Source organism: Sceloporus occidentalis, unplaced genomic scaffold (genome assembly GCF_023333645.1).
Source record: "Sceloporus occidentalis isolate IW3139 unplaced genomic scaffold, rSceOcc1.0.p SCAF_6, whole genome shotgun sequence".
Classification (NCBI taxonomy): domain Eukaryota; kingdom Metazoa; phylum Chordata; class Lepidosauria; order Squamata; family Phrynosomatidae; genus Sceloporus; species Sceloporus occidentalis.
The window spans coordinates 111,984,658-112,106,960 of NW_028316986.1; the positions used below are offsets into that span (position 1 = coordinate 111,984,658).

At 40.4% G+C, this 122,303-nt stretch overlaps 3 protein-coding genes across 7 annotated transcripts; 2 read left to right on the top strand and 1 right to left on the bottom strand.

Annotated features, from left to right (window-relative positions):
* Positions 1–9,943: 9,943 nt before the first annotated feature.
* LOC149311267 (cyclin-C) lies at positions 9,944–28,153 on the top strand. Of its 3 annotated transcripts, XM_089530688.1 has the most exons (13): positions 9,944–10,073; positions 10,930–11,036; positions 15,048–15,132; positions 15,324–15,393; positions 16,189–16,240; positions 16,871–16,926; positions 19,290–19,325; positions 20,837–20,928; positions 21,829–21,896; positions 22,275–22,354; positions 23,172–23,290; positions 23,600–23,647; positions 25,163–28,153. In XM_089530688.1, exons 1-13 carry the CDS (start codon positions 10,042–10,044, stop codon positions 25,215–25,217), a joined length of 900 nt encoding a protein of 299 aa, XP_089386814.1. In that variant the 5' UTR covers positions 9,944–10,041; the 3' UTR covers positions 25,218–28,153. The 3 variants fall into 3 exon arrangements, with proteins under 3 accessions (XP_089386814.1, XP_089386815.1, XP_089386816.1); XM_089530689.1 differs by lacking the exon at positions 23,600–23,647; XM_089530690.1 differs by lacking the exon at positions 9,944–10,073 and having other exon boundaries at positions 10,960–11,036; positions 15,056–15,132.
* Positions 26,761–33,037, bottom strand: LOC149311268 (thiosulfate sulfurtransferase/rhodanese-like domain-containing protein 3). Its single transcript, XM_089530691.1, has 4 exons — positions 32,884–33,037; positions 31,456–31,629; positions 30,680–30,839; positions 26,761–27,274 (listed from the first exon to the last, which is right to left on the bottom strand). Exons 1-4 carry the CDS (start codon positions 32,996–32,998, stop codon positions 27,211–27,213), a joined length of 513 nt encoding a protein of 170 aa, XP_089386817.1. The 5' UTR covers positions 32,999–33,037; the 3' UTR covers positions 26,761–27,210.
* Positions 33,038–37,875: 4,838 nt separating this feature from the next.
* Positions 37,876–118,811, top strand: USP45 (ubiquitin specific peptidase 45). Of its 3 annotated transcripts, none has more exons than XM_089530684.1 (18): positions 37,876–37,909; positions 54,435–54,544; positions 55,795–55,964; positions 56,537–56,640; positions 60,387–60,487; positions 70,929–71,080; positions 74,040–74,135; positions 76,181–76,311; positions 84,435–84,522; positions 90,087–90,168; positions 91,470–91,561; positions 94,761–94,817; positions 97,412–97,558; positions 108,089–108,758; positions 111,081–111,178; positions 113,949–114,035; positions 114,994–115,147; positions 116,152–118,811. In XM_089530684.1, exons 2-18 carry the CDS (start codon positions 54,445–54,447, stop codon positions 116,280–116,282), a joined length of 2,460 nt encoding a protein of 819 aa, XP_089386810.1. In that variant the 5' UTR covers positions 37,876–37,909; positions 54,435–54,444; the 3' UTR covers positions 116,283–118,811. The 3 variants fall into 3 exon arrangements, with proteins under 3 accessions (XP_089386810.1, XP_089386811.1, XP_089386813.1); XM_089530685.1 differs by lacking the exon at positions 37,876–37,909 and adding an exon at positions 38,437–38,493; XM_089530687.1 differs by lacking the exons at positions 37,876–37,909; positions 55,795–55,964 and having other exon boundaries at positions 54,439–54,544.
* Positions 118,812–122,303: the final 3,492 nt, after the last annotated feature.

Here is a 122,303-nt window from a genome sequence, read left to right on the forward strand (position 1 = left end):
GTCTCTTCCAGTGCCTCCAAATTGTCAGACGCAGCATGAAGCCTCTTTGTCACAAGGCCCTATGGCCAACTTGGCTGCCCCAGTAAAGTGATCCATTTCGGATTGCCACATATAAAAAGGCCAGACCCATGAAGGACTTTCCATCTTCTCCTCTGCCAATGGGACCTCCAAATTCTCAACAATGTTTGAAAATGCTGAGATGCTTGCATTGTTCCATCCAGCTAATGTGTCATATTCTCTATATCTGACATGAAACAAAGAACCTCAAGAAGCAAAGTACAGTAACATTCCTAAACATAGAACAGAACATCCTATTAGTAATATTAGTAATTTTATTTTTCTCTTATCAAAAGAAAACCCAAACAGCTCAGTATCTAATGGATGTTCCAGGAAGGGGTGAAAGTCAGATTTAATATCACATTCTACCAACACCACCTCACTCATACCTCCACATCACTCAAATGGTCAAACTGATAGAAGTTCAGCAAACATTGCAAAGATATACCAAGATAGCATCAGTCACCAATCCACCTTTTGGGTTGGAAAGATGGTGAATAACTTTAAACAACTACCTTTTTCAGAATGGGGAGGGACACCTGCAAATTTCATACAGGTGCCCTCTACAACTTCCGTATCTGTCTTTACTGTAACCACAGCTTCCATGCTAATTTCTGATTTCAAACTGGGAGCCATGCAGGATATTTGGATATCCCTGGACAGAATGCAATAACCCAACATAAACCCATTTCTCAAATACTGCAAGGAAACTGAGACATCTATTACGGCAGCAATGGACAGAAGGTAGGTCCAGAGCAGTTGTAAACTGTTAGGTGACTTACTAGATCATTTGGTATTTCTGCTTACCAATTGCTTAACAACAGAATTATCAAAATGATAACCAACACTAAATTATACAGTAGATGAAACCATCAGGAATGGATCCTTGGGTGGAAAGACTGTGAGGTAAATGCAGTTTACTGTAAAAAATAGGGGTAAGAAAAGCAGCCTATAGTTCCTAGACCTCAGGTTTGTGGGCTGTGAACCATCCTGGAGATCCATAAAACTCCATCCAGATTTAATTTTCTTAGTGTAATTTGGTCCTAAATGCCTTAAAGACATCAGGTCTCCTCTGATCTTGGAAGCTAAGCATGGTCAGCCCTGGTTAGTATTTGGATGCAGGATTAACAGGGAATATCAGGTAATATTTCAGAGGAATGACCTGGCAAAACCATCTCTAAGCATTCCTTTTTATTAATAAAGGAAACCCTGTAAAATTCATGGGGTCACCATAAGTTGACAGGGGACTTGAAGACACATACAGGCTAATTTTGGGTACTTTCCCCCCTGAACATGGTCCCAAATAATCCACTCACATACACAAGCATGTACCTCATGCACTCCTAGAATCCCTCATGCAAAAACTGCCCCCAAATTAGACAAACACAGTGAATGGAAATGATGCAAATTCATTTTCAGTACATTCAGATTTGCTGGTAAAACCCACGAGGGTGTTGCATAACTGAAAATTTGCCCTCCACCTGTTCATAGTTGGTCCTACATCAGAATTATTTGAATCTAAATATATGGCTTTTTGCACTGGGGTCTGGTTGGTGGAGCTCAGGTTTCTGTTTTTGGGGTTTTGTTTTGTTTTTTTAAAAGAGAAATGCTAGCAGCCTAAAGTCTGCTGACCTTGTTTTAGCAGGCCCAAGTTCCTGGCAGCAATTTTTATTCCATGTATTTAAGTCAAGATATAGTTTTTTGTAGGTTTTCGGCCTATCTTAGATGCCAGCCACAGATGCTGGCGAAACGTCAGGAAGAAACTTTTCTGGAACATGGCCACATAGCCCAAAAAACCCACAAAAACTATGGATGCCAGCCATGAAAGCCTTTGACTTTACATCAATATATTTAAGCAAAATATTTAGCATCTATTTCTTTCTGGGATATTTAAGTCAAGGTAGCTCAGGGATGGCAATGGCAAACACTCTCTGAAAAAACTTGCCAAGAAAACCCCATGATAAGCAATGGCAAACATCCTCTCAAGAAACTTACCAAGAAAATCCCATGATAGGGGTCGCCTTAGGGTTTCCATAAGTCAAAAAATGAATTGAAGGCACACAGCAACAACAAAATCTAAATCAGTGAACCCACAGAGCCTTCACTTGGCTCCTAGATATGGTTCTCTTATTCTTTCAGTCTCATTAAGTTCAGTTGGCCCTACATATCAATTGCTTTTTATGCACGGATTCAACCATCCATGGTTTGAAAATATTCCAAAAAGATATAAATTCCAAAGAGCAAACTATGATTTTGCTATTTTATATAAGGGAGACCATTTCACTATGCCATTGTATTTAATAGGACTTGAGCATCCACGGATTTTGGTATCCATGGAGGGTCCTAGAACCAAACCCCTGCTGATACCAAGGATCCACTGCAGAAGCAAAGGAAATGTTTACATATTAGCTGCAATCTCAAACACCCTAATAGATCTCCATACGCTTTTCAAAACCGAGTACCTTTGGTTTTTCCAGTACAATGGGGAGAATTCTCAAGACGTGCTACTTTCAATGATAATAACTCACACTTTTGCCTTGAGGCCACCCAGTGCTAAGACATGGACTGAGGTCTACATTTTGGTTGACTGCTACTCAGACATTTTACATATACATGTGAAACAGCCCTAAGGAAGTGCAGGCATGACATATGATTTGCATGTAGCTTCCTGAATAAAATCCATGCCGAAAGAGTTAGAAAGAGTTATGCTTTTAGCCAACGGAGTGATCATAACAGCTGTAGCACTTTTTTCAGATGTACATGTCTCCATCCTTTGGAAGGAGGGGGAAATAATCTATTCACTCTTATAAATAAATACTGTCAGATTTCGTCAGGAGAATCAGAAATACAATATGCCCTTGGATGAAGCTGTGCAGAAATCCAAGGAGATCACTCCAAGGAGATGTACAGACACAGAGAAAGAGTATAAGGAATGAAGGAAAGGTATAGAGACAATATGGTTTATAGATGGCCAACTGTCAGTAGACATCTGCATTAACAGTTCCCCTAGAACTGCTTCTTGAATCCGAAAAGGGTTTGTGGAGTGGAGCAATGTTATTATTTTGACATGTGATTCTTTTGTATATTTTAAATTGTATTTTTTTTAATTGTAAGACTCTTTGGAGGGGAAGCGGTATATGAATAAATACAATAATAAAATTGTTGTTGTTGCTGTTGTTGATGCTCAGTCCGATGGACAAACCAGATAAAGAGCAGGCATGAAGTGCACACATAACCATGTTCATTAAATGGTTTTCCCCCTGAAATTGAATCTTATCCTTTGATATTACACAGTAACTGGAAGAAGTATATCAAATGTAGCACTTAAGTGCAAGGACCATAAAACAAAAATACACCCAGAGATAGATATGACCCTTTTGTGGATGTCTGATTGGTTTTGCTTTAGCCTCATAATACAGTATGGAGGGGCAGAGGAGAAGGAAAGCGTATGGTTCCCTTCTGAAGTAATAATAAAATCCACATGCTTTCCAAGAGTCCTCCTGACCAGACTTTGCCCACCTTTTCCAGGACCTGTCCTCCATTGCAACCTTCTGTCCAGGAGGAATTCCCAAGCGTCCTCCATTTAGATTATGAGTAAGAAGCCTTAATTTGTTTATATGACTGTTTTAGCTTTTATGTGGATGCCTCCTCCTTCCTGAGTGTCCTACACTTGGGATGCCTTGTCCTCCTTTGACGGGGTGACCAGGCATCTCCCTTTTCCAGGACATGTCCTACAGTTCAACCTCCATGAGTTCCAGAAGGCCCTCCATTTTCAGCAGGACCAAGGAGCTCATTGATGAACCCTATCTTTGCCGTCCCTTCCCTCTCATCCTCTCTGAGACACACATCTTCTCTGCTGCTGCTGCTCCTAGGAACAAAATTAAAACAATATTATTATTATTATTGTTATTATTATTCATTTGTATACCGCCTTTCTCCCAGTCATGGGACTCAAGGCGGCTAACAACATCTTAAAACATGATGATGATGATGATGATGATGATGATGAGGGAAGCCTGTGACACCAATTGCAATGTGTCTCTGTGGTATCTGGGATACAACAGAGATTAACCCCGGTGCAAATCCAGCCTCCGAGGCCCTTTTGCGCCTCCATTCCATTGCTGCCTCCTCGGCTTCTCTTCTAAGCCAAGAGCCCTTGAAGACACTGGAGAGAGAAGATGTCTCCCTGCTGAGGGGAACGGGAGGAGAAATGGGGCCGCTGCCCCTTTAAGCGCGGAAGCGGAGCGAGGCGGCCCCGCCCACCGGCGCCTTGACAGCTGTCGGGAGGCGAAGAGAACGCCCCGCCCCCTGGCGCCCCTTAGCCCCGCCCCGTCCTCGTCGTGACTGGTCGGTGCCTGGAACCCGCCGGGTGGCTGAGTCGGTCCCCCTGCCCGCCTGCTCTCCCACTAAGCCGCGGCGAATTGGAGGCGGCTAGTGGGTTGCTGCTGGCGCGTCCGGCGCCGCGGGGCGGAGGGAGGTGGGCTGAGCCGAGGAGGAGGCTGAGCCGGTGCCGCAGCGCAAGCCTCCGAAGGGAGAGCGCTCCTCTCCCGGCAGCGACCCCTGGCGGCTTCCTTGGGAACAGCAGCCTCAGAGGGGAAAGGAAGGAGAGGGAGCCTTCAAAGGGGAGAGAGAGCGGGAATAAATGCTGCTGCTGCTGCTGCTGCTGCTGCTGTATTTTAACATGGTCTACCCCACCATCAGCATTAAGGAGAGGGGAGAAATTAAGACTATTGTTATTATTGTTGTTGTCGTGTTTTATTATGCTGTACCCCACCTTGAGCCTTGAGGAGAGGGAAGGTTGTTATTATTATTATTGTTGTTGTATTTTAAGGTACTCTCTCCCACTTTGAGCCTTGGGGAGAGGGGGAAAGTAATAGCCTAACTTCTATTCATCTGAATAATGTTGAGAGGAAATGTATTTTATAGGCATCAGCTTCAAGAAAAGGTATTTTTGGATATATGGTCATCTTATATTAATGTACATGCTCATAGTCTTAAATGCTTTCCTTTTTTCCCTTTGTCCTTTTTTCTCCCCTCTCTTTTTTCATTTGAGCCTGTCATATTTCTAAAATCCATTATTTTATTTCATTTTTAAAATCAAATTTGCTAAATGGGATACAAAATAATTTTCACTGTAGCCCAAATGGTCTAGCATCCTCTCAGATCTCACTGTTGGCAAGGATTTAACGTCCTCCTTTTTATTTCCAAAACATTTCCAGGACAGGTCACAATTAACAGAGAAGCAATGATGGTTGCTCTACGGCCCAATCCTTTGCAAGCACGTTTGTTTCAGCATTAGGCTGTATGAGCTGGGACAGATGTATACATATCCCCAGAATACATATGCCTCTCCCACCCTCCTGACAGAACGCCTTAACATACTCTGACAGGCCTCTCAGGCATCTGCAGCAGCCAGAGTAAAAATGGAATCACAGGAGGTTCTCCCCCCCCCCCCTTCTAGCTTTACTTTACAGCCTAGATTCTTGCAAGAAGCCAAGCAATTAAAAGTTAAGTTGATATTAACTGTAGAAATCTAGACAGGTGGAGGTCCAAGTAGTATTGGGCTCTGGTTCCACCTTTGTTAGGTGAGCAAAAGAGATCAGAGTAAGCAATTACAGCACTATAATGTCACTTTAACTTCTCTGGCTCCATCCAATAAAATCCTGGGATCTGCTGTTTAAGGAAAGGCATTCGTAGGCATTAGAATTCATAGCCAGAGAGATCTAGTGCCTCTAGAAAACTACATATTCTGGAATTCCCTAGGATATTGCCATGGCAGTTAAAGTGGAATCATAGTGCTGTGTCTGTGTAATGTGAAAGGGACCTACCATTAAACAGATTAGTGTACTCTAGTCTTTTCCCATATGTATGTCTTTATGCCAAAACCTACCCCTGGATCACTTGGGTTTGATACTGGCTAAGAGTGGCCACTGAATTCTTTTTCCAAATAGCAATCACTCGGCAAGCCAGACATTTTGGACTGTATTTCTCATATGTAATCCTTCACTATGGACTATGCTGAATAAGACTGTTAGGGTTTGATAACCCCCCTCTCTCTCACTGCTCTTCCTTTGGCTGGGTCAGCCCCCCTCTTCTACTCCTTACTTTCTCTCCCCACCTTCCCCTTTCTGAGTTTTGGCACAATAACTGCACCTGCAGAGTCAAGGCCAAGCTGACCCAGACAGGGAGGGAGATAAATCAGTCTTCGGTGATAAGACATAGAGTTTCATTCTCATTAAATGTTAAGAACACACTTTTTTTAATTTGGGTTATTGAAAGTTCAGAAGGAGGGTGCCCACTTAAAGAAACGAAACCTAAGCACTGTCTTCTGTATAAAAGGCTGCTCTACACTTTGTCCGGTGGCACAGTTTGGTAGAAATGATTCCCCTGTGTTCATTTGCATGCAAAATAAAAAGCCATCTTGGATCATGGACTTAGTTTGTTTGTTTCTCCTGATTGGTACCTTTACAAGACTGATGGGACCAGAGGACTTGTTAGTACACCCTGCATACCCCACATTATATTTGTAGTCTTCATATTTTCATATCTGGGACCAGGCATGTTAGGCTCATAGGCAAATGTTAACACGTGTCCAGCATAGAGAAAGAATGCATTTGTATTAGTGACCTTGTTTGATACTTTTGGCATTAGCTTGGTAGCTTGAGGCTGGGAAAAGGTATGGAGGCTGGGAAGTGACTGGGAGAGTGGATTTTCCTATTCCTAACCTGCTTCCACAGTTCCTCTTGGCTATGAAACCCCCTAGGTGACCTTGGACAAGTCACATTCTCTCAGCCTCAGAGGATGGCCATGGCAAACCCTCTCTGAAGAAAGCTGCCAAAAAAACTCCATTATAGAGTTGGCGTAAGTCAGAAACGACTTGAGGAACACAACAACAGCTAATGAAGTATAATCAGGATGGCCAGATGTCATCATGTCAAGGAAGACAAGGCACTGTAAAATATACAACATTCAAGAAAAACACAGGACATGACATAATAAAAACTCAAAACACTCATATAAATATACATTCAGGCTTATGAGTCATGCTGAAAATGGAGCACACTCTGGAATTCCTCCTGGACAGAAGGCTGAAATGAAAGACAGGTCCTGGAAAAGGAGGGTCTGGTCACCCTGTCCTAACCACAAAGCAAGGGCAAGGTGGCCACAAAATTCAAGGAAAATGTAGTGCATGACCAAACAAAAACTCAAAACACTCATAAAAATGTACATTTATGCTTCTTAGTCATGCTCAAAATGGTGGATGTTTTGGAATTCCTCCCGGGCAAAAGGTTGAAATGTAGGGCAGGACATGTTGGGTCACCCTGAGTATCATCATCCAGTATGCAAAGAGGGATCTTGTAGCACCTTTGAGACTAATTGGAATAAAGAATTTGGCAGCAGGAGCTTTCCTAGACTTAAGCCTACTTCCTCAGATGCAGTCAAAGGAGTTACAAGATCCCTTTACATAACATAGCTAGGGAGATTATCAGACAGGGGACAAAACATCCTTGTCCCATCCTTTCCTGTTCTCAGCGTGGTTGTGAGAAGATTTTCATATGACATACTTATCCAGACTTTATCCTGTCCGGAAAGCGCAATTGACTGCCAGAAGGACTGCCGTTTCATGAAAGACTTTCAAATGACACCACGCAGATCTGTTCATGGTCCCGTCATTGAAGCAGCATTGCCTGGCATTTTGTATTAACGGGAGTTTATGTTAATGCAGTGCCTCTTCAATGACAGGACAATAGCACTGCGAGCTGAAAGCCTTTTGCAGGATCAAAGTCAAAGACAGGATAAGGATGGGGGAGTAATTCCATCCTTATACCATCCCCATGAGATAATCTTATAGGATTCTGAGTACAATCATCCAAGGCAGAGATCGTGTAGCCTCTTTGAGACTGACAAAGAAAGAAGTTGGCAAACTGTAACTTGTCTGGGCCTTCTCCTATTGTCAAGCAAACATTCATCTGAAGCATCATAAACTTATCACATTTCTCATCTCAGCAGCCAGGAATATAATAGTGAGAAGCTGGAAAAGAGGGAATGCACTAATAAGCAACATGGTGGGAAAGAGTTTGAGACACTTGGGGACAAAACAAGCCGCCCCGAAATGGCAGACCGGAGGCTCCCGTTTTAACTCCGGAGTGATGCCACAGCAACCAAACCACACGGCGTCCCTCCGGAGTAAAAAGAATCTGTGAAAAGCAGGTTCTATGGCGCTGGCTGATGTCACGAGTGCGCCATTGGCACACCGGTGACATAAGTGACACACTGCAACGTCTATGCTGTGCGTTCCTTATATTATCATGGCACTCGCATGGATGGGATGCTGCCATGATGCTGTACACTCTGGAACCCTAGTATCGGCGGCTGCACACCGCTTCAGGCCCGTCTGTTCTGGGCCTTGGTTATTGGGAAAGCTTTCTTATATTTTTTGACTCTGTAATGGACAAAAGAAACCGGACACCATTTCTGATGATTGGTCAGTGTTTATTGATTACATCAACACCAACTCATTTGCCATCTGATAATCAAGCTATTCTTTGGAAAAATACTTTGATTCGAACTTCATTAACTAGCAACTCTGAGTGATGTCTTTAGGACTTTGTTACTGCTATTACCCCACAAAAGATAGCTGTTATGAAAGTTTACATACAGTCCTCCAAGGCTGTTTGTTATGTGTTGTTTGTTTTGTATTGTTATAAAACAAATAAAAACACTTAATTATATATGAAAAGGAAGTTGGCAGCATGAGCTTTCCTAGACAGATGGATTAGAGGAAGTAGACTTACCTGTAAGGCTAGGAATGCTCCTGCTGCCCACCTCTTTCTTTCAGTCAGTCTCAAAGGTGCTGCAAGATCTCTCTACATACTGATCCTATAACACAGCTATAGCTTTGAATGTAACCATCCAGGGCAGAATTCAAAGATAATAATAATAATAATAATAATAATAATTTTTATTTATATACCGCCTTTCCAAAGGATCAAGGCGGTTTACAAAGTTACATAAACAAATACATAAAAAACAATTTGCATAAGCAAATGCATAAAATACCTAAACAATACACAACGTGTACAAACTAAGATATAGCCGTGTCAGTCTGCAGAATCAGTATGTAGAGAGATCTTGTAGCACCTTTGAGATTTAACTGAAAGAAAGAAATTGGCAGCATGAGCTTTCATAGACTTCACTCTATTCCCTCAGATGCATTTGGTGGGGTGGAAGCCAGGTAGAGACTAAAATGGTGAATTGTCTGGAAACCATAAAGCCCTATGAGTAATGACCTAGGGAACTGGGGATGTTTAGCCTGGAGAAGGTTAAGAGGTGATATGAAAGCCCTGTTTAAATATTTGAAGGGATGTCATATTGAGATGGGAGCAAGCTTGTTTTCTGCTGCTCCAGAGACTAGGACCCGGAGCAATGGATGCAAGCTGCAGGAAAAGAGATTCCACCTCAACATTAGGAGGAACCTCCTGACAGTAAGGGATGTTCGACAGTGGAACAAACTCCCTCGGAGTGTAGTGGAGTCTCCCTCCTTGGAGGTCTTTAAGCAGAGGCTGGATGGCCATCTGTTGGGATGCTTTGACTGAGAGTTCCTGCATGGCAGAATGGGGTTGGACTGTGTGGCCCTTGGGGTCTCTTCCAACTCTGTGATGCTATAATGTAGTTAAAAGTATACTGAGGGCTCCATTCCAGGCGCGGAACCTATTTGCCTCGGAACTGATTGTCGGGGAAGCGGCGGGACGACTATAATCAGCGCACAGAAAGGTAGGGCTGAGGCTGCTGCCCTTAAGAGCGCCATCACTTCCACTGAAGACTCCGCAGGGCTTCCTCTTCCTGTTCTTGAAGGGAGGAGGGAAGGAAGACGGTGGGGGAAGAAATAAAAGGTCGCACCGGGGAGGGAATCGTCCTCCCGGCGAGCAGGGAAGGCAAAGGAGGAGGAGGAGGAGGAGGAAGCCGGTGCCTCGAAGCCTCTCCATGGCAGGGAACTTTTGGCAGAGCTCGCACTAGTGAGTGCCCCCCCCTCCCTCCCTCCCCTCCTCCGAGGCCCTGGGTTGCTTAAGGCTGCCATTGAGCCTTTATTTATTGCCTTCAGAGGGGCTTGGGATGATTGTGGGGGACATTTGCATCATGGTTGTTGGTTGTGCTGTGGCTTCAAGTCCTTTCTGGTTTATAAATCCAGGCACAATCCGGTTTGAGACCTCTTTAACAGCCCTGGCTCAATTGCTAGGGGATTCTGGGAACTCTCTCTCTCTCTCTCTCTCTCTCTCTCTCTCTCTCTCTCTCTCAAAAAGAGACTCTGGTGCCACAATAAACGCCACTTCCCAGGATCCCATAGGCCTCTGCATCCTGATCTCCCACATTTCAGGCCAAACAAGGTTCTGAGTTCAATGGGGATTCCTCCCAAGCTAACTGGACTGTGTATGTCCTCGGAGTCATGAAATATCATCCTGTGCACATTTGCTTAAAAGGGAGACTCACTGGCCAAAATCCAGTTGTTTCCCAGGTAGCACAGACCAACAGAATCAATGCAAAATTTAGGCTCAAAACACACTGCAGTAATAATCCAGTTTGAGACCGCTTTAACCAAATCACAGTTCCTCACAGGCAGGGTTTTGTTTTTGTTTTCTTTGGCTGGGGTGCTACATTCTTTTATAGCTATTGGTTTGAAAAAGAGGCACAAAAGGTGTGGGGAGAAATAAATCAGTGTTTAATATGATTGATTGAATATTGTGGAAAGATTGTTAATTTGACATAAGGTTGTAGGTTGAAAGTTGGCAGGTACGCTGTCCTGTCCGTCTATTTAATATAGGTGATAATCAAAACTGGTATAAAAGTTGTTCTCTCTTCTTTTTTCCTTTACAGCTTGCAATGGATTTTGGATAAACAGGATCTGTTAAAGGAACGCCAAAAGGACTTAAAATTTTTGACAGAAGAAGAATATTGGAAGCTGCAAATATTCTTCACAAATGGTACAATGGTTTCAGTTCTAGCTTAGCCCTTTGATACATACTGTGTGTGTTGCAGTTGGGTGAGCCTGTGCCAGTTTCACAAAATATGCAAAAATTAATCATAAATTGATTTTCAGAAAATTCATCTGTTAGGTACCTGGCAAAAAGAACCTTTATTAAGCTTGCAGAAGAAGCCTAAGTATTCAGCTTAAATGTAGCATTGCTCAACGCAGATTGTTTTCTTTCCCTGCTTAGGTGATGGGACTGTCATTGCCCTTTTTAGCACAGCCATTTGTTTTGGAGGTCCCTCACTCTTCTAAAATAGATTGCGAGACCATATGATGAAAGGTAGAGAGGGGGGAAATTACAACCCACACTGTTCCATGGATGTGAGCAATAAGTGCCATTAGAAAGACTTATTGGATTTCACCCATATTTCCTTTCTGGAACATTATGCTTGGAAAGTATGTGCACTAACATTGCATTTTGGGACTGTGCTAAATATCAACTTGCAAGAAAGTGTGTTTGTGTGTGTGTGTGTGTGTGTATAGCCTGAAGATAGAGAGCCCTCCCTCCATGATAACTGTCACCCTTCGGCCTGAAAGGGAATGAACAGGCAGGCCCAGCTCCATCAGGGCTAGCCTGAAGATAGATAGCCCCCCCTCTGTGATAACTGTCACCCTTTGGCCTGGGAGGGAGTGAACAGGCAGTCCCAGCTCCATCAGGGCTAGCCTGAAGAAGAAGAGCCCTCCCTCCAGTCCATCTGCCTTGGTCCAGGCCTCAGAGGGAGAGAAGAACCACTGGACCTCATCCCCTTTCCCACCACCATTCCCTTCTCTTTTTGTGTCATGTCATTTAGATTGTAAGCCTGAGGGCAGGGAACTGTAATAAAAAATAATAATTGTAAGCCGCTCTGATAGCCTTTAGGGCTGAAGGGCGGGGTATAAATACCATAAATAAAAAAAACAATAAATAAAAATAAAAGTACAGTGCGCCCGTGCCATACGCGGGTGCGCCATACGCGGACTTGAGCGTATGCGCTCAAGCTGCGGCGCGCGTGCGGGGCGGAAGGGGCAGCACGTCCCATTCAATTGAATGGGTGCGCGCGCCCGTTGCGCCCCACGCGCACCCGCGCACGAGCCCCATTGTTTCCAATGGGGCTTGAGTATAGGCGGAATTCGCCTTACGTGGAGGGATCCGGAACGGATCCCCCGCGTAAGGCGAGGACGCACTGTATAAAGCCAGTGACACCCTATTTGTTCTATATGTAATGTATCCAGCCTGAAATACTGGACCTTCAGGAAAGTTGAAACTGACTATTGTCATTTTAATATTTACTTGGTCTCAGGTCCCACTGCTGATCTGGAGATCTGCCATGTGAAACTGACAATATGCTTCTCTTGCTTGAAGTTAGATTCAGCCCCCATATGAACTCTGCTCTGCATATAGAACATTAATGATAAACAGAAGCTGTAAGGCTGAAACATGGCTTTGATTTTGTGTCTGTATTTCTGTTGCTCACCATGACTGTTATCATGGAAACTTTAAACTGAGTACTTATAAAACTCACATAATAATAATAATAATAATAATAGTAATAGTAATAATAAATTTATTTATATTTCCCGCCTTTCCCTGTGGATCGAGGCGGGATTACATCCTAATCAAATACATATAAAATACAATCATAAAATACAATACAATACAGCGGCAATAATAACTTCAGTAAAACGTATTCTATTCTGATATAACAATTTTAACAATAGGATTAGACAATAATCATAATAAAAGGAGTGGAGTATTAAGATGGATAAATGCTAAAGAGTCTGTAACACCTATTTATTCACCTAATTTGTGAGTAAATTAGTCTCAATACATATCAATTGTAAATCCAATTTTAACATACGGAACTAAAATATTGTTGCTTTTATCATTCATCAACTATGGATTGCTGCATCCTCCATGCCATGAGGTTGTATGTGTGAACCAGCCTTGTATACCTAGTGTTGGCATGATGATGATCACAGTATTTAGTGTGTTGGTGTTCTTCAGTGTTCATAACACTTCTTAATAATCCTTAAAAACAGTTTCTTAAGGTAGGTCACAATTATCACCACCGTATTGCAAATAGCAGATTGAGACTGAGAGAACAGTAGCTTGCTTAAATCTGCCTAATTAGTTTGCAGTTCTGGTAAGATTTGCACTGTGACTTTCTGGTTATTTACCTGTATTTTTCAACACTACAGCTGTTCAGTACAGGTTTGGATAAAAAGTTGTGTTCAGTGGAGAGTGTTCCGCTGCCTGTTTAAACCATGATGGATATCTTAAATATGCTCAGCAGATAACTGCATGAATCAGAATACAGGATATACTGACAGTACCGCACTGTGACATCAGGTTGATCAGTTGTAAAGGTTGTTTCTTTAGCCATGCCTCCTGTGGGCAAATGCCTGGTTTGGCTGTGTTCCTTTTAAAATGTGTGCAAAGATGTGTGAATTGAAACAGTATAATTTGCAGGGCTCTTTGAAAATGACAGGATAATGATACAACACTGCCACGTTTGAATTATGTATGGATGAGGGGATGCAGGAAAAATACCAAGTAAATCACCTTATGTTTTGTTCCATCATTCTGGCCTTCCACCTCTGCTTGGTATCCCAGACGGATGCTCCTGACATTCTTGGCACATCTCCTTTGCCTGGAAGGGCAAACAAGAGCTACCTGCGCAGCTGACACCAGGGTTGCTTCTTGGCCAACTGGCAGGCAGAGCTTGTGATGGAACAGCTGACTACCTCCACTGGTCTCTCTTCCCCCAACACCCCACTCGCTTTCCCTAGACTAAATATGTTGTGTACTCCAAACACCTGCTGCCTCTAAAATCCAGCAACTATGCTGATACTGGGATCCTAATTCATTAGACAGATAACAGCCATTTGTAATGTGTAAGACACTGCAGCCTGTAATGATTGTTCAAAATGTACACATTATTAGTTATTGGTAATGCTCTGTCACTGGGACTGAAGGGCAAATGAGTTGAGGATTGTAGTATGTTGTATGTAATAGAACAAACTGTTGCCTTCACTGTGTTGAGTTGCTACCTACATGTATTGTACACCATATGCCTCTTCTAGCCTTCATGGAGGTGTGACTAATATGATGTGACTAATTTGATGGAACTATCTTTAAAAGCAGGAAATAAGTACCATCTGTCTGAATTTGAACTAGTTTGACTTAGTGGATAGTGTGCTGCACTTGGACCAAGGTTCACCTTCAGTCCACCGGGTAACCATGGAGAAATCATTGGCCTAGTTTGAGCATACATTTCCTAATACAACAAAACCATAACGAAGAACATGCTTTGCAGCCACATGTTCCCCTTTCTATTGAGTGCCAGTCATAGTAAATGTTCTCAGTTATATCTGAAAAAGATAACTGTGGTTTAATGTTACTTTACTATTCAGGATATTAAACCACATTTTGTCCTAAAGCTTCTAGTGCTGGAAATGTATATTTAAATTGGGCTACTGGGCTGTGGTTTCTGTTTTTGTTGTTTGTTATTTGTCTTAATGTCATAGCTGGCTTAATGGTATCCCTATCTTAGGGCTTTCTTGGCAAGATTTGTTCAGAGGAGGTTTGTTATTGGCTTTTCTCTTAGGCTGACAGATTGTGACTTGGCCAAGATTGCCTAGCAGATTTCCATGGCTAAGAGAATTTGAACCCTGGTCTCCCAGGGTCCTGGCTTAATATTAAGATTACTATTAGTTTCTGTTACCCCTATCTATTCCTGTGAGGGGGAATGTGCATATGCTTTAATATAAAGATCTACATATACATCTGTAAATATATAAGGAAGTTTAAGTGAAAGCAGTGGGACTCAATTCTGAACAAATTTTATAGGATTAGATTGTAATTAATACATCAGAAATATTGGGAAAACAGTTTCATAGTCCCATGGGACACACTTTCAGTAGTTCTAATAAAATGCAAGTTCACACTTTGAAAATTTAACTCAGTTTTGTTTTTGTTTGGAAGTTATCCAGGCTTTAGGTGAACATCTGAAATTAAGACAACAAGTTATTGCCACTGCCACTGTCTATTTCAAGAGGTTCTATGCCAGGTAGGCCCATGCACTCTGTTAGCAGGAGAGCAATGCTTTATTTTCTTGCAATTTGTTACACCACTCATAAGTTGATAAATTGTTGTTATTTTTGTGATATAAATCCTATAGATTGACAATAGCACTACTGAAAAAAGTGGGAATATTTAGAAGTAGCTCTAAATGTTTCATGGTATTTTATTATTCTTCAGATACTCCCTAAAAAGTATAGATCCGGTACTAATGGCCCCCACATGTGTTTTTTTGGCATCTAAAGTAGAGGTAAGTAGAGTATTTCTTGTTTTGCATGCAAATTTGGTAACATGGAGAAAGGAAACAGATTCAAACCTCCCCTCCTCTGTTTTTATGTAGGGCATTTGGTATCTTTGCTCATGACCTTCTGGGAAAGACAAAGATATAGTGATAACAATTAATAGAAATTTATCAGCGTGTTAGTCTGTCATGTTGGCCCATTTGGTGGCTTGTCTGCTTTCAGTCCTTACAGATGTTGGATTTAAACAAAGTTAAGATCACTATTCCACTAAGTGTTCTTTCATTATTTTTCTGAACCCTCTCCCATCCCACCTTTCATAACTGTGGGCATTTAACTAATTGTATATACAAGCCAGTTGGTGACCTCTGTTCCTTGATCACACACACCTTCTGGTACTTGTCCTGCATGGTCCCCCCTCATTATGCATGTAGAAGCTTGGCATGACAAGGGGCATCTTGTCAGTAGCATTACAACTGACAGATCCTGCTGAAAGTGAAGAAAATAGCCTCCCTTTCAGATAGGTTGTTCATAATCTATGATGTTGTTGTGACTATAGTGAAGCAAGTAGTGTTTGGGAGCAACACTTTTCCCATTACTTCACCATATCCAGCTTCAGTCCTGTAGATACGGCTGCCCTTGGACTGTCTCACAGTGTTGCTAGCCATGTTCTTTCTCCCCTTTTGCCCATGTTCTTTTAAAGGAACCCTCTTTTTAACCCCTTGTAAGGATAAGCAGTTTGTCTTTTTGCTATAGTGTAAACCTTCCAGCTTGATTTACCAGTAACTTTATTTCCTTTTTTCTAGGAGTTTGGTGTAGTTTCGAATACAAGATTGATATCTGCTGCTACTTCTGTATGTAAGTGCAAATTATATCTGTTGTATGCTACAGATGTTTATATAAAACACAGCTTTTTTCTTTTTCAATTTATTCCCCTAAATACCACTAGTCATAATGATGCTATTATAAAATAATGGATACAAGGTTTCTTTTAAAAAATGTATATGCTCTGAAAATTCATTTTTCTGACCCAAGAGTAATCAAAATAAATCTTTTACTTTAATATTCCTGATACTTTGTAAAATCCATCTTGCTTACACTTTTTTTGTACATGATAGTGGAATATTAATTTACATAAACTGTTAAATGCTTCCATGTTAGGAAATGCTATGTATGAGATATTTCAACATAAATTTCAGAATATTGAAAGATACAAAATTTATTTGTTATAATTTTTTCCTTTATTGCAGCCCTTATAGTGCTCACTCATTCACTAATGTTTTCTGACCGCTCATTGCTGTTGATGTTGGCATCTAAACTCAGAAATCCACACATTCTTCAAAAGACTTTGTTTTCTGTTATACTGTTGAAATCTAAAATGTAAATCATGGCTTTCATTGTGGATGGGATTAGGAAATTAAAGAGGGAATAAGTATTTTTCTCCACTTCTTTTTTTTAAAAAAGTATCCTGACTTCTCTTCATTGCAGTGAAAACTAGGTTTTCGTATGCCTTTCCAAAAGAATTTCCTTATAGGATGAATCATGTAAGTATGCAATAAGGAAATTAGGCTTGTACTTGATTTGTGCATAGATGGGTCATTGTCTACAGGGGTATGGCCTATCATAGCAGTGCTTTTGGTAATGCAGCACTTGCAGACTGCCCAGGTTAGATAGATGTGCATATACAGTGGACCCTTGTTATATGCTGGGGTTTGGTTCCAAGATCCCCCGTGGATAACAAAATCAGTGTATGCTCAAGTCCCATTAAATATCATGACATAGCAAAATGGTGTCACTTATAAAAAATGGAAAATCAAGGTTTGATATTTGAAATTTATACTTTTTTGAACATTTTCAAACCCTGTATGCTCGAATCCGTGTATAAAAAATCTGTGTATAAGAAGGGCTGGCTGTATACATGTGTACACACACTTGTATAATAAAACTTCTGGACACCATAAAATACTGCACATTAGTGTTCTCTTCAGTTCACCAAAATAAATGAATTAGGTGTGGCTGTTGAAGGTCTTTGATTTGCAGTATGGCCAGGATTTTTTTTCCTTAAAGAAAGCAATCCTGCAATTTTTGTCTGGGAGGGTGAAAGAGAGGTTTTAGGAAGGTAGCAAGGGCTAGGGCAGAGCAACCCAACTGAATGAGATGGGTGACAGAGAGAGTGAGTGAGCTGAAGTGGGTATAAAAGGAGATGATTGGTTTCTGTAAAATGGGTGTTTTGGTTGGAGCAGAAACTTGAGTTCAGAGCCTTTATTTTGTGTTTGTGGGCTCAGATACCACCTACTGTTTTCTTGAGCAAATCACTTGTCTCTGAATTGCCTTACTTTGCCTACTGAAAAAATGGCTGTTATACCCTAGCAAATTTTGTGAATGGCCATACCCATGCATAGCACCTATTTTGTGAATGGCCTTGCCTATTGATGGTAGCCATACTCTGAAGGTGCCTATGATGCCCCAAATTTACTGATGTATACATGAGCTAGAAAAGATTAGAGAGTGTTCCACATCTTAGCACATTGTTGTGACTTAAGGAAATTGGTACGAGCGTATTAAGGTACATGCATATGTAAGAAATCTCCACTACAAGTCTTTTAAAACATCCAAACTAGCTGATTTAGAATTACAGGTTATGTAGGAATGGCCAGATTAGTGCAATTTTGTTCTGTTTCTTTTTCCTTACTCGAATACTCAGTCCTCTTTAACCTTGCTTCTGTATATAGGTGCTTAATTTTTAAGAATTTAATAATAATTATTATTATTATTATTATTATTATTATTATTATTAATACCCCGCTCTTCAGCCAAAAGGCTATCAGAGCAGGTTACGAGTTCTCCTATTATGCAAGAAGGGTTTTTTTTAAAATTCCTGGTCATAATTCTTCACACCCTGTATAATTTTATGCACCTCTTAAAATGTTTTTCATGATTTTTGTCCTGATTTTGAATTTTTAGTTTCATATTCAGCTGCTTATAGAAGAGAATGAAAGACCACTAGTTTTAGCTTGATTAGTATGATTTGAATATGTTCTCAATCACACAAATCTAAAATGTACATATTAACTACAGACATGCCCCCCATAACTCTCAAAGTTTTATTTCATGGCCTTTCCCCCAAATATCATCCCTTTTGATAGCTTGCCTTCAGGATGCAGTAGAATATTTTTCAGTATTTCTAATGCTAATTTAAGAGGGCTTAAAGCCATAGCAATAACACATAAAGTTTCAAATACAGTACTTCACTTCTGGTGACTCTTGTTCATTTCCCTTGTCTTGAAAGGATGATAGCCTCAACATCTTGACCAGTGTATACTTTGATATCTTGAAGATTAAGATATTAAGGTGTTGGAACCAAGGCAAATATTGCATTACAAACTTTAGCCTAAATCCAAATCATATTTCCAGCTAGGCTAAAACCCATTGAATCAGTAGTTTTTCCATAGTGCTCACTTACTATTCAAGTGTTGAATCAATTTGTCACATTCTCTTAGTCTTAGAGGATGGTAACGGCAAACCCTATCTGAAATACCGTAACTTGCCAAGGAAACCCTATGATAGGTTTCCCTTAGGGTCACCAAAACTTACAAGTGACTTGAAGGCATACAACGACAACTTACCATTCAACAGCTGAATCAATTTCTCATTGTTAGCCAGGATTATAAATTGATTTTAGACCATATTTTACACTTTCATTTCCCATTTGAAAATATCTGCAAGTGTTGAAATGATATGAATACCTAAGATGTAGAATTGTCCTCAAAGGTTCCAAATTTCATTCCAATCTTTGTGCTCAGTGAATAAGTCTATTCTACTTCAATTTAATTTATTTAGAATCTGGCTTGTTTTTTATGTGTAGCATATGACAGATCAGATTAACTTATTTTTCATGTCTCTACAGATACTAGAATGTGAATTCTATCTTTTAGAATTAATGGTAAGCTTCTCTGTTTACTTACTATGCCTGTTTTATTTTATATTTGGAAAGCTGTGTGCATTTGGTATTTGCATAGTGGGATGTGGTGGGCTGCTATGTGGCACTGACTTTTCATTCTGCAAATCTTTGCACATATACACAGGCATGCATCACACATTCAGGGAAAGATGCTACTTACCTAGGCCTGAAACACATGGCTAAAATGACTTGGGCCCTGTTAGGGGCATGGCATTTAGATGATGCATGCCCTGAACGCGGCTGGAAGCCACACCGACACTGCACCAAGCAAGAAGAACTGGGTCAAAAAGGAGCAGATATAACCTGCTGTTTCCTGCAGCCCGGTTCAGGACCATGGCAGCAGCCTGGATCGGGACTGGGCCCATGCCGTCCAAGCGCAATCAGGGCCAGCATGGTCCTTTTGGTGCGTCTGCTTCAGGCCATAGAGTGGAAGGTGAAATACTTACCATCTTAGTTACACTGAATCCCTCATCAGGTTCCACAGCCTTAAGCTCATTCCATGTGCAGTGATCAATTAGCTAGCCACCCACTCAAGTGAAAAGTAACAGAGAGGGCTATGTGTGTGTCTTTGCTGAACCATTGCCTTCAATGGGGGCACCACTTATACATTATATAAAAAAGTGTGACTCCTTGTGCAATTATTTTTGTGCTAGCATAGTGCATCAATAGGAGTCAGGCCTCAGTGTGAGAAAGGAGTAGGGTCCTGTCCACTAGTTATGTTCCTGGTGGCCACATGGATTGCCACAGTCTTCTTGATCCTTGTGTGTTTACTAAATGAACAGTGGTGTTGGTATCTGATTAGCCCAAAAATTCAGAAACTGTAAAACGAGTGTGAAATGCTTCGAGATTGTTTGAACCATTATTTAAACCATGGTTAATCAGTTAGCTGCCCCAGTGTATTTTGTTACTGTTGCTTGTATGTGTGATATACTTATTTTCTGTGATAAAAGGGGGCTATAAAGGTAACATAGTGGCTTTGTTGGAGGAAAGATGTCCAGTTTGTCATGTCATATGGCAGACTTTGTCCCTTCCTTGTCAATGACCTTGCTTGATAACTTTTTTTTAAATTGCTGGCTGGAATTCCTGATGATGATGGCTACAATGATGATTTTTGATTTCATCAAAAAGAGAAGTGAAAACATTTTTCAGACTTGTGTCAGTTATTTTGGCAAGCATCTTGTTTATGATGCTTTAGACTGGTCTTTGGAAGTGTTTATTTCCAATGAGAAATTAAAGGTCTGCAAACAAATAAGATTTATGTCTGTTTCAGAGCTCATGTGGAATCTCTGGGGAAGAAAGAGATTGATAGGTTGCCAGTCAGCGTACTGAAGAATATTCTAAGACCCCTACCTTTATTTTGCCAGGATTGAGTGTGCTACTACACACACACTTGAAGGAAGGCTAGAAGCACCTAATCTGAAGTTGAATGTGCTACTAATATCCGTGATTTTGGTATTGTATTTAATTTTAATCTGCCTTTATAATCTTCCCAGGACTGCTGTTTGATAGTGTATCATCCCTACAGACCTCTACTCCAATACGTGCAGGATATGGGTCAAGAAGACATGCTGCTGCCACTTGCTTGGTAAAAATGATAAAACCTCTAGAGTCCTTTAAAAAAAGAGCAAAAATAATTGAATTGAGCAGCAGTCTTTCCTTGCATATGAAAGGGTGACAGGAATGTGTGTTAATGATATTTATGTCAGGAGATTGGCAGTAGTTTAATAAATAGGAAAATGCATGGAACTAGATCGTGTTGAGAATTTTCGTTTTGGCTATCATATAGACATAGGATAGTCTAATAAATGCCTGTACAGCTTTTTCTTGAAAACATACAAGCACAACAGAAAGCCCTTTGATGTTCTCATTACTAAACTTCACATATAAATTACTTCATATAAATGCATCTAGACAGCCAATATGGCATAGTGGTTTGAATGTTGTACAATTCTGAAGACTAGGTTTTAAGTCCCCATTTAGTCATGAAACCCACTGGCTAACCTTGAGCAAGTCACACTCAGCCTCAGAGGATGCAATGGTTAACCTCCCCTGAAAAAACTTGCCAAGAGAAGCCCATGATAGGTTTGCCTTAGAGTCACCATAAGTCAGAAATGACTTGAAGGCACACAATAACAACAGCAACACACCTGGAGAAGAAAATGGAAATGTATTTCTGGACTATCATTTTTTGGACTCTGCAGTAATGCATTTTGGGAGTTGTATTCTAGAACAATAACTTCCAAACTTTCATCCAAATGCAGTTCTTTTATTTTGCAGTAAATTAAATTGATCTATATATGTAGCAGCAATATACCAAAATGTTCTTCTGCTAAGATTGTATCTGACATCTTGATTTTATATATAATATCTAAATGCACAAAGAGCAAAAGAACAAAACAGGTCTGTGTCTTGGTGTCATAGTATTACCACAGGTCTCTGACCTAATGAACAACAGTATGTTGATTTCTTGTTTGTTTCTATGCAGGAGAATAGTGAATGACACATATAGAACTGATCTCTGTCTGCTGTACCCCCCTTTCATGATAGCTCTAGGTAGGTAATTATTATGTGCTTTTATCACTATTTGAATGGAAGGTTTGGTGTAGTATTCCATCCATAAGCATCCTCATAGAATTTCTGATGTAGATATTAGAGTTTTACCCTCTTTATACTTTTTAGTTAATAATGAAAATGCTTTTGATGGACATCTAGTGAAAACAAAGTGGTAAAGAAACTGGGAATCTTAAAACATACATTTTAAATGAATGTTAGTAGCATGAAATAACTAGAATGGCAATATGGAAAATCTGTTCTTGAAATACAATAGTATAGACACAGACCACATTTTCTGGCAATGAACTTTGTCTTTACTACTACTCATTTTACAAATACTGTATCTAACATCATATCCAACATCGGTTTACTTTGCAGCTTGCCTACATGTGGCTTGTGTTGTCCAACAAAAGGATGCTAGACAGTGGTTTGCCGAGCTTTCTGTTGATATGGAAAAGGTAGTTATATTTTCTTTTTTACCTTTAGATTTATTAAGTCATGGGAAATAGTGCAAGCTAGCTACACTTGGCTTGTATAATGAAACTTCAGGATGCTAGACAAAATGGACAAGCTGAAAAAATTATTGAGCCACTTTCTGCTGGAGAAACAGTGAAAGCAGAAAATTTGTACCAGCTTCTTTAACTGGAATTGGAAAGCTAAGCTCAATCATTCGTTTTTATGTCAATCTAGGACCAAATGCTATTGGTATATTTTCAGGGTCTGACAGTGAGGCAAGGAAGAACAGATAAAATTTTCTGGGTCTCAGTTCCTGTTTCTCCAGCATTGTACAACTGTGGCCTTTTCTTCGTCTTATTGCTATTGTAGTTACTCTGGTGTAATGCATCAACAGGATTCTGGTTTAAGTGATCAACAGCAGTTATGCTAAAGATGGCAAACTAGATGCAGTTAATTCCACTCTGAATTTTCATGAGAAATCTTCAGGAACAATAAATAATCAAGCAAATTGCTATAAATTATCTTAGTTTATGTATTTAAAGTTTTCAAACCGTGTCCTTCAACCAAAATGACTACCACAGTGGTTTAAAATAGTCGATATGAAACTTCCCTGCCCAGCAGGCTTACAATCCAGTATTTATACTTATTGAAACTTTATCCTTCTGAAATATGAAGAATAGTTTGAGTTGCAAACTTTTTGATGGAATTAGAACTATCTGTACTCTGCTTTATTCTCCCCACAAATGGAGTTTGTGTTTCTTAGATGCCAGAAGAAAATATGCATATGAGTTGTTCTCATCTACACATCTTCTTGCTTAGATTTTAGAAATAATCAGGGTTATCTTGAAACTGTATGAACAATGGAAGAACTTTGACGAAAGGAAAGAAATGGCTACGATCCTAAGTAAGATGCCGAAACCGAAACCACCTCCAAACAGGTAAGTGTATCCAAACTGGAGTGTGTAGCAGCAGTGATTTTTAAATGATTGAAATTTGAAGAGAGAATTTTTGAAATGTAAACATAGCATTTTAACAATATTTTATCTACAGATAAGCTTTTTTATATTAGAGTGTATTTCTGATTGTTAAATTGGGTCTATGAGGAAAGGTTCAACTTCCAACGTCAATAAGTGTTTTCCTTAATTACATGTTTCCCTGCTTTATTTGTAAAATTACCTAGCATTAATTAAGTAACCCTCATTTAGATATAGACATTCTTCCATGAGACTTCTGTTGTTTGCTTTCAGATGTAATGGATTTATTAACATGGTTGATCATTACAGAAACCAGCTACAGTGAGTTTTAGTCCCAAACACTCCCTTTCCCTGTGGTGGGCTATGAGCAGACAATCAGAAACTTTTGCTTTCATATTTCTGTGATTCTAGCTGTTTGAACCTATTTATTTATTTAATATCCTGCTTTTCTCCTGGTGTGGGGCCCAAGGCAATGCACAACACCTTAAAAGGACAATACAATTTAAAAAACTTTTAATATAAATGTTAAAATACAATTATTCTAATTAATTAAAAAACACAAGTTAAACTCACATTAAAAGGCATTTAAGGTGTGATTAAATAAAAATAGTACATCCCCTCCCCATTAAAAGCTTTGTCTGCTGTCACCAAATGTCTCCTGAAATAAAAACATATTTAACTGCTGGCGAAGAGAGAGCAGGGAAGAGGTTGAATGGACCTCCCAAGGAAGGGAGTTCCACAGCCTGGGAGCAGCCACAGAGAAGGCTGTCTCTCAGGTCCTCACCAAAGGCTCCTCTGAAGGTGGTAGGACTGAGAGATAGTCCTTCCCTGCAATCCTGAAGTATGTGCTGGTTTATATACAGAGATATGGTCTTTCAAATACTCTGGATCTAAGCCATGTAGGGCTTTCAAGGTCAAAACCAGCACTTTGAATCCTGCTCAGACATGACCATCCTGATCCCTAAGTCTCCTAGGGGTCAACCATCTTAATAGCCCAACCCCACCACTCCTGTAAAGACTCCTAGTGTTTAAATCCCACCAGGTAGTGATCAGTCCATGACAACAGAACTACAGAACATTCCTCCATACCCAGATCACCATCACAAAAAAAAAACAGGTCCATACTATGTCCTTCAGCATGGGTGGCCACAGATATTACTTGGGACATATCCATGGTTGTCATGGTGGATTTAAAGTCTCTGTATGGATGTTGAAGTCCCCCAGTACAACAAACTGAAGGGACACCACCACCACCGAGACCAACTCAGCCTGCTCAGGAAGGGAGACTGTTGAGCAGCTGGGTGGCTGGTACACCAACAGAATACCTTTTCTGTGATTAACCAGAAGTCAAGCTTCATTTTCCTTGTAGCTGTTTGCTAGAGAGAGGAGCATGAAAGTCTAAAGCTTGCTGTGGATCATTCTCTTCACATTACAAAATAACATGTTCAACAGAGAGCCTTGTGGCACCAAAACTAAATGCCATCTGGCCCATAGGGGTGGTGAGGTAATGATCTGACTTGCCATTTCAAATAAATGCCTTACACCTGATTTATGTAAGTTTCACAATGTAAAGGACTTTCAAAGCTTGAAGCAAATATCGTTGAGACTATTTATCCCATGTATTTGTCATTTATGCTCAAAGATAAATAAACATGAATAAACTGTTTGAGAGCTGGATTTTGAAGGCTTTAGACACCATTGAAAGTGAAAAGTTCAGTAGCAAAGTTTGTGATCTGCATGTTAACAGTGATTTTCCAGATACAATGTGTTCTGTAAATGCTCTCATAATTCAAGCTCAGATGTATAATGTGGTCATATCTGCTTTGTTCCAAACAGTGAAGGTGACCAAGGGCCAAATGGAAGTCAGAATTCTAGCTACAGCCAGTCTTAAGACATTCCAAAGATACTCACCGTGGACCATTTTGGATGAAGACACACTGGGATTCGTTTTTGTTTTCCTTTGTGGAAGACATGGACTGAAGATTTCAATAATGGCTTTTCAGAAAGAACTTGAAGAATATTTCTGTGAAGCTTATTGAAAGTTTTCTTTTAAAAACAACATTTTGAATTGTGCCACCAGTCAAATCAAAAGCCTTGGCTAAGGCTAGGAAAAACAATCACCGTTGAGTTCAGGGAGGGAAGAATTGAATACTTTTTTTACTTAAAAAAGTGAAGCGTTTAAGAAACCATGTTAATATGAAGCTGCGTGAGTGTAGCTGGATTGTTCTTGCCCTAGTACTAATTTGAGCACAGAAGGTGACTTGACATGTTCGACTTGAAATTCTGATTTTCCAGGTACAATGTATTCTCTAAATGCCAGTGGACATTGTACAGGAAGGACGATGCACTTCTTTAGTAAACGACTGTAAAAAAACCCCTCAAAAGTAAGGATATATTTCATTCCTCATCTGAACTGTAAAAGTTATGTTCTTGGTACATATAGCTAGCAAGTGGAACATGAAAACCAAAAGAGTGCAATATGTATAATGCAAGTTGTGGCTGTTTTAGGGAACAACATTTCACTTTTTCCAAGTCCTAAACTATTGAGTCCTTGTAAAAACTGCAAGTCAAAATTTGCAATCCAATCAAGTTGTGAAGCAAAGAATCTGACCTATTTGAGGTTGTAGTGGTGAGTGTGTTGTGTGCTACAAGTTTGTCTGCCTTCATTGTTGCTAAGAATGATTTTTAACGGGCCTCTTGAGAAAGCAGCAACTATTGAGATGGGAGAACCTCTGATTCCATAATAAGTATTTATTGTAAATTACTCTTAAGCATCTAGACAAGCTCAGTTGCTCTTTTTTAATCAGAGGGCCACATCCTGTGCTTTTTTTGCTCAGACAGACCTCCCACTGAAAATGGAATTTGGTTTAAAGCCCTAGGGTTTTAATGAACTGACTGTGCATTTCATAATGTGTTTGTTTCTTATCTTCTTACAAGGTAAAAATAATAACCAGTTTTCAGTCTAAGATCTTTTTTCTCCCAGAGAACATCATTTTACAGCTATAGAAACAAAAGAATGTTGATTGAAACAGAAGTCTAGTCATATGGTGCTTGTTCTAAAACTTGATTTTAAAAAAGCAGGATTGCCTGTCTTTACTTGATCTGTCATTCAACTAAGTGTCACCAAAGTGTTTTTGTATGCAAATGATTGGGCTCTTTGCACTTAACTGCTGGAAGTTATTTTTATCAAATGTCTTTCCATACTGATTTACAACAACATTTCTGTGAGACTTGATGTATTTCTGGCCTTTTTAAATTCCCATTATTTGTTCTATTTTTAAATGCCAGTGATCTTATACCATACCTTTGCTAACATGATTGGTTGAAGAGACTGTGTCCATAGCATTTTGAAAATTAATTGCGTTTTCTTGAAGGATTAAACTTTATTTGTAATATGGACTAGCTGTGTAGGAATAAAAGCAAATGCAGATGGACAAGTTTGACTAGTTTTATTCAATAATGAAAAAAAATCATGTCAAGACATATAAACCAGATATAACAAAAGAATTGAACCCTTGTACCTAAAAAAATAAAATAAAAATAGATTGCATCTTTCATTAACTATAGTAGGTCTGAGGCATAGTTCCTAGCTACTACTTTATATACTGTAGATACAGTATTCTGCTCACTTCTCCCTGCTTGAACAAAAGCATATTTCTCCTAGGAAAAATAACTGTAGTTTTCTTGCTAGCTTAGTCTTTAATATCTTTATAATACACAACTTTCATGTCAAATCATGACTGAAGGAGTCCTACATGTAGTTTAAAGTAAAATCACATTCCATCATCACAGGCAAAGCTAATGCTTAAAATACCATAATGATACATTTCAATTTTTTTACCTTAAATGTTTTATTTAAGAAGAATTTTAGGCTGATCTGCCAATCACTTCTTCTCCGAAGATTCATATTCTGCCCATTCTTTGAAGCCGCCTGCATAGTGCTTAGCTCTGAAAAAACACAGTTCAACATCTGTAACACATTTCACACTGTAGAAGTTATTTCAGTTACCTGTTCTAGAACAGTGTTACTTAAAAGTCGTGGTCCGTGGACTGATATCAGCCCATAAGCTATTGGCTGTTTGTTTGTGACAAGTTTTGAGGAAAGAAACAAAAGCTGCAGTAAATGGGCACAAGTATGATGTTCTCTGGTGCAGTCAGTGCTAATCTTTTGAATATGGTAAAGGTTAAGGAAATGAATATGATGCATACCTCAGATGACAAACAGTATGGTCCATATTATCCTCTTAATATAACAACACCTCATTTTGAAATCACCCTATTTAGTTTTTTCTGGACCACAACCAAGCGCTAGTAGAATAAAGACTCCTGAAATTCTGCTTAAAGTTAACATAAAGCAAGGTTTCAATAAGGTCTCTGGAGAATGTGACAAAATCGAGTAGATAGAAACTACTTCAGTAGTTTCTTTAGTTGCAGCTGAACTTGCTTCAAAGGGGAAAGTTATAAAATGTCTGCAAGCAATTTTCATGGTCTGTTCTCACGGAACATCTTATTACTAGATGTACAAGGTTCAAGCCCATCTGTTGAAGCATGCTTATTCTGGGAAATAAAACGTATTGCTGCAAATGTAAATACTGAGTTACTTTCTCCACAAGATTGTTTGTGCTAACTGTACAAGATATTTTGTTTAAACTTTGTTGCTTTATTTATTGTCTTGAATTTGTTTCATTAATTTTCCATTCTTTTACGAAAGTGATCTTTACAAATGTTGCAAGAAAGTTTTTTTATACTAAGTGGCTTAACTACTACTCTTGGGTGGTGTGACGTTTGGATTGCTTGTAGTGCAATTAAAGTGGACCAGCATCTTTACATCAATGCTTCTTTACCTTTATGTGGGGAATCTTTCAGAACACTTATCTGGATTGTGAACAAGTCTTAGGTTTACATGCCCTTCCTGGCTGTACATAGACACAGAAAATCACAAGCCCAAGTCCAATTACTAGTGCTAGCTAGACCAAATCCACTGAACCTATTATTGACTGCTGAATCAACATGTAACATAAATTTCATTGATTTAATAAATCTACCTAGTTGGGATTAGCAATGAAAGGAATATCACAAGTGAGGAAGTGCTGCCTATGAGCAGTAAGGGGCCTTAACCACCCTTCTTGCAGTCCCCAAAGCTCCTAGTATTACCAACCTTGATTATTTGCAGATTAAAAAAAGACCCCGAATAGCCGTGCTGCTTCTAGAGTGGTGATTTATCACTTTATACATTTTGGTCAATCCTTAAGTAGCCCAAACTGTAAGGGGACTTCCACTAATTTCTGAGTGCTATTTTCAGATGATTTTTAATCCCATATAGCCCAATAGCCCTGCAAATCTGTAAGGATTAAAAGTGGTCTCTTCACCCGTTGCAATTGCCCATAGCTGATTTAGACCGTAGGTGGCTAGAATTCCGAAAATCTAGCACACTGTTTCATTCAACTGTAGCAAGGCATAGTTTGACTACTCCAGCTTCTTATTAAAAAAAAGAATGAGATCCCAATAAGTATACCTTTTCAGATAATAAAGTACTGCACAAAGGGCAATCTGCCCGTTAAAAACAGTACTGAGGAGACTAGCCAGCAGCCCATAGCATTTAATCTTGTTAAGATAAACCAGAAATGAGAATTGTATGGCTAGCAGGGGCTTTTTAAGTGACCCCTGCAACTGCCCCCCAAATTCTACTGAATTTATGCTCATGAGGTGGAGAATCATGCTTCTAGAATACACAATTCTTTGTGCATTCAGTGTCTTCTCCATGCCCACCATGCTAGAAAGCTGAATGCATCCCATTGAGATCTGGAGGGACCAACAGTGGGGTGAGTACACTCAATGGGCTCCCTGTGGCTGCGCACACTTGAATTAAATGGTGATACTCATATGGACCTTAGTTGCTCTTGTCTGTCTTCAACTCATTTCCGACTTATGGGGACTCTGGTGTGGGGTTTTCTTAGCAAGATTTGTTCAGAGTGGGTTTGCCTTTGTCTTCCTCTGGGGCTGAAAGAATGTAGCTTGCCCAAGGTCACCCAGAGGGTTTCCATGGCCAACCAGGGATTTAAAACTTGGTCTCCAGAGTAGCTGTCCAATACCCAAACCACTACATCACTCTGGTTCCCTATATGGACGTATAGCCAGGATACACACTGCCAAAATGTAGCATAGCGGCGGCAATTTTAGGGTTAAGGAGCACGCACCATTCACACGCTCCCTAACCCTAGGATGTACTCCGTACGTCAAAATGGTGGCGCCCTGTCTACATGGGCACTGCCATTTTGACGCGACGGCCACACCACGTTCAAACGGCGCGGCGCAGGCGTTACATCCTGGTGCCGCTGCAGGGCACTTGTGGCGCCCTTTCAGCGGCACTGGAAGGAGCTCCAAAACGGAGCTCCTTTTGCCGCGTGTATCGCTGGCGCGGCCTTTAAACAGCCGCACCAGCAATACTGAAGAGAAAGGGGCTGAACAGCCCCTTTCTCTCTTTCCCTGCCGCTGTTGGGGTGTCCTTGGGGCATGAAGCCCCAAGGACACCCCTTTCCAGGCCGCGGGGAAGCAGCATTTTGCTGCTTCCCTGAGGCCTGGAAAAGTGGCGAATCAGGGCCTCCAGGACTGCCGCTGTGCCCGCTCAGGCCCCATCCGTCAGGGAAAGGGGTGGGTGCAGGCCGCTCCAAAGGGGCGGTCTGTATCCTGCCTAGGTTACTTTAATTTAATGAAAATAATGCACTGTTTCAAACATGGCATTGCTGCACTCCTATAGGTACACCCAAATCACTTGTTTAGCCATGTAATACTTGAGTGTTCTCATAAGATACTCTTTTCAGCTTGTTTTCAAAGCAGATCTTTCTGGCAGTTTGCTTTCAACAATTCTTTCAAGATCTTTATGTTCCAGTGCTATTATCTGCCTGGTTTATCCTCCCAAATGGACTATCTGTGACATTCCAAAGCAGCTAATAAAACCAGTCAAACTAGGAAAAAAAGAAATCACACTTGTTCTACCATCCTTACTTCAATTACTTTAAAGTGCATTACTGTAGAACTCCTTTCAGTTATAAATGTGTAAAGTTTTCAAGTGTTGAGTAATGATGAATGGCTGGTGACAAATTTCAAGGTCAGTTCATCTGGAACTGATCTACATGTGCAGTCATTCATAAATTATACAGAAACATAAATGAGATTTCTGGAACTGCTGATTCACCATACCAAGAGCAAAACATGAAAATAAGTAATATGTTGTCTTCCCTGGTTTCCATCTTTGCTTTAGATTTAGCCTTAAAAATATCTACCATGCTAGAACTATTTTTACCAAGAAATTCAACTAACTTGTCCAGGTCTCCACTGGGTCTTTTTACTCACCTGCTGAAACCCAGAGAATTTGCAGCAGCTAAAGCTGCTTTGCTTCTCACTCCTGCCAGACAGGAAAAGACTAAATGGTCCGATTTAGAAGGCATATCTTGATTGTATTTCTCTTTAAAATGCAATGGGCTCATCTGTAATGCTTCTGCAACCTCTCCCACTGCAAGAATAAAAATGAGCTATTAGCTAATAAGTTTCCTCTTTGACAAGTTAGTATGTCTTACCATGGGTAATGAAATCCAAATTGTAGGTGAATTCATCTGAGCTGTGGTGTTGGAGAAGAGTGGTGAGAATATAGTGGACAGCCAAAAAACAAATAAATGGGTCCTTGAACAGATCAGGACTGAGATCTCCCTGGAAGCCAAGATGAATTCAAAGAGGCTTTCTTGTTTGTTTCTGTCGTGTGCCTCCAAGTCATTTCCAACTTATGGCAACTCTAAGGCTGTTATACATTGGCCACGTTTTGAGAAGACACGACTCACTAGAAAAATACAATAATGCCAAGAAAGCTGGAAGGAAGTAGAAAGAGAGGAAGACCACATACTAGATGGATGGACTCCATTAGAGGTCACTGGTATAAATCTGCGAGAGCTAAGAAAAGTAGTGGAAGATGGGGAGTCTTGGAGATGCCTCACCCACAGGGTCACCATGCGTTGAGATCAGCTGGAGAGTGGTTAACAGCAACAACAAAGGTGAATCTTATGTATGTCCTGCTGCATATAACTGCCTTTTATTTACCCTTCCCATGCTCAGGACTAGAAGGTTTGGTAACTTACATGGAATGCAGATGGACCCAGGTATTTTTCCATATTGCCCAATCTCCCATTTCTCCCTGACATCAATAAGCAAAATGGCATTGGAATCCAGCAAGTCCTTGAGTTCTTTGTAGGAGACATTATGGTCCGCAGTGGTACAAAAATGGCAAACAATTAATTGTCTGGTTATAGCATCTGTAAAGGAAAAACACACAATCCCACAATAAAACTATTTCTCTTGACCAGAATATCTCAAACACAGCCACCAGTGAAGACTAATGTGGCTTAATTTACAGAAGTAGTGTCAATTTACACGTTAATACGGTGGTGCTGTGGAGCTCTAGCAAAAAATAAAATAAAAATAGAGAATTAATACTCTGGACAAGGCAAACTTCACTCAATCTTTGAACCAGTTGTTTCTACAGATCTGTCTATCCTCTTTTAGAAACGATGAGCTGAGGGTGAAAAACAATAAACTAGCTTTTGCCAGAGCCACTCACATAAACTGAGATTTTAATCTAAATGGAGAATGCTGGTTTATATTAGGTAGAAAAAGAGATGCAACAACAACCCCTAATTCTCAACATCATACTGAGGCTGCTGCCACACTGCAGAGTTAATGCAGTATGACACCGCTTTAACTGCCATCACTCAAAGCCAAGGAATCATGGGATTTGTAGTTTGTCATGGCACCAGCAGCTCTCTGACAGAGGCTAAATATCTCTCAAAACTACAAATCCCAGGATTCCATAGTATTGAGCTACGGCAGTTAAAGCAATGTGAAACTGCATTAATTCTGGACAGAGAAGGCTAAAAGTGTCTCACAAAACTACAGAATCCCAGAATGCCATAGCGCAGAGATACAGTGTAGACTACAACACCCAGAATTACACAGGATGGAGCCACAGCAGTTAAAGCGGTGTCAATCCAGGTTTTTCCAGTGCTGATGCAACTTAATAACTGCCTGAGAATCTGTAGGTTCCAAAAAACAGAAATAATCCAGTTTGAGACTGCTTTAACTACCCTGGTTCGATGCTAGGGAATTCTGGGAACTGTAGTTTTGTGAGACATTTAGCCATCTCTGTCAGAAAGATCTCGGGGCCACAATAAACTACAATTCCCTAGCCAAGGCAAGTTACAGTGGTCTCAAACTGGATTATTCCTGCAAATGTATTTTGGACCTGGGTGATGGATAGATCAGAAAGCATGTAGGGCTCCTGTTTCTTTAACAAGAGCAGGGGCAATAATAATAAGGCTCTCCTCTCAGTGGTCCTCAAACTGTGCTCTTTAAGGGATTTTGGACTTCAGCTCCCAGAGTGCCAGACTATTGGGCACCATGGCTGAGGCTTCTGGGAGATGGAGTCCAAATCTCTTAAAGGGCACAGTTTGGGGATGACTGGGGGGAATATCCTCTCAAAGGCCTCTGCTTTCCCTCCCAGAGCCACTTACAGACATTACTGCTGAAGGGAGGCTCCAAGATGGCAGCCTGAGGGAGGCGCCAAGGCAGCTGGGCCGCTAGAGCACCGGCTAGCCCTCCCAGCTGCAGCCCACGACGGCCCCACATGGCTCCCCACCAGAGAAGACGAGGAGGAGGAGAAGAAGAAGGGGGAGGTCTTGGCCTCCTCCCTCGGCCTCTTTCTCTCCTCCTCCCCTTCTGGGCGGCTACCTGACTCTCTCCTCCTCCTGACCTGGCACCAGGGTTTCTTAGCAAGATTTATTCCTGATGCGAAAACATGGAGGCTTCTCGAGGAGCCCATTGTCCTAAGAGGTCCCTGTGGCCCCACAGGCATGGAGGCAGATTGGGTTGCAAGAGAGGAGACCTTGTTGGGATGTATGATCACAGAGTTGGAAGAGACCTCAAGGGCCATCCAGTCCAACCCAGGAACTCTCAGTCAAAGCATCCCCTGTGACAGAGGGCCATCCAGCCTCTGTTTAAAGACATCCAAGGAAGGAGACTCCACTAGACTCCCAGGAAGGAGTGTGTTCCGCTGCCGAACTCACAAAACTCCAGATCCCAACATTCCCTAGCACTGAGCCAGGACAGTTAACGCAGTCTCAGCCTCCGTTGATTCTGGGCTGTACAGGCATCCTTAGCTCAAACCACTGCAGGGAGTGTGGTGGAGTCTCCTTCTTGGAGGCCTTTAAACACAGGCTGGATGGCCATCTGTTGGGGTGCTTTGATTGTGAATTCCTGCATGGCGTTGTGGTCTCTTCCAGCTCTATGATTCTGCCATGCTGGCTCCCAATTATTACATTGACTTTCAAGGTCCCACTGGATGGGACTGGAACACAGCACAAGCATGACATGTAATCAAAGAGTAACACAATAGCAGTAATCTAGCTACAAAGAGTGACATAGCTTAACCATTTTAACTTTGTGTAAAACCGGTTGTGCTAAACTTTAGGCAAAGTAAATAACTAAGCAAAAGAGAATGTATGGTTCTAGATCAGGAGTGGGGAGCTTGATGAACTACCATTCCCATCATGCTTCACCACCTGCCAAGATGAAGGAAACTTTAGCCAGGCTCATGAGGGATTGATTGTAGCTTCTCCCATTATGACAATGCTACATGTATGCTACATTACAGTTGTCCCTTTGCATTTGCGGCTTTGACTTTTGTGGATTTGATTATTTGCGGTTTTGATCAATATGTTCTGTCTAGGAATCTCTAAGCCCCCCCAGCGCAATTCTGTTGGAACTTTACCACAGAGTTGTGCTGGAGAACCTAGACGTCCCTACAATAAACACTTCTCTTGGCATTTCTTGATCCTCCAGCATGATTCTATGATCAACCTCTGGCTGATGCTGACTATAGAATTCCACTGGAGGACCTGGAGATTCCTAGAGAGGTGTTCCCTCCTAGGTAAAAAGAATAGTGTTTGTTTTTATTTGCAGTTTTTCCACATTCAGAGTGGTCCTTCAGCCCTAACCTCAATGAAAGTGGAGGGACCACTGTATAATTGTATAGTAAGAAGAGGAGGAAAAGCAGGAGGACATACTGGGATGGATATATATATATATATATATATATATATATATATATATATAACTTTAAAAGCACATTGGAAGGAAGAAGGAATATATGACCAAGCTGAAAATATGCTCAGCTATCCATGGTTTCATAATAACTTTAAATTCATTCATCTTAAAAGTTAACTTCTCAAGGTGTATCTGAAACATCTGCTTATAATTTGCATTTTTAAAACCATTTTTTCTGAATGTATTAGGAAAAGGTTTGAAGTATTTGCTGCAATTTTTGAATATGTTAACAAGTGTAAGATTCTGTATTTACCCTTTGGCTAAGTGGAAGTGGGGGTCGGTGGGAGATCACTGCTATATTTGGGCCTCCCACATGGCAAGCCTTGTGCTACCAGCTGACACTGCAGGCTGGTGATTCACCCACTAGCGTTATGACAAAGTTCCTTATACAAGAATGTTCAATGTGCATTGCTCTTTATAAACATACGTATAAAGAGGTAAGGCTGTTAATTCACATGTAAGTCCTGACTAGCAGCAGGTCTTCTTTTAAGTAGCCAGAACTGCAAGTTTTTCAAAGCTCCTTCTTCTTTATCTGTGGTAGTATGTGGATTATTTTAAATAATGTTTCACAATATTTTTAAAGCCCTTTAACAGCCAGCCTCATGGCATATGGTGGCTGTGCCTTTCCACATGCAAGAGCTATCACTGGTACAAACCAGTCATGTCATATGATAGCCAGCTACAGTATGGCACTTCATAAACTGTTATCTGAGTTGTAGCTGAAGAAACAGAAGGCAGCGTACTTAGAGGTTAAAGCAAACATTCAGAATTAAGAGTCTTCTGCTGGAACTGGCAGTGCCTTTCCTCCAGAGTAGTCCCCGCAAATAAATAACCACATGGAACTGCATCATTAAACACAACAGAGTCCTTCACTTTTGTTAGTGAAAATACTTCTATTATAGCAAGCTTTCACCTGCTAAGTGCTTATTTTCTTTAGAGCAAAGGCTGGAATTATGTGGCCTTTGAGATATAGCGTACACTCCAAAATTTCACAGATCAAACCCAAGATGCATGTGGCTAAGCAACATCAAAGTGTGGTCAAGATGGCAAAAGTTGTTAATAAGGAAGAACATAAACTAGAAGAGACTGCAGTTTTCTTTTGCCTGGCCATATACTGGAATGCTAAAGTAGGCAGTAAAGAAGAGTCAAAAACAGTAGGAAGATTCAGACTAGGCACAAGAAATGAAGCAGGAGAGCAACTAACAGAATTTTGTGAAGCCAACAAACTGTTCATTGCAAATACCTTTTTCATACAACCATAGAGGAGAATATATACATGGACATTATCAGATGGTCAATACAAAAATCAGAGAGACTATATAACTGGAAGCAGAAAATGGAGAAGCTCAATTTTTGCAGACAAAATAGACCAGGTGCTGACTGTGCTACAGATTATGAACCATTTATATATAAAAAATGAGTGAATCTGAAGAACAAAACAGAAACAATAATTATACTAAAATATGATCTGACCAACAGTTCAACAGAATTTACAGTGAAAGAAATAGGTTTGTGTTATTAAGCATAATTGACCTTGAACCAGATGAACTATGATCAGAAGCCAAGGACACAGTCAAGGGAGAACGCAGAAAGACCCAATCGGTGGCCAATAAGAAAGAGAAGAAACAATGGATAACTGATGAAACACTTCAAGAAATAAAGTGGTCTCTTGCTAATTTTTTTAAACTGACTTTGTATCTATATATTAAAAACAACTAAATGCAGCATTTTGTGTAGAATTGTGGTTTTAAATAATTTGTTAGTTGCTCTGTGTGGTGCATCTGTACTATTATTTAAGATATTTCTATATTGCTTGAAACAATGAAATGTCTAATATAAAAACATTCATATCACACTAAAAGGATACAGCTTTATATAAATGTACAAAAGTACATTTGGTATGATTTAAGAATAGCAACTAAAAGCTAATATAAATCTGTAACAGCTAATATAAACCTACAACTCTTGTTAATCTGCTGGAGGATTCCTGACCAGTATTGGGCTATTGTGGTCCACTGAAAGGATCTATTTGATAGATAATTGGTCTGATGCACACAGAGATGTTTTTTCAATATACAGCAATTTCTATGAATGTATGGAAGATATCCACATATACATAAATGAAATGATGAAGAGGGATATCTCCATATATGTATTACATTGTATCAAGGCAATGACAGATGTTGACTGAAACAATTCCCTCTTTCTAATGTTATTTGGTACAGATCATGAAGTATTTTTATAAATCATAAATTAATTATTGTTTTTACTCAGGTGCACGTTGAAGAGGTATATTACTGACTTTCTTGTGGGTTATAATTATAATTAAATCAAGGGTAAAACATCTCTTTGAATGGAAAAGTGTGACGGATTTAAGTTGGCATACAAACTGGTTCACTACTTGTTGGCTGCCAGCCTGTCCATATGGCATCTTTTTTTACAGATAGGTTCAAAACTATCTTTTAATGACAGAATAATTGAAAAGAAAATCTAAGTTAAGTAATATAACATATTATTGAGGTCTTTAAAAATAAAGTTTAAATTCATGGAAGAAAAGATTATTAATGACTAGTAGTCATGGTGACTGTATATTACCTCCAGTATTCTACGTCTCTGGAGAGAATGGTTTGAATCCCTGCTTTGGCCATGGAAATGTATTAGGTGACCGTGGGCAAGTCACACTTACTCAGCCTCAGAGGAAGGCAACCCCCTGCAGAAGATATCTAACCAAGAACCATAAGTTGAAAGACCCTTGAAGGGACACAACAACAACAAATATGAGGCATTATGCCAAATACTGATTTGCTAAGGATCACCGCTGGGAGGCTGGGAATAGTGTTTATGCACTACTTCTGTTTGACCACCGTGAAAACAATGCGAAACCACTGAGTCCTTCCAACACTTCACAGCCAAATTTGAAGAAGGGATGTGGCATAGGATGTGTTTTGCATGCAGACGGTCCTAGATGCAGTCAGTCTCTGGCTTCTTCAGTTAAAAGTTTTAGAAAGCAGGCAAAGACAGTGGTCTGAGACTGTGACAAGAAGCTGTCAAGTCATACTGGAGTCAATCTGGGGTGGACAACCTGCACCTCCAAGGCAGCATGTGGTTCTTGGCCTAATTTCAAAATTCTTTCATGGGCTGCATCTGCACTCCAGAAATAATCCAGTTTGACATACTTTAACTGCCATGGCTCAAACCTATGGGATTCTGGGATATCTAGTTTTGTGAGAGCCACAAAAAACCTCTACCAATCCCAGGATTCCATAGGATGGAGGCATGGCAGATAGAGTGGTGTCAACCTGGATTATTTCTGCAGTGTAGGTGCAGCCAGGAGGGGCCATAGAAAAGGCAGAGTGGCCACTGCACAAAAGCCCACCATTATTGTTGTTGTTGTTGTGTACCTTCAAGTCTTTTCTGACTTATGGAAACCTTAAGGTGAAGCTATCATGGGGATTTTTTGGCAAGATCTCTTCAGAAGGGGCTTTTGCCTTGGGCAAGTCACACTCTCTCAGCCTCAGGGTGGGAAAAAGGCAAAGACAAAAGCCTCATCTGAAGAAATACTGTCAAATAAACCTCATGATAGGTTCTATCATGGTTTTTTTTTTTTTTTTTTTTGGCAAGATCTCTTCAGAGGGGGGCCATTGCCTTTACCTCCCCCTGATGAGGCTGAGAGAGTGTGACCTGCCCAAGGCCACCCAGTGTGTTATTATTACATGGCTGAATAACATTAGTAATAATAATAATAATAATAAAACAGTATTTGTGTGGGTGCAAAGGGGGCTTTCTCTCATCCCCCTGTCGGCCCACAGGCAAGATGGGCGGCGCGGAGGCGTCAGGAGGAGGCAGGGCAGAGGAAGACCAGCCCAGCCCAGGGCGGCCGGTGAGGCAAGGGAAGGAAGGGAGGAGGCCTTTCCCGGCAACACCGCTTCCTGCTCCTCCTCCTCCTCCTCCTCTTCCAGGGCAAGCTGCCTCCGCCGCATCCGCCCTGGTCTTGCTGGTGGTCTCTCTCGCCCAGCGAGGTGAGTGCCTTGAGGGGCCTCTTGGGCCACCCTTTTCCTGAGGGAAACCGAGGGGAGCCGGGGCTGTGGCTGCGCTTTCTGAGGGAAACTGCCACGAGTGAGAGTGGTGTTGGTGGCGTTATTATTATTATTATTATTATTATTATTATTATTATTATTATTATGATTACAGGTGTTCTTCCGTATTCTCTAGGGCAGTGCTTCTCAATTATTTTCTGTCATGCCCCCCCCCGCGAGTGTAAATACAGTAGTCTCATTTGTCTATACAATTGTTCTAAGTAGGCCTCTGCATAACGGAGCCTGGCGCCCCCCCTGGGGCCCCGCCCCACTCTTTGAGAGAGAAAGGCTGCTCTAGGGTCAGGGGAACAAGACCCCCGGAAGATGGGAAAGCCGCAGATAACAAAAACACCATGTTTTTAACCTGAGAGGACACCTCTCTAGGAATCTCTAGTGCAACTCTGTGGTCAACGTCCGACAGACTCTGACCATAGACCTGCCCTGAGAATGCCTAGTGGAGTGTCCTCTCTAGGAATCTGTAGGTCCTCCAGTCCAACTCTGTGATCCACATCCACCAGACATTGACCATAGAGCTGCCCTGGAGGAGCTACAGACGCCTAGTGCAGTGTCCTCTCTAGGAATCTCTAGTGTGTCTTTCAGTGCAACTTTTTGTTAAAGTTGACCATGGAGTTGCAATCCTAGAGAGAACATATTAATCAAATCCATCAATAATCACATCCACAAAAGTCAAAGCTGCAAATATGGAGGGATGAGTGTATATTATTATTTTGGTGGCCTGTTCCTTAGGCCGGTTACTAGCCCCTCATGGCTACTGGGAGTGTGGTTTCCTCGCCTGCCGTTTGCTTCTGGCCTCCTTGGATTGCTGTGTAGCCTTGAAAATGCACTGTTTGGGCACCTTGGGCAAGTCACAGTCTCTCAGCCTCAAGGGAATCACAAGCACAACTGCAATCAGCCTCAGTTCCCAGAATTCCATTGCATGGATGGCTGTTAAAATGGTGTTAACCAGAATTAAAATGGTGTCAGTCACAAACCTTCTCCTTGAATTCTGTGAGGCCTTGAAAAACCACTGTTTGGGTGCCTTGGACAGGTCACACTCTCTCAGCCTCAGGGGAAGGCAAGCATAAACCTCCTCTGAATAAATCTTGCCAATAAAAGCCCAGGCTAGCTTCACCTTTTGGTCTCCATGAGTCAGAAATGACTTGCAGGTACAACAACAACAACAACTTGGCCTTTGTTTTGACCCCTTCTGGCTGCACCTGCACTGCAGAAATAATCCAGGTTGGCAACAGTTTAACTGCCTTGGCTCCATCCTATGGGATCCTGGGGTTTGTAGGTTATTGTGGCACTAGAGCTCTCTGAAAGAGAAGGCCAAATAGCTCACAGAACTACAGTTCCCAGAATTCCCTAGCATCTGAGCTATGGCTGCTAAAGTGGTGTCAGCCTGGATTATTTTCTGCAGTGCAAACTCAGCCAGGGCAGGGATTGAGAGTATTCAGTCTGAGTCCACATTGTGGAAATAATCCAGGCTGGTACCACTTTAAATGCCATGGCTCAATGCTAGGGAATTCTGGGAACTGTAATTTTGTGAGACATTTAGCCTTCTCTGTCAGAGCGCTCTTGTGTCGCAACAAACTACAGTTCTCAGAATTCAGTCTCATTGATGGCAGTTAAAATAGTGTCAACTTGAATTATTTCTGCAGTGCAGATGGAGCCTCAGTGCTTCCTCCTTCTGTTGACAGTCCCATTTTAGGAAGGCTATTCACTAAGGTTCAAGCACTTTAAGTGCTAAAGAAATACAGGCTGAGGCTCCATCAATCCTGCAGACACAGCTATAACTGCCATGGCTCAGTGGTATGGAGTTCTGGGCTTTGTCATTTTGTGAGATTTATAGTCCTCTGCCAGAGAGCCCTGGTGACACAACAAACTACAAATCCCAGGATTGCATAGGATGGAGCATGGCAGATAAAGCAGTGTCAAACTGCATTAATTCTGCAGTGTAGATGCAGCCTGAGTCTTCCTTATCCAAAATGCTTGGGACCAGAAGGATTTTTGATGTTTTGGGATTTTGGAATATTTACATATACATAACGAGATACTTTGGAGATGGGGCCCTAGTCTAAACATGCAATTTCTGTTCCATATACACCTTAATATGCATAGCCTGAAGGTAATTTTATACATAATTTAAAAAAAATATTGCACATGCAACAAAATTTGTATACGCTGAACCACCAGAAAGCAAAGGTGTCACTATCTTAACTACCCATGTGAACAATTTTGGATTTTGGAGGATTTTGGCATTCTGGCTAAGGGAGACTCAACCTGTATCTGCTTCTTAAGTTAGGGACTGACAATTTTTTACTTCACTGTGCCATTTAGCTCCAGTTGTTTCTTTGCGCCATTTAGCTCCAGTTGTTTATTTCCATATACCATACTTCCCATTTTCTGTACACCATCAGCTTATGGCTCACTGACTGGCATTGGTCTGTGGACCACAGCACTGTTCTAGTTTACACTTCTGTGCAAAATCCTCATAGATTATTGTGGGTTGTACTTCCAAATACATATAGAAAAGGTCATGTAAGATAGGTAGTTTTGTTGGTCCCTGAGAATATAAAATGGGGAAAAAATTTAAATGAGAAGAAATGTATTCTGCATCTGTTTCCACACCAACCCCATTTTTTGAGTACTAAGAACAGCAAGGGAGTGCTTCTGATATTGTTCACAGAACAAAAGATAAAAGATGAGAGGTAAAAGCTCAGATTGGAGAACATTCTGTTGATGAAATCTTATCTGTTATGTAAAGCAGGGGCAGGAATCATGTCACCTCCTGATATTAGTGGACCCCACCTCCCACCATTCCTCACCATTTACTGTCTTGGCTAGGGCTGCTAGGGGTTGCAGTCCACCAACCCGTAATAGGTCTCATGATTCCTATGCCTGATGTAAAGATACATCGAGCTATTTGCTCTCTTATAGGCTCTGAGAAAGTACCATATTTTCCGGCGTATAAGACTGGGCGTGTAAGACGACTCCCAACTTTTCCAGTTAAAATACAGAGTTTGGGATATACTCGCCGTATAATAAATAATAATAATAATAATAAATTTTATTTCTACCCCGCCCTTCCAAGAAATGATCAGGGCGGCTTACAAAGTTATAAAAAACATTACAATACAGGTAAAATTCAATCAGCAATTAAAACCATTATTACAAAGACAGGAACAGGAAACGATAAGTAAAAAATACATATATCAGGGGCAGTAGAAAAATGCAAAAACAATCATCAATCCAGGGTCAGAGAGAAAAAAAGGGGCAGGAGAAACAGACAAACAATTTAAGGTGGGAAGGCCAGCCGGAATAGATATGTTTTCAGCTGTTTTTTAAAAACATCTAACGAGGCGGTGGAGCGAAGCTCTGCAGGGAGCTTATTCCAAAGTACAGGGGCAGCAGTGGTAAAAGCCCTCTGAGAGGTCCGAGTCAGATTAGACCTAGGGACCTCCAACAATTTGGTCCCAGATGTTCTGAGTGTGCGGGGTGGATTGTGTGGGGAGAGGCGGTCCTCCAAGTACCCTGGGCCCAAGCCATTTAGGGCTTTATAGGTCAAAACCAACACCTTGTATTGAGCCCGGAAGCGAATAGGCAGCCAGTGAAGATCTTTTAAAATAGGTGTTATATGGTCCGACCTGGAGCTACCAGCGACCAATCTGGCTGCCATATTCTGCACTAATTGCAGCTTCCGAGTTTGGTACAAGGGTTGCCCCATGTAGAGCGCATTGCAGAAATCCAATCGAGAGGTTACCAAAGCATGTACAACAGATTCTAGGTCCTTTCGGTCCAGGTAGGGACGCAGCTGGCGTATCAGCCGAAGCTGATAACAGGCACTCCTGACCGTCGCATCCACCTGAGAAATCAGCTGGAGCGACGAATCAAGGAGTACTCCCAAGCTGCGCACCGAGTCCTTCAGGGGGAGCGTGACCCCGTTCAGGGCCGGGTGACAAATCTCACCACCAGGCACCGGGGAGCCTATCACCAGTACTTCCGTTTTCCCTGGATTCACACTGAGTTTGTTCTCCCTCATCCAGCCCATTACTGACGCCAAGCAGGCATCTAGAGGAGAGATGCCAACCTTAGTTACTGCATCAGTCGGAGACATAGAGAAAATTATCTGGGTGTCATCAGCGTACTGATAACACCGCGCCCCATGTCTCCGGATGATCTCTCCCAGCGGCTTCATGTAAATGTTGAATAGCATAGGGGACAAGCATAGGGGACAAGATCGCTCCCTGAGGGACACCAGATGTCAGGGCCCTCCTATCGGAGCGACAGTCCCCCAGCTCCACCATCTGGGATCTGTCCGAGAGGTAGGAACGGAACCACTGCAAAGCAGTGCCCCCCAATTCCCAACTCCCTCAGGCGTCCCAGAAGGATACCATGGTCAATGGTATCGAAGGCCGCTGAGATGTCCAAAAGCACTAACAGGGACACGCTCCCCCTGTCCATGCCCAGACCACCCCTCTTCCAACACACATCAAATAATTTTTTAAAAAAAAACATCAGATTTGATTTCAATCTGGTAAATTTAATTCAAATACTTATGACATGCAGATACTTAGCAGGAAAACTTGTTGTATACAAAGCCTGCTTGGATTGGTCAGCTCTCCCTGCCTGCCCAGCCCTCCCTGTCTCCAAGACTATCAGAACAGTATTGCAAACACTCTTTTTTCCATACCTTGGGCATCCCGGATGCATGCAGCTTGTTCCGCCCTTCAGTTACATATACATATGATTCTCCAATCAGGCTCGGAAGTTTCAGCACCTGCTCTAGAAGACGACACCCGGCATATAAGATGACCCTTGACTTTTGAGAAGATTTTCCTGGGTTAAAAAGTAGTCTTATATGCCAGAAAATACAGTATGTGAAAGAAAACTTGACAGTGCCACAGCAGATAGCATGGAACCATATTTACAATTTAATGTTGAATAATAGTATTGACAATTCAGGATTTCGCTTGCAAATTGGGATTTTTAGAGTGTTTTTTTAAAAAGAAAAATAGAATGATAACCGTAAGAGCCCTCGAATATGGAGTAAGTTAACATTTGCAGTCTAGTTCCTGCTTGATTAATGTGTGCCTCAATTAAATTCTTCCTGTTGTATGCCTTTAAGTTTCTGACTTATGGAGGCACTATCATGGGGTTTTCATGGCAAATTTCATTAGAGGGGGTTTGACATTGAGATTCTCTGAGGCTGAGAGACTGTGACTTGTCTAAGGTCACCCAGGGGTTTCCGTGGCCGAGCCAAGATTTGCACCCAGGCCTAGTCCAGCATTCGAACCACTATGCCATGTAGCTCCCTATGCCAGAATATTAAATTAGGAGTTTCAAATCATAACTTTGAGCATTTGTTTTGTGCTTATAACTTTCTCTTTAGTTACCTTCTATTCTGTCAACAAATCAAAAAGTTTTGTTAGCGAAGACTGGCTAAAGGTATTTCAAAGGAGTGTATCACTGTTACTATTTTGTTGCTTGGCTCAAACAGCCTGCCTCTCTATATATTTACTGTATATACTCATGTATAAGTCTAGAATTTTTAGTCAAAAAATTGACCCCAAAAGCTTGAATCAACTTATCTACGGGTCAGCGTAAGTACTGTATTTTAACTCTTATTAAAAAACGGGAACTATCCCTTGGTGAAAGGCAAGAATATAATCTGTCCTGGGAGCACTGATCTCCCCTCTACTCTCTCATCCATCCAGACTTTAGTGTGAACACAGTCAGTTGTAACAGCTGACAATTTAGGTTCTTTGGCATTGTTTTGCTTTGCTTCATTACTTAGATCCTTTGTCGATCCCTAAGTTTTACCCTCCACTTATCTATAGGTAACATAAAAATCAATAATTTCAGCCCCAAAACTTGCCATCGATTATATATGGTACTTGGAAGTAAGTGCCTCTGATTTCAGTAGGATCCTTTCATGGAAGCTTGCTTTACATTTTTTATTTATTCAGTTAACTTTAGCCAAAGTAAACTATCTCCTTAGACATGCAGCTGTTCACTGTTTGCAGTTCACTGGCTGAATCATTTATAGGTCAAGCTGCTCCCAGTTTGCTACCTAAACAAGAGACCCAATTTGCGCTGTACCTAAACTTCCTTTAGTAATTTGGTATAGTATTCTTAGTACTGTATAATATCTCAGTAGCTGAAGGATAACAACAACACATGGAAGAAAGCATTTTTTATAGAGCTACCTATAACTTGGAGAAACTACATGCCAGTTTAGTAAAGCAACATTATTACTAACTTCCACACAAGTATGTTTAACTGTATTAAAGAACTGATCTTATTTAGTATCATTGGCTTCAGCTTGGTATTGGGCCGCAACCTCCAGTCCTAGAGGGGTTCACGCTCCCCTCAAAGGACTGTGTTCGCAGCTTAGGGGTGCTTCTCGACTCGTCACTTCAGATGAGAAATGAGGTGAATGCGACGGTCAGGAGCGCCTGTTATCAGCTCCAGCTGATAAGTCAGCTGCGCCCTTTCCTGGAGTGGGGTGACCTCGAAACTGTAGTACATGCGCTGGTAATCCTCAAGACTTGATTTTTGCAATGCACTCTACATGGTACTACCCTTGTGCCTAGCCCGGAAACTTCAACTGGTACAGAATATGGCGGCCAGATTGATTACAGGAACAACTAGGAGTGACCATATTACACCAATATTGAAATCACTCCACTGGCTGCCTATTCGTTTCCGGGCACAGTACAAGGTGTTGGTTATTACCTTTAAAGCTCTCCATGGCTTGGGCCCAACCTACTTAAGGGATTGCCTCCTTCCGTATAATCCGCCCTGTACCCTCAGATCCTCTGGGAGGAATTTGTTGCAGTCCACAAAGACCAGATTGACTGCGACCTCCCAGAGGACTTTTTCTGCGATTGCTCCCACTTTATGGAATGGCCTGCTGGACGAGATCCATCAAATTGCCAACCTAGAGAGTTTCAAGAAAGCTGTCAAGACGGATCTCTTCCGGCAGGCCTTCCCGGAATAGAACCCGGCCATGTAACGCTCCCCCTATAGACATATATAAGACTCTGCCCATCGTTATTTTATTATTGTATTATTGTTTTTAGATTTTATCATTTGTAATTTTAATGCATAGAATTGTTTAATCTTTTTTTGGGGGGGATTGTATATATTGTATTTTTTTAAAGGTTGTACGCCGCTTTGATTGTGGAAACAAAAAGCGGGATATAAATTAAAGTTTTATTTATTTATTTATCTATTTATTATTTATTTATTGGTACATACAGACAACTATGCCATTTACAGAATTACAATATGCTAAAAATTCACAGTCTAGATAGGCAGGATCACCAAATCTTTTTTATTTTCTATTCTGCACAAGATTTTTTTTTTAAAAAGGTGTGTGTGTTTTAAACATTTTCATGGTGTTTTTTAAACTGTTAACCTTGGTTTATTATTGCTTGTTCTAAATCTCAGATCTTTATTAGTTAGTAGTAGCTAATTCTTTCATATAGATTATTGGAACTGGTTCAGTAAAAGGTATAACAACTTTAAAAACACTAGCCAATTTGCCTTGTCATTTCAAGTTATATCAGTAGATTAGTATGGCATGTGTGCCTTGCCCTTTGCCACATAGTTCAGTGTTGGAAGGTGAAGGACATAGAATAGGGTATATTTATAGATAAGAGCATGCAGCTATCCTTTTCCCTCTAAATCAAAATAAATTATTGGAAAATGTTTTGAAATCCTGCTTTATTGATCAACATAGTCTGCCTCTCTCAAAACACAGGAAGCTGTTTTGTATGGAATCACAACATTTATCCTAACGTGGCGCGTACTTCACATATTTTTCCGTAACAGTAACATGAACACAGGGTGAAATATAACAATCTCTGCCTGGTTTTCATTAACTTCCCTGGTGACTGTAGACATATCAACATGATATATACACAAATCACACTGAAATAGATTTTCACTAGTATTTGGTCATCCAGTTCCCCTGTGATTAAATGCAGTTTTTCATGTGACAAGTTGTCAAGTAAGGGCCTCTAGCAGAACGCAAAGATCTTTTTTTTAAAGAACTGGAGACAAGCAATTCAACATAGCTGCAACATGACTGCAAAACATGTGGCAAAATGAACATAATAAATTAGAAACACAGACAGCAGAAGTTGAATTGTTTCTTTTCAAAATGTCTGTTATAAGTACCAATACTTGTTTATTCATTTTTATTGCAATTATCAAAGATATATGCATCTGAATCTTTGGTTGGAAGGTGGTATATAAATACAGTGAATTTGATACAGACAAGCAGTGCTTCCAAACTGACATCTCCCAGTATTACCAGACAAAAGACTTTGGAACTATTCCATAATTTAGTCCTTAACATTTTTTAATAGACAGAAGAAGAAGCAGGAAATCATGGGAGAGTTATAAATGGAAGTAGACACAATTTGATACGCTTCTTTCCCATAAAAATCTATGAATGAGACAATTGTACAGAAAGCCTCACCTGGTAGGAACTCTATTGCACTCTGGTGCAGTAAGAATTGATGCAGAAAGTTAATCATGGCGCGTTAGAGACTGCCCCTTTGGGGAGGCCTGTACCCTCCCCTTTCCCTGACGGATCGGGGCCTCAGCTGCCACAGCGGCAGCCCTGAGGCCCCGATCCGCCGCTTCTAGAGGCCACGGGAAGCGGCAAAAGGCCGCTTCCCGCGGCCTGGAAAGGAGTGTCCTTGAGACTTCAAGCCCCAAGGACACCCCGACAGCGGCAGGGAAAAAGAGAAAGGGGGCGCTTGGCCCCTTTCTCTTTTGTGTCGCTGGCACAGCCGTGTAAAGGCTGTGCCAGCAACACAAATGAAGGAAGGAGCTCCGTTTCGGAGCTCCTTCTGTGGCACCAGGATGTCATGTCCGCGCCGCTCTGTTTGGAGGTGGCGCAGCCGTGACGTCTTAATGGCGGCACCCATGTAAAATGGGTGCCGCCATTTTGTACGTACTGTGTATGTACTAGGGTTGGGGGCCTCTGAAAGAGATGCCCCCCGGGCAACCCTAGTACGTACACAGTACGTACTAAAAGGCCCATCTGGAAAGGGCCCATGACAAACTCAAGCCCCATTTGATGCTAACCTAGTGTCTAGTAATTTGGGCTGAATCTGGAAAGGAGAAATAATGCAGTTTGTCACTGCTTTAACTGCCATGGCCCAGTGCTATAAAATTCTGGGATTTGTAGTTTTGTGAGATATTTAGCCTTTTCTGACAGATAGCTCTGGTGCCGCAACAAACAACAAATACCAGGATCCCATGGAATGGAACCATGGCAGTTAAAGCAGTGTCAAACCGCATTATTTCTGCAGTGCAGATGCAGCCTTAGCCTGGATCCTGCCTAATCTTAAATACACTGCTGAAAGAAGTCTATAAGTGGTATTTTAAGTATCCATTTAAAAATAACAAGATTAATGCTGGCTATAGAGAATAATTATTGGATGAATCAGCACCCTCAGACTGTAATTTTCATTACAAAGGGTGTGCTTGCATTCCAGCTGAAATTCTGCAGAACTCTTGGTTGTCATATATGAGTAGTATGCTGTTCCGGCACTCCTACTTGCGGAGGAAGCATATAAATAAACGACAGAACTTTACTCTGTACTTGGTTTATTGTGTATGGTCTCTTAAACCTAGAGAAAGAATACAAGGCTTATTCTCAGCTTTTTTTTCTAGTTTGCTAGGGCAAAAAACCAACCAACCAACCAACCAACCAAACAAACAAACAAACAAAAAAAAGAATATGGAGATTGTCTGATTCCAAATAATACAATACTGTACATCGATTGTGAAGGCAAGCTCTATGGTTTGTTTAGCTGCTTGCACTGCAAATGGGAGTGATTGAGCAGTTGCATCATGCTGCTCATTCATGACAAGGCAGAGTACTAGTGAATCCTGGTTTGTTGTGTTATGGAAATATATCCATTATGTAACACACTCTGGATTATACCCAACATACTTGCGTGTGTTGATAGGATGCTCAAGCCAAAGAATTCCCAGCTGCCTTCTCCCCTGTGTTACGTTCCCTTATGGTCCTTAAAATACTATCATGAGGGCCTGCCAAAACTTAGGAAAGGCCAAGAGTCACAGGGGACTGGAGTGAGGAGGAGAGCTGGGAAATTTCTGTTTGCACAATCTCCCTTTATTTAGTTAAAGCTTATTTTTATATTGTGTGTATAACATCCACGTCATAGTCTTTAAGATCATTTCCCCCCTTCTCTATACTTTATGTTCATTTCTTGACCAATGACTGCTAACTTTGCTCAGGGTTGTTGTTTTTAGGTGAAGGATTTTTGTCAAAAGCCTTTTGGAAGTTCCAAGTAGACCAGACTACCCTGTCTATATATTTATTGACATTCTCAGGTTGAATATCAGTTAATTCTGTGCAGATGCATTAAGTTAAATCATTCAGAATATTGGTGCTAGTTATTATGAGCATCTTAGAGATCTGTCTTTCTTACTTCAAGATGGAGGCAGCTTTTTAGCTTACCAGTATGCTTTATATGTTGCTGACTAGTGAAGTTTCCCTATAATTTACTTGACTTGTAAAGATTTTGTCAGATTTCTTCAGGAAATATTGCAAAACTGGTATTCTCTAGATTAGTTTCCCCTTAAGTTGTGTAGCAGCACACCATCTGTCTCTTGGGTTTTGCTGGTAGTGTCCAAAGTAGAGCAACTTGTCCTTGGTTTGAGATTGACATGTGTCACGAAGAACAAACTGGGACAGCCTGCTATGTGGGGAAAAAAGATGTAATGTTACACTCTTGGCAGTTAGTCACTGGCTTCCTGGGAAACAGTGCTAATCATTCCATCAGCCTGACATCCTACTGCCTTGTCAACCACTGTGTATACTCCCCTTAGGCTATATCAGAGCCTTACATCCAAACCCATTATCTCCAAGCTCTGTAGGTTCTAGGACTGTAAAAGCAACATATATTGGATCATAAAATGCAGACAGTAAGCAAGGTTTTCTTTCTCTCTCATCATACTTATGGAGGTTTGCTGAACATTTTTGTGATGAAGAAAACTGGACAGTAGTGAAATGTATAAATTAATTTAGCACTTGCGGCGGACCATCAATTCCTAGTTCTTCTGTGGTGTAGTTTCCATATGGTGATTGAATCCAGACTTGTCCAGCATTCTTATAAATGCTGGATTGGATGCTTCAGCATACATTTGGCTTTCAATTCACTCTGTGGCAAAGCTTCCAAAAGGAAGTTTTGAATTGTCCTTTTCCTGCTCTATCCTGACTCACAACTTCTTCTCCTTTTCCTGCTCTATCCTGACACACAACTTTAAAATCAAGCAAATACCAAATTGGGGGATGTATTCTGTACTCCAGATAATTACAATTTATGTAGCTTTTACTACTTGAATAGATGAATTGTCTCTCACAGTAAATTTTCCTTGTACTGTATAGTCTGATCTGGCAATTTATTTTTTTAACTTTGGCTGTTAAAATAATATACCACCACCACCAATAGAAATATTGCTTTGTACTGAATATCTTATAAAATTATATTATGAGCCAGAAACAGACCAGCACAAAAAGCCAGCTTCCCAGCGGCTTGGGGGCATGGTGTATGCATGATGCACGTCCTCAAGCTGGCAGGAAGCCTCCATGAAGCCGCCAGCCCACACAGCAGGTAGCCTTGTGGTGCTCCAACGGTGCGACGTTTAGACACTGCACGCTGCAGGAGCACCACAAAGCAGCAGCAGAGGCGGAAAAGCTAGCTTTTCGCTGGCTCAAAAAGGAGCAGTTTTCTGCCACTTCTTTTTGAGCCGGCAAAGCGCCGGGTTGGTGGTGTGGTGAGCGGCTGCCGCAGCTCCAACCCAGCACTCAAAGGGGCGACATCAAGCCGCTCCTTCAAGCTGATTTGTGTCAGCCCTATGTTATATTATATTAAAGGAGAACAGGTGCTTAACCTTTTTGTTTTTATTTTTTTCCACCAATTTAACTGGAAACAGCAGCAGATTTGGTGATATGTAGTTTTCTGGTTCACCTGGGCCCATTACAAACAGGCCTAAAAGTGGGTGCTCCGTGCGTGCTAGGGTTAGAAAGGGGCATCCTTTCCAGACACCTCCAACCCTAGCACGTGCAGAGCGCGCACAAAATGGCAGCGACTGTTTCACACGGCCGCCACCATTACGATGTCACGACCGCACTGCCTCTATATGGAGCAGCGCAGACGTGACATCGTCACGCCGCGCCGGGGCTCATAGTGCGCCCCTTCCCTGGCCGCAAAAGGAGCTCCGAAATGGAGCTCCTTTTGCCATTTGCGTCGCTGGGTGCAGCCTTCAGACGGCTGAGCCCAGCGACGCAGAGGAGAAAGGGTCCAAGCGGCCCCTTTCTCCTCCTCCCTGCCGCCGCAGGGTGTCCTTGGGGCCTTTTGCCGCTTCCCCGCAGACTGGAAAGCAGCAGATCGGGGCCACAGCAGCTGCCGCTCTGGCCACTGAGGACCCGATCCAGCTGGGAAAGGGGCAGGTGCAGGTCACCGCTTTTCGGCGGTCTATAACCCGCCCTGGATTCCTTTTTAGAAACCAGTGCTATATTGCCCACACTCCATTTTCTAGCTGAAAGATCATTCATGACATTTGCATTTTGTAATTGTCTAATTTTAATTTGTCAGTAAGCTCTAGAATGTCATGTCTTATCACTATTACGTCCCTTCACTCCTCAGGTTTCCCTTCGGAAAATATATGTACAGGCACACGTCTTCCCTACATCTTTCCTATTGAAGAAAGAGGAAAAGAGTTCATGCTTCTTGTCTGCAATATTCTTATCCTCCTTGATTATTCTGTTACCGCTCTGGTTTCCTAGCAGGGATTTTCTCCTGATGACAGATGCACTGTGGTGATACTGTCAATGTCCATCAACTATCATCTAACACAATTCCTTGAACTGGCAGAGGTGCTATTGAGATCTCTAGTCCTAGGTGGCTTGTACTGACATACTGAAGCTGCATTAAGAGACACAGCTCAGATGCTGATAGATGTAGTGGTAATCTGTGTGATACCTGGAATCTGGAACTGAATTGACCAGCTAATTCCAGGAGCTCCTCTGCCATTCCCATTGCAGAGCCATGGTCTACTGTGAGGCAGGCTGGACTATGTAGAGGAAGATTTGTGGACACTGCTTTAGAGGCTATTTGAAGACATACTATGTGATGACACTTCTGTAGTCATTTTAGGTGCAGAGACTTGACCAGCAGAGCTTTTAGAAATTTATTTTTTTCTTACAGAGAGACCCAATCTGTTAGTTGCATGATTGCTTAGTTCTTTGTGTGTGAAACCACTTAGGCTCAAATATAGAGTTTATAATTGGTAGAATACAGCTATTGCCAGAATACAGCTACTGGGGATGGGCAGTAGAGAATAAAAGTTAGGCAAGTCATAAGTCAAGATTGAATGGAATCCAAAAGGACACAGACACACCAAACTGCAGAAAGACCCTGTTGCTTGGACAACAAGAAATCATCTTATATTCCTCCTTGTCCAGGAATATCCAGTGGCCAGCTTGGGTTGTCAGAGTCAGTCCAGGGCCTCCTTGCAGCCCAGGTGCTGCAAATGAATATGGTGGACACACCTGGATGCAAACACTAACAATTTGAGTCTTGACAGCTCCTGACAATAGCAGAGACATAAAGGATTTTGCCTTACTGTTTGTCAATTAATTTTAGTTGTTGACACATGAGAAGCTGGGTGTGGTGCTTGATTAAATCCATGCCACACTATCCTTTTAGTCCTTGTCCTTTGAAATCAGTGATGAAGAATCAGAATCGGTCAGAGCAACCTCAAATTTGAATGTTCTAATAGCTTCCAGTAGGGAAGGTTCAGTTTTACCTTCTTTGAAAGAAAGTAATACAGTTATAGCAGAAGCTTTTTCTCATTCCCCTGAGCAATCAAGGCCCTCTCCAAGCTGCCTTTCCTGCCCAAAATGGCAGAATAGACAGTGGTAGGCCAGCTGCAGGTGCTTATGAGATGGAAACAAGATAATCTATCTGATTTCCAGCTATGGTCTGAGATGGAGTTTGGCTTGGTTGCCCTAGGGATGCCCTGTGCTGAGAGAGACTGACAGTAGTAGTCTGACCTCATTTATTCTACCAGACATCACAGCAGCTTTTGATACCATTGATTATATGGTTTCCTTCTGGACCGTTTAAGTGGGTTTGGTGTATGTGCACACTGTGCTGCAGTGGCTGTACTGATACGTTACTGAGGAAAATCACAAGGTCGCCCTGAAGCACTACTACTACTACTGCCTCTGGAAATTATTGGCTGTATTAGATCTACATGGTTTCCCTTGGAAAAGTTGCCTAGATATGTTGACCTCTGACTGTGGTGCCATTATTAGATTTCTGCAGAACCCTACAGGGTAATGCCCATAGAAAAGAGCAGTAGTCCCCCGAACTATCTTCTTGAAACCACTCAGGTTTCACATGAGGTGCCCGTTGTGGGGGGGATATTTCCTTGTACAATATATGATGGTTATGACACACTGAGAATTTCAGTTGACAGTTGGGGATGGAAGAAGTGTTGCTGCCACTACCAGTCCATAGTTCTGGTTGTTTTACTGCTCTAGGAAGCATTAAGTGCTTATATGCTTGAAAGGCTTTCAGAGCTGTCACTGTGTTGAAACATCTGATCTGCTGATTGATGAATTTGTCCAGTAGCTAGTCATGATGAATGTAGTCCTGCTTGTAATTGGATGACAGCCGAGCTAGCTCTGGACATCAAAAAATGCCACAGGTAGTTACAAAATGAATCTGCATGCAGATCATATGAAACATGTTATTCTTAGAATAGGGAGGAAGCAACCCCTGCTGTTGTTTGTTGCTTGTGACTTGCAATCTGACTTTGTCTTGGAAAAACCATGAGGCTAAGTATTTATTAGACAATTACTGCTTGATAAAACAGATTACAACTTAATCTATTTTCTTTTCTATGGTGTGGCATAGTGGAGAAAGTTTTTGACTTGGGATACCTTGATTCAAATTCTCATTGGACATGAAGCTCACTGAATATCTCTGACATAGTAACTGCTGCTCAGTCTATTCATCCTCCATCTCAGGCAGTTGTTAGGATAGATTAAGTGGGAGGAAACAGTGCCTACTACCCTGAGCTTTGTGGAAGCAGAACGGGATAAAATGTAATGTAAAACATATGGTTAATAACATCAAATGTTGGAAGAAAAGATGACTTGCTACTTGCCTGAATTACAGCACCTACGAGCTGATTAGTTTTATGGCATTCTATTATTAGGCAGTTATCCCTTCGAACAAAAGATCTTAGACTATTTAATCAGAGTCTGCATTATGCTGGGAGCATTACATTAACATAGTCATACAGTTGGCCCTCCGTTTTTGTGGGGGATCTGTTCCACCCCCCCCTCCCATGAAAACGGAAACTCGACGATATTCAGGCCCCATTGGCTTGAATGGTGGCGTGTGCCTGCGAGTGTGCGTGGGCACGTGCTGCAGTCACATGCCCCATTTAGTCCTCTTCTGTTTGCCCCCAGCAGATATGGGAGGGGCATGAATTTCAAATCCGTGAAAACGGAAGGGTCACTGTATTTTAATATAACCTCTTCCTCTGTTTCTGGCAAGCTTCATTCTCATTGTACATTATAATACATAGATGAGACTTAAAAATTGTGGCATATTAAGCAGGTGTGGTATAAAAGAAGTGATTGGGAGCCACTGTAAGCAAGACACTTGGAAGAGTTATTGCCAGAGAACTCTCTGGACTCTTTAAGGTTGCTTGTGTTATTTGCATATGAATATAATGCACCATGCTAAGCGTTGCTTATGAGAGCTATACCTTTGCATATTATCAATACGTAGTTTACTTTTTTCTTCTTCCAGTAAGTAATAGATGCGGGTAAAAGATCCATCAAGAGTTGTGTCTGACAGAACCAAGAGACACAAAAAGTCAAATCATCATCAGGATGAAGACTCTTCAGATGATATTGCAGGTATGAAAGTTATGTCATAGTCATAACCATTCTGACTATGTGATAGCTACTAGTATTTGGAGATGCTACATTAAATGTGAATCTAATGTGCAGGAAATGTGGAGACACGGCCATCCAGCAAACAGGTGCATGCTCATTGTACTCAACTAACTTTTGTTATTTTGGGCTACACAAAAGCTTAATTGTGATGCTGCATACATATAGCTACCACAAACATTTGTTGTGCTTTAGATGAATTTTGAGCAGTTACTAAAAAGAGATGGAAGAAATCAGCCCAAATAATTAAGAAAAATTCATTTGGTTTCAACTAATCAGCAAGCTGGTTATGCTACTAATTTAATTAGAATATTTTAGTAGCAGAGATAGTTGCAATCAAACGTTTACGCCCAGATCATGTATGATTTAATCTTAGCTTTTGAGTGAGTTATTTGCTTATAGAGCTGTATGTATTTATAATGGAATGAGATGGGAAGAGTTGAATTAGCGGAGACAACCAAGACAATAAGTGTGGAGGGAAAGGAGGAAAAGACATAAAGTTTTGGGAGTATGGTGTTTTTCTTTTTTAAAAGATGGAAGGAAAATGCATAAACTTGCCAGCTTATACAACAGCCACAATTTCAACTGTGGCCACTATTGTTAGTGTTGCTCTGAAAGGGACTGGGGCTATCACACATATCTCTACGAAACATTAAATGGTAGTCACATGGACAAGTGGTCGGCTCCATATTAAGTTGCAAACATAGGCCAAAGTCATGCATTGTCAGACATAGTTACAATGATGAAGTTCTGTCATCCTAGCTGCTTATGCTGATCCCACTCCCATTCTATTTCATAAGCCAGGGGAGTGCCTAACCAACGGGTATCTAAGGTGCTGCAGGTCAAGGAGATGGGGAATGTTGACTGTAGTGCTCTCGCAGTTGGGAGACATATTGAGACATGTAGCTGGAGGTCCTGCTGCAACCTCTTGTCTCAATGTGCCACATGACTTGCAGAGCACAGCAGTCATTTCCCAGCACTCCAGTCTGCAACACCTTTGGCTGGAGTGCTGCCTGCTTAAGAGGTAGGTTTTTTGAGGATATATGTGACATTAATGACCAGAAATGTAAATCTTAAAAGTTATGAGATAGTATGTCTGGTTTACAATCTTGTAAATACTGAACAGGATGCCAGACATAATACCTATCAAATAGTGCTTCTGACAATGAAATGTCTGCCTTAAACATTTTAAACATTTAAAACTTCTTTTGTAGGTCTGACATGCCAGCATGTAAGCCAGGCAGTAGATGTGCATAATGTGAAGAGGGCAGTAGCTCAAAATTTCTGGTCAGTATGTTCAGAGTGTTTGAAGGAAAGAAGAATATGTGATGGTGAGCCTGTAATGCCTTCTGACATATTGCTCTGCCTTAAATGTGGCATTCAGGTAAATAAACCTGTGATTTTGCAGATCTGATATTATATTGTATCTCATCAATTTTGTGAAATTCCAATAATGTACCAGTAGGCATCAATCTAGGGCTGAGTATCTGGATTATTTTCCCTTAAGGGATCAGCATTGTGTCAGTTTAGATCTTGTTTAGGAACATCCACCATCTTATTTTCTTTTGGGCATATAACTCTCACTATTTTGGGGGGAAAGGAGCGCACTGTGTGGAAACTTGAAGAACAGTAAATTGGATATTTTTGAGATATGCAGAAACTTACCATGTATTGAATGAGTTGTCTGTGATACTGCTCATCTGTCACTGAAGTAGTCAATGTGGATAATGAGAGGTGCAATGGCTTTATGACAAGGCTCCTCATATTGCTATATGGGAGGTTGTGGGAGCAGAATATCCAGGATCAGGTAAGAAGAAAAATGTGATTTGACAAATCTTTCTTACTGAAATTTCTAGAAGTATTTAAACTGACAAAATTACTCTTGGATTTGTATTGTGGAATTTTAAAAATTGCTGATTTTGCTGAAGAATATAACATTTTTTACATGTCTCTCAGGGCTGCAGTCAAAATTCAGAAGGCCAACATTCTCTAAAACATTTCCAGACAGCACGGGCAGAACCTCATTGCATTGTAATCAATCTCAGCACATGGATTGTATGGTAAGTATATTTTTGTTTTTAGTGGGAGACTGGCATGCATTTGTGAGTGAAGATAAATAGCTCTGCTGGCACAATGAAAAACAGCAAATCCATATTAAAGCAAATACCTTTATTTGGCATACTCAGAAGACAGAAGAAATATGTAAGCTTTATCTTTCTTAAATTTCTTCAACAGGTTACAATGCAAAAATCAAGGTTTGTGTATGGGGGAGCAGGCTAGGAGAAGGCTATCTTGATATTGGTCATGGAATCTTCAGGGTTGGAGTCTTGAAATGGAATGTTGGAGAAGGAGGTTTCCAGTTGAGGGTTGTAGTCAATTTATATATAGTCAGACCTCCATATCCACAGATTCTTTATCCACGGATTCAAGCATCCGCGGCTTGAAAATATTAATATATATATATATAAATTCCCAAAAGCAAACCTTGGTTTTGCAAATTATGTAAGGGTCACCATTATCCTATCCATTGTATTTAATGGGACTTAAACATCCACGGATTTTGGTGGCCACAAGGAGCCCTGGAACCAAACCCCAGTGCATACCAAAGGCCGACTGTATACACATAGATATAATAGCTGTAACTTTCCCCTAATAAATCACATGTTTGCTGCAATTAACTTCACAGTGCCCATTGTATTCCCCTACAAAATCCCAATACACTAGGAAATTGAATAACAAATGTATCACACTGCATGGTTCTCATACAACTCTCCTCACAACAAAATAGGTATAACAGTGGACTTCTTGGCAGGGGCAGTTCTGCTTCCTCCAATAAGGCTGTAACAGCTGCCTCTGGCAATATGGGTTTTATCACTGCATGCATTGGCATAGTAATTTTAAAAATGTCATAAATGGAGGAAACAGTCTGAGTTTTTAAATAAAACAAAAATATAGATATATTTTTTAAAAAAACAACCATTTATTTTTCTTTTTAGGAGACACATTTTGCCTGATCACAGTTACAGTAAAGTTCTGAATTTCTGTGTGTCTTTAATTGTAAAGCTGTCAATTCTCAAGGAAGAAATTTAATCTTTAAAATGAACCAGGAAGTTCTTCTTCAAACAGAGGGTGCATCATCCATTGTTATGACTTCATTCATTGTCCAAAAACATACATAGGCTATGGGAGTTAGCTGGTTGTTTACCTAAATATATTGTGTGTGTGTGTGTGTGTGTGTGTGTGTGTGTGTGTGTGTGTATATATATTAAATGGGCAAATTAGTGGCTGCACATTTTGCTTTTTATCTTGGTTTCTACAAGGGTTTGCTTTTATATTTAAATGGAAGATGGGAATTGAGAGATTATACTTTACCCAGATGGATGTATAAGGAGCCCTGATGGTGCAGTGGTTAAATGCTGGTACTGCAGCCACAACATTGTAATAACGATTCTAGAGGGCTGCAAGGTCCACTTAGCCTTGCATCCTTTCGTAGGGTGGTAAAATGTGTACCCAGCTTGTTGGGGGCAATTGACTTACACATTGTAAACCGCGTAGGGAGTGCTAGTTCCCTGATAAGCGGTATAGAAATGTACTTACTATTGCTATTGCTCTCTTGTTAGTAGCATATAGACATATAAGTCCATTTTATGCCTGCATACAGTTGGCTTTCCACATTCGTGGGAGTTAAGGGAACAAGACCCCCACGAACGTGGAAGAACCGTAAATAACTCCCCCTCCTTCCATGCTGAAGCCGGTTAAAGGGACAGGTGGGTGGGGGAAGAGGAGCGGGTGCGCGTGCTCATCTTCTTCCCCCACCCTCCTGTCCCTTTAACTGGCTCCCTGCCCCTTTCCTTGTTGGATGGCTTTCCCCAGGCAGCAGTCCAACTGGGAAAGGGGTATGGGAGGATGGATCCTCATCTGCCCTTTCCTGGTTGGATTGCTGCCTGGAGATGGCAGCAATCTGAATGGGAAAGAGCCAGGGTTGGTGCATGTCCCCTTCCTGGCTGTTCCCTCCCTCCTGGTTTTTTTTTCCAGAGGGGAAAAGCCCAGGAGGCAGGAGAAGGAGGAAAGCAAATGCATACGGCCTTGACCTCGTGAATTATCAAAACCACAAGTGTCAAAGCCACGAATGTGGAAGGCTGACTATATACCTCTTTTTGGTCATTGTGGAAGGTGGTATTTCCTTCCTCCCTCTGCACCATCCAGACCACATTCCTGATCTACCATAGAGTCACTGCAGCCACACCCCAGCCATACTGGGTGTGGAGGGCAAAATTAGAGCAGGGTTTTGTTTTATGTCTCTGTGACCAGATGTAAACTGATTACGTCATTTGCTGAGACTTCCAGAAGAATCCTGCAGACCTCAGTGGAAGATATAATAATTTTGCATCTGGCTACAGGAACATAGCCACATGCTTTTCCAATCCCCCACCACTCTAAAAAAAAGCACCAAATGGCTATAGTGACTCCACAGTAGGACTGGTGATGGGGAGGTCAGTGAATGGGGAATTATAATGTAGTTCTGCATGTGGAACTGCTACACTATTTGGACCATATGGGATGACAGTTACAGTGTAAACTCTAAAAAGCTACTTCATTGTGTCCAATTGTGGTATCAATCTAAAAAAGAGCAGTCTAGGGGAGTTTGAGAGGACTGGAGCAGTCACAAAAATTACCTTAGGGGGCCACACTTCATCCACACTGACCTGTGTGTCGTCTCTAGGGATCAGACCTTAGTTTCACTACTGATGTCAGCTCCTGATCCCTACCTTGAGACAGCTGTGCCAAGCAAGGGAAGTACATAGCTGTGTCTGGAGTGGGGAAGGAATAAACCCTTTCCATCTTTCTCATAACTTTATGTGGCTTCCTGTGAATCTGTCAGATTTACTGGAGCAATGTGGGATGCACTGTTTATATAAAAGAGCATCTGTATTTTCTAGACTTTGGTCAAAGTTGAATTGCTAGAGTTCTCCAAGCAGTAATTCAGCTTCTGCCAAAGTAGATAAAACATTGCCAATTATGGTCAAATTCACACCAGATTCATAATCTGGTCTCCCAACCCCTATACTTTTGGAATGAAGTAGCATTGGGAGAGACAGTTATGTGGGCAGAGGGTTTCAATCCTATCTCCCACTGCTTTCTATCCATTTATCCACCCCTGTCCACCATGCCAAATCTCTTGGAGAGGATTTAACTTGGAGAGACAGTGTGAGGAAAGTTTTTTTTTAAAAAAGTTACCAGTATGTCAGCAATATGGATCCAATCCGAATAATGCCTTCCGATTGCTGCTTTCAGCCAAAGAAATAGATTTGGGTGATCAGATTATAAATCTCCTGTGCCTCATTTTGAGATGTATTAACTGTGATTTAGCATGGCATGCAGATTGGCTCATAGTATGAGCAGTACATTGAAAGTTACTTTAGTGTAAGAAAAAATATTGCAACATATTTTTAGGGAGAACAAAATGGATATGAAAGTCTGGCAATTATTTTTTCCCCATTGTGTCAAGTACTGGAACCATATTTTTGCCTGTTAGCTATAATTGCTTTATTCTCTCCTGGAAACTTGCCAGGTACCAATAAATTGGTCGAGGGATCATCGCCTTGAGCAGCACTGACCTAAGACACCTCTTCTTTTATAGCAGTTGTACATTGTAGCTCATATAGAGATAGTAAGATGCAGTTCATGTAATGGTAGCTCCTGTACCTTTCTTTTCAGATAAGAAATCACAGTACTTGAATAGTACAGTAAGAATTTGATCATTGTCTTGAGATTAGTTATTATAATATTGAAATGCTTGTTTTAGGTGTTATGAATGTAATGAAGAGCTGTCAACACACTGTAACAAGAAGGCTTTGGCACAGATAGTTGATTTCCTCCAAAGACATGTTGCTAGAAATGAATCAAGTAAGTTACCTCAAGAAATTTTATGTGGGTCTGAAATTGATATCCTCTTCCTGTTTAAAAATGTTAGTGTTATGAGATTCAGGGACCAGAATGGCCTTTAGGAGTCCCTAGTTTTGAGCCACCTTGCTGTAGTGGTTTGATCGTGTGACTATAATTCTGGAGACCAGGGTTCAAATCCCCACTCAGCAGCCCCAGAGGAAGGAAAAGGCAGTCTCCCTCTAAACAAATTGTGCCAAGAAAACCCCCTGAGGATAGGTTGTCCTTAGGGTCATCATAAGTTGGAGACAACTTGCAGGCACTCAGCAACAGTGTGGCTGACAACACTTCAACAGATTATCAAACAAGTTTCTGAATTACCTTTAGGATAGTAAGTAGATGTCATTTGTAGACAGATTTGGGCTGATTTATTCACAAGTCATTGCATAGTGATTAATGTGTACATTGATTAGAGGTTCCAAGGTGTGGTTTCTTGAACGTCATGTTATAGGATGAATTATAGACTAAGATCCTATGTGTGCACACAACTCTGCATGCACAGTTCTGTGTCCTCTCACCTCTTGGCAGCTATCCAGCCCCAGGAGTATTCCCTGCTGTTGTAACCCATCAGTAAGGAAGGAAGGTGGGAGATGATTCAGACCATACAAAAGTGACTTGTTTCAGCTTGGGAGGGAAAAGAAATAAGAGTACACTCTGAAATGAAATGTACCCAGTTTTTTCTTATCCCAGGAGCAATTAGATCTTAATGGTTTGAACTGCTTCCCTTTCCCATGATAAGGAAAAGCAGCAGTCCTTACTAGGGCTTAACAATCAATAGGAGGCTTTTGCAAAGTGTAAAGGCAAGAATGCAAAGTACAAAGGCCTTCGATCCCCATCCAAAAAGAGAAAAGAAGCACTTATGCATGCTTAAATCACTAAAGATTTAAGTCATAGACTCTAAAGAGGATCTTAAGTGACAGTGTCACTATTATGCCCAAAATAAAATTTTCATAAATGGTGTATTATTATTATTATTATTATTATTATTATTATTATTATTATTATTTTATTAACCTTTATTTATGAAGCGCTGTAAATTTACACAGCGCTGTACATGCAATCTTTTTAGTTAGACGGTTCCCTGCCCTCGGGCTTACAGTCTAAAAAGACATGACACAGAAGGAGAAGGGAGCGGTGGAGGGAAAGGGTAAGAGGTCCAGCAGTTCCTCTCTACCTCCAAGGCCTGGACCAAGGCAGATGGACTGGAGGGAGGGCTTGGCTTCAAAATGGAAGGTTAAGTAAGTTCTCCTGTTAACGTCCTGTGAGAAGGTCCTGAGGGATCAAGGGTGATACTGGCATGGAGTGTAATCCAGGCACACAAAAACACAATTAGTGCTCAGGAAATAGAATAACCTTGGCATACCATTTTTAGTACATAGGGACCATGTGCAGTGCAAATAGTGATCTTCCACTGAATAATTCAAGAGTATATCTTGATTTTAGGGTTGGACTGCCTGTGTGCAAGTAGGTTTGAAGGACACACAGAGCTTTTAGGGGTAGCTTAAACAGTTTCACCCTAGGAAAAAACGCAACAAATTAGTAACCAATAAGACACAGTTAATTAGACCTAAAACAGATGGACCAAAAGGACTACTGCTGGCCTGCATTGGGGGCATGGCATTTAGGTGCCACATGCCCCAAATGTGGCCAGAAGCTGCGCTGTGGCCGCCAAACCCAGAAGAACAGGAGTGGCTGAAAGCTGCTCCTTTCAGCAGCTCAGTTCAGGAATGCAGCGGTGGCCTGGATCAGGGCTGGATGTGTGCAGTTGCTGAGGTTCCAGCAGAAACAGTGGTCTCACCATGGTCCTTTGGGGCCATCTGCTTCACTTCTCTATTATAGAGACCTTATAATACAATCTCATGTAGGTTTTCTCCAAAGTATGTTCCACTGATTTCAACAGAATTGACCAAATGTGTAGAGGTTGAAAGTAATTGAAATGTAAAAATTGACAGGTTGCTCAGTCAACCTGATCTAAAATGAAAGATCAGTGACACCTTTGTTAGAAAATGAATAGGTTTTTTAAAATTATAGATTTAAAAGGCTGATCATCTAAAGATTTTACTTTCTATTTGATATAGATTTATTTTGTCATGTGTGCATGCAAATAGATTCTTTGCCTAATAACCAAAGCATGTTTCTCTTCCTGTTCAAATAATTAAAAATTCCAGTTGGTTATGTTTAATGTTGCTGATTTTCACAGGAATTAAACATAGGAAATTTAGTGCTGGGTGAGACTAGCAACACAAGTAATCATTTGACAGGGACTTCTATTTCCATATGGCTCCATCACCTTTTTTCTTTTTATCCTTTGGTCTCTTTTTTTATTCACCCGCTTGTCATTTGTGAATAGTGGGGGTGGGGGGGGGTTCTCATAGAAGAGGGGAAAAATACTGTTTTAGATACATGGACATTGGTTCTTTTTTCTAAAGTAAATTAAAATTTTGCATTATGATGATGTGTATGTTTGCTAGAAAATTGTGGCCATTTGCATACAATTTTTATGTGGAAATGTCCTTCTTGGAATTGTACTTAAGGTGCATATGAGATGTAAAGATGGCATGTTTATTCAGTTTAATTGTGATTACATTTAGTAAAAAGACAACTATATTGTGAAAGGAAGCCCAGATTTCCTAGTGAATACACTGGGAAAAACAGAAGTAAAATGCTTGTTGTTGGTATAGATTTGAAAAATTAGCCTGGTAGCAGGATGCCTGCTTTTTCATTTAGCAGTTTATATTCAACTTCAGCTGCAGAAGTGTTCAAATTATATTACTTTTGCATGACTGGCCTGGGGAATTACATTAAACATTTGAGATGAACCCAAGTGTGGGATTCCCAAAAGAATGCTTGCAGCTGTGTGGATTTCATATCTGATCTTATGATTTACCCTGCCCAGCAATGTGTGTGCTCTCCTTTCTTCTTCCTCCTATCTTATTTTTGCCTTCTTTTTTCTACTCTATTAACATATTTTGTGTGGCATAACTTGGAAAAATAAAGCAAATGTTTTTTGAGGAGTAATCACCCAGCAGAACCTAGTTTTCTGGAAAAGGTTGTCAAACCATTATGTGGCATTTAATAGACAAAGTAGGTGCATTATTGTCATGATGGCCCATTTGTGAGTTTCATATGAACTTAACACACATTTAGGACACAGCAACCATGCTGAATACTCATGCTTTTGTCTATCTGTTTTCTAGGAGAGAAGTAAATTAGAAGTATGGGTGGATTTGATCACTAGATATAAAACTAATATGGATTATTTTCCCTGCATATTTTTCTTTCACCTAATAGGAAGACAAGTTTTTGATCTTCTGGTGTGCAAATGGCGCTTCAGATATGCAAAGAGGGGAATACAAAATAAGAATTTCTTCAGATAAACTGTTTCCCTTAAGGAGTATTTCAATTGTATATTCTCCTCTGTGAACACTTCTAATTTAAGAAATATGCAATATGATATGTAGGTCACCCAGATGAAGAGGATGAAGACAGATGATTGAAAAGTATTAAATATTTTATAGACTAAGGACTTTTCTTGTACAGTATCTACAGTCTTGGAAAATCTGTCAGTATTTCATAGTTTTGGGCAATGTCTTTTTATTCTGTCAGAGCCCTATAATTAAAACAGCAGTTTGCAGTCTTTGTCATGGATTATGCTATGATAATGAATGGAAAATTTGTCACATAAGCCTTCAAGCAATCATACAAGAACAGAATGGTCGCTTAATTTTTCTTTAAATTCAGATAAAAAAAGCTAGCTCAGTTTTCTAGAAAAAAACAGTGGCTATCACAGTATATTTGTAATGGTGGCATGATGTGAATGTAGTGAAAAGGAATGATTGCTTTGTATCATGTAACCCTGCAGCTGGATTGCTGGAGGAATAGACAACAGAAAAGTCTTGACCTTGGAAATCGTTCTGTGGTTTTGTAATATTTTTGCAGAAAAAAGAAGTACAAATATACTGCCTAGAATCCTAGATGAAAGCAAAACAGCAAAATTTTTGGATTTTAACATGGTATACCATCTGTTCATCTTGTTGACTTTCTGTTTTAACAAGAATGTGGGAAGCATATGTGTGTGTGTGCACTTACATCTATGTGCATGCATACACACAAAACCCTTAGTACATTTAACATGATTTATTTATTTATTACTTAAAATATTTCCATACCATCTTTCAAAACGAAGAATCTTTCAAGGAATTCACAGAATAAATGAATGTCAAGCACACTTCAAACTTGTATGTTTGTTAAGTCAACAGAGCAGGCTGTAGGAAAAGATGCTTGGGTTAAAAGCATTGACTCCTCCATCCAGCAACACTGAATACAGAAGAATAGGACAGGAGAAGTTAAACAGAAGTTGTGATCCTATGCCAAGTTTACTTGGGTCTGCAGAACATAGTGGAACTTATATACAATACAGTCTTGCCAACCTCACCTGTCCGGCCTTTTCTTGGGGTCTCTAGACATTTCAGAGAGGCATTGGGGGCTTCACAGAGGTTGCAGTGGGGAGTGCATGAGCAAGCATCCTTGTGTTTGATATTTCCCACTGTGAATTTTAAATAGGTTTATAAAATAGGTCAGGGAAGAGAATAAACAAACCTGGGCCAATCAATGCTACAAGGTCATCAGAGGTCTAATGAATGATGAATATGTATAATAATATATATAATATAATAATAATAAATTTTTATTTATATACCGCCCTGTGGCGAACCAATCCGGGCGGTTTACAGCATTAAAATAACATACAGCATAAAAACAGTTTATTTCCCTCCCCCCTTAAAAAGTAATTAAACAACATATCTAATTTAAAACCACAATAACTAGTTAAAATAACAATAAATTAAACAAAATAATACCAACCAATAAACCACTGCAACTTCAGTTCTAAAGAAAAGGGGGCTTTGGAGACATTACTGAGGAGGGGGAAATCCTAAGATCCTGAGGCCGGGATATTTCAGTCTGGGAAGGCCTGCCTGAAGAGATCCGTCTTGACAGCCTTTTTGAAGCTGTCCAAAGATGTTAATTGACGGATCTCATCCGGCAGGCCGTTCCAGAGCCTAGGGGCGATATCAGAGAAAGCCCTCCGGGAGGTCGCCGCAAGCCTCGATTTTTGAGGCTGCAACAAGTTCCTCCCAGAGGACCGGAGAGTGCGGGGAGGATTGTATGGGAAGAGGCGGTCTCTGAGATTGGCCCTCTATATTTTAGGGGTTTCTTTTATGGATACGCCCCCGAATAGGAAAAATCGTGGGACCTCAAGTCCCATTATAGCCAATGGCGCATGATATGTATGTGACTGCATTGGCATGGCCGCATGCACATGCCGCCATTGACAATAATGGGGCAGGGTCATCACTGGATTCTCCAATCAGTGGATAGCTAGTTCGCCAATACTGAGGGCCAGATGTACATATTTATCATGTTTATTAAAAGCAGTACTTTCTGTGCAGAGACTAGCTAAGATGATGAGCATAAATTTCATTTCCTTTGATAGTTGGCTGAACAGTCTGAACTCATGCGTTGCTTTTCAAAACAGTTCCAATGGAACTTACTCAAAAGTTACTGTGAATAGAATTATAGCTTTGATTAGGTGACCTCCATAGATTTCAGCTTACCTGGACAATTCAGTCTTTTGAAAATTTACTTACCAGCAAGTCCCACAATGTTCAAAGTGTTCCTTCTCCCAGGAAACTGTGTTTAGGATTGTATCTTGAATTGTGGATTGGATTTTTAAGAACTAATAAAATACCATTTTGTTAATATTTCTGTCCTTCTTAATGTAATGAGCTATTCATATGTATAATTATGGCTTCTTGTATTCTGTAATTCTGTGAGCATTCATCTCTAGCAACAAAACTGTCCTGTTTACTGTTTATTTGCATGTGTGTGTGTGTGTGTGTGTGTTTTGTTTTATTTTTTCCTCCTCAGTGATTCACATTCAAGATTCAGTAAACAGAACCTTGCTACTTGTGTGAAGCTGTCATTTAACCATGAAATGAAATGCTTTTATTGAGTTTGCCCTGCAGATATGGTCCGCTGTGGCAGTGCTGTCCATATTTGGTGGCTGTGCAAGGAGAGCCAGGTGGTGCTGCAAAGCATAACACAGTGAAGCGTGGACAGATCTAGGTTTGACATTTGTCATCCTGCACTGCTGAAGGGGAGAGAAAAATCTGCTTTTCCATATGCTTCTGCTTTAATTTTTGCCCGCAGTTTTGTCCAGATGGCCTTGTGAGCATTGTTTACTTTAAGATGTTGGCCCAGATGTTGTTGAATGCCAATGGAGAAATGCAACAACTGTGGCAATCCAATATGCAAATTATGTACATAATTTTGGTTTTTAAAGAAAAAAGTAACCAATCTGTTTATACATTTTTAAGTGTAAATGCCCTCTGCTTTAATTCATTTTTTAAAGATGAGAACCAATATGGTACAGTGGATTGATATTGGATTTAAAACTAACGTAGGTTTAGATCTGTGCTCTGCCACATAACTCATTGGGTAATGATGAAACAGATGATCTTTTAGCCTAACCTAATCCCATAGGGTTAGTTTTTGAGAATAAAATGAAGTGGGGAAAGAGAAGGAACATATCCAAGGCATCTTGTAGCACCTTTGAGACTAACTGAAAGATAGAAGTTGGTAACACGAGCTTTCGTAATCCTGAGCCTACTTCCTAACCCATACACTTATCATTGAGGTAGGATAAAATTCATTGCCTGCCTCCATTTGGGTGAGACATAGCTATAATAAAGATTTCTTTTCCCCCATTACCAGTGTATTTCTCTGGATATCCTATATGTCTTATGCCATGGAAGGTGTCGCTAATTTGCATTCTTGGACAACACATGCTTCAGTTTCCTGATGTTGTTAATAATTTAGTTGTGCATTGATGGAAAGTAAACAGAGCATAGTTCATGTGGACTGCACTGCTGTTGTGCAGGAGCCAACCCTGCAAGTAGGCTAAGGCCTGTTACAGACAGCCAAAATAAAGCTGCTTCGAGTCACAGTGGAGGTATGGTGTTTCAATGATGCATGCGTCCTAAGAGTCCAGAAGCCACACCAAAGCCACGCTCTAGTCCTTAGGGCTCCACTGTGACTCGAAGCAGCTTTATTTTGGCTGTCTGTAACAGGCCTAAGTGAGGCAGCTGCCTCAAACAGCACATGCTAAGGGAGGGGAATAGCAGGAGTGTGTGGTATGCCTGCAGCCGCCAGGTGTGGTGGAAGAAGAAATCCCTGTGTCAATGTTGAAGTAATATTAAGTTGCCAGTTCAGAAGGCTTCTGTACATGAATTAGAGGTGGGGAGAGAGAGATGTCATTTTGTTATTTTCCTTAGGCAACAAAATATTTTGAGCAAGCCATATTGCTGTGTTGTCTTTATTACTTTCAGAAGAGCTGAATTCTTAACTTGCTTATGAACTTGATGGTAAAAATAGTCAAGCAGCCACAGCACTTGTTAAATATCTTTGGAATGTTTCATATGGATGGTGAGTTTCCCAGGCATAGAGATTACCCCTGGTTAGGAAAAAGGACACACATTTTCATGCATGAAGTAAAGTGCTTGTGCTTTGCCAAGAATATATGAATTGTGCAGTTGAGGCATGTTATCTTTATGTACAGTAATGGGGGAAAGTAACAGATGAGGCATCCACAGAATCTCCTGGCATTCTTAGTTTGGTTTTCACTGGCTTGCATTAGTGGACTAGGAAGTGTTCCGTATCATTATGAGCTTGAAGGAGTGGGGGTGGAATTACAGACCCAGGCATAATTTTTAAAAATATGTCTTGAGTGGAAGGCATGCAGATTATGTCAACAATCTGATGTCAAATATAATAGGTATTTTAACTATGTTTGCTTTCTCTCCCCCTCCAATTTAATTATAATTCTCCCACAACCTTATTTTTCGAGAGAGGATGCACATATCTAAGCGTAATGCATAGAGAAATCTTTTGGCATGAGAGTTCTATTAATGCAAATAGGTCTGTTTAGTTATTTCTCAAGAACACTTAATGAGTCCTTAGTATGTAACTCATTAGGACAAATATATGAATTTATATGTCAAAATGTAGATTGTAGCAGAGCAGCTCTTGGCATCCATTAAGTCCATAACTTGTTCACATTGACATGCATTGTTAATCAATACTTGAAATGCTGCAGATGTCAGTAATGTTCATATTTAGTACAGCAGCCATGACAATATGAAAGTTGCTAGTAGAAATCTAGGCTAAATAGTATGTCTCAAGTCTTCTCATTACCTCTAGGCTACAAGTTAATGGCTGTCTAACTTCACTGCCCTGTATCTATTTAAGCAATAAGGCAAATAGGAAAATACAAGGATGATGTACTGGTAGCACATTATATTATAATTTATTAAATATATTGAATTTTACTGGTTTAAAACAAATAGTAGTCTCCTTTTGCTTTTTGCTTGAATTTAACAGATCCACAGTCCAATGCACAGGTATGTTATAGGGGCCAGTGTGACACTCCTCTAGCAGTTGAAGATGTGATTTGAATGCTTGCAAACTTGTGGGCAGGAAGAGAAGGTTGAAAACCAGTACATGCCTATAATTCAGTGGTGGAATCATGTGGTCTTCTAGATTATATTGAACTGCAACTCTCAGTATTCCTCACTATTGACTATGTTGATTGGAACTGCTGAGAGTTGTAGTGCAACATTTATCATGCTTCCCACACTGGACTAATAGAATTTGATGGGGCTTACCTTTTAGTAAGCATGGATAGGTTTTTGCTGCATAATTCTCATTGCCGCATCACTGAAACTTTTTTTTGTAAAAAAATAAAACTTGACTTTCTAAAACTAGGAATGGGGTATCCTCTGCAATTTACAAGTTTCATAAGAGGTTGGGTGCCCCACATTACACAGTGTGGTAATCAGCTGATGGAGGAGAATGTTGTATTTCTCCTGAACATAAAAAATATAAAAATAAAAAATAAAAACCCAAATGCTGGATCCAGGCTCTTAACTGAACATGTCTTTTGTTGAAATCAATAAATTACTAATTGGCTACATTGGTTTTGATGGGTAGTAAGTGCAGTCTGGATCCTGAATCTGAGTGTTACTTTTGACTTTTTGAGAAAATAATGCTCTTCCCTGCACTATGCATTCATTTCTTAGAGTCAATCAATCAATCAATCAATCAATCAATATATATATATTGCAAAGGGCTAAAAACTGGGTGTGTGAATTTGACTGTGAATTATTGGAGTGATACCAAAAAGTGTCTAGATTAGAAAATATTGGCTTCACTGTAGTCCTTCAGTTTATGTGTTGGCACACAGAAAATAATGGTGTGTTGCTTTTTCTTTAAAAAAATTAAGATGAAAAATTGAGCGCAGCTGAATTAGTCACAAATGCCTTTGGAGCACAGAGTACCCATGCTTCTATGAGCCATAGATGCCAGTAGCGATACCCATCTTGAAAAATGAAGCCAAGTTGTGCACTTCAGAGAAACACCTGAGGCATTGTGAGACAGAGAAATTGGCTTGTATATTTGCTATATTTGCGTGCGATACAGCCTTTTGATTTTTTCTCTCAGGAAATATATTAATTTGGGAGGGGGTTAATAAAGACACTTTTTTTTAGAAGTAACATTACCAGAAATATCATTAATTTTTTCTGTTTTAATAAGTAATATTTTTGTGTTTGGTAGGGTCATTTGGAGGAATTTTTAATCATTTTCCTATTTTTAAGTGTGGTGTTGTTGTCGATCATAATGTAACCAGGAATTGATTACTAACACAGTGCTCTTGAAATAATGAGCAATGGCTAATGCATTATTTGGAAACAGTAATTAGCAATGCTTAATGTACCTTTTAATAACATATGAAAAGCTCTGTGTTTTTTGGCCCTTTAGTAATATGATCCGCGAATATCTAGAAAGAACATGAAACTATGCAGCTAGACCTCTGTCACATATGATTCTATTCCACTGTCATTGTTGCATGGGACTAAAGAGAGACTTAAGCATATTGAAGATACATGTACCAGTATAGTCTACATTTTTTTGATATGCCTGATCCCATGTCATATTATAAACTGTTTCTCCTGTTGAAGAAACAGAGGTCTAAAGTTTCCTTAGACCTGAAATTTTTTTGGATCCTGGGTATTGTATCTACATAAGAATAGAACCTAAATTTCATGTATGCACCATAACATTCATATATATTCTTGTCATAGAAAGGTTTGGTAGTCAGAATCTGAGTACTTATTGCCTTATAATTTTAGATGTTTGCAGATCTGTGGAAGAGCGTGTTCTTAGGAGTGTGTTGTCATTCTTAAGTTGGCTTTCTTTAATAAGTGTTCACAGTCTTCATTATTTCATCTTTCTATATTAATTTCATAAGTACATAGTAGCCACTGATCCTGTTCTTGTCCCATTAAAGGTTCACCCTCAAAAGTTATATGGCTACATGAAGAAAAAAAAGAAGCAAGCGATATATTAAAGGGGAAAGGCGTCAGTTCCAGCTGGCTATCTGTTCCAGTCAAAGGCATTAATAATTTAGGAAATACATGCTTCTTTAATGCTGTCATGCAGGTAAGATTAAATATCTTCCCATATTCTGAAATTTGACTGTGACAAAGATGCAAGACCTATGGTTGCATACCTCCTTTTCCCAGGTTCAAAAACTAGCAGATAAAAACTTCGATAGGGCTGTGAGTAATTCTTTGTAATATTGGCTTCTCAGAACAGCTTCATCCTGATTTCTGAGATCTTACCTAATACTTTCAAGAATTTCACACTATATCTAGAAATTTTTTTGTCTCCCTCGGTCTTCTTTAAGGATAGGCCTTTGAAGACCAGATGTTACCACTGTTGATTCAAAGGATTTTTGTGGAGTACAGTACTCATTTTACCTGAAATAAATATAGCACACGTGTATGTTATCATATAGGATCTTGGGACTATCCTACAATCTCATATTATGTCATCATAGCACAGCATAGAATGCATATACAGTGTGTAGTTGATGTCACACTAAATTCCATTTTACTCATTTAAAAGAGAAACAAAGGGGATTACTGTATATACTCAACTGTAAGCTGACCACGTGTATAAGTCGAGGGTAAATTTTGGGACCAAAATGATGGATTTTGATACGATCCGTGGATAAGTTGAGGGTAAAACTTTGGGGCATGTAACAAAGAAAGTAAAGGACAAAGCAAAGGAAAACAATGCCAAAACCTTACAAATTCCAGCAGGCATAACTATTTGTGCTCACCCTAAAGGCTGGATGGATGAGAGAGTAGAGGAATTAGTGCTACCAGGACAGATTTCACACTCTGTGTCTTTCACCAGAGTATAATTCCTTTTTAAAATAAGAGTCAAAATACAGTACTTACATCGGCCCATGGATAAGGCTACTCAGGTTTTTGGTGTCAATTTTTTGTCCATAAATTTCTAAACGTATACATGAGTATATACAGTACTCCTCCGCTGCTTCCATGCTGGGTTTCCTTAACATTGCTAGGTCATCACTGTTCCAGTTTTTCTTTGTAAATGGAAAACACTCGCTCTATCTTGCATGGTATGGTACTATATTTCCTTTAACATAGTTAACAGCAGTTACCGTTCACATGATGAAGATAAAAATGGAGATGTCATGTTTCTAATCGTACGTTTTGATGGCACTTTTCTAATGGGAAGCAGAGGAGGTGGAGAAAGGGTTAGAACCACATCCCCAAAACAGCTTTCCAAGTTACTGACCTGCAATGCAAATACACTGGGCCCTTGGTATCTTCTTGAGTTTGGTTCCAGGTTTCCCCACTGTCATATTTATAAGGAATGTATACAGATATATCTTCAAAAAAATCTAGTCAAGTTACATAACAGTGGATTGTTTTGGTACTACCATGTTTAGGCTGAATTAGAAATACAGTGGGCCCTTTGTAGCTGATGGGGCTTGGTTCCAGGACCCCCCCCATGGATATCAAAATCCGTGGATGCTAAAGCCTGTTAAATACAATTGCATAGTGAAACGGTGTCCCTTATATAAAATGGTAAAATCAAGGTTTGCTATTTGGAATTTGTATCTATTTAGAATATGCTCACGTCCCATTAAATACAATGGCATAGTAAAATGGTGACCCTTATATAAAATGGCATAATCAATGTTTGGTTGGGGTTTTTTTTTTGGGGGGGGATTTATATTTAAAATATTTAAAATATTTTAAAGCCGTGGATGCTTGAAACTGTGCATAAAAAATCCATGGAATTAGAGGGCTGACTGTAATGTAACCTATGATCCAAAACACATTGCAAATATAATCAAGTATGAAACAACTTTAAGAACCCTGGCTCAATGCTAGGGAATTCAGGGAACGATAGCTTTGTGAGATATTTAGCCTTCTTATTTCAGTGAGCTCTGGTGCCACAATAAACTACAGTTCCCAGGATTTCCTAGTACTGAGCCAGGGCAGTTGCAGCAGTCTCTGCAACTGCAACTGGATTATTTCTACAGTCTGTTTTGGGCCTAAGAATACTTTTTATTTTCCAGGTTGTGCTCCTATAGTATTTCATGAGGGATGGGGTTTATTGTTAACAATGCTGTAGAAAATTGTTAAACAGCTGGCTGATTTGCATAGCTTTTGGAGGCTCGGTGTCATAAAAGACTGTTGCCTTCTCTCAAGCCTTTACTGACTTGCATAGAGCCACAGAACTTTGAATGCAGCAAGAGGTGTTGCTACTTTTCAAGTCTGAAAAGGGATCAGCTGCGGTTTCCAAATTCCATGGTTCCACACAAATTAAGCTAGGGAGAAGGTGTGGGGTTTCCCTCCTTTGCATTGTGTCTCCCACAACATAGCAGAACTCAATAAAATGTGTCAGTGTTTTAGTACACTTCTAGTTTCTTCTAGTGTTAAAAGAATGAAAATATAAAAAGCTTCTTGTAATATTTGCATTCAGGAAAACTGTGATTTGCTAATGGCAGAGACCATTTGTCATGCAGCTGGAGCACTAAAGTGAACTACACCTGTTGGGATTCCTTTAAAAAAAGCAGAATAAACATGTTCCTAGGAGGAACAGAAAAATACTTTTGGGAAGGATCTAAAGAACAATAATTTGAGAACTAGTTTGTTTGATCTGAAAACAAAATGTGTTAATTCTGTGCTAATTTTTGTGGACTTTGTGTGGAAGCAGCCTTCCTCTCAGTCCAACCAATGCATCATAACTCTAGATGTGCAATTTAAACTTTAAAAAATGGCAGTTCCCTGCTTTTGCTAATTATGAAGTGTAAAGGAATTTCAGGACTACTTTATAATGTGGCATGGAAAGTTTTACATGAAAGGAAGAACCCTAAAGTCTCATTGGATATATGCAAGTGCTTTGCTCATCTACAGGATCACTGTGGGTTTTGCTCATGCTACTATCATTATGTCTTCTAGCACATGAAGGGGATTGTGTATGTTACATATAAAGTCACTGTCAATAACAATTTATTGTGATACTCCAGTTATTAAATGAATGTCATCTATAACATTTTCTGTTTTTCCATTAGAACTTGGCACAAACACACATGTTAAATGAATTAATGTGTGAAATGAAAGAAAAGGGAACAAAGCTAAAAATTGGTCAGAGTCCAGCATCTCAACTGGTAAGCATTTAGTGAGTTCTCAGCTTTTTGTAGAAAAAGTCAAAGAACAACAATGGGATTGCCTGGGCATTGCAAATGGCAATGTGAATACTTTTTCCTGTCACATTTATATCCCACACTTCAGATTGCTGGGCCCGCAATTCTCTTCAGCAGACCTCTTCTTATGGGAAGCTCCCACTGGAGGGAAGGGAAAGGAGAAAGAAGAGAATATTTTGCTTATTCTTTCTTCTTGCTGTGGCCCTAAGAAAACTGCTTTGGGAGGCTTTGGGAACCTTTGGGGAGAATTGTAAAGATGGCACAAGGGCCTGAATGAGAAAAGGGAAACCTGCAAAAATTATTTCCCTCCTCTAGTGGGTGCATCTACTGGATCTCAGAGTATTCTGTGAACAGAAGAAGTCCTGATCCTGGAAAGGGCACTTTACGCCTAACTCACAGTGTTCTATAGAACCATTGTTCAGAGAGTGTGGTTGCTATATGACAATCTGTTGAAGGAGAAATTAGTGGCTCCTGTTTTTGTCTTTGAATGTGATTTCCATCCACATAACCAGTGTATCAAATATACATAGAAAGGATGTTCTCCTTTCCATCTGTGGGATGCTTCTAAGTTTGTAAGCTCCCTCAGTTTCTATAGGCTTTCCTGGAAAGTAGAAACTTCAAAATTGAAACGTGCAAACCTCAGTCTGCCCTTCGTGTGAAATAAATGACCCTAGACTGAACTATTACATGAAAAACAAAGTTAAGTATTTCATACATATTTCATACATAAAATATTTAATTAAATACATTATGTTTTTCTGTAATAATAATAATAATAGTAATAATAAAATGTATTTCTATCCCGCCTCTTCAACAGGATCGAAGCGGCTTACATCAGTAAAATAAATCCCACTGTCCCCTCCCTCCTTAAAACAAATCGACATAATAATTACAACATAATAATGACTAGTAAAATACAGTTAAAATCATTAAAACAATCACAACAAGAACAGGACATCATGTGATAGTCATTAGGACAGTCCATATCAGTGGGGGGGACGGGACTGAATCAGTTATTCAGGGAAGGCCTGTTGGAAAAGATCTGTCTTGACAGCCTTTTGAAAGCCATCAAGGCTGGTAATATGTTGGATCTCCTCTGGTAGGCCATTCCATAATTTGGGAGCAGCAGATGAAAAGGCCCTCTGGGTAACTGCAGTCATCCTGGTCTTTGTTGCCTGTAGTAAATTTTTCCCAGAGGACCTAAGTGCAGGAGGCAGATTATATGGAAGAAGGCGATCCCGCAAGTAGGCTGGACCTAAGCCATGAAGGGCTTTAAAGGTCATCACCAACACTGTGCCTGGAAAACTATTAGGCAGCCAGTGAAGAGATTTTAAAATTGGTGTTATATGATCACCTCTAGATTTCCTAGTGACTAATCTGGACTAATTGAAGTTTCCGAACAATGCACAAGGGTAGCCCCATGTAGAGTGCATTACAGTATGATATTCTGTGAGAGAAACAGACAAGCAGAAAGAAGTCACGCCCCAACCACCCTGGGACCGCAGTGACCACACACAGTGGTCCTGACGCTGCCTGCTGCTGCAGTCCCAAATGGACGGCAGAAAGGACCGGAAAATATCTGCTCCTTTTAGGGCTGGTTTTGGGCACCTTAGGCAGCCCTGGTACAACCCTGGTGTGGCTTCCAGCTGCTCCAGGAGCGTGCATCACTTAAATGCCATGCACCTAGAGTGGCCGGAAGCTGCTCTCATCTGCCCTCTGTTTTGAGCCTGTGTGATGTCATTTGGTATGAAGTGTGATAAATCTTGCTTTGTTCTTGTTTTCTTTCACTCTTTCATAATTGTCACCACATATACAGTGCTCAAGTAAAATAATAGACTATTTTAAAAACAGAAAACTGCAAATTGTTTTTCTGACACTCAAGCTGTGCGGGTTTTTTCCCAAGGAAGGCACCACTTTGATTAGAAATTTCACCAACTTTTAAATTTACTTTCTTAATTATTGAGAGAAGCATTGCATATTAAAATATTGTATTTCATTTGATCTCAAAGGACCCTTTGGTAGTGAACCTTTCCAGTCCTGGGTCACTGACTTCAGCTATGTTCCTGTTCCTTCACAGCATGAAAGAAATGGGAAAAGGACCTCTTTCTCCCAAAGTTCTTTTCAGCCAGCTCTGTCAAAAGTAAGGGTAACTTCATGTCAGTAGCAGATTTCACAGGGGTGATATCTGCACATTAAATCTGAAATATTTAATGTAATATTATCCATTATATTTAGATCAATGGAAGTACATTGTGATGCATGATTTTAAAATGAAACTGCAAGTTAATAGTGTTAAGATTTTTTTATATAGTTATTAAGGAACAAAAAAGAAATTTATGATTCTTTCCATAGCAACTGTTTAGCGTCTGGTACTAATTCATCCACTGTTAATTTTGTTAGTGTTGCAGCTGTCAGACGTTTTGCTAAGACAGATTGTGTGCATAGCTACAGGGCCCTTCTGTTTATTTTCCACTATTTTGAATATTAGGGATGTAGACTTTTGACTTATCTAGAGAGTTAGTGGCTCACACAACATTATGTACTAAGAGGACATAAATAATGCTTTCATTTGTTATGGCTGAGTAATTTTTCAGTTGACGATATTGTGAAGCCAGGTATTATGGCAATATTGTGTGGATTAGGATAAGTAGGAAGGTGGTGCTTCTTCTGCTTGGTGTGCTCACAAAAATGCAGCTTGTTGTTTTTGTTGTAATTATTCTGGTGCTTCAGTGTTTCTGAGCAAGATTTTCTTTAGGATACTGTAATATATTTCAAAGGAAGGAACTGTCAAAACCACCTCTGAATTTTCCTTGCCTAAGAAAACCCTATGAAATTCATGGAGTCACCGTAAGTCAACAGGCAACTTGAAGGCACACACACATGCACAATGTGGTGATAACTATACTGTATCTTTTCCCCTTCCAAATACATAGGTAGTTCTTGTGGCTTAGAAAAATCATTAGCTCCTAGGCAGTGAATAAGCAATTCATCCACTAGGCAGAAGAGGAATTTGGTTCCTTTTCTTGATCATATCTGAGGGTTATCTGCATAAACATGACCGCTTAATATAGGCCACTGTTTTTCTTCTAGAACTAATTCTGTGTATACTTACTTGGGTGTAAGCCCCATTGAGCCCAGTGGGACTTACTTGTGAGTAAGTATGCCAAGGAGTGCAAAGATGGATTAATCTTCATACGTTTGCTTTTGCATTGGTGCTAAACAAATAAGGGAAAATTTTATGACTGCACTCTCCCCACTTAGAAAGTTAAACAGAAATAGGAATCAGTGAGTAAATCCAACATTGCATAGGCAGACTTCTGGTCATGTAGCAAACCTTTCTCTTTTGGCTCCCCACCCAAAAGACCCTGCCCTGATTTTAAAAAGCCTTCTTGCATAGGAATGTTTTTACTTGCCGGTGAATGGCCAGCAAGGAGGGGGCCAGTCTAGCCTCCCATGGAAGGGAGTTCCACAGGTTGGTAGCAGGCACCAAGAAGGCTCTCTCTCGTTTCCTAGAAAAGTGAGCTTGTGATGGTGAGAGAAAGCCTTCTCCCAAGGATTTTAGGGCTCTAGCTGGTTCATATGGGAAGATATGGTCTTGCCTCTCACTTGATGATGGGGGAATGACTTCTGTGGACTTGGTTAAAAAAAGTTTCATTTGTCAGGAAGAGAGAGGGTGAACACAGTGTTCCCAGAGGTCCTGCCCCGAGAACCCCCAGAAGTCCCCCCCCCCTGCACTAGACATGAATGCCACTGAGTTTAGGCACTCGGTCTCTAAAAGGTTCACTGTTACTGCAGAGAAAATGTGTTTTGAGGTCATGCACTACTGCAGTAATGGTGAACTTTTTAGAGACCGAATGCCTAAACTCAGTGGCGTTCCTGCACCAGGTGTCACCTGGTATAGGAATACCTAGCTACTCTTAAAGCAGTCAAGACTATTTGACTATAGGAGCAGAATGCAACATGGAAAATGATCCTGGACGTTTTGTTTTCCAGATTGTTTTTAGCTATATTGTTTTAACATATGATATTAGGCACATTGGGTCCCATATGGGAAGAAAGCAGGATATAAATAAATAAGTAAATCCCAGGAACTGGTGAACTATATCCAAGGGCACTAAAGGAACTCGTGGATATAATCTCAGACTCACTGACAATAATATTAGAGAATTCTCAAAGAACAAGACAGGCCTTACCAGATTGGAGGAGGGCAGATGTTGTCCCCATCTTCTAAAAAGCAAAAAGCTGGAAACAAAGAACTATCAACCTGTCAACTTGATGTCAATAGCAGGAAAAGATCCAGAACAGATTACATATTTGAAAGTCAGACTGTGAGAACTTTGAAAGGAATGCTGTGATTACCAAGAGCCAGCAGGGGTTCTCAAAAACAAGCCATGCCAGATTAATATTTTCTCTTTTCTGACAGAGGTATGAGCTTGGTAGATATGGGGAATTTTGTGAAAGTAGTGTATCTTGATTTCAGTAATAATTTTGATAAAGTCCCCTATTGTATTGCAGGTGAGCTTGTAAACTGTGGGCTAGACTGCCATATTTAGGTGTATTTGTAACTGGATGACAAAAGGAACCCAAAGAGAGCTCAACAATTCTTCCTCTTCATCCTGGAGAGAAATAGTTAGCAGAGGGCATGGGGATTTGGTTTGGGCCCAGTGGTTTATGAATGATGGAATAAAGGGCATGCTTATAAATCAGCAGATGATAACTAATTAGGAAGGGTAGCTAAAATCCCAGAAGACAGGATCAGAATTCAAAATGACCGTAACCGTTTGGAGTGCTGGGCCAAAACTAATATCTGAGAACCACACAGCATAGTTGTTTGAGTGTTGTACTACAACTCTGGAGGCCAGTTTCAATTCCCAGCTTGGCCATGAAATCCACTGGGTGACCTGCTCTCATGCTCAAGTCACATGCTCTCAGCTTCAGGGGAAGGCAATGGCAAACCTCCTCTGAACAAATCTTGCCATAAAAACTCCACAATAGATTTGCCTTAGGATCTCCATAAGTTGAAAATGACTTGAAGGTACACAACACACATATACACAAACTTAAATATATGAAGTGATAACATGTGGAAGATGGAACTAACTTGTTTTCTGCTGCTCCAGAGGACATGAACCAATGGATTCAAACTATAAGAAAGAATTTCCACCTTAATGTTAAGAAGAACTTCTTGACAGTGGAATGGACTGCTTCAGAGAGGGATGGGCTATCCTTTTTTGGAAGTCTTTAAATAGACTTTGGATGGCTTTTGTTATATATTTCATTATGTATTCCTGCATGGGTCCCTGTATCTGTGTAGTGAACTGGTATGCAGTAGTTTTTAAAATGTGTTCCTCACTGGTGGGAAAAAGCAAGTCTCTTACAGCTATTAATGTGTGTGTGTGTGCCTTCAAGTCATCTGTTGACTGATGGCAACTCCATAACATTTTCTTAGGCAAAGAATTTCAGATGTGGTTTTGGCAGTTCCTTTCTCTGAAATATAGCCTACAGCACCTGATATTCATTGGTTGTCTCCCATCCAAGTACTAATCTTAGCTTCCAAGACAGGATCTGGTCCCTTTCGGTTATTTATGCCAAGGCTTATCTCTATACTCCTCAGGTGCATGAAGTTACATTCAAAACTGCCCAGCAACTCTGGTCAGTACCCTGTCTAAACTATGGGCTCACACTATAACATCCACCAAATTCTAATTACTTGTTTGGCAGTCACTCGAGGGTACATGAGAGATGCGTGCTGTAATAGTCTGAGTGTTGGACTAGTACATTGGGAGATCAGAGTTTGAATTCTTGCTCACCCATGGAAACTCACTGGGTGACCTTGGGCATGTTACACTCTCTCAGCTTCAGAGGCAAACACATACATCTTAACAAATTCAACCAAGAAAACCCTGTGATAGGTTCATCTTAGAACCACCATAAGTCAAGGCACACAAGAACAAGTGGCCACATCCTAAGTATACAATTTCCCTTTACTTCTGAACAGTTGCAACAGAGAAAATAATTGTCTAGATTTATAGAAGGAGTGAGAATCATGTAGTGCTCCAGATGGTGTTGGAAAGCATAACTGTTAGTGAGGACTACTGTGAGTACTACTGCCAGATGTTGCTGGGCTGAAGGACCGATTCTCCCATCGCATCTAGATCAGCTAGTTTTAAATGTGCTGTATATTGCTTCTGGATCAAGACCTGGAACAGTATCACATTAAAGCTTTTGCAATAGCCAGTTCATTAAACAGTGGAAGCAAAAATTTTAATGTTATATGTTATAATCTTAATTGTTTATAGTTTTTAGGTTATTTTGATTCCATTGTGTTATTGTAAATGAAAGAGAAATATTAAAGATTGCCTTTCCTTCTAATAGGGAGTAATTGATAATGCAGTAAACAAAAGATATGTTCCATTTTTTTAACCTCAAAAACTTTCTGTTGAAGTTTGATAATATGTCAATATTTTTAATATTAATCTAATAATATCCCTAAGAATAGCTTGGAGAGAATTATAATTACAAGTAAAATTAAGTGTGAAAAATAGATTTCTAGAGAGCATACATTTTTAAAATAACTACAATTTTAACTAAATTATATAAGTCAATGTTAGCTAAACTATTTTATGTTTAACTTAAAACGAACAGAGATTAACTAAAGATTAATCAAATATTTGACTGATGTTTAAACGATTATAGTGTACATCAACATGTCTACACTGAGATGATAGATTTGAGTAGCTGTACCATAGCTGTCACCGTTGTCCTTCACAATTTATGACCATTAACAGGAATTCAACCTGTTCTGTCATTTATACTGCTGACACTGTACAACAGGTTGTAGTGCATTGGCACTGGCTTCCATATGTCAGCACATCTGTGAACGGTCAGTTCAACCAACCATCTTAGAGTCCTCCACTTTCGCCAAGGATCTTGCTTGAAGCATATTTTCAACGAGAGAAGAATGTACATCTTTTAGTTGTCAAATCCAAGCATATCACTGTGGGTTAGAGCGTCTGTCTCACCACCTTTTATTAGCTTTTTATCAAAGGTCCTCTGAAAAATTATTTTTATTTCATTATATTATTTCTCTTTAAATTATACTGGAAATTTCCAAATTTTGTGTGTTAACAGGCAATTTTATATGTATTGCTTATAAGCTGCAAGCACCTGCTTGAACACAGCATTAAAATTAGTTTGGGTGTTTACATTTTTAAAAATGTAAATTGTCCCTTTATTTATAGTCTAACAGGTCATGCTTGTAAACTAGATATAAAAAGGCTATAAAACATTGAAACAAATGAGACTGAACTTCAGCTTAGGTTGTAAAAAATTATGGGAAAAAGATTAATAAGAATTAATTGCAAAATGCTTTAACTGATTTCTTGTAGCTCAGATTTTACTGAATAGAAAGCTTATGTGAGATTGTGGCCTATCTCGAAGTTAAATATATCACAAAGAAGTTTAAGGTTATGTTTCTCTGCTGCTTCTGTTGGGGAGCAGGGTTACGTTTCATAGGAGTGATCTTGCATGCAATTTCTTAATAGATATAGTATGTGGATATGTGAGTACTTGCAGGTTTGATATAACTAAAGAAAAGGTGTCAGGCTGTAAAGTATTATGTCTGTTTCCAGTGGAATCTAGCACAGAACATATGACACACATTTCTCATTTGTAGTTGTACATTGCTGCCTATTTTGGTTTCTAAAATATCCTAGCTGAGCCTTATTTCAGCCTGTGTCCCTCTTGCATAGTCCTTTTGTATATATTTTCTCTCTCTTGTGTTCACTAACTTGTGTAGATGTCTAAGGTCTTGACTGAAAAGTCCTTGTCTAGGCAAATGACAAATGAAATTACTGTATGCAGTAGAAGTTGCTGACATATATTGAAAACTCTTGTGTTGTTCTGACTGTTCAGAACATTTCTCCTTAGGCTACAAATAAAAATTGGACCCATTTTTTATAACTTTATTAAAAGACAGAACTGAGCAAACCAGGAAATATGTTCTTTTCCCAGCATTCAAGTTTTATTAAAGATTACCCTAAGCTCTGTCAATTATACTCTGTACTGTGTATTGAGAAGAGCAGACAGCAGCTGTGTATGTACCGTGCTCTGCTTCCTAGTGGGAAGAAGTGATGACTTTGACATTTGCTGGTATTTCATTTTCAGCTTCCAAAGAGATATCTGGCCACCCTTTCATGGACAGCTTAGATAAGAATGTGTAGAATTCTACAATGTTTGTTTTACAAGTTATTAAAATCTTGCATATATTTCAATCTTGCACATAAATTCACAGGAAGTATTAGTCTCTCTCTCCACACAGACCTGTAGAAATCTCTCAGCGAGGTTGTCCAGAGTTTTGGGGTCAAGTGTCACCAGTAGGCTTATGATACCCAGCGCTATCATTCCTTTCCACCAAATTCCTTCCATCAGATGCAGAAATTTGCATATGTACACTTTGCAAACACCAACATGTTGCTTCAGGAGGCATGTACACTATGAAAGAGCAGTAATGTTTGACCCCACGTGTGACAGCATAGTAGTGATGAAGAAATATGTGTATCTTCTCTTCCCCTTCCAGTGTGGAGGAGGAATTCACAAAGCTTAGGAAAGTTGGGGGAGTGTAGGAGCAGTTGTGGTAGTGGAGGAGGAGGTGAGAGAGGTGTAATTGCCTAAGCCTAAAGCTGGAAACACAAAAGGGGTTTGTTGTTGGTGCTGCTGTTTGAAGAGAGAGTTTGGAAGACACCCTGCCATTTCCTTAGGTCCTTATTTTAGGTCCTGTCTTTTCCCTGGAAAGGAGGAAAGGGAAGAGGAGAGAGAGGGAGAGAGAGAGAGAGAGAGAGAGAGAGAGAGAGAGAGAGAGAGAAGGGCAAAGGCTACCTGCCTGGCTATCAGCTCCATTGTCGCTCAGTTGCTGAACCCACTTCTTTCCTGCAGTGGAGCAGCCACGTGACAGGCAACATCCAGGCCTAGCCAGCCAGCCCACCTGCCTTGTCTCTTGTCGTATAGCCATTCCATTCTGGGGAGGAGGTGGTCTGAGCAATCTTCAAGCCTTTGTGGCCCCCCTGTGAGGACATTGCGATCTCCTGGAGTTCTGCAGATCACAGGTTAAGAACTATGGTTCTAGAGATCACCTGAAAGCTTCTTCCAAAATGCAACCTGGGATCATTCTTTTTCAACAGCCCCCTCTGGTCTTATGCTTACCATTTTGGTGATGAAACTTTCAACATGCCAGGGTACCTGGTTGAGCTGGGCTAATCTGCTTTCCTATTTTCTTTTTGTTTTGCTTTTCATACATGCTCAGTATGTAATTTCTGGAGGCAGCTGGTTTACTTTTCCTGTTGTACATAAGCACACGGACCTACAGTAGCTTCAGAGTAGAATCCCATTCCTTCCCAGATCAAACTTTATTGCAGTGTTTACTGCAGATACAGTGCTGCAGTCTAGCACTGAAAGTCAGTCTTGCTCCTGTCCGCCTTCACCATCCTCCCAATACCATTGCTACAAAAAACTTCCAGGGTTGTTTTTGTTGGTTTTTTTTTTGGCAAGATTTGTTCAAATGGGGGGTTTCATTGGCCTTCCTGTCAGGCTGAGAGAATGTGACTTGCTAAGGTCACCCAGTGGGTTTCCATGCCTGAATGGGGATTTGAATCCTATTCTCCCAGAGTCCTAGTCAAAAACTCAAACAACTACATCACACTATTACTTAACTAAGTAAATGCCTAATATTATAATGAGTGATATGTTGCCGGCATGTATACATTGGGGATCCTGGAGTTTATTTGTGCAATGTGCACTTGTGAAATGACTCCAGGAGCCAACATGATATTTCTATTTAGCATCTGTAGGTCTGAGCCAGGTCAATGAGAGAAAGCATGATAGTCAGTTTTGCCCAAAATGCAGCTTTTCAAACTGAATAACAGCCATTTACTTAGATGGGGGGAAAATTACTGTGATGATAGTAGACTTGCTTCCTATTAGTGTCAGTGACCCTATTGTCTTACACTGAGCATTAGAATTGCTTCTCTCAACTAGGTCCCAAAAGCTTTTTGAAAACTATACCAGCCTTATATGTTTTGTTTTTCCTTCTTTCAAGTATATGTATCCCTAATCCTTCTTCTTATTTCTCTTTTTGTCTAAAGTTTTGTCATAATCCTTAGAGAGTACACAGTAGTATAATAATTATTTTATTGACAAAGTGCATATTTTATCATTAAACCTGAAAACTTTGCTGCTAAAGACTTACTCATTTTCCCTCCCCTGCAGGGCTCCCCGGTTTAAGGGATTTCAACAGCAAGACAGTCAAGAAGTTCTTCACTATTTGCTGGATGCAATGAGAATAGAAGAAACAAAGGTGAAGTATTTATATTTCACTAAGAATACTTGACACTGTTTTGTATTTAGAAAATGATTTTTCCAGATTTTTTTCTCCATCATCATTCTGATTTATTGTATCATGGTCTGGTCAGCCCAACCAATTGTATGGCTCATGGCATAATTTTAAGTTCATCATGTGCAAATGGAACCTATTAGTAATGTGGGTGTTAATATTTATTGAACTTGCTGCCAACCAGTCACTACATAAATAGGTTCTTAGGAAAATCAAATTTAAGATTTATTCTGATATACCACCTTGTGTACACCATTCTGTCAAATAATTTTATACTACTCTTTTATTCTTATGTTATAGTTGCTTACTGAAGGCAGATGTTAAGAATCTTCTAATCATTGTGCCTTGGCTTCACAAGAGAAAACTGACCCTAAATATACTAATCTAGAAGCTATTTTACACATTATCTTGCAGCAGACTTTCGTTTCCCAGCAATTACATACTCAGTAGGGAGCCATAGCCAAGCCTGTTCCTGAATGACGGTATCTGTAATATGCATTTGTTTTTCACTTTTTCCTTTTACATTTTTAGATATATAGTTTATAACATATTAGCTGTATATTACAAATATACATCTGATTCTATTAAGTATAAAGGGCCTTTAGTTTATTCACAAGCCAAATATGTGGAAAAAGTACTTTCTGATAAGGATATTTCAGTCAGGAACATCACATGCAGAAGAAAGCTTAACTCATCTCAACTCGGTCTGGATCTGAGTTCGTCCTCTACAGTGCTTTCTTTTCTTTTTTTTTTAATGGAAAAGCTTATTTACAGTTTTTTCACTTCATGACCAGTTTGGAACTGAGGCTGAGACAGCAAACATTTAGATGTGGATGCTCAGATAATGATATGGTTTGGGAAGCAGTGGGAGAAGAGACTGTCTTACAAATGTCTTTGTGGTGATGCACTCTAGCAATTATATAGTAGAATTCTATTGTTATACATATATCTACTGTATAATTTCTACAGTCTACTGTATACAGTAAGCCATGGAAATTATATAGCTGACACAAGTATAAAAATAGAAACTGTCTCAGTTCACGACACTTTTATATGTATTTATTTAAATCTGTATCTTACTGTTTCTTTAAAATTCTGAGAGCATGAAAATCTCAGTGATTTCCCATCTAGACACAGCTGAAGCATATATCTACTTGGCTTTAGCTATGCTTGGGCTATTTACTTGTTCTGGGTGCAGCTTGTGGAACCCTTTATTTGTAGCTCAAGGTCTTAGATGTCATTGTACAATATGGATATGGACAAGGCTTGGAGCAAAACCTTACGAGAGTGCCAAGGGATATTTCACTTTGTCAGATTATCAGTAAGGCAAATCCTACATGGCATGAGTCAGTATAGAAGTTGCCTACTTCATCTCCTTTCTCTAGACTGGCTGAACTTGTGCATAAACAAGTGAAGTGGGATGCACATAGTCTTGTTTGAATGTTCCCCCCAAAGACCATGTTTTGTTTTCATGCTTAGCTGATTATTACTGGATCATTATAAGCAAAATTGCTTATAATCGGTTTAAAAAGCACTTTAGTTTTTTGATCCTTACTAATAGAATATTACAGCAATGGAAGAATCCATAATACTTTTTTTCCTTTGAAAGGTACAGGTCAAAGAGTATGAATTAATACATGTGTTTGACACTCAGCTACCTCAGACCATAATTTCTAAAATTTCAATAAGTGCTATTTTTGCATGTGAATGTGAACTTGTGCCCAGTCCCATTATTTTTGGCGAGCCCCTTTGTGAGGGTAGATAGCTGAAAAACAGGGAACACATTTAATTAATTAATAATGTATTTCTTGGAACAAACTTATCCTTTGTGTAATTTTATAACAAGAAACTGCTTGCAAAAGGGTATTCGTTAAGTTAATACAGTATTAGTATTAGAATGAAGCAGAGTTTTGAAGCCTACTTTTTTAAACAGTTATTTTTTTTAAAAAATGGAAGCCTATAAGTCTTCATAATAAGGGTATTAATCACTTAAATGATTTAAAAAAGAAGCTTTTTGCCTAGTCATTCTCCAGCCCCATTTCCTTCTATGGGGATTCTGGTTGATCCCACCCTGGACAAATTAAATCCATGTTTTGCCATAATGGTTCAGTACTATGAACGGATTTCATCACCTCAGGCATCACAGCAAGGGACATTACTAGTAAAAGCTCTTGGGGTTTCCCCCCTTCCCCTTTTTCGGTCTATAGATGGTGTGACAAACTGAAAATGTCAGATTTGTGGATTTGGTCAATCTTGTGAGCAGTGACAGTTGTGCCTGTCTGAAACAAACATGAGCAACATTGTCTGTCATGGGAACGCCGCAGCTGTTAATTGTGCTATTGTTAAGGAGTGTCACTACCATGTGGTTTTTTTAATTGAAAGAAGCCTAGAGCAATCTGTCTGCCACCAGAATACTTTAAAAATGATTACAGCTACTAACCTCCCCTTTTCCATGCTGCACTTAAAAGTATTTACTCTGAATGTAAACTTAGGTCATTCCTGCTGAAATGACCAATAGCCATCACTTTCCTTCCTTTTCACCTGTAGTAAACTTTTTGCTGGAATCATCTAATTTTCTGTGTAACTTGTGACTATGTGTGTGTGTGTGTGTATATATATATATATATAGAGAGAGAGAGGTATAGGCATAGGCATATATTGGTATATGCATATATTACATGGTATGTTACCCATAATATCCCAATGTTAAACTTTTTAGAAATCACATCTATTTGATTCTTGCTAACATGATACTCTGATATTTTAAATTAAATTAAAGCATTTTCTGAGCCCTTGGGGCATCTACTGCTATTTAATTGGGAATGTTATAGTTTGTAAGATAGTTCTAAGATACCTTAAGTTTTTTTACATGTAACAATTTCCTGTTTATGGAATTACAAAGATTTTTATAACTAATACATGCTATTCTTGTTTTGTTTCTGAATTACATTAATGTATGTAAGTAAACCTTTTAAAAAAATAGAAAGAATCAATATCCCAGTCAAAATTGCACTTTTTTCAGCATGGTACACTGGAGATGCTTCACACCAGGGCTTGAAGTATTTGAACCCTGCTGCTAATTGATTAATGTCTGATGCATTGTTAGCTGCACCCAAACCCTTCAAAGACTATGTCTTTCTTTGACCTAAATAAATGGTTCAACGCACTCATCCCAACAAAAAGAGAGTAGCTTATGCCCTTCAACCCATTTATGGTATCCAACTTGCCGAGTTATTTATTGATTAGTCCTCTTTGGTATATTGTTGGATTTAAGATGAACAAAGAGGGGCTGGAGGCACTAGGAATTAATATACTCCCCAGGTCAAATATTTGTGAAGTAGAAACCATTACTTGGTGCACTAGTTGCTGTGTTAATGTTTTAATTTACATTCATCTTTGTGCTTCTGTGCTCCTGGTATACAAGTGGGGTGGATACACTCATAAACTTCTGAAGTTCTGAACCTGATTGCATTTTTCTTCCTTTTCTGCTGACGCTATTCATACATTTTGTCACTGTATGTGAGAAATACGTTTATATGAAAATACATACAGTATATCATTTAAACACATCTCTTCAATACACTCTTAAATGTACTAATGGCTGAAAGATGTTGGCTATTTAATCATGTTCCCTTTCAGCTTCTGAAGGGAAGCTAAAGCAATGTTGTTCCATTTGGCCATTGATGTTTGAAACTGCTCTTTTTTAATTTATTGGTTTTAGTTCATCACTGAAAGCTTTTAAAAGTTTTAAAGAGTATTTTAATGTGTTTTAAATTTTTTAATCTTTGTACCATTTTAATTGCCTTTATTTGTGATTTGCCTTACGAGTCCCATGGCAATATATAAATACTTTAAATTATAAATAAAAAAAAATATGAAGTATTGATACATGCTAAGAGTGATAGTGTTTGGATGCAGTTTTAGATAGAAAACAAAAGCCTATCTCATATATACTTTTTGGTCCTGGGTTTTAGTTCCAGACATATAGTATATGCTTGGTTAAGTATTATGCAGTGTTGATAATTGCATTGAATGCCCTAACTCAATTTTTCAATAATTAGTTTGCCAGTAGGTTAATTCCAATAAAAGGTAATACTCTGTATTACACTATAAATTATTTCAAATCAATAGAATTTCACTTTGTTGCATAATTCTGTACTCATGCAATCTGGGCTTTGCATTAGCCCTATCAGTTAATAAGTCTAAAGTATAGGTTATGATTCAGAAAAGGATTCTCTTCTTACTTCTTTTCTCATTTGAATATTGTTTTCCTTCTTCCATGTGTAGGTCTCTTCTTCCCCCTCTTTCCTTTCCCTGTTTTGTTGGTCTCATCAATAACCTCCAAGCATGCATATTTCAAGCAGTAATCCTTGTGTATTAGGCCCCAGCAGGAAAGATGGATTAAATTTAGCCAAATACAAACACTACAGCAGAATTTGACCAATTAATATAAAACATATGAAGTCTGGGTTTTCAGGTGACCCAGGCTTTATAATAATGTAGAATGTTCCAAGCACTTGCTTTATTTTGTCTTAGTCATCCTTAACAGTCATCCAAAGTAGGCCTGTGTTGTTACCCTCCACCCTGAGATAAGGCAGTGTGGCATTCTGCATCACATGGAAAGGGTATCCAGAACAGTTCCTTTCTGTAAACAGGTCTCCCAGTAAATGGGGATGGCAGTATACAGGGTCAATTTTGGAGCTTACATTTCTGGACTTACAGTCGAGTATATATAGTATCTTTTTATTTTTCATTTCTCCTGGAATGGAAGACAGCCAGTGTGGTCTAGTGGTTTGAAGGCTGGAGCAAGATTACAGGAGACCAAAGCTCAATTCCCCACTAAGCCATGAAAACCCACTGGGTGGCCTTGGCCAAGTCACACTCTCCCAACCTCAGAGGAAGGCCATGACAAACCCTCGCTGAACAAATCTTGCCAAGAAAACCCCATGATAGATTTGCCCTAGGATTTCCATAAGTTGGAAGAGATGTGAAGACACACACACTAACAAATGAAATGGGCATAATGTTATTGGTGTATACTGGGACCTTGGTATCTCCTGGGGTTTGGTTCCAGGAACTTTTGTGGATACCAAAATCCATGGCTGCTCAAGTCTCATTAAATAACCTTTAAAAATATTTTCAAGCCATGGATGATTGAATCCATGGATGTGGAGGGCTGGCTGTACTTAGTTGTATTATGGATGATTTCATGTTTTTATATTATAAACTGCCTTAAGGAGAATTTTTAAAGTTTTAAAGGCATTGTTAAATATTAAAACCAAGAAACATTGGTTTTTAAAGCCAGAGTCCTTAATATGTGTAGATGTTGGAAATGGTGACAGTGTGTTATGGGCTGCTAGAATTGGAAGCAGGGGCTTGCCTAGTCACAAAATGGCCCCCATGGTGGATATGGCAGGCCATTAATGTTTCATCCCTACCATACCCTGCTTTCTAGACTTATATATGAGTATATACAGTATATCTGTAATGTTCCAATTAGTAAAATATGTACTAAATATATTTTACAGCGAATACAAGCTGCAATCTTAAAAGCATTCAACAATCCAACTACCAAAACAGCAGATGAGGATACAAAAAGAAAAGTCAAAGGTATGCTGACCTTCAGAAAAATTCCACCATCCATGTTATTTGCTTAGAATCTGTTTTAAGTTTGCCTTCGCAAATGAATTGCCTTTATGTAATGTGTTTCCATGAATTTTAATATCCTTACAAATTGAATCACTGTTGAGTTTTAGAGTCTTGAATTCCCATGTGGTATTTATTGAGCTTTGCCTGTTATTCTGGTGCCATCTAGTGAACATGAAAAACATGCCATTGGTCAGGTGGTTGTTTTTTTTTTGCACATTAGTAACTTTTCTCCCTTACCTAGCTAGATATGCTTCTCATATCTAGATCAGCTAGATTTTCTAGTAGTCTTTTATATGGATATTACAGAGCTTTACATGGTAGGGGATGTGAAACCTGCTGCTTGCAGTCACATGAGTTTTGAAGTACAAGAGCAAAAATGGAAAGAGCAGGATGTAAGACCAAGGAATAAACTGGCTTTAGTCCTACGTATCTGGAAGAATGTGCCACTCAGCTCAATGGATTGTCATGCTTTGAGTGTGCCAGATGTTTTGGCTGCTATTTGTGAGCTGAAGATTTGAAAGAGATGTTTTTAGGAGGAAGGAAAAGGGAGCGTACTATAGCTGAAGTCAGTAGTAAATCTCCTTGAACTTTTTTTATGGTCATGAAATCTGGTTCACAAGTACACAAGCTGTGACCTTAGGATATAGCTATAATGTTGTAATATTAAACACATTTCTTTGGAAGACATTCATGTGAAAACAGTTGAATGGACTTCACAACTGCATGAATTAAAAGATCAATGTGAGTTCAAATACATGTCACTAAATTCATTTTCTGCTATAAAGCACACATGTTTTGAAAATTTTAAAAATAAATTATCAAAAAGTCTTGAATTCTTGATTCTGGACTTCAAAACTGTATTGTTGTCCTTGAAGTATTATTTCTGTAACACTGAGGGTCCACTGGTGGATGGGTGGAATCCTACCAGCATGCTGCTTGTATTTTGTATGAGTTAGCCAAAATTAATGGTGTAAGGATGAATGGATATATTCATGTAATGTAGTTTAATTCCTCTTTTTGAAAGCTATGCTGACTTGCAAAAATAGAAATAAAAACTGAAGTTATTCACAGATAATTTTCAAGAATGTTACTAAGCACAGGTGAATACAAACTAGAACTTCAATATTTAATATAGTATAGCAGATGTTTAATTTCATTCTTACAATATGTCTTCAGAAAAAAAAATATCCCTGACTAAATTGTGCTCCATTTGAAATGGTTTTGTCTGTTTCCATATTTGAAAAGGTGTAATGTTTTTTCAGCATATGGAAGAGAGGGTGTGAAGATGAACTTCGTAGATAGGATCTTCGTCGGTGAACTGACAAGCACTATAATGTGTGAGGAGTGTGAAAATGTAGGTATTAATTTATTATAGGAACTGATTTATTACATAAAAGATCATTTACTGAGTTGGATGAGGGGGTAGGTTAAAGTAAGAATTGTGTTTCCTCAGTGGCTCTATAATGAAATACCAGATTATGTCATGCTCATATTCTTTAAATTTTGTTTTTGTATGGAGAAGAGAGTTGGGTTTTAAAAACAAAATAGTGACTTCACCTTGGTATTTTTAGGTTGGGGAACTTAATTTTATTAACAAAATCATTGTATAGATTAAAAGCATACTAAAATTCTGGAGAATATCTGCTATCGGCCTACTTAGTTGCTTGAAGAAATATGATTTTCCCCCTCATTCCTGTTACAGTGCTCTCAAAGGTCAATAGTGCTGTCAGAAGTCAACAGATCTTTGAGTTTTGTGTGAACACTTTTTATAGTTCCTTTGACAGTCTCTCATGCACAACATGGAGCTAAGGATACCAGTATTCTCATATATATATATATATATATATATATATTTTAAAAGCAAGAATTGTGGGGAGAAGGGTAAAGCAATGTAAGCTCTCATATGTGATGAGCAAAAATGAGGGTGGAATGTGAATGAAAGATTTCAGAAATCCCTGGGAACACATACAGGTTATTTAAGCTTCAGCTGCAGTCTAACAATTGAGGCATGAATAGAAACATAGTCTTATAACAGATATCACTTACCATATCAGATCCTGTCCCAGAAGCCAAAAGGTAATAGCAGTGGTTCTAAAGTTTTGCAAGGTTCTTGGTCAAGGTGCTTTCAGGGAGCCCTTCCTCCTCACTTCTTTTGCTCTTGCTTTTCCTTTTGGCCTGTTTGGCCTCCCACATATGTGAGGTGGAGCAGGAATTATAAGGAAGGTGAGATGGCTGCTGTTTTTGCTCCTCGCAGTTCTAACTTGCTTGAGGAGAGTAGGTGATTGAGAAACAACAGTAAGTAAGAGGGATAGTATCTTTAGACAATTGCAGTGGATTTCTCATAGATGAACAGTGCTGGTCCCTGATTGTGGCATTGGGTGATAGATGGCCAGTTCTTCAATAGCTTCTAAGTTCTTCCAACCATCATTCTGTCCCTTGTATTAGCTTTTGGACTGTTTCGAGTTGATGTCCCTACTCTGATAGTAGGCTTTTTTGACCTTGTGGAGGCTTCCATCAGTGGAATGGAAGGTTAATTTTGTCCAATTCGCATTTCCCCCAAAGCCCTCTTCATCACCTTCACTGTTGTTCTGAAGGGAGCTATAATCTCCAGGGAAGATTTAAAGGCAAATGAACTAAAGATTGTCTTTTGCCTTGTTCAGCTGATGAAAGCCTTCTCCCAGCTCAGAAACCAAAATTGGATACATCAGTTCTATTTATGTTAAAAAATTACAATTTTGAATAGACTACTTGATTTATGTAAAGTGTCCCTTAAAATACATTGGGGATGTCAATTCAGTGTTTCTGTAGCTTTTGATTCTATCCTACAGACTTTTCTAGCATAATGAGCGACATTTTTAAAATAATCCGCCCCCCGCTCCCACTGTAGAATGTTTTTATGCTGTACCATCAAAAGACTGTGTAAGAATTATTTGTGAATAAGTATTTCAGACTGTTATGTTGAAGTGATGTGGCCTGATGTTTGTTGTTGTTAACTGCCGTTAAATCAGCCCTGATACATGGCGACCCTATGGATGAGACATCTCCAAGGCCCACTATTATCCACTGCTCTGCTCAGTTCCTGTAGATTCATGCCTATGACCTCCCTGATTGAGTCTATCCATCTAGCATGTAATCTCTTTTTCTTTCAACTGCCCTATACTTTTCCAAACATTAATGTCTTTTCAGCTGAGTCATGCTTTCTCATGATGTGGCCAAAATATGACAAAACATGATGTGTACTCTTCAGTATATCTACTTGCATTGAGATGAGGACATAATGAGAAACAAGAGTCAGATCTGTTTCCAAGGAAGTGGGCAAAGTTCCTTCCAATATTGGTTATTCAGAACATCACTGGAAAATGAATCACTCACAAGGATTTACCCTCCTGCAAAAACTTATGAGTGAACTACCACTTACAGCTTGTTCCTAGGATATCTCCTGGAAAATAGAAGTGAAGCAAATACATTCTAAAAGTTGCACTATGAGGCTTTTACAGTGCATGATATACAGTATGTTCTTCATCAGCAAAATGTCACAGAACATGTCATTAAGCCAAAGCCTTGAAAGCATTTTCCCCATGCATATGGCTAGGATTGGGGTGCCAGAAAGATTAGCAGTTTATTCTATTTCATTGTGGCTTCGCCCTTGCAGTCCTGGTCATGCTGGTGTCAGGCATTTGCTTGCTAAGGCCCTGATAAACAAGTTTCCAGCTTGGATACTCTTGCCAGCATTGGCAGGGACTAGTTACTAAAAACCGGTGCCCGGAACTGCAAAATTTGGCTTGCATTTTGGACATGCAGAGTCCTTGTCCATGGGAAATAACACTAGAATCCTGCTGGCAGCCACCATACTAGCACAGATGTAGCTGGACTTTTAATTTTGATTCCTCTCTCCATCCCCTCTGCCCCAGTGTTCAGAAATACTTTACTAGTGCATCCAAAAACTCACTTTAAAAGAAACCGTGTCCACTGGATCTCTAAGGGGCACATATAATTCTTTCTTTCATGTACTTTTTTTCCACATCTTTGTTGGCATAGGCCATAGCCAAAGTAATTTGTGGGTATGAAGTATAAAGAGTAACTGGTAGCTAGAGGAGAGGATGCATCTTAAATTTGTGTGAAAAAGTAACTAAATATGTGTACATGTGTTTGTTTAAGTATGTCATAACTGCTGTATACATTCTAAGAGCCTCCCACTTTGTTCTGAAACCAAGAAAATCCATATCTACCTCAGAATTTTTAAAAGAGTTCTAAAATGAAATCACAGTTGCTAAATTTCTAGAACAATATTTTGGTGAAGTTTTTCACTGAATAAAGCAGGTCTTGGGAACCTGTGGCCTTCATACATTGCTCGATGCCATTTCCAACACTGCCAGCAGGCATGCCCAATGATGAAAGGAGTACATAGTTTAACATCTGGAGGGCCACAGATTCACTAACCTTTGCATAAAGAAAAACATAAACTGAATGTATGTTATTTATAACTTTTGATATTTGATAGGATCAAAAAAGTGTGTCTTCTATTTTTATGTTTCTTGTTTTGCTTTTCTAAGATTTCCACAGTAAAAGAACCTTTCATTGACCTTTCGCTTCCTATTATAGAAGAGAGGGTAAGAAACTACTTATTTAATAAAAAGGTGTAATTGCTGGTTTCAGTACATGCTGCTATTTTTGAAGATCATTGAACTGATATATGGGGCCATTTACTATTAGATTGCCAGAGGGCCTAAATTTAGTTCCCATTTCCTGCTTTAAATAGATACTAGCACTGTTAAAACTGTCTGTACATCATGACAATCTGTAGTGACCACAACATGGTGATCCTGGAGAGTTCTACACATTGCTGAATGTAGACTGAGAGAAAGAGCATAAGTTTTCATAGGCCCAGTTTCTCTCAGTCTCAAAGATGCTACTAGGTCCCTTTGTATACTGATACAGACTGACCTGGCTATCTCTTTGGATGGGACTATATTGCATGTGTGTGTCCTCTATGTGTGTACAGCACATTTATGTGTGCAATAAACCTGTTCAATAATTTGAGTTTTAATTTTAAATAAAATAGCCTGTTTATTGTCTGAGACATTTCCTGCTGGATTTGTATGTATTTGAAATGTCCATATGTGTTTTATCTTAAAGAACAATGAATAAAATATTAAAATCTTATGTTAAGAAGATAGATTTTTCTATAGGTAATTAGGCAATTTAACCAACAATGTTAGAGATGGTTTGACAGGGTGGAATCAATACTGTAGACAAATGTAGGATAGATATGGCAGATCCTTAGCTGGCTAGAGATCTAATCTGTGTTGTGACTTCAAAATTATTCTAAATCAAAAATAGCCTCTCTTCATAGTCTGTCCACAGCCAAACTTCTCAGATGTATGACCTACATAGTTAGGGTTGCCCTGCTTTTCCCAATTATATTGGAAACCACAATGGATAGTGGCCATTGGGAGGCTCTGAATCAAATGATATTTGGCAGGCCTGTAAACATCAGTTGATTGTACTTTTCCCATTAGCATAACATCCCTAAATATAAACTTTAGCCTTTTTATTACTGATATTTTTTTTAAAAAAATACACCTCAAAGCAAACTGTTACTTGGCTAATCAAGCAGAGGAATCAGAAACCCAAGTCTCTGATGCATAAAGTAAACTAATGGACATCATCTCCCAGTTACAGAGTTGGCTATTCAGGGCTAGGTAGCTTCAAAAAAGCATTAATTCTTGTGTGCACTGTATATGTATAAATTCAAATAGAAACATATGAATAACACTTCTATTGTAAAAAAAAAATCTGTGTAAACCCTTATAAATTTTTACTGTTCCTAGATTGCAAAGCTGGGACCATAGTCAATAAGTAATGCTAATGCATGTCCAGTGAAGTTTCAGTGTTGTGAATATGAAATTATATAGCAGGCCCTCTGCATCCATGGAGGTTTGGCACCAGGACACTCAAGGATGACAAAAAATGTGGATGGTTATGTCTTATTAAATAGTGGTGATATGCGTACAGAAGCTTCAGCATCCCCAGTTTTTAATTATAGAACATGATGATCTGCAGTCACTCAAAATCACAGATCTAGAGCCTGTGGATCAGGAAGGTGCACGGTACATACTGCACTGTTGTTGTTGTTGTTATTATTATTATTATTATTATTATTATTAATATTATTATTATTATTATTATTATTATTATTATTATTAACCTTTATTTATAAAGCGCTGTAAACTGTTCTATACAACTCACTCCAACCCTGTTTGCCCTCAGTCAAAGATTTATACAGATAGTGCAGATATTTCACATGGGTTTGACAGGGCTTCACATGTTTTGCTCATCTCCCAGTTGATATATGGACAAGTTGTTCTATGGGGAATCTTCAGCACTAGGGCTACCTGCAGCTTCCAGGGCTGTTTTTCTAACTCTTAATTACACTAGATTTCCCAGTTTGTTCTTTTTCTGGCTAAGAAAGAAGGAAATAAAGTTTCTAGAAGGAGCAATTCAAGGTTTGAATGAGTTCCAGCCTCCCTCCCCTACAAATTTAAAAAAAAAAACAACTTATTTTTTTAAAAATCAGATGTGGATTTCCAGCCTCTTTCATTGGCATTCTTGGCAGCTTATACAGCCTCTGGAGCATTCAGAGATAGAAAATTGGCCTCTTAATCTGTCATATTCGTTCACTCCTGCTGCAGGTGGTGAAGCACTCCATTCACTAAGAAGGCGCTTCAGAATTTTTGGTTTATAACATGAGCTATAAGTTGCCAGGAAGGAGCAGAACATTAGTCACTCCTTTAGGTCCTCTTAAAATTTTTCTTTTGGAGATTTCTTTTTGGAAATCTGCTTATGTTCATGCAACACTTTTAAAGGGACAACATCGTGCTTGTTAAGTGTGAGGAGTAGTAGTGAATTGTTACATTTGATCCTGAGAAGAGGAGCCCCTGGATGGGGGATAGATTGCTCTCTGACATATCTGGGGGGGAGTCCTCTGAAATCGAGAGGACGATGGTCTGTGGATTTACGCTAGATCTCTATGTCCCTGATTACTGTTCTAATAAACTAGTGTTTTTTAAAAATTAAATTTTATTTGACAAGATGCAATTCAAGACTTGAAAATGCCAGATGTCTAGTTTACCTTCTGCCAGATGTTAGAATACATGGTATTGTAGGATAGTGGGCATAGATCCTTTACACACTTATTTTTCAGATCTCAAAACCAGTTCCTTTCGGGAGGACAAGTAAAAGTAAACATATACAAGAAGCGGATATTGACCAATACAGCTGTTCTTCTATTAATTCTCTGAATAACCAACAATCAAAACTATCTAGGAAACAGTCATTAACAAAGGACAAGGTAAGACTGCATCAGTAGTGAATCCCATTCTTTGTGAAAATCTGGAGTATAAAGAGGGTTCTGTTTAAATAGCTTACTTTTAACCTATGGCACTGTTACAAATGTTTGAATAAATATAAACCCTGGTTTTCCATAGTTTACAATGTTACAATGACAGTTAGAAAAGTTTTTGTATGTATGTATATGTGCATGGTAAGTAGGAAGAGTTGTTTATAAGTATGGCTTTAAAAGTGATTCTCACTTAAATTTTTTAAAAAGTATATCATTATGTTTCTCTCTTGCTTCCTACTTTTCTCCACTGCTATCCAAGTTTGCTTTTGGCTGCAATTGTAGGCCAAGCAGAGCCGGCCAAGAGAGCAGACAAGTCAGCATTAGTGCCATTTGGTGGATCAGTTGGCAGTGTGTGCTGCAAGAGAAGTACAGCCAGCACAGTCTCCCTGGAGACTTGGCACATGACTTCCATGATGTGCTCAGCCCCCAGTGGCCCAAGGGCTTCAGAACTATATGTTTCTTCCTGATGGTGGCAATTTTGCTAGGCTAGTAGTGGGGTAAGATGTTGATAATTCCAGCTATAAATATTCTATTGTTCATTATTTTACAATAACCCCTTTTTATTATTTAGATCATTATTTAGAAAATACAACACCTTAAGCCATTTTATGTTGATACAAGTAATAACTTAACCTTTAGCATCAGACAGTTAAAAGAGTGTTTTGTTAAACAGCTGAACAGTGAACAAAGGAATTCTAGGGTAGTCTGGCAGCATTTTCCATCTCCTGTTCAATTTTGTTTTAAAAATTGTGAAATTCAGTGATATAGTTGGATGGTATTAATCACTATGGTTTTCATTATGCTGTGCAACATTTTGATTTCCCCCACTTCCCCTCATTGCATGCATGCACATATACACAACTGTGGGAAATTGTTAGTCCATAATCTACTCTTAGCAAGTTTTAATCTTTGTGGGAAAATTCTAGTAGTGGCAGCACTAGCAGCAACAGATCAAATCCATATGCAAAAGATGGATACTAGTAGTTCTGCTGTGTACCCTCCTGTCTTCTCCTCCTTTAAAACAAGGCATATGAGAGTGCTCAGAGCCTGTATGTAGTGCTTCAGTGTGCCTTAACACAACAGGCCCTATAAGCATCTGCTTAGGGCAACAGAATTCCAGAGACTCTAAGCTACGGTTATCTGGAACGTCCTTCAAGGAGGAATGAGTTCAGTAAAAATGGGACAAGTTGCCACCAAAGGGTTTTCTGTTCATTTACACAATGTGGATCTCCTCCACACATTTGGAGGGCAATCAGGTTCCAATCACATGTAAGCCCTTTCTTTGATACCTGAGCAACAAGGAACAGATGTGAAATGGTGGTGGTGTAATTATAAATTATGTCATTGGTAGTATCAAGTAAGTCTATGCTGGCTTCAGGTACTGGTGTGGCATCCAGTTGGGCATCATGTTGCTAGTGGGCTCCTCTTCTTAATGGGCCCACTTCTTCTTTGTGGCATAAAAAGGAGGAAGGGAGGGGGAGAAACAAAGAAATATGGAAGCCCCTTTAAGACTAAATGGTTTTTATTTTAGCATGAGCTTTCATAGATATACACCAACTTCTTCAGATGCAGTACCAAGTAGTATTAAGGTATAAAGGTATAAGGCTGCTTGTCCCCTCCCACACTGCCTATTAGCACCACCTCCCAGATACACTAAAAGCGTGCTCTGTTTCCTTCTCTTTATTTTCCTTAGTGCTGAGTCATTCAGAGACAGTAGGTAAACTGGGAAGCAACAGTAAGAAGGAAAAAAACAGCAGGAGGAAGCTCCAAGGATCAACTCTTGGTTTGGGCCTCAATATATATGTGATAGTGCCAATCTCTGATGCCAGCCTTACAAAGAAGTACCTATGGCACATGCTTGGGCATGTTGTATAGATAACATTTTCAATTCACTAGCTTTTCTTGGTGGATAAAAGTTAGATTATACAAACAGTAATATATTGCAATTCAGGCACTGGAAAAGTGTGATCTAGACCAGTGCAACTCAAAGGGTAGATCAGTGCAACTCAAAGGGTGCCAGCCCCAGAGCCTTTGGCTACTGGACCCTGGTGAGTTTCCAGGAAATAAATAAACAGTAGTAGACAATGGGCACAAATATGATGCTGCTTTGTAGCACAATGGAAAAAGAAATTGCTCATCCCCCACATCAGATGGCTAGAAAACTGATCTAGACAAAGCAATTCTTCATTGATAAAACTTTCCTGTTTTGGATTACATTATATGAGTATAATAACTTTATGCGCTATGAACTGATAGTCTAGGAAGGCTTTAAGAGTGCAAACTCTAAGCCATTGAAATCCATGTAATTTCTTTTGCCCATTTTTCAGTGGGATAATGGTCCCCTAACAGTACTTATAATAGACAGCTGAGATTCAACTCACACAGTGAGTAAAAGCTCATAGCAAAGCACTCCTATAAAGTTAGGTGAGATCTTTGATTGCTTGCAATTTATACAATATTTCTTATGTGGGATTTTTAGTATGGGATAATTTGAAGAGCCTTTCCTAATGCAAATCATGACATAGGAAGGAATTCTTAAAACTTGTATTCACCATGCTATACTCTCAAGTTAATTTCCATGGGCTGGATTTCTGTTTGCTGTTTGCTGTGAGAAAACAGGTCCTTTCCTTGTTGGGCTGCAGGTCTTTTTTTAAAAAAATTAAGATGAATAAGAAACATAGGTGAGAAAAATCTGTTAATTTATCCTCTTGGTCTTTGCATAGGGAATGTTCATAGGGTAAGAGCTATTTGCCGCTGTAGGATACTACAGTCACCCCTCCTTTCTCGTGTACTTGAGGCCTGTGATCTTCAATATGCACAGTGGAGCGATCTCCATTATTTTCAATGGGGTGCTTGTGGGCATGCGTCCCATTCAAGCCTATGGGGCTTGAATATTGACGAGTCTCCATTTTCACGTAGGGCGTACGGAACAGATCCCCTGCGAAAATGGAGAGCTAACTATTATTATTATCATCATCATCATCATCATCATCATCATCATGCAGTTCATTATATATTAATACAGTTGTGAATAGCAGTATCAAATTCAGAAACCTGATTCTCTGCTGACAGTGCCCTTTAAGAGATTTTGGACCTCAGCTCCCAGAATCCCAGACCATTGGCCAACATGGTTGAGGCTTCTGGGAACTGAAGTCCAAAATCTCTTAAAGGGCACAGTTTGGGGATCACTGGTCTAAAGGGTACTTAATATAAAATTATTGTGCAGAGATTAAGATTACAAGTATATAAATATATTTTCTCAGATGAGAGACTTAAGAGGCCTAAGAAGGTCTTTACCACTTTAATGGTTGTGAGATTCACTTTTCGTACTTTCCATTTGCTTTCCTATTGATATAGTGGAAGAGGTTTTTTTTATCCCTCAGCCATAAATATGTTAACTTGTAATGTGTATCCCACTGATTAAGGTGGACTTTAATCAGAAGTGAGGTAGTTTAGGAAGATCATTTATGACTTGTTTACCATCTTTGTATTTTATAGAAAAGGTCTGTTTGCACGAGGGAACTGCCAGTTCCAAACACCATGTGTTTGGGTCCTCCATCCCTAGCCAAGCATAACCAAAAGCCTAGCTATATCTGAATATCCAAAGGCATTTGGAAAAAATCCACATTCATTTGGAATGCAGGCTTTTAAAGTCCTGTTGCCAAGTCTAAACATTTTGTTAATCAAAGTTAAAACTTCTCTGCTAAGAAATTAACAGTACTGTTTGTGATTACATTCTTAAAAGTGCGTATGGCATATTGTGCACATTAATTTTCATTGTGGTTTCAAATCCTGATTTATTAGCTATGTCCACCAACCACAGTTGTCTTCCATTAAGAATGATCCATCCGTGAAAGATTGTGGAATTGGAGTTCTGATAACAGGCAGCTGCCACCATTGTGTTTGGTTTTTTTAAATTGTAGAAATGTACAAGATTGGTTCTTCTTCGTGGTCTCTGCGAATCATACAAATGGGTTTCACTGCGCCTGCGCAGTGCTGCTCGGAACCTACTGGAATCACTGGGCAGAGTTTTACTCTGCAACATATTGAAACTTTTTGGCGGTAACTCCGCCCACCCGTTATAAGGCCCCTGCCTTCCCGCTCTTTTCCCCAGTTCCTTTTTTCCGCCGCGCTAGCTGCTTCAGAGGAACCTTCGCTTGCTTTGCTTGCTTGGAATCACTTTCGTTTTGACCATTCTTTGTCTCCTGCCCCTGGTAACTTCGGACCTTCGGACTGTTGACTTCGTTTTCGGATCTCCCATCGACTTGGCGACTTTGAAATGCCTGCGGCTTTCAAGAAGTGCGACATTTGCAAGGGCAAGATGCCCGTTCAGGACCCGCACTCCACCTGCTTGCTTTGCCTTGGTCCAAGCCACGATCCCAAGGCCTGCGCACTCTGCAGATCCCTCTCTTCCCAGGCCCGGAAAAACCGTGAGTCCCGGCTTACTTCGGCGATTGCCCTGGGGAAATTGCAAGAAAGGGGTCCGCGGTCTTCTTCTGTCCCGCCTCTGCCACCCCCCGCTTCATCTTCTCGGGCAAGTGTCTCCAGCGTGGGATCGGGGAGAGCCGCCGTCCCCAGCGTGGTGTGCGTCCCGGCCGGGACTCCTTCCACCACCTCCGATGTGGCCCGTGGCTCCAAACCGCCCAGTGCCACCGACAAACCCTCCAAGCGCCCCCATAAGCCATCGGGGACTGAGGGTACCGAACGGGCCTCCAAGCCAAAGGAGGGATCGGAGTGCCCCCGTTCCAAGGAGGCTCCCAAACCGGAGGTCCATCTCGCCTCGCCTTTGTCCTCCAAGGCATCCAAGGGATCACGGCATGCGATGCCTAGCGACCATACCGAACCGGTGCAAGGAACAAGGTCCCCGAGGCCTTCGTCATCGACACCGACTGCTGTCCTCCTGGACCTCCCGGACAACCCTTTCTTCCCATCGGAGGAGACTCCCAAGCCTGGGAAGAAGAGGCACCATGACAAGGCTGACCGTGATCCGGCCCCTAAGAAGGCCAAGCCCTCCAAGGACCGGCCCACCACCGACCCGCTGAGGGCAAAGGACAAGGAGCGCTCCCACTCCAGACAGGCCCGCGCCTCCGCCTTGCCAGCTCCATACCAGGAGCCGACGCCGGTAGACCAGGGGACCCCAGTTACATCCCTGCCTCCCCCGGCCTTGGACTTCATCCACGGGACGGATGACGCCCCTCGCTCTCCTGATCATCGGTCTCCTTCCCATCCGGCGACCGATGATGAAGGTCACTCGGCCCACATACAGGGGATCCCGGACCTCTTCTACGACGTGCAGTCGCGCCGTTACTACATGTCGGTGCCGGAGGACAGAGCCCTGAGGGAGTTCACCAGACTGAACCCCCACCCCGTAGACCGAGCCGACCCGGCCAGATCGGTTCCCACCGTGTCGGTCTACGAGAGGTCATCATCGCCGCCCCGTAGACGCGAGAGGTCGCCGTCTCCACTCCGTACTCGTGAGAGGTCGCCGTCCTCAACCCGCAGACGCTCCCGATCATCAGTGGACTTCGTCCGCCCGAGATCCCAGGTCAGGGTGACGGACCCCCTCTCCTCCGACCTGGATTCTGAGGACGAACCGCTGCCACCTTCGGAGGCACCCTCGGACGAGGATGTCCTCTCGGGTTCGGCCTCCCCTCAGAGGATGCACAACCCAGGGCCGTCTTCGCCGTCGGACGACGTCAGGGCCTTCACAGAGCACGTGGTCAGGATGTCACGGGCCCTCGACATCGAGCTCGCAGCTGCGGAGGACGACGCAGAGGACCCGGTCGAGCGTAGGGTGCATGGACGGGTCCCCACTCCGCCATGCCTTCCTCTCCTCCCCTCTCTCCAGACCATCGTAAAAAGGTCCTGGGATGCTCCGGCCGCCCTATCGGAAGGCTTATTCGGCTTCGGCTCTTGGGGTCAAGGCCGCCAACTACACCGCCTGCATGGGGGCCTACATTCAAACCCTCATGGAACGGATCTCTCCCATGGTTCCGGACGTCCCAGATGACATCCAGAGGCAGCTGGTGGAGATCAGAGACGAGGCGCACTCCATCGGAAGCTGGCTAATCACCACTTCCAGGAACATGGCGGACTGCTCCGGGAGGTCCATGTCAGCTGCCATGGCTCTTCGGCGCCACGCGTGGCTCAGGGCCTCCGACCTCAACCCGACGGTTAGAGCGGCCATTGAGGACATGCCGCTCGACGGGACCGGCCTCTTCCACGCCGAGACCGACGACCGCCTGAACCGCAAGTTCAGGATGAAGGCGGCGGCGAAGAAGCACGGCATGTCTTCAGCACCAGCTTCTCCGTTCCGGAAGCGACAGCGCCCGTGGCAGCCGCAAGGTCAGTCACAAGGGATCTTCTCCCGGGACCGACAGCCCCAGCACCAAGGCTCTCAGAGACAGCGCTTCCCTTCGCAGTCTTCCTCCTCCTCTGGCCGTCGCACCTTCCCGCCTCGGTACCGCAAGTCCCGCCGGCAGGATACCGACCAGGGGAAGAAGAGAGCCTGAAAGGACGCAGCGCGCTTCGTCTCCCCTTCACCCCTCTTCTTTATGGACATCTTGAGGCCCTATTTTAACGCCTGGGCCTCTATAACATCGGACTCGTGGGTTCTTAACATCGTCCGTAGGGGTTATGCCCTCGAGTTCCAAGAGCTCCCTCCAACTGGAGCCTTCATGTCCACTCCCCCCTCGGACACCCTTCTCGACGAAGTGCGCACCTTGCTTTGTAAGGGGGCAATCTCCCCTTTACCGCCCGACCAACATCCTCGGGCCTTTTTCTCCAGGTACTTCACCGTACCTAAAGCTGATGGGGGCGTTAGGCCCATCCTGGACTTGAGACAAGTGAACTTGTTTTTGAACTACCGTCGCTTCCGAATGGTAACCATGGCCTCCATTCTGCCTCTCCTCCACCAGGGCCTGTGGTTCGCGACTGTCGACCTGAAGGACGCCTATTTCCACATCGGGATCCGAGAATCCCACCGGAGATTCCTCGCCTTCGCTGTCGGCTCCGACTCGTACCACTACAACGTGCTCCCGTTCGGCTTGGCCACGGCCCCACGAGTCTTCACGAAGTGCATGGCGCCGGTGGTGGCATACCTTCATCAGAAGGGCTTCATGGTTTTTCCCTACCTGGACGACTGGCTGTTTGCAGCCGAATCCCAGGAAGAGCTGCACGAGGCAGTCTCATTCGCCTTGCACCTCTTCGACTCCCTTGGGCTGGTTGTCAACAGGGAAAAGTCCCACTTCACGCCGACCAGACAGGTCAAGTTCATCGGGGCCATCCTCGACTCCGACAACTGCCTAGCCTTCCTTCCTCCGGACCGGTTTCAGGCCCTGGCTACATCCCTCAGGCCGTGCATCTCACACAGAAGGATAAGAGCCAGAGACGTCCAAGTCGCCCTGGGCCACATGGCATCGACGACATTCGTCACCCCCTGGGCAAGACTGCGTCTTCGTCCTCTCCAATCCTGGTTCCTCTCCGTCTTCTCTCCGTTGACGGACCCACCTTCAAAGTGGCTCACGGTACCCAGACCTATAGCCGCTTCCCTCAGATGGTGGCTAGACGGCTCCAACGTCTGCACCGGGATGCCTTTCCATCAGCCTCAGTCACAGCTGACGCTGACAACCGATGCATCCCTGGAGGGATGGGGCGCCCACCTGCTCGACCTTGTCGTCAAGGACAGGTGGTCCGCACAAGACAAGCTCCTCCACATCAACGCTTTGGAGATGCTCGCAGTGGAGAAGGCTTTGAGGGCATTCGAGTTTGCTGTCTCAGGAAGAGTGGTCCTCCTGAGGACGGACAACACCACCGTAATGTACTACATCAACAAGCAAGGTGGTACCAAGTCCAGGACCCTGCTCGACCTCACGCTCCGCATCTGGAACTGGTGCATCCAAAGACGTGTCCTCCTCCAGGCGATTCACCTTCCCGGAGAGGACAACGAGCTGGCAGACCGCCTCAGCAGATCTCCATCGGTGTGCCACGAGTGGAGGCTCCATCCCGAGACGGTCAGCGACCTCTTCGATCGGTGGGGAACCCCCCGGATCGACCTCTTCGCGACCAGCTGGAACAGCCACTGTCCCCAGTTCTGCTCCAGGAAGCGATTCGACGGATCCCTTGGAGACGCATTCGCTTTCCTCTGGACGGGGGAGCTCCTCTACGCCTTCCCTCCGTTCCCTCTCATCGTCAGGGTGGTGTCCAAAATGACAATGGACCGCTCGCAGGCGATCCTGATCACCCCGTGGTGGCCGAGACAACCATGGTTCGCATCCCTTCTCCACCTCTCCGGGAGATGCTTCCTCCGTCTCGACCCGCGTCCGGACCTGCTCTCGATCCAGGACGGACGAATTCTCCACCCGGACATCGAGAGCCTGCCGCTGGTGGCCTGGAAGATCCGGCCCTGACCGCCTTGCCGGAATCGGTTAGGACGGTGATCCTGGCTGCCAGAAAACCTTCCACCCAGCGTTCTTATGCCCTGAAATGGAGGAGATTTTGCCTCTTCCTTGACCAGAAGGGCTTGTCTCCTGCACAGGTTTCCACTCCAGTGGTGCTAGAGTTTTTGATGGCGCTTTTGAACGGAGGGCTGTCCCTCACATCCATCAAAGGCTACCTTTCTGCCATTTGTGCAAAATATCAGTTCGGGGGGAGGGTGTCTTTCTTTAAGGATCCCTTGGTGAAGGGCTTTCTGAAGGGTTGTGCCAACCTATATCCTCCTGTGTCGGTACCAACACCGGCTTGGAGCTTGGAGTCGGTGCTGTCCGCTCTCCAATCCAAGCCCTTTGAACCCATGGCCTCAGCGGACTTGAGACTGTTGACTTGGAAAACCGCTTTCCTTGTGGCCATCACCTCTGCCCGCCGTGCGGGCGAACTCTGTGCCTTACGGAGGGACGAACCATTCCTGAGGTTCCACAAGGACAAGGTGGTCCTCCGTATGGACATCACCTTCTTGCCAAAGGTGGTGTCTGCTTTCCACATGTGCCAGGACATTGTGTTGCCCACTCTAGCATCCGATCCGACGTCGGACGAGGAGCGACGCCTACACTCCCTTGATGTCAGGAGGGCGCTGGCGTTTTACCTGGACAGAACTGCTGCCTCCAGCCGGTCCGAGAGACTCTTTCAATGCTACTCGGAACCGAAGAAGGGGTTGCCCGTGTCTACGCAGAGGTTCTCCAAATGGGTGGCCAGTACCATCCACCTCTGCTATGAACTGCTGGGCAAACCTCTCCCTGGCAGGGTTCGGTCACATTCCACAAGAGCTGTGGCGGCATCCTCAGCATTCCTGTCTGGGATTCCTTTGGAGGATGTCTGTAAGGCTGCTGTCTGGTCCCAACCTCTCACTTTTATTAAGCATTACAGGTTGGACACCAGGGCCATCCGAGACGCAGCTTTCGGGAGGGCTGTGTTGGTTTCAGGGTTGCATTGATTGCACTACTGATGTATTTGTGTTATACAGTTTACACTGTTTATACTGTTGAATGTTGATTTGCACAACTCCTATGGGATCGGTCTTGCATGACCTCTGCTCCCTTCTCAGGTTTAGCAAAGTTGTTGCTATTTTATCTATGCATGAACAAAAAGACTGACTCTTTATGGTTCAGGATGTTTATTTGTAATAAATATACCTTTGGTTTACCATAGCTTTGGTCTCAGGACACTCCCTCCGCCACATACCTAAGCTTGTCAGTCTAAACCCATTTGTATGATTCGCAGAGACCACGAAGAAGAAGGACAGGTTGCTTACCTGTAACAGTATTTCTTCGAGTGGTCATCTGCGAATACATACAAATCCCACCCGTCCGTCCCCTCAGTGTCCTGCTCTCATTGGCTCTCTTCCTTCGCCTGCTTGGCGGAAAAATTGCGGAACTGGGGAAAAGAGCGGGAAGGCAGGGGCCTTATAACGGGTGGGCGGAGTTACCGCCAAAAAGTTTCAATATGTTGCAGAGTAAAACTCTGCCCAGTGATTCCAGTAGGTTCCGAGCAGCACTGCGCAGGCGCAGTGAAACCCATTTGTATGTATTCGCAGATGACCACTCGAAGAAATACTGTTACAGGTAAGCAACCTGTCCTTTTTAAACTATAGGAGATTGCAGGATGAAAGTTAAATGAATTCAACTTCATATTTTAAAATGAATATATTGGATAAAGTCATTCTATCAAAGTTGGTTTGAATTTAATCATGATTTAAACTGCTTTTTCCAAGGACTCTGCTTTTAAATCAGTGTTTCAAATGGTTTTAATTCTGTAGTTAGTTTAAACTTTATTAAAGTCATAACTGTAGGTATTTTTGCTGATCATTCTTTTATTCAGCAAGCCACTGTGAGTTCTAGCTTTGATGAAAATATGGGATATATAGTATGTGCCTGTATTCAGAGAGTGAGAGAGAAGTGCTGTAATTTTTAAAATTGATTTTGAGCAGAGTTGCATGTCTTTTTTCTCCCTTTGATACTTTTGTGGTGGCAATGTGGTAATGTATAGAATCAAGTTAATCATGAGAAAAGAATTACCAAGAAATCCTCCTCTGGTGAAGAAGAAACAACCCCTTTTATTATGCATGAAGATACTGGCAACAGTAAAGTTGAAGAAAGAGCTAAAGTTTCATACGCGAGAGAGAGCAATACAGTAACAGATTCTGGAGCAAATGGAAGTCAGACTGAAGGGAGTGAAAAAGAAGCCAGCCACTCCGAAAGCAGCATGGATGCAGATAGTGAGGCATCTGAAAGCGAAACAGCTTCCAGTAGAGCTTGTTCCACTCCTGGTTTGTGCACCATTGAGCATAAACATGTATCTGCAAACATTAAAATGCAGCACAACAATTCAGGTGGTAGCAATACAGAGGTACTTTCCAGTGCCTTGTCAAAACTCAACTTCAGCAGCATGGCCAATGAAAGTGAAGTGCCTTTCCGTAAGGATCCACTGTCAAGCCTGTCAAATCACGTTTCAGCAGAGAACCCGCCGTTAGTGCAATGTCCTCAAAATGCTTTCCAGACCCTGTCACAGAGCTATACAACCAGTTCTAAAGAATGCTCCGTGCAGTCCTGCCTCTACCAGTTTACATCTGTGGAACTGTTAATGGGAAACAACAAGCTTTTGTGTGAGAACTGCACAGACCGGAAACAGAAGCACCAAAAGAAAGTAAATACTACAGGTAATGTACATGTTGCTCAATGTATTATTTATTTCACGCACAACATTGGGTGCTTATAGCCTTCTAAGCTGCATGCATTGCAACCTGTTTTTGCAGCTAGGGGACATTTCAGGGGTGTTTTTTGCTGCTTGGAGTTCAAATGAACTTTCATGGGAAATGCCCCAGTCCTATCACAGATCTATACAGACTGTTTTACTATAACAACAGGTTTTTCAACACTCCATATTCATTTTACTCCCTTATATTTATATTAAACACATGTAAGTGGAATGTTAAAACATTTCAGTGTGAAGTGTTCTTGTTCAGTATTCCAGCTCATAAGGCCAGAGGTAGGAACTAATTACTTAAAATCAATTAACTTATCAGTTAGATGTTTTTAATGTAAATATGCAACTCAATTAAATTTGTTTTTTTTTAACTAAAGTGATTCAATTGAAATTTTAGCTTCCAACTTTTAGAAACAAGTTATTTGTTGAGTTATTAATTTATTTCCTGAGAGACAGGGCTAAAGACCTAACAAATTTTACATTCCCCAGGTGGCTTTTTACACAAAGCCTAGTCCTTTGGATTTTTGCACAAAAATGTTTGTTTTTGTTAGTCCTTTGGGGGTTTGGGAAGTACATTGTTTAGACCGCAAGCTCCAAACTAATTATTTTAACTTCATTACTAAGAGTATCATAGGCCTGAAACACACGGGCCAAATGATGCAGATTCCAGCCATATTCAGGCTGTGACAATGAACCATGGTCTCTAGAATTGTAGTTCAGCATTCAAACCACTACACTAAAACAATATACTTAATAGATGGTGCTATTTTTTATTTATATATTTAAATTGTGGTTTAAAACTGTTTCTATATTTTAATTGTATTCATGTTTTTATTTTAATGTTATTATTGGTGGCCTTGAATGTCATATTGGGTAGAAACATGGAATATAATTTTGAAATAAAATTAATAAATACAGTAAGTAAAATATGTAGAAGCTACTGTAAATGAAGACACTATTTTAATTCTCATGGCTAATTAGACATTGATAAGCTTTGCTTTAATGAATTCAGAGGCATAGTCATGTTAGTCTGGAATATCAGTATGCAAAGGAATTTTGGAGTACCTTTGAGACTAACTGTATGTGAAAGCATGATCTTTCATAGAATTGGTTTACTTCCTCTATGCAACTGAGGTCTCAAAGGTTTATCTATTCCAAGAATGATTTTTTTTCTCCAGTGGGACAAATGTATAGATATCCAGGATTCTTATTCTGAACCAACCCTAGGCCATGCCCTATGAATGGCTCTGCCTTTGTTATTAGTTTGGTTTATTCCTCTCTACTGATTATACCAAGAGTCCATCCTGATCACGCAACTGATCTTGCAGCACTGGGCTAAATGGACCAGTAGTCTGACTCAGTATAAGGCAAGATCCCATATTCTAATGTATTTTGTCCCCAGCTAGCTGTAAAAGTAGACTGTGTTGATGCACAATCCCCTGCCACATAATGAACAAAGGTACAAGTCACATCTGTAACTCCATCTATTTTTGCCTTTGATCCCATTGCTAAAATGGAAACCCCAGTGACTGAACTAGTTCATATTCAATAATGTACCTCTTCTTCATGCCCATCTTTAACTTTTTTGTCTGCCTTGTTTGGACTACAATTTATCATGATGTCCAAATCACAAAATGGTGGTTTAATTAATGTTTATAAACCAAGATACAAAATTGAGGATCTTGGACATCATGGGAAATTGTGAGTTAAATGAGCTGGGGCAGAGAATTAAGGCTGGATGCATGACAAAAAAATGAGGCAAAGACAAATTATGACGGCACACACATTGTTCTCAGGCTAAGGCACGGCTTATTGCCTTTAGATTGTTACATTTAAACCAGGCTGGTGTTATTTAGTACTCAGCTATATAACCAGAGTTGGTCAAACTTCCTCTGGGAAGTGGCACATTAATACAGCTGCCACTCTCTCTCTCTGTCTGTCTTTTTTTTTTTTTTTAAAAGGCAACAAGATAATTAAAGTTGCAGCTTTTTTGGTTGCTAATCTAATTGCATTTGACCATTTTTGTATGTTCTGAGAGTCAGTGTTCTCAGTGGAAAGCCTGATGGAACTAAAACTTGGAGACTTTTGCTCAGATGTTTAGCCATGTGAATGGCTTTAGGGAAATCATTGTTTGCCCAACTTGAGCTACCTCAAACTGGGAATATTAGTAACCTGTTAATAATGGGGATTGTACAGCACTGTGTATACTAAAGGTCACTACAAAAATGATGTAATCACCTGTGCTTTTTCAATTATTACATTTATCTCTATGCAGAAAAGAAAACAGAAGGTGTGTATACAAATGCCAGGAAGCAGCTGTTGATTTCTTCTGTTCCTGCTGTTCTTGTTCTCCATCTGAAAAGATTCCATCAGGTGAAGCTCTCTTTCTAAAAGGATTATTTGAAAGGAGTTGTAATAAGGAGTGCTCTGATGTTACAAAAATTCCCTGAGTGTGAGAAGCATATTTGCAGACACTCCAAAATATTTCTCTCTATTTCAGTCAAGATCAATGCTCCAAGATGGATGGGGAGGAGGAGGCAACACTACAGTGAGCCTCCTGTGTGCTTGAGAGAGAGTGGCTGTGCCTTCCTGTTACCTGGCTAAAGAGCCAGCTTTGGAAGCCCTGCCTCTTCCCCAAAGGGGGAAAGATTCAGAGTGGGCAAAGCCAACCACCCCAATTGGCACCTGCACTCTTGCAGCTAACATCTGAGGCAGAGACCCAGTGTCACTGTGTGCAGACTTTCGCCAGCTGAGCAAAAGCCTACATGGAGTGTGCCTGCCCAAGGATTGATGTCTGCCAAGGGAGGGGGACCGCTGTGTCCCACCAGTGATGTGTTGGAACATGGGAGTGCGCCTTCTCAGCTGTGGCACCCCAGTTGTGGCATGCTCTGGCCCAATTGGTGCAAACAGTCATTTCAGTTAGGGACCAAGTGAAAACCTGCCTGTTCACTAAGGCCTTTGGGCCTCAATTATTCGTGTCTAATACTGATGTGCATAGTTCTACAAACTTTTGAACCTGGTTTTAATTCATTGTTATGTTAATATAAGCTTATTTAAATTGATGCTGTTTTAAACTTTTTAACCTATTGTTTTAATGTTATTTGTCAGATTCTATGAGGTATTAAGGATATAGGGCAGGGTCTAGAACAGATCAAGCCCAAACGCTCCCTAGAAGCCAAGATGACCAAATTGAGGCTGGTGTACTTTGGACACATCATGAGGAGGCATGATGACTCATTAGAAAAGACAATAATGCTAGGAAAGGTAGAAGAAGTAGAAAGAGATGGAAACCACTTGCCAGATGGATGGACTCAATCAGAGAAGTGATGAGCTTGAGCCTGTAGGGCCTGAGCAGAGCAGTAGAGTCGTCTCATCCACAGGGTTGCCATGAGTTGAGGTTGACTCATGGGCAATTAACGACAACAAGATATATTTAAACAAACAAATAAATAAGTAAAACCACCCCGAACCAGGTGCTGCTGGCTGTAGAAATGTCATTCCTGCTAGTTAGGTTTAGAGTGGCTTACTGGAAACTCCAGGAGCATGCTGAGGAATCTCCTTGCAGCTTGTGGATATGTGGTTTCCAAGAGAGACCTCAGTCAGACCCTTATGAGTCTGGATGAGGAATCTTCCTAGGGCTCCTGTTCTAAGAGTTAATATATCTATAAATTCTTAATTCCCCTCCTATGTGTTGCTGCTGCCATCTGTTGATTATCTAATATGCCTGTCATTTTCTTCTTTTAGCAGAGTAGCTGCATTGGTGGTATAATGGGCAGAAAAGGGTGATGCTGTCCTTGGATGGCAGAACTGCCAGAACCAGAAAATTGTGGGAATGTCTGCTTAACCAATCTGTGTGGCTCACTATTTCCCACTTGTTTCAATAATTTCCCCACTGTCCCAGGCTCTCCAAAACATAGGAGCTAGTGGTGACAACAGAACAGAAGCAAAATGAAAACCATTCCCCTTCTTTCTGTGCCACTTCTCCCTCCTCTCCATTAGTGCTGTCATACTAAGAGAAGTCATACTGGTATAGTGTCTTTATTAAGCAAATCAAATGGTCATAATAATGTGTAAACTTCAGAGAATTTCTTTATCTCTTCATCAAGTGGGGAGAGAGGAATGACTTGATGTTGAAGTCATAGCAAACCTGTTCAGGTATTACCATGATAGCAGGGAAGTACCTAGCCCCACCACCTCCTTTATTGCTTTGCCCACATGGAAAGTGACACATCTGAAGAGAATATACTCTAGAAAACTTGCTGGTGTACTGGGATAAGAACCATTGTGCAAACAGTTGTGCACTCTGGGGAAGATGAACAAGAGAAACTCTTGCATTTGATTGGTTGGTTGTGGGGATAATTGACCATTGGTCACTGGGTGAACACAAGGCTATGGCATCTACTGCATGATTGGTTACATGGGCTGGGTCCAGTGTAACTCCACTGAAGTATATTTGGGCTGTGCTAAAATATATAGGTTCTCCATCCAAGTAACACAAAAATCCAAGGAACCCATGCTGGCCACAAATAAAATTACAAAAGTACTGAAATAGTCTTATTAGGAGAATCAGAAGATTACAAAAGATTCAGGCTTTCTACATCACTTCACCAGGCAAGAGAGCAAACAGTATCCTCTCAATTACACAGGATGACAGAGGGGAGGAAAAAAGAAGTAAAGGGGAAGGAGAGAAGCTTCTCACTTTTCTGCTACTGTATATGTATAATTTGCAAGATAAATTTCTCCAGAGTGACACATTATTCCTCTTCCTGTGGAAAATTACCCGCCAACCCTACCACAATTTTATTGCACAGGATTTGACAATTTAGATCCAATTCGATCATGTCATAAATAGGCAAAGAAGAATGTTTGGTAGAACTAAGCCATTTTTTTTAATTGTGAGATTGTTCTTTGGTGATGATGTTCCTAATTCCATAAGTCTGCTTGAATTTCAGCTGTTGTCATAAATGTACACATGACAAATTTTCAGAAAGCACAACTTTTGTATAGTGAAGTCTCAAAACTGCTCATACCAAGAAGAAAATGAACTGCTTTGAAGTTGTATGCATATGATATATGCTTCTGCAATGCAGTTGGATTTAAATGGCACCTTTGTAGAAATACTATTTTTTCATTTCTTTTTAAGGCTGGTGTGAGTCTAAGGAAAGTAAATCGCCATGTGGATTTTCCAGTAGTTTTGGACTTGGCTCCATTTTGTTCTGCTTCTTGCAAGGTATGGCTCAGTAATTCTAGAAGTTGATACTTCAATGACATTTCTGTCAGCAATTCTGTAGCTTTTGTTTCAAATGAAGTCCAATATTACTTGAAAATGAATATCGTAATACCATGCTCTTGAGCCAGACTTTTGCATTACATAGAGCTTCATCAGTCTGCCAAGTCAATGTTTATTTTATTTAGTTATTCACAAATGTTTATCTCACTTTTCTGTGGTTTGTGTGCAGCTCAGGATGGCTAACAGCAGTTAGAAGGAAGAAAATACAATAAAATTATAAAATATAAGAAATGCATATACTATGAGTACAGTATTATACAAAACTCAAGAAGCAAGTTCTGCCCCAACAGGAATGTCAGTGCCATACAATGAAATGCAGTCAAACAGGCTGTTAACGTCAGGGCAAAAAGTTCCAAATTTTGGTGTGGCAATTACAAGGGCCCCTTTTCTTGTTCTCATCACCCTTTTCTCCAGAGATACTGTCTTAGTAATAGGTAAGAAGTTCTCTTGCTAAATTAAAATATTCACTGGGTGACATTTCACTTCCTCTTTTAATAGTCAAAGCTCATTATGAATAAAGCTGCTTCGAGTCACTTTGGAGGTATGGTATTTCAATGATGCATGCATCCTAAGAGTCCAAAAGCCACACCAAAGCCACGCTCCAGTCCTAAGGACTGGAGTGCAGCTTTGGGGCAGCTTCCAGACTCTTAGGACTCATGTATCACTGAAATACCATACCTCCAAAGTGACTCGAAGCAGCTTTATTTTGGTCTATCTGTAACAGGCCAAAGCTAGTGAATTCTTTTTGTTAGCTTTACTCCTTAACAGGATTGCAGGGAACGTGGTGCAATAATACTACCCTTAGGAGGGCTTTGTGCCTGAATCCATTTGCCAGATTCATTGTAAAGAATTCACAGTTTTTCCTCTCTCTTCTTGTTTTTCTTGGTTTGCAAATAAGAATGTGACAGATGGTGGGAAAGTTCTCTATGCTCTTTATGGAATAGTGGAACACAGTGGGTCAATGCGAGGAGGTCATTATGCAGCATATGTAAAGGTCAGGACACCATCAAAAAGGCTTTTGGAACACATTTCTAGCAATAAAAATGTTCAAGGTAGGTACCTAAGGAAAATGTTACATTATTGGATCAAACATATCTGGTTGTTCTCAGAAGTGTAAATTTTTGCCCTTTCAATTTTACATATTGTGTCATGAACAGCATACAGGAAAGCATTATTTTTAAGAACACTAGCTTGCTTTTTTCCAAGTAAGGAGGAGGGTCAAGATTTTTTCAAAGTAGCACTACAAGTGGTTCTGTTTTATTTTAAACACATTTTAAATCATGTTTATATGTATGCCATTGTGAGATATCATGATAAAGGGGGAAATATAAACATTTAAATAAATGGAATATGATATACAGTCATCCCTCCATATTCGCGGGGGTTAAGGGAGCAAGACCCCCGTGAATATAGAAAATTTGCAAATAGCGAAGCCCCACCCAGCTCCTCCTCTAATGCCTAGGATAGCTGCAGCCACCTGTCTCATGCAGAGGAGAAGGAGGTGGGCATGACTCACAATGAGATTGCAAATAATTAAATTCGCGAATTTCAAGTCCGCGAATATGAAGGGATGAGTATATATTTTCACAGTTTTCAGTACTTTTAAAAAGTATCCAGGTAATTGTGCTATTAGTGTGGGCACTTTTCTGGTGTAATATCAGAGGTCATAAATGAGGGGAAATTGCTGTTTGTGTAATAAGGGTTTGTGTTTGCCCCACCCCTCCAACTACTGGCATTTGCCTTCCTGTCCAAAAACAAACTTTTGGAGATATCTAACAAATATGGCACCTTTCAGAGTACACTAGTTAGCATTATGAAGCAGTCAGAGAAGCATTACCATAAGCACCTCCCTTGATTCACAATGTCTTTTTACTGGGGCAGTTTCATGCCCATGTGTAAAACCTCCCAACAGGGTAGAGCTGAGACATAAAAGCAAAATCTTAAATGAATTTAAACTAGTAGTATAGTTGTTTTTGAATCTTAATAGTTGTTTACTTGATTGTATTGTTTTCTCTCCTGTTCTTTTGTTGAAATTAATAACTGTGTTGTGTTGCAGGTTTAAAAGAATCAGGAGGAACGTCTTCAGGACAGTGGGTGTTTGTCAGTGATACCCATGTACAAGCAGTTCCTGAATCAAGAGTCTTAAATTCACAAGCTTATTTACTTTTCTATGAAAGAATGTTGTAGTTACAATCATTCATGAAAATTATTTGTCATTTAGAGTCATTTAAACTTGCAAGAAAATGGCAGTATATGTAAATCTTGTGCCTTCATATGTTCTTGAATATAAAGTTCATGATTAGTTATAATTTTAAAACTATGGCTTGGATCCAGAAAAGCCAAAGTCTGCACAGAGCACTTTCATGCATGCCCAGATTCTGCTGGCCAACTCTGCTGTCTGGCAGCCACATATTGGACAAAAATGAGTTCTGCTTAAAATGTCCTAAGCTTCAGGTTAGTTTGTGATGGCTGTGGGAAGGAGGCCCTAATAATCCCGTGTGTGAGTGGAGCAATTTTTGTTTTTCTGAATCCAAGACCAAGTGTTTATTTTGTAAATTCCCAGAATTCATTTGAATAATGTGCTCAGAATTTGAATACTGATATTTCAGTATGAGCAGGAAAAATCAATATTAAAAATATCGTACCATAAATGATCTTGGTAAAACTGAGTAGTGCCTAAATTTTCTTGTTGACTGGCTCATGCTGATACTTGCATATCATAGTTGGTTGGCATACAAATTTTCTTGAATGTATTGCCTAAGTTAAAAGTTCAAGAAATGGAAAGTAGTTATTTCAGGAAACAAAAAGGTTTCTAAACAAAGTTATGAACAATTCATGTATTCAAAGAAGACACATGGCACAGTTCTCTCATAACTGAACCACTTCAGAATGTATGTGACAGTTCACATGTTTGAATATGCTTGCCTCTAAACCAAATGTTGCTACATGTGGAATCGTTATTCCAAAAGGGAGCAAGCTAATATAGAAACTTTCTCCCTAATCTGCTTTCTACATTCAGGAAGTTAGCATGGCAGTGTGTTCTAACATGCATCCCCTTGCACTCTGAAGATGGCACAGACCATGGAGGATTGTACCACCTAACTTTTTTGTGATTTGCTCAGATGTGTCTAAATCTATTGGCAAATTGGTGCACACTAATTCTAACAGTACTTGATACTGCCTGCCATTCTCTATGACTGATCGAATGTATCTGCAGATCAAATCTCAAATGTGCTGGTTTATTCCACACCTGAAATTTGGAGTTGAATACTACATAACATTGACTGATTCTACAAAAGAACTCAACCTTTTGTATAGTTTTTATGATTTACAAAATACACATTATGTGTTCTATTTCAGTGTTTTTGTATTAAAAAATAGGAGTGGAGGTATATTAGTGGTTATAATCAGTGACTCTTAAATGAACTGGCTCTACTTTTTCATTTGCTTATTTTCAAAAGTTTTATTTATGTTACAGTGCAGAGCAATATGTGCTACCTTACTCCTATGACAAGGTGACACTTCTCTCTCTCTCTCTCACACACAGACAGACAGACAGACAGACACACACACGCACACACATATCCCAAGCTGTTTTTAGAATTTGGAGTATTTCTCAAAGGAAATGTTTCCTGTATGGGTTGCTGCTATTTAGCATGGGAAAGATTAGTTTGTACTATAAGTCTTTGTACTCAAATAGGCTTTTAAATTGTAGCCATTGGCTTGGAGCCAGCAATAAACACATAAAAAGAAGTTAGTGGAAGTGGACTTTCTAGCTCTTCCTGTGACAGTCAGCTCTCACTCCTGAATCCTCTTCCAAAAGGTCCAGGGGTTCTTCTAAATGGTGGAATCAGCTTTTGTATTAATAAGTGTGTGTTGGGAATCCCCTGAACATTGGAGATGAGATGGAAGGTGCATCTACCAGATTTTCAGGGCCTCCAACAGACCCCATACGATAACTTACCTCACTCAAAACAATTCCTGGACCTGAGGAGAGGGTGAAGGGGATGTTGGGGGAGGAGTGAGTAGTAAAGATAGCTTCTACTAACTGCCCTGATTTCATTATTCTTGGATCCAGTTGATGAATGAATGGTAGCAGAAACAGACCTTTTCCTGATATTCCTTTGGTTTTTCTATGGCATTGGTATGAAAGGCGGTGTGTGCATGTGTGTCATGCACAAGTGCACCCACTTGCCCATGGGTAGCTCCCTGGTCTAATACACAGTAAATGTAAATGGGAACTGTGTAAATCCAACTGCATTGCTTGCCCACACCTGCATTAATTTCATCAAAAACAGCAAAATGTCGGCAACTTAAAAGACTAAAACATTTTATTTGACATAAACTTCCTTGGGTTGATATGTTTCTACAGTCTACAAAAACATATTCCAAATAAAACTTATTAGTTTTGTTACTGCTACTTTTCAAAAGGAGTATTGTTAAGCAATTTTTAAAAATTAGACCATAGGATCATCATCATCATCTTTATTTGTATTCCGCTTTTTCACAAAGGAATCAAAGCAGATTCCAACAGTATAAATAAAACATCAAACAATTAAAAATTACAACTAAAAAACCCCAACCCTCCCCCAATCATAAAAACAGTGATCAACCCATAAAAAGAGATTAAACATAAAAAAACCTAAAATATTTATTTGTATCCTACCTCTCCCATTTGAGGGTTGAGTGTCTGCATGACACATATATGTTTATATATATATATATATACAGGTTTAGATATAATTAGAATATATTTAAGTTTCTTAGATGGCAAAGCCATATAAATACAGTCCTGTCCAAATCAGCCCCAATAAAATTACCCCTAGCCAAATAAATCTTAATATAATACATTCTTCCATTAATTTGCTCCCCATCCCAGACACTAGTTTCTCTTCAATTAACATTAATTGTGAGTGCCTGGAAACAAATGTTTAAAAAAAATCACAAAAGAGTTACAGGTATTTTTACACAGACAATTTTACAAATACATACCCACAAAACAGCACATTATGCTGCCTAAAACGTAGTCCTGCAAAAACATTAATTCAAAAGCAAGCTAAGGCCAGATCAACCCTAAATAATACTCCCATTGCACTAAAATTTCATCTTTTTCTCTTCATTTAATTTCCCCATTCATCTTTCCTTACCAGAAATTAAATTTAAAAAATTAAAAAATAATGTATAATTAAATTCAAAATGCTGGACAGATGGTGGAAGGAGGAGTGGGACAGAAGACGTAAAACATAAGAGAGCAAGAAAGAAGATTAATAAAATTAAAGGGAAGAAAGGAACAGGCAAGATTTCCAAGTGAGGAAGGTTAGAACAAGGACTGCTGAGTGAAGGAAACAGTAAATCGAAAGAGAAGGAGGAAGAGGGAGTTCAGGCAGGATTCACATGCACAGACTTGTGTGATCTAATTCACACTTAGTGTACCAGGAGAAAACAATTTGCCAGCCGGATTTGTAAAAGAGGGCTTGGAGACTCCAGTTTTCTTCTGACTTTCTTATCCATTTTGTTGGGGTGTCACTCAACAAAGAAAGAGTTGTGCAGAGCTGCTCCTATCCAGAGGTGCAGAACTCTAATAATGTTCTCGTTGTGTACAAATGGCACTGGAATTGTAATGCACGCCAGAGAGATAAGTAATGTCAATTTAGAGGAGAGAATTAGGTGTGTTTTAATTGTCCCATGGAAAATTAATGCAAATTTAAAAGTGCTTCAGTTTGGCAGGATCGTGGCCTATGATATTAAATGGACACTACAGTTGGCCCTTCTTATACACGGATTTTTTATACACGGATTTAAGCATACACGGTTTGAAAATGTTCCAAAAAAGTATACATTTACCTTGATGTTCCATTTTTTATTAGGGACACCATTTTGCTATGTCATTATACTTAATGGGACTTGAGCATACACGGATTTTGTTATACACGGGAGATCTTGGAACCAAACCCCAGCGTATAACAAGGATCCACTGTATATATTTTTTTCTATTCATGCTATTAAAAACCTAATTAGTTTCTTTCTGTTCCTGGATCTAGCTTCATAGCATGGTTTTGCCCTCTGTGATATTTTCCTCATTTCCTCATACTGCCTCCAAAGTTTCACACCTCTACCTTGTTTAAACTGTCTTCTCCACCAACATCTACTCCCTCAACACTGTTTATAAAGCAGCCATTTTTGTACTTTTTGCTTTTTCTAGCATTTAATTGCTCATTACCTCTGCCTCTGATATAATTTAGCCTGTAGTAATTCCATCTTCACTATAAAATGCCTCCACTAATAAATGAAATTGTTAAGAGCACTGGCAACTAAATAGTAGTTCAAGTAGCACCATCTTCTGACTTGATCTTGAAACTGCATACCTTAAAAACTGCTTTTATTGGAACAAAGGCTAAAAAAGCTTTTCTACAGTGTAATAGTTAACCTTTAACTGCGTCTTGTTAAGCATACTAGTCTGTCAATTTTAAAATCAGTATCATATCCATTTTCTCATTGCTCAGATGAAAGTATTTTAATTTAGCTTTTTTAAAAAAAGATCAACAATTTGTTTTACATATCTACTGCCTTCATAAAAAATGAAAATACATTTTCCCCTTCACTTGAGAGATGCAATAGTCAGACTGACCTGGTGAGACAGCTAATGCTAAAAGAAGTTTCAGAAAGTATTTAGAAATGGATTTTCTTCTACATTTCAGTACATTTGGATTACATTTGGCAAAATGTACGCAGGTACTGAATGCTACAGGGTTGCACAGGGAATTATTCCTTTCATAATGATGAGCAAATACAAATGCAAGCAGAATTTACTTTGTATGTGCAATAAACAAAAGTGTGTATTTTTACAAAAAACTTTGTATGAAATGTATAGATAATTTTCAGTAGAAGTAATAGAATTGGGACAGAATATCAAAATGATTGCTGACTATTGTGGATGCAAAGATAAAATGTTATTTTTGTTTTTTGAAATAAAATATAAGGTCAGTGCACACGTTTAGGAAAATGTTCTGTTTACAGTTATTCAAAGGAAAAATGTAACTCTTACTTGTAAGATATTGTAAGATAAATGTGTAATTATATGCTTTGGATCCTTGTTCTTTGTCCTGGCTGGCTCCATTATATAAATGAGGTTAACTGAAAGTATATTAATTTTGGCTGGAAGGTGGCTTATTTTGGGCTAGCGGTTAATATAATTATGTAACAGTATCCCTAGAGAAACAATTTAAAAAATAATTTCAGACCACAAATAATGTGGTGCAGGCTTCACTATTGACTTTGGGGTAGGAGATTCAGCCCCGTGTAACTCCAGGGTGAGGATGGGGGTCAGCACAAGAATAGCAACAGTTTTTTCTTGTTATCTCTATCCATCCACTGGAGCTCATGGTTTTATTTATAGATTTTACAGGAAGGAAACTGAGAGAATAACTTGAGCTGTGCCCATTTCAGAGGTAAGACTTGAATCTGCAGTTGCTGTCCTTGATTAGAAATCAGAGTTGGAAGAGACCACAAGGGCCACCCTTTCCAACTCCCTGCCATGCAGGAATACAGTCAAAACACTCCCTGTGACGGATGGCCATCCAGCCTCTGTTTGAAGACCGCCAAAGAAGGAGACCCCACCACCCTCAAAGGCAGCGTATCCCACTGTCAGACAGCTCCCGCCTGGTTGGTAGATTGTTTCTTTCTACAGTACTTTCATGTAGCACCCCTGCTGTCCCTGATGAGGTATTTCCATATCTTCTCTGACTTGTCCTCCTCCGTCTTTTTCACACTTGTGGTCCTTTTGCGATAAAATTGCAACACTGCCCTGCCCTTGAAAGTCAGAAAGGCAAAGTGCTCTTGAGGGTTTTCAGCACTCTCTGCCTTCAACCCCCAGCCATGGAAAAGGGACATTTTAGTTATCCAGTCACATCTTGTTGCAACATCAACACATAATTTGGCTTACAAGGTAGGCATTTTATTGACGGATACTGGAATCCTGCTGTTGACATACAGAGGCATTATGCCTGCGTAGATACCTTTTTATGGTCCTTGCAAAGCAGGCATTCAGCACTGCCTTTGTTCAACAACTCTCTTGACACACAGTTTTCCTTCCAGCCGTTGATATCCCTTCCGTGGCCATTATTTAATGGTTGTAGGAGGGCAAGTGAGGCTACAGAATATCTCTTTGCCTCTTACAGCTTTATGCTTGGCAAGGACACTGTCAAAAAG

Excerpts from the sequence above, each read along its gene's own strand:
- LOC149311267 (XM_089530688.1), top strand. The coding sequence starts at position 10,042 with ATGGCAGGGAACTTTTGGCAGAGCTCGCACTA. Across the intron at positions 15,394-16,188 it reads TTTTGGCATCTAAAGTAGAG|GAGTTTGGTGTAGTTTCGAA; the intron begins GTAAGTAGAGTA and ends CCTTTTTTCTAG. Across the intron at positions 19,326-20,836 it reads TCTATCTTTTAGAATTAATG|GACTGCTGTTTGATAGTGTA; the intron begins GTAAGCTTCTCT and ends TAATCTTCCCAG.
- LOC149311268 (XM_089530691.1), bottom strand. The coding sequence starts at position 32,998 with ATGTGGGGCCGTCGTGGGCTGCAGCTGGGAGGGCTAGCCGGTGCTCTA. Across the intron at positions 30,840-31,455 it reads TGGGTCCATCTGCATTCCAT|TGGGAGAGGTTGCAGAAGCA; the intron begins GTAAGTTACCAA and ends TTATTCTTGCAG. Across the intron at positions 27,275-30,679 it reads AATTCTCTGGGTTTCAGCAG|AGCTAAGCACTATGCAGGCG; the intron begins GTGAGTAAAAAG and ends GTGTTTTTTCAG.
- USP45 (XM_089530684.1), top strand. The coding sequence starts at position 54,445 with ATGCGGGTAAAAGATCCATCAAGAGTTGTGTCTGACAGAACCAAGAGA. Across the intron at positions 55,965-56,536 it reads GCCTTAAATGTGGCATTCAG|GGCTGCAGTCAAAATTCAGA; the intron begins GTAAATAAACCT and ends CATGTCTCTCAG. Across the intron at positions 115,148-116,151 it reads TAGCAATAAAAATGTTCAAG|GTTTAAAAGAATCAGGAGGA; the intron begins GTAGGTACCTAA and ends GTTGTGTTGCAG.